The sequence below is a fragment of the Perca flavescens genome, chromosome 18, assembly GCF_004354835.1.
Source record: "Perca flavescens isolate YP-PL-M2 chromosome 18, PFLA_1.0, whole genome shotgun sequence".
In the NCBI taxonomy this organism is placed as follows: domain Eukaryota; kingdom Metazoa; phylum Chordata; class Actinopteri; order Perciformes; family Percidae; genus Perca; species Perca flavescens.
Genome location: NC_041348.1, coordinates 5927578 through 6071756, shown reverse-complemented (window position 1 = coordinate 6071756; position 144179 = coordinate 5927578). Strand labels below are relative to the sequence as shown.

Here is a 144179-nt window from a genome sequence, read left to right as displayed (position 1 = left end):
ATGTCATGTCCTTTCTAAAACTGGAAAAAATAAGATACTCTAAACATGGTAATCTCGCCAAATTTTACAATAAGTGGCAACCATTTATGCAATTTTTCCAGGCTAACTAGGCCTAACTCCAACACGCACCCTTTTTGTTTGTTTTTTCTTTCCCTTTCAGTTTTTTTTTTTATTTCAATTTTATTCAATTTTATTTTATTTTTTTAATGAAAAAAAAAGGAAGAAAATTAATTACCATCCACACACAATGCAAGCCACTCAGAATTCAGGTCTGTGAACTGACATGTGGTTTCTGTAAAATGATGAAAAGCAAAATAAATATACTTTAGTTGTCATAATAATTATTACATAATTAACTCCTCTATTCATTTACATGAAACAGCTATTTAACAACACTGAACAGAAATAGCTTACATATGAATTTGACTTATGTATTATGTGTACAGCAGTAACATATTAAACATATATATAGCTTAATACATACATTTAACAAAATAAATAACTGTAGGCCTTCTCTGATTGGTCAACACCTCAATTGGTACTTAACTCTACATAGCGGTGCAGAAACAAAACTTACAGAAAACAGGCCCTGTTTACACGAAGGGAAGACGCAGATATTTTCCTGCAGTTTAGCCTCTCATTTACACGAAAACCCCGTTTTTATCACAGAAAACGATTATTTCTAAAAACTCCGACCAAAGTGGAGATTTTTGAAATCTTCGTTTGCACGTTGCATGTAAACTGAGACAAACGGAGGTTTAGGCAGCCGAGAGAGAGAAAGAGGACATGATTGGTTGCTGTTGTTGCTATTTTCGGGATGCAGATTAGCTAACGTGGGCTTGAGCTTCTCGTTACACTGCCACCTACAGGTCTGGCATGCTCTTGACTATATTGACTGCATATATACACGGGTACATATAAACAAACACTTTTCTGAAAACGGAGAGGTTGAAATGTCCATTTATGAAAATAGGCGGCCACGTGTAAACGTAGCAACAGTCTATTTTTACTTGTCCACAAGGGGGAGCTCAAGGACCATGCAAGAACTTAATGTTGACCTTTTGAACATTCTGGCATATGGTGTTATAATCGCAAAAAACCTTATCTTACTTTTTTGGAAAAAGAAAGAGGTGCCCTCCTTCAAGCACTGGCTGACAGAACTGACCGATACTCTACACATGGAGAGAACTAGATTCATTCTGAAGGACAAGCTTAGGGACTTTGAGAAAGTTTGGCTTCCCTTGGACTCCTATCTTGACAGAGAAGACCGTTAAGACATGAGTAAGAATACACTCTTGGGGTGGGAGGGGTGGGTAACTGAAGAAAGGGATCCTGAGAGGAGTTAAAGGGAGGGGGTGGTAAGCTATGTAGGGGTTTTTATTTTTATTTTTATATATATTTATAATTTGTATAATGTCTGTCACTGTTTCTGTTACTATTTGTATGATGTCTGTTACTGTTTTTGTTGTTATGATCATTCTTAAAGAAACATGTAAATGCCATGCAAACTTCTTTGTTGAATGAAAATGTTTCACAATAAACATATTTGAAACAGTTTTAAACTGTTGTTTTGTTTTGTGAAATGCTTTCGTGTTTTCTTAAATGCTTTCGTATTTTGACCTTCAGGGCCACCGTAAATTTTAGCTAAAGTTAAGCTGAATAACAAGCGGATGTACAAATCCCTGACGATAGCCCCAAATTGTTACATAGGGCTAAAGCTAACCTAGGTTCATTAAACAACAAAACACAGCTGCGAAAAGTTAATCTAGCCAGTAACATTAATGGTATTGTCTCCTTCGTGTTGCATTTAATGTGAGAATGAGACTAAATTTGCCAGGATGAGTGGATGTCTTTCCTACTTCTAGAGGGGTTTGTGCTGTGTTAAACAGACTCACCCAGAATCTGCATGGTTTCGAGTCTGAAGATGACTGTTTGCTCCAGTGACCACAATGTAGCTTTGGTTCTGCTCCGTGTTTTTGTCTTCAGTAGTAGTCTCTGTGTGGGAACGTCTGGTGTGCAGCCGTCTGTTTGAGGATCTTTGCAACTGCTTACAGCCTGGAAAGAATCTCCTCAATGACTTTCTCTCATCCACTGCAAATCTGAGCTTTCAGGGTCACACACACACTCACCCGCTCATGTCACGTGTCAGCACTGTCCTTATCAAAAGACTCTCGAAAAGACCTGTTGTAACAGTAGCTAGAAACTTGACAGAGAAACAGAACTAGATCTTTAGCAGGTGGTGTTTCATAAACAAGGCTCACAAACAGGGCTTACTGTGAAAAGCCTGTGTAACAGACTAAACCATAATTTTTTATAATGCAAACTTTAAATGAATAAATGGAGACCGCATCGGGAAGTGTCAGCCACCTTTAGTTTACAGAAAAATCAAAGATCTATCAAGCCCTACATGATCTGAGAAGGAACAGTAGAGCGAGGGTAGAAAGGGGGAGCAATACAACAAAGTGTCCTTAATTTAATTCGCTCAATTTACTTTCACACAATTAAGAAAGTGGACCTTCCTCCAAAAATGTTTCAATAATTCATAATTCCTAATTCCGGGCGCTGTTGCTATTAAATGGGGATAAATGACTCTTGCGCCCGACGCAAATCTAAAATGGGTTGGTCTGAAGTAGCTAGGTGTGGTTTGGGCGTAACGTGCAATAAACTAATCAGAGCGTCATCTCACATTCCCTTTAAGAGCAGGCGCGCTTGTTCCATGGCGGATTGCTATTATGACGGCGGATTTGCCTGCTGCACGCCAGCGGGAGCTGTCCGGGATGCGGCAAAGTATTAAATGCCCGTCTTGACCGGGTGGTGATGTTGCTGCGGCCTCTCGGGCGCATCTCCTCAAGTCTGGAGAGGATGAACCGCCCCCGGGAGCGCAAATTAATTATAATAATTCCTTATATTTTTATGTTTTATTTCTACTTTAATTCTCTCACATTATTGAAAGACAGTTTATCTCAGTTTCTGCTTAACCTGCTGAGACATTCAGTCTGGAACATTATGTGAGCACTGTTTGCCTGAACCAATAAAGGTACAAGGTCACCCTAAAACTCTCTAGTTTTCCCATGCCAGTTAAGATGTAACTTAACTGGCATTAAGTGAAGAAGAAACTTCCACGACAGTACTCTTTGTATTTAGTTATTGTTGCAGCAGATTAAGCTATTCCTGAGTTGTTTCCGTCTGCAGTGAGTACTGAATGTTAACCGTTTTACCCTGTGATGTGAAGCTGCTAGTTTATCTTTATTTTGCTAGCTTGCTAACTTTCCACTACATCACACATTTTATTTCAGTATTTGTTAATAAGTGATTAATAACCCACTGTTATTTCAGATAATAGTAGTTATAACAGTTGTGACATTAATGTACCTTTTTGGGTTTATTTCAGATACTTCCTTTATGTTTGAGATAATATAATGCATAAGGATGCAAAGGAATAGGAGTGTTTCATTAATATTATTATTAGTGTTTTTGTTATTATTAATAATTGCTCAGATTTACACAACAAAAGATTTGACACATGGCACTGACAATTCAACCAAATACAAAGTATTTATTCAATTTTCCGCATGGTGACTTATGATGTGGGGGGGTATGGGGGTCCTCCCCCAGAAGATTTTGAGCATTAAACTCTTCATTTCCTGCATTCTGGTGAATTTGTATGCACCTATTTATACCTTTTTCTGAATAAATTGATGCTGGAAATCTTTATGTAAAAGGTAAACATAGATTATAATTCAAATATAAAAACATAATGGAATATATGGAAGTAAGGCTCTCAGGCATTCTGTATTGCTTTCATCTATTTATTCTCCTGTAGATCAGCTTTTCTAATTCTATCAGCACACATGTAGCCTAGAGGCATCATTTACTCTTCCATTTTCTTTTGCATCTTTTGTTGAGGAAGTAACCTCCTTAAATGTGCATATGACAATTATTCACGTCAATGATAAATTAATTCATTTTAATGAATTAATAAACCCCTGGACTGTAATATTTCATATTTGTTTGAGCAAGATTTCCGCTCATGTCCAAAACTTTGTGCACATTCAAAATACATCGGTGTTATCTGAGTTTTGGAGGAGTCGTGATATTTTGAGAAAAATAAAGTTATAATAGTCAATGTATTTCAGAAAATAATCTACCTGCACCATAATCTGCTGTGCATTACGTGATTGCTCTGCTGATACGGTAGATCTCAGACCGTCTGACAGGTCTCTGAATGAGCGAATATTTAGGGAAGTGTCTGTACGCTGCTCTTTGCTTTTTTCATTGTTTGTTGCATTAAATCTTATTAGCTATTGTGTAGCCCCTTTCTTTTTTTTGATTTGCTGAAAAAGTGGCAGGCTTGATTAGCGTGTTTTACAGTAACAGCAGCTGAGCTGACGCTTTCATATGTGACGTCATGAAATCGCCGTGACTATTTATACCTGCGCTGGTGGTTGCAACACTAGCTGCAGTCTTCTCCTGAACAGCGGTGGCGCTAATGAGAAAAGGTTACCAACGTTTCTACAGACTAGAAGAAGAAGACAAAGGTAAACAACGGCAGAACTGGCAGCAGCATTACCGTCAATGCTTCGATTTGATTCAAAGACCTACTTCGTCGGATCAAGCCTTTCATTCACCATAAAAGAGCTCATCTTAATCCAGTAAGTTTACCAGAGAGACTTGCAGTCACTGTGAGAGTCCTGACATCCGGTTGTCGGCGAACTCGTTCAGGCCTCCTATTTCCGCTTTGTCGCGCGCCGCTGAAAAAAAAAGAGCCGTGCGCGACCTCGGCTCGCGCGCCATAAATCGGACGCACCGGCCGGATATTACATGGACGCGTCTAGTATATAACAGCTGTAACAACTCCAGGGGAGACGCGCTTGATAGTGAGAGCGGCGCGCCAGAGACATTTTGGGTGCTGCGGCATATTCAATTTATTATAAATAGTTTTTCCACGTGAGAAATACAATGTGTGGCGGGAGTGCGTGAAAAAAGACCGAAATGAGTGACTGTCACGCTCAATTCGTGACACTTGAGAGCCCTGCAGTCACCATTGACTTAACTCAAGTGTTACAACAGCGGATTCACAAACCTGCACCACTTGTCCGCGTTCGTCTGACGCTGCTTCTGAATCACTCTCCAGCCGGTGAGGTCTGTTACTATGGTTACTAGTGCTCCTGTTCCGTATAAAAAACTTTGTTATATCCATAACTTAAGCCGGTTAGGCAGTAAGATCGCGACACCAATGAAACATACAACATGCATGACAACAGCCCGCCAGCCCCTGATGACAAGTTAACGACGAAGAAGAAGATTTATATTCTTCGTTAGTTTTTATTGGCAGTTGGCAAACAAGCTGCGCGATGCGCGATGCATTACCGTCCGCCACCACGCACGGTAATAGAGCTTTTGTTTCATTTTTTGCCGCTCCAGTCACAAAGACTAAGAGAGGAAATGAAACAAAGTTGAAGTTATTTTAAAAAACCTAAAAGATTCGGGGCTTTTGACAAAACATTTGGGGCTTAAGCCCAATTAGCCACCCCCCCGCTCCGCCGATGCCTTAGAGGCTTGGCCACCGTCCATAAGAGCATCCAGGTGGCCACGCCTCTTCCTCTTGCCTGGAACACCTCAGCCCGTTCTGAGCGACAAGAGATGGTGACGGTCACCGTTCGGTCTCATAGATCCATAGCTATAGTCTTAACTTACGATCTATTTTGACCTCTAGTCCCTGAGGGAGGGACTGAGAAGTGGCCAAGCCCAGAGCTGCAAGATGGCCAGCTTCGGGTGCCATATTTGCCCCTCCGCCTGAGAAAGCAGGTCCGCTCTGACCGGCAGGGCCCAAGGTTCCCCGTAAACCAAGCGAAGGAGCACTGGAAACCAGTGCCTCCTTGGCCATTGAGGAGCTATCAGCAGCACCTTGTAATGGCCTATGGCGACCCTGTGGAGAACCTGGGGAAGCAGAGGGAATGGTTGGAAAAGCATACAACAATCCTTCCAGCCACTCTTGAGACAGGCATCCAGACCCAGGGGACCTCCCTGACCCAGCAGGGAGAACCACATCCTGCAGTGGGTAGTCTCCGCAAACAGATCAGTCCGTGCCATGCCGAACCAAGTCCATAGGAGGGCTACAACTTCTGGATGGAGTCTCCATTCTCCTGGGGGAGGACCAGTCCTGGACAGGAGGTCTGCCGCCCGGTTCACAACTCCCGGAATGTAACATTCATAACACATTCACCGTGAAAAGGGACTGGACGTGTGAGACATGTGTGTCCTTGTGTCCTCTGCGACTTGGCTGGGAGATGGAGCACAAACCAGCCGTCGTCCAAAAAAGGAAGGACTTTCAGTGGAGACAAAGCGACTCCTACCACCCGAGTAAACACCCATGGAGAGAGGGACAGGCCAAATGACCTTGAACTGCTTGTCCCCGGAAGGCAAACCGAAGGAAAGGCCAGTGGTCTGGGCAGATGGGTACGTGAAAGTACGCATCCTTCAGATCTATGGAGGTGAACCACTCTCCTCTTTCTACGGAGTCCAAGACCTGATTTGTGTTCAGCATTTTGAAAGACACCTTCATAAAGGTGTTTAACCGCCTTAGGTCCAAGATGGGACGCAACCCACCATCCTTCTTTGGAACGAGGAAATACATGGAATAAAAGCCAGCATATTCACAAGCTCTTTCCGAATATTCAGAGACATTTGCGCTAACTAAACCTGCAGCCGTGACATCATGGCTGACGACATAGTAGACCGAATGTCTCTCATTAGCTGAGAATTGGTAACAAGGGTGGAATCTATGAGATTCATAGTATCCCTTTCATCGGGATTGCCATTCTTCCTAAGGGCCACCAACAAAATGACAAGCGCGTTATCAGAACGAGCTGCTCGTGTGGCTGCATTATATGTCCGACACTCTTTAACCGGACAGCGTGGAGTAGCCGTCACACGTCAATCTTACCTAACCTATCAGACAAACCACGTATGGCAGCCAGGATCTGTGACTGAGAGTTCAGTTGCTGACACTGGTCACCCAGAACCCTCTTGGACCGAACCGGGCTATGAGAGGTCGGTGAACATGTTGTGTACCCGAGCCCCGCCCCTGTCTATGGTCAGGAGAGTGCTCACATCTGCACTTCTGGGAGCGTTTCCTAGAAACGTGTCCCACGTCGTCCTTTGAAGGCTGCACTGCAGAAGCCTGAACAGATTTCTCTGCACATAGGCTCTCAGGATGCGCTCCTCCACAGGCAGCTCCAGCGCAGCTGGACAGGGTTTCTCAATGTCCTCCAATAAATGAGCCATACCCAAACAAGAGGGGCATTCGAGTGTAACGCCATCACTGTGTTAGGCGTAGTTTTTGCAAACAAAAACAAACAAATATCAGAGCCCAACAGCTACGGATAGCTGGAAAAAGGGTAACAAAAACCAAGGCCACTTTGTCCAGGAGATACATTTCCCTCAAAACAGAACTGCTGTTGCAGAAATGCAAAACTGTGCATTTGTTTGCTGCCAGATTTTTTGATCATGATATCATGCAAGATGCTCTCACAAAACTTTACGGGTGTGCAGTTAAGATAAAAAATGAAGGCTGAGTTTGAAAATAGGTCTGGTTTGAGCAAGCTGCCCCTGGCAGGGGAGAAAATTGCTCATGACATTTTGAAGAGTGTTTTGTTTTCAAAGTATTTTGCTGGTTATTTGCGGGTTCTTGGCATAATCTGATTGGACTGGATCAGAATGGCAAGCTTTAGTGGACTGTTACAGGGTGAAGATATGGAGACGGGTTGGGAAAGGAGTGCAAATAGGAAAGGAGGAAAGAAAACATTCAACAAATAAACAAGCAATAGAAGAAGATGAAGAAGGGCAAGAGGCCAGAAAAGAGATTATGACGGAAGAGTTTAAGATCATTCTTAAATTTAAAGGGCCCATGGCATGAAAATTTCACTTTGAGGTTATTGTTGGGAATTCGTAGGGTACAGATTCAATCATTGGCAAATTATCAAAGATGTTTTATCAATATCAATAAAGTTATGAATATGGTTATTAATAACTTTATCAAATCAACAAACAATCAAAATGGGGCACCACCCTGGAATATCAGGGACCAATAATCAAACTGTGAAATAGTCTCATTAGGTGGTATTCCTTTAAAATACAGCTCTAAACTTGGTTAATCTATCTGGTATTATTTAAAGGAACAGAAGGAAGGGTGAATTCGAGCACTGACCTGTGTTCAATCAGCAATTATTACAATAAGTACACAAATAATCACAAACAACTGCTAATTAAAGTATAGTAGAATTTATTAACTTCAAAATCATCAATGGCCGATCAATAATTCTTCGATCAATTAAAACCAATATACTTTTTTAATCTACAACAAAACAAAGCAAACAAACCACCATTTCTCTGTGAGACACTGTGTGTGTGTGTGTGTGTGTGTGTGTGTGTGTGTGTGAGAGAGAGAGAGAGAGAGAGAGAGCGAGGAGGAGGGGGGGTTGACGAAACCCGGGGGTTGCTTGGTCACACCTAGCTCATTGAAGCTAGGCTATGTGTTAGCTGCATGAAAGCTATTTAGCCTCAAGAGCGCGGTAGTGGCTGCATTGTAACGCCACGTGTCTAAGCTAGTCAGTTAGCTCTCAAACTAACATGTTGCTAACAAAGAGGGACTCACTAAACTACTTCGCTATGTGCTAGCTGTGTAGCTATTCGACATAAGTGACTCACTGTTGGCCAGCTGTTCACTTGGGCGTGTTTATGTCCGTACCTGTGTATGTGTGTGCGTGTGTTAGTGAAAGAGGAAAGAAAGCCCCTTAGGAAAGGAAAGGCATTTTGACAAACCACATTATCTCACTCAGTACAATAACTAAAACTCTGTGAAAGGGGAGTTAGCAGGTAGCAATTACAGTTTTAACAAGCTAGCTACAATATTCAACACAACATATCAACAATGCACCGTGATCAGAGTACATTCAAGAAATAGTTTTGACTCGGCGGTCACAATCATAGATTAATAAATGAAACGCGCAGCTGTAGCGCTTATCAATCGATCACATTAATGGTAAACAGATGGCAACATTTAGCCTTTACACATTAATAACATACTATGTGCTATCTCTGCCCAGAACACTAAGCCTTACTGTATGTAGTCCGTCAGTTCGCAGGTTTCCACAAAAGAACAGAACCGGTCCATGTCGCTCGTCAGTGGCCATGGGGAAAATTTCCCTCAAAAAAGAGCAGAACGAGGGGAAGCTATGTCGACTTTGAGAAGAAAACCTTGTTTCCTTCTCCTGCAGACATGAAAACACTGGCATGTGGTTTCATAGGATCATAGTGCTCCCAGCACCGAAATTAAATCCACTTTCTCCAGAAAACAGAAGTTTAGCACAAGCGCTTGAGCGCTGACCTGTTACAACCAGAGTTGAGATTTTTGGGTGGTCAGGCTATTTATAAGACCTCATGGTACCGCTGAACCAATAGGAAGACTCAAAACTCTTGAAAGTGTGAAGACTACAATCCTGTAGTTCTTTGACTTCCAGCCAGTTGTGAGGCTCTTTCCCCTTTGGCTTGGACTTTTGCATAGAGGTGTGAACTCACCAGGCTGGGGCTTTTGCAAGTAGGCCTGTCTTTTGTCTCAGGCTCTTTGTTTCTGAGCACATGTTGGCTGAAAACCCTTTGCTTGAAAAAGATCATGTTTAACCCACTACTGGATGGTTCCAAGCATCTCCATCATGTGATCAATGTCAGCAAGCTCCAGCAAATTAATTTTGATAAAAACGAGCGCCGTGCAAATGAGTCTGAGATTCCCATACGGTCTATGGAGATTCCACATGGCACGGCGTTCGACTAGTCATGACTGGTTTCCAAGATGGCTCCCGCAAGTAAACATGAACGCGACTGTCTTTATAATCTATCTTTTTAATAAACTATCTGTACACTTACAATGTTGTCAATGCTTCGGTTCACATTTAGGGACCCTAATTATGCTAACGTTATGGTTTGGTGATATTTCGAGCCTTTTTAGTGGTATTAAATAACGATTTAATTTGAGTGTCCCCATGCCCCAAATATTAGCATTGTAAGCTTACCAGCGGTCCACGGTAGCCTCGTCAAAGCTCCAAACTCATTTGATTAGCATGAAAACATGTCCCAGAGAGCGACACAGAGTAGGTACACATCAGTTAATAACCCCTAGGTTCGTTTTGCGCCAGAATTGTCCTTTAACAAAAGCAAGACAAATTGCCTAACAACCCTGTTTTTATTCTGATCACAAATATTGATAGTTTTTGATTATTATGATTATTATTAACATCACAGAAGAATTTCAATTTACCGTCTGTGTGGGGCAAACTTCAGCACTTGCCCAATCAAGTCCTCCGCGTCTGCTGCAGTCAGCACGAGGAGGTTTTTTTGGGTGACCGCTAGAGTAGAAGTCAAAATGAAGCAACGTTACAAGTCAAATTAAAACCTCTTATTAGCCAAAGTAGATATGAATATTGGTCAGTTAATTTATGGTAAGTTTCTTGCAATCACCATTGCAAAACATGAACCTACTCTGTTACATTAGACAATCGGCAAAAAAAACTTTTTTATTTTTAATTTTGGTTTATTTATTTTCTGCATTTATCTCTCGTTCACACTCCAGTCCAGTTGGTGGCGGTAATGCACATTTAAGTTGGTTTGCCAACCGCCAATAAACTACAAAGAAGAAGAAGATACTGTCGGTGCACTTCGAGCATTTAGCAATCTGGGCAGAGAAGCTAGCGACGATAACAAGTGCAGAAATGGAAAACTGTTTCGCGTTTTTCCGTTGTGATTCGGCCAGAAACTTCAACATTGTGAGGCAAAGAGATCGTTTTGGAATATAAAGCTTGGATATTACATTTCCTTGACTCTTGGGGATTTATGAAAATCAAGTTTTGGTCAAAATACCACTTTGTTGCTGAAAGGACAACGAAAACAGGTATGCATGCACTCTCGGCTGCGCAGGGGATATCTCACATGAACTTGAGCATTGAGAACATTGTTTGTGCACAAAGACTTTACAAAAAAGACTTGCTGCTTGACTGGCAAGATGGCAACGAGGGGAAAAACAAATGAAGTGAAGTGAGTTGTTGAACCGTTTTTGGTCAACCTGATCAAAACCGGTATATAACTAAGCACTATGAGGGAAAGGGCTTACGGTTAAACCCAAACCATTGCATTACAACCATAACATCTTGAAACTGTAACGTATTTCACTTACTTTTTCGTGAGATTGTTTGGCGAAGCAAATTGAATCTTCTTTGTCCGTGTATCAAACGGAAGTCAGGAGGACAAGACTTGAATCGGTCACCTGAGAGCAGAGGCATGGTCTTCCCCTACTGGTGTAACGGTTGGATTTAAACACTGAACTGAGCCACTTGTTAGAAGTGAAATGAAAGAAGTGATTTTTCTTAGTTGTGAAAATCGATAGATTCTTGTTTTAAGTATTTTCACCTAATACAGTTAAAAAAACAAAATCAAGCACAAAATTATAGTTTTTAGCAAAATTTATATCAGCCTAAAAATAAATATATTATATTGCTATGTTGTTTATCTTACTTAGATAAACCAAAAACAACCAAAAACAACCAAACGGGAACGTTGTGTGGAGGTAACAGTGCAACCACAAGAGAACGTTTCAGTTGGTTGGTTCACCTAACGTTTAGGGTACGTTATAACCCTGAGGGACGTTCCCTAAACGTTAGTTTTTGGTTTGGTTTGAACTAACCTTTAGAGAACCAAAAACGTTCCCCAACGTTTCCTAAACGTTCTGTGTTAGTGGGGAACTCCCACATTACGCAAGGCAAAAAACCATTATGGCGCCACCTAGTGGTCCACATGTGTAATTTTTGTTAGGTGAGGTCCATGACCCATTGTACATCTAGCCTGTAAATTTAAAGTTGCTCACATTAGTGTAAGTGGTGAATCCAAATGTGGGTCCCATAGGCCACGCCCACTTTGAACAATCAGTACCTGTTGTGAGATTGTCTTTTGTCCACGTTGAGTTACCGTAGTTTGGGTATGCTAACCACTAAAGCGCCTGGTTGACGTTACTCCGTGCTGTAGTTAAATAAAACTCTCTTTATGAGGATTACGACTCGTGTCTTGCTTCATATCATGACATGGTGTCAGAATTAAGGACTTAACGCCGACATTAAGAGCAGGATGGCGAAGTTTGGACCTCCCGAGCCGTTTCATTTCTCGTAGCCAGCGGAGTGGCTTACATGGCGGCAGAGATTCTCCCGGTTTAGAGTCGCATCGAAACTTGACAGAGAGAGCAGCAAAGTGCAGGTGAACTCGCTTTTGTACTCGATGGGGAGAGATGCTGAACCTATTTACAGCTTGTTTGTGTTTCCTGTGGCAACTAAGGCCATGCCACATCCGGAGTATGACTTTAATCTAGTGATGCAGAAGTTTGATGAACGCTTTGTCCCGAAAAGAAACGTCATTCACGATCGCGCCTGTTTTAATAAGCGGAGCCAAAGGGCCGGCGAGACAGTTGAAGCTTTTGCGCGGAGCCTGTACGAGCTCGCGCAGCACTGTGAGTTCGGTGCGGGGAAAGATGATCAGATCCGAGACCGGATCGTCATCGGAATAATGGACAAAGAGGTTTTGCAAAAACTCCAGCTAGAGGTGGGCCTGACTCTGGAGAGAGCCATCCAGCTTGCACGGCAGAGTGAACAAGTGAAACAACAAGGTGCAGAGCGTGTGGAAGCTACAGTGAATGAGGTGAGACAGAAACAGTACAATAGCACAAGGAGGAGCTATGATAAACCACGGCAGGGACAGGGACAGAAATACAGTGAGAACAAACTGAACTGTCAGAGTTGCAACAGAATGCATGATAAAAAGGAAAGCTGTCCAGCCAAAAGGTGCCAAAAGGTGCAGGAAGTGCAATAAAATCGGACATTTCGAGGCCGTGTGTAAATCCAAGATGCTGAAAGAAGTCAGAGCAGAGACCGCTATGGATTCAGACGAGGATTCATTTTTTATTGGAGAACTATTCCTGAGAGCAACCGCAAAGTCAAAGCCAAACATCATTGAGGAGTCGAACCCGGATACTGACAGGGATGTTGAGCTACTAGTGAACGGCAGTCCGGTGGATTTTAAGATCGACACAGGCATTGATACCACCGTTATGACTGAAGAGACTTTCAGCAAACTACGTCAAATACCAAAACTGAACAAGTCCAGGACAACAGTGTATAGCCCAGGCGGGAAAGTCTGATGCGTGGGTAAGTTCCTTGCCACCACTACATACAAAGGTCAGAAATACCAATACTGGATTACAGTCATGAAAGGACAGTACGTTAGTAACTTGTTGGGCAAGGCAGTGGCAAAGCGCATGGGGCTGGTAGCAAGAGTCAATGCTATCACTAGTGATCTAACAAGCAATGTGTTCGGGGAAATAGGACTACTGAACTGCCTGTTAAGATCGAGCTAACAGAGGAAGCAGTCCCATACAGCATCAACACGCCACGCAGAGTTCCGTTTCCGCTCCTTCTAAAAGTGGAAAAGGAGCTAAAGCGTATGCTGAGCCTCAACATCATTGAGGAAGTTACGGAGCCAACAGACTGGTGTGCCCCCAATGGTGCCCGCTCCAAAACGCGACAAGGACGAGGTCAGAGTGTGTGTGGATTTGAAATGCTTGAACAAGTGAAGCGCGAACGTTAAATTTTGCCCACACTGGACGATATAACACCTAAGCTGGCAGGAGCCAAGGTTTTCTCCACTCTGGATGCCTCTAGTGGGTTCTGGTAAATTCCATTGGACCCCAGCTGCCAAAGACTGACAACCTTCATTACCCCAATGGGCCGGTTTTGCTTCAAACGTCTGCCATTTGGCATTACATCAGCGCCTGAGATCTTCCAGCAGCTGATGACTGACCTGCTCAAAGGCCTAGAAGGGACCGTCATTGTGATGGATGATATCCTGGTTTACGGTTGCAGGACCACGATGGAGAGTTGCGGCCCGTTGCCTTTTGCTCACGCACACTCACGGATGCGGAGAAGAGATATTTACAGATTGAAAAGGAGTGTCTGGCATCAGTCTGGGCTTGTGAACGTTTCGCACGCTACATCCAAGGTATGGGCCGGGTCCGCTTAAAAACTGACCACAAGCCTCTGGTGCCATTGATTAACTTGTACGATCTAGACAAAACGGCACTACAATGTCAGAGACCGCTTATGCGCCTCATGAGATTCAACGTCACTGCTGAACATGTTCACGCTAAGCAGCTAGTAGTCGCAGATACACTCTCCAGACATCCACTGAAAGATAGTTACGTGCCTGAAACAGAAACGCAAGTAAAGGCATATGTGAACACTATGGTAGCTAGCAAACCATTCAAGTCACCTAAGCTTCAGGAAATTCGCAGAGTCACACAAAGTAATGCTGAACTTCAAAAAGTAATCACATTCATCAGAAAAGGGTGGCCTCGCAAAATGGCAGAGGGCTCACCACTGGGTGGGTACTATGCAGCCAGAAACCACTTATCAGAGTCGGACAGTCTGGTCCTATACCACGACCGCATAGTCGTTCCAGCAGTACTCAGAACTGGGGTCCTGGACCAACTGCACGTAGGTCACCAGGGTCTCACCAAGTGTTGGGAGCAAGCCAAGTTGACAGTTTGGTGGCCAAGCATCGGAGCACAGATCACAAGCAAAGTGAAGTCGTGATTTCTGCAGAGAGCACAAACCTACACAAAGACGGGAACCACTGGTAACCACTCCCCTGCCCAGTGGCCCATGGCAAAGGATTGCTGTTGACCTGTTCGAGCTAGAGGGTAAGACTTTTCTTGTCGCTGTCGATTACTTCTCTAGGGACATTGAGATTGCTTCCCTACCCACCATTACCAGCAAGCAGGTTATCAACAAGCTCAAGCACATTTTTGTGAGATGGGGCTTCCCACTAGAACTGGTCAGCGACAACGGGACACAGTTCACATCAGCAGAGTTCCGTAATTTCAAACAGAGGTATGGTTTCACTCACATTACCTCCAGCCCGCATTACCCCCAGTCGAATGGAGCTGCAGAAAGGGCTGTTCAGACTGCCAAATACATCCTCAAACAGCCGGACCCCTGCTTGGCCCTTATGGGTTATCGCTCTACAACCAATCGCAGCAACAGGTGAAAGTCCAGCACTGCTCATGACTGGTAGACAGATCCGTACTACTGTTCCGGTCCTAGAAAAGACATTGCTGCCATGTCCGTTCAACAGGAACCAAGTCTACACGAAGGACGCAACAGCAGAGGGTTCATACAGGTTCTACCACAACCGCAGGCATTCGGCACACGTGCTCCCTGAACTTCACCCTGGTCAAACTGTTAGAGTGAAGCTCGATGGGGAGAGGGGTTGGACAACACCTGCCAGGGTCATCAGTAAGTCTAAGGAACCGAGATCCTACCTCGTGAACATGGACAATGGGAACGTGACCCGTCGGAACAGGCGTCATCTCGAGACTGTTCCAGTACAGATGTGGCTGCGCCGCCGGAATCACTAGTGAGCCAGCTACCAGCAGGCCCTTCTCCAGGGTCTCCCCTTCCACCATCCACTCCTGTGAAAAGGACTTCCAGGGGCCGTGAGATAAGGGTGCCTCTTAGGTTACTAGACTGAGATGTTCAAAAGGGCAGAATAACCCCTTTCAGGACTGAGGTCAGTCTACCCCTATGACGTCCTGAACCATTCTGAGATTATTTGCCAAGACCCAATAACAAAAGAGAAAAAAATGTTATTTGATAACAAAGTTGTTGCATTTATCTTTGTTATATTGTTTAAGATAATTTAACGTTTAATTAATCTTGCAAAATGCAGATTTTCTGGATCTTGTTATTGCTAACTTCCAAAAGGGGGAGATGTTGTGAGATTGTCTTTTGTCCACGTTGAGTTACCGTAGTTTGGGTATGCTAACCACTAGGAAGACTGCATTATTAGCTTAGAGTAAGTAAAGCTCATGGTTGACGTTACTCCGTGCTGTAGTTAAATAAAACTCTCTTTATGAGGATTACGACTCGTGTCTTGCTTCATATTATGACAGTACCCCACTGTAGGCGTGGCCTCAGGAGTAGCCCTAGATGGTACCCTCCAAATTTCATAAAAATCGGATGAGCCGTTCATGAGACATAAACTTTTTGTACTTGTAGCGCCCCCTAGTGGCCAATTTCCATAAAACGTGTGGGGGACCTACAGAAAATCTAAAAGAATCTAAAGTTTCACGTTGATAGCATTCATTTTGGTCCAGATATGGCAAAGTTGGTGTTTTGATAGTTAGCTACACAAATTTGTTTGTGCGTAATATGCGCAATTTTTATCCTACGTGCCGAGTTTCGTGCAGATCGGTCGCATCGTCTAGGAGGAGTTTGGCAAAGTAGGTTTTTGATAAATCTCAATTTTTCACGCATAAAAGTATAGGCGGAAATGGGCAGGGCCTATATCAGGCAATTCAGCTGGATCCAAGGAGCACAAGGATATATGTTTTTTTTTTAACGTGTGATGTGCGGATTGGGAGTTATAGGGCCAAACACGTTTTTTTTCTGCTATAGCGCCACCGAGTGATGGAAGCGGGTCAATTGTTGAGCCTGAGGTCCTTGCAGAGTTTTAGACCAGTCCTGAAAATGGCACCCGCCCACCATGTACGGTTTAGGCTGTAGCAGGAGTTTTAGGTGGAGAAGAAAAATGGAAAATAATGAAGGAAAATCCTTAGGAAAACAATAGGGTTCCACAGCCCTGCTGTGTGAACAGCATGGCTTTGCTACCGCCGGTTCTTCCAGACTTGGGCTTGGACCCCTAATTAGGTTCTTAAGTATAGCTCCTCTTTTGTTTACCTTTGATTTAACCGATCCGAGTCGGGGGACAGACACTGTGGTTATGGGACAATGAGTGGGCGACTGCTCCAACGGAAGCACAGAGAAGCGCGTAGCACTGCACCTCTGATTATTGATTTCAACCTTGGGTTGTCATGGTTCATGACTGATAATAGACTCGGTCAGATTTCTTGATGACTTTGGCTCCGTCCAAAGTGGGATGAATGCGTCTCTCCTAATCAAACCAGGCCCTCCAGTTATCTACGTAGCCCACATCATTAGCTGGGCACCACCCCGACAACCAGCAGTGGAAGGATGACATGCGGCTGTTCATGTCATCGTTGATCAGGTTTGGCAGGGTTCCAGAGAGAAGTACTGAGTCCGACATTGTCTTTGCACATGCACAAAGTGACTAAACATCGCCCACTCTGGCCCAAGGGACGCATACGACCGCTGAAGCCACCAACTTTACGTTCCGCAGTATAGAGCTCCCAATAACCAGAGTTGGCTTCTCAGCAAGTGTGTCATTGAGTGGGGAGAAACAGAAAGGCGAAGATGTTGGTGGTTAGCCATAGGCTCAGGTTTAGAGAGGCCGCCGCCTCCCCGGTTTAGAGCTAGTGCTACGCTTCCTTCAGACAGTCACCCACTCGCCCGGCTGCTCAGGGCCTGCCGGGGGACTGCTAACTGAAGCTACAGTATGTTGGCCCGCACCAGCTACGGAAGCATACGATTTTGATTCCATGGTGCGGAACCGTGCCTCAAACTCACTAAGCCAGAACAGCGAATAAACGACATGTATTACATGTATCTTTATCACTAAAGGAGGCAGAGGAATATCTAAACATTTGACACACCAAGCAAGGGAGAGCAGGAGAGGGAGAGGAATTAGCCATTGCTAATGGCTAAGGAAAAGTAGCTAACAGTGTTTTAACAATTGTGAGATCAGCGAGGCAGTCGCTGTAAGAGAAGAGAACTTTAAGTGCTTGAGTAGTTATACTCAAGTGTAGTGTAGTTTAAATGCAATCAAAACAATTAGCTTCTAAATTAAACAATAAGCAGAGTTGAGTAAGTTTTTGCTGGAGCAGCAAACTAGCGTCCGTGACACGGAAGCACCGGAAGTGAGACAATACGCTTATTGTAAACCTCAGGGGAGCGTGCCTATGTTCCCACAGCCCTATGTTCCCACAGACCTATGTTAGGGTTAGGGTTTAACTCTTTTAATATAGGGATAGAATTTATTTTGCTATGCTGGGAGCTGCCTTTTAACCCAAACCTAACCCTAACCCTTAAATTGAAGGGAAATGTAGGAACACAAGACCGAATTTTTAAAATGTCCTAGAAATGTGGGAACATAGGGCTGTGGGAACATAGGGCCTAATTTTCTATGAAAAAAAATTCTTAGAAATTTGGGAACATAAGGCTTGGGATGTGGGAACATAGGTCTGTGGGAACATAGGGCTGACCCCAACGTTAGCAGTCAGGACATCACCTGAAAAGCCTGTGTTAGTTGTGACAGATCTATCAGTGTTGCCTTATTTGCAGATGACAGAGTTATGTGGAAAAGATGAAGGAATATCGAATATATATGCATATAGGAAAATGCAAGAGGCAATAGGGAAAATAGGATTTTGGGGACTGGAATGGGGTTTTAGGTTTTCAGTGGCAAAGACCAGAGTAATCTGTTTTACGAAAAGGAAAGTTCAGGAACAGTTTAAACTTAAACTTTATGTAGAAAATTTTGAGAGAGTGGAGTGTTTTGACAAGAATCTTAATTGGAATATACATTCAGGGTAAATTGTTGAAAAATGTAAAAGAATACTAAATGTTGTAAGATGTGTGAGAGGTAGAGAGTGGGGAGCATATACTGTAGGGTATACAGTATATGAAAGCATACATATTGGACTAATTAGGGCAGTTATTGATTATGGATGTTCAATTTATCAGTCTGCTTCAAGAACATTACTTAAGAAGTTGGATGCAATTCAATATCTGGCCATGAGACTTTGTTGTGGTGCTTTAAAAACAACCCCAGCAGCAGCCTTACAAGTAAAGATGAATGAAATGCCATTGAATATTAGAAAGAATCAGATTGCGTTAACTTACTGGGCAAATTTAAAAGGTCATAAGGATAATCACCCTGCTAGAAGGTTTTACAACTATGCCAAGAGAAGGAAAATTTGTAGATACAGTAAACAAAATAAGGATAGGGGATAAGCCCCACTGTACCAGTTTCCATTGTCCCACCTTAGCTTTTAGGGGAGTTAAGAGGAGATATTCACTTTTAGAACATGTGCATTGCATTGTTCCTCCTCAACCTGAGGTTCGACTATCGGCCGAACCCTCCTTTCCAGCACCTTGGAGTAGACTTTACCAGGGAGGCAGAGAAGTGTGATACCCCTGTAATTGGCACACACCCTCTGGTCCCCCTTTTTAAAAAGGGGAACCACCACCCCAGTCTGCCACTCCTTTGGCACCGTCCCAGACTTCCACGCAATGTTGAAGAGGCGTGTCAACCAGGACAGCCCCTCCACACCCAGAGCCTTGAGCATTTCTGGACGGATCTCATCAATCCCCGGGGCTTTGCCACTGTGGAGTTGTTTGACTACATCAGTGACTTCCGCCTGGGAAATCGACGACAATCCCTTATCCTCCAGCTCTGCCTCTAACATAGAGGGCGTATTAGTCGGATTCAGGAGTTCCTCAATTACCTCCTCAGTTGAGGTCAACAGTGTCCCATCCTTACTGTACACAGCTTGGATGGTTCCCCGCTTCCCCCTCCTGAGGTGGCGAACAGTTTTCCAGAAGCACTTTGGTGCCGACCGAAAGTCCTTCTCCATGTCTTCTCCAAACTTCTCCCACACCCGCTGCTTTGCCTCTTTCATGGCAGAGGCTGCAGCCCTTCGGGCCCTTCGGTACCCTGCAACCGCCTCCGGAGTCCTCTGGGATAACATATCCCGGAAAGACTCCTTCTTCAGTCGGACGGCTTCCCTGACCACCGGTGTCCACCACGGTGTTCGTGGGTTACCGCCCCTTGAGGCACCTAAGACCCTAAGACCACAGCTCCTCGCCGCAGCTTCAGCAATGGAAACTTTGAACATTGTCCACTCGGGTTCAATGCCCCCAGCCTCCACAGGGATGCATGAAAAGCTCCGCCGGAGGTGTGAGTTGAAAGTCTGTCGGACAGGGGCCTCCTCCAGACGTTCCCAATATACCCGGATCCTGGAGGGAGCCTGGGAGTATGCCCAACCGGTCTACATGTGTTTTGTGGATTTGGAGAAGGCGTAAGACCGGGTCCCCCGGGAGATACTGTGGGAGGTGCTGCGGGAGTATGGGGTGAGGGGGTCTCTACTCAGGGCCATCCAATCTCTGTACGACCAAAGTGAGAGCTGTGTCCGGGTTCTCGGCAGTAAGTTGGACTCGTTTCAGGTGAGGGTTGACCTCCGCCAGCTGCGCTTTGTCACCAATCCTGTTTGTAATATTTATGGACAGGATATCGAGGCGTAGTCGGAGTGGGGAGGGGTTGCAGTCAATAATGGCTTTTCTACAAAATATTAACATGCTGTTTGTCCAGGGGGTCAAATACTTGTTTTTCCTCATCAGATGGTTATCAATTTTAATAAATTCATATGATGTGATTTTCTGGAATTTTCTTTGGGATTCTGTCTTTCACTGTTAGAATGTACATATGATTAAAATTGTAGATTTTTGCATTCTTTGTAAGTGGGCAAACCTGCAAAATCAGCAAGGGGTCAAATACTTATTTCCCCCACTGTAGTAGAAATAAAAAAGAAGAGGACATCATTTCGAGAATGAGATTTGGACATACTGGACTAAATGGTATGCTTAAAATAATTGGGGAACATTAAAATGGTATGTGTGAGCAGTGTAATAGTCTAGTAAAAGTAGAACCTGTAATTATAAATTTCCCTAGGTACCAGCAGGAAAGGAAAGATAGGCTTATGAGAGAACAAATCAGATTTAATATTAAAGAAATATTACAACTGAATTCAGGGCATGGATAGAGCAATATTTATATTTTTGTTAAAAAAACTGGGCTTATTAGAAGAATATAGAGGTTTGTTTATTTATTTTTTGTAGTAGATGTGTTTGTAAGCCATTCTGAAACACACATTTCAGAAGATGGCAGAAATGCACACCAAAAAGTTATTTGCCAACTGACATAAAACGTCAAAAGAAGGAAGAATTATACCTCACTGTGATGCCAGCCAGTTGTCACCAAATGTGTGTCCAGTGTCCAGAGGCTCTTCAGGCCCGTATTGGCTAATCGGTAGTGGTGTGCGCTACTGCAGTATTTGGTATTGATCCAATACAGGGCCAATATCGCCGATACCGATACCAATACCAATACGATACCGATACTTTTTAATAATTAAGGTGGATGCATCTTCAAATGCAAGAGTTTTTTTTTTACATTTGGATTATTAATAAGTTAAAACCCAGGACAGAATTTTCACATGCTTGTATGCATTTGTTGTGTTAACTGTATTTTACTGCCTCTTAACAAATTATACAGCTTGCCGTTGTTTCATTTTCGGCCTGAAAATATAGCCACATGGCTTCCTCGCCATTCTTCTGCTCCGTTTCTGTCCTGCTTGTGTGTGTGTGTGTTGCTTGCCGCCACCAGGCCTGGTTGCTTGCTTCCATATTTGCCTGATACTGCTGATTCACGGGGGGGAGGAGGAGCAAAGTGTGTCTGCTGAAAGCAGTGGCACTTACACAGATACAGAGCCAGGTCATCTCTTTGATGAAACTGCAGCAGTGCATACTGGAGAGAATTTTACAGATTACAAGATTACACTGGTGTTGATCAATATCAATACCAACGTTGGTATCGATATTATTGATATTTGGATCGATCTGCCCACCACTACTAATCAGGAGCACCGGGAGAATTCCTGGTGGGCTGATCTGTATTTTTGGTCACGAAGACTGGTGGTGTTCAGTCATGGTACTGGGTTGAAATCAGAGTTGAAATGTCATGGAGGCTGTCCTTAGGCTGCTTGTACTCGCACCCACTCTTTTTATTTATTTTTTCTTGCAGCCCACTATTCTCTACATTCATGCAGCCCACTCGTAGAGTCATTATGTTTTGACTCCTCTGATGGCGGCAGGTTGCTCAAAAAACAAACAAACTCAGTCAGTGGTGTTTGTTAGAGGATGCAACCGCGAGCAAAAAGAAGCTATAGAAATAGATAATAGGCGCAAAAATGGCGCTGAAAAGGCGACAATTAAGCTCTACAAGGCCAGATGTGCTAAACTAAGCAACTTTCTCATTAAAACCAGCTTGCAGTTTGAGTGTAAAACCCCAAATGAAGGCAATGACACGGGTAAGCTAAGCTACGCGCAGTGCAAGCAGGTCATTCAAAACATGATACAACGCTGCCTGCAAACCACCACTCATGTTTACGAATCAAACTTTTTCTTGTTGCTCCTCAGCAGCAGCCACTAGTCTAGTTTGCTGCTAACAGTGACAATGAAGCCGAGCAGCAGCCATGAGCCCATAACTCCAAAGTGGGCAGGTAGGATTGCTCATTGAGTGAATAAGAACTAGATTTAATATAATGAAGAGTATGGTGTATACCTGTTATGAAAATGCCCTGACATAATTAATGATGCAGATGATTCAGCACTTTCTCCAGGAACCATCACCTTATCATGATGGAGAGGTTTGTGTGTCCCTATGAACCTGAGGGCTGTGTTGTCTGCAGCTTTGTGCTCCTGGTAGGGTCTCCCATGGCAAAGTGGTCTCAGGTGAGGGGGCAGACAAAGAATGGTTCAAAAACCCTATGAGTGAACGAGGAAAAGATAGAGTGACCCTGCCCGGAGGAAGCCTGGGTCCCCCATCTGGAGCCAGGCCCAGATGGAGGGCTCGTCAGCGAGCCCAAAAAAGCTATGTGGCACCTCTCTCTCCATCCCATGGGCCCACTACCTGTGGGAGGAACCACTGGGGTCGGGTGCGCTGCCACATGGGTGACGGTGAAGGTCAGGGGCCTCCACGGACCATACCCGGGCGGCAGAGGTTGGCTCTGGGGACGTGGAATGTGGGGGAAGTAGCCGGAACTTGTGCGGGAGGTGGAGCGCTACCAGTTGGATCTGGTGGGGCATACCTCTACGCACAGTCTCGGTTCTGGAGCCATACTCGTGGATAGGGGTTGGACTCTTTTGTTCTCCGGAGTTGCCCAGGGTGTGAGGCTCGGGAAAGGGAAGTTCGGGGTCCCCTGCTGGAGCTGCTCCCCCCACAACCGGACACCGGATAAGGGGACAAAGATGGATGGATGGATGGATTCAGCACTACGTTAATGACAGAGGTGGAAAGTAACATAATACATTTACTCACATTACTGTATTGAGTAGTTTTATTGTGTATTTTTCAAGTAGTTTTTTAAATCTGTAATTTAAAATGTACTTGATTACGTTTTGAGTGAAGTATTGTATTTTGCTACATTACAAATCCCATCCGTTACTGAGTTAAAAAAGAAACTTTGACTAACAAAAACCGAAAGGAAGAATTAAAATTATGCCTGGACGCCTACAGTGACCAACATCTAGGTTGCCTACCAAGCGGCAAGTCTTTCTGTAAGAGATTGAGAACGAGATGGAGGTGGATCAGGTTAGCGACGACGGTTCAGAGACTGTTTCAGTAGAAATGCTAGCTGAAACATTGAATTCTGCTGCCCAAAACAACGAAAATCCTTGGCCACATTTGAAAGACTTGTTTTTCATTTAAATTCAAGAAGGCCAATAGTATCATCATGCAATGCCAGATGTGCCTGCCAAAGGTGACTGAACTGGCAGCATTCAGTAACTCCACATCTAATATACGGAAGCATGTTTTGGTAAGTATTTGTGCATTGCTACTTCAAACAAAGTTTTCATGACTAATAGCAAATTGCCAATTAGCAAAACATCATGTTTTGTGGCATTGCTAATTTTTGTCTAGCACTAGCAACCTGTAGGACAACGTATGTACGGGCTACTTAGGTGTGTAGAAGAAGCTAGCTGCTAGTCTGGGCTGTGAACATTAGTCTCGGTTGAACAAATAGGCTGTGCCCCACCAAAATTGTTTCAATGTAAACAAGCCTTTGAATTTACATTCAAATGTCTCAGCAGTTTGACTGGTAAGGGAGAGCTCAGTTTTTTTGGAGAGGATTATAGCATGAGGCACTTTGCCTGCTGTGACATTAATCATTGTAGGTTAGCATTCTAGGTCACTCTGCACTTCCAGTGTTATGTTGTTATTACATGTGTATACATTTGTATTGATGCTTATACATTTGTATAGATTTTTCTTTTATTAAAAACAAAATAGTTTGGGATTTATGACCCCTTGTCCTATTTTCACTATATGGGAGAGATTCCCTGCCCCGTTTTACAGTTGTTTTTTTATGTAACTAAGTTTACTTAAAGTACATTTTAAATGAACTACTTATTACTTTTACTTGAGTATTTTTTTCAGATAGGTAATTTCACTTGTTCTTGAGTAATATTTCATCAAAGTATTGGTACTTTTACTTGAGTACAATATTTTAGTACTTTTTCCACCTCTGGTTAATGAAACAGACTTGACTTGATCAGAAAGCTTTGTAAAAAGGGGATATTTGTGCTGACAATTATGACAATTTTTTAAATTTGATTTAGTGTCAGAAGCAGAGCCAGGACCCAGTATTGTGCAAGGTATTGCTGCTGTCAGTGTGGAAAGCACAGGTAAGTACCACAGTGTGTGAACAAGCAAACACGATCAGATCAGTAACAATATAACCCCTTTCTAAATCTATATTGTGAAGCAACACTTACTGTATTTGCACTGAATTGGAAATTATATTTTACAAAAATACACAGAATTACAATGCTATGGAGAACAGTGCGCTATTGCAGACTTATACTCTATGTTATTTTAATATAGTCAGTCGTGAAGTAAAGTGGGCATAAAATTCCAGGGCTGAAAATGAGTCACACTCTCCAACAGAACTTTGTAGATGTAATACTCATTTACACCTCCTAAAGAGAATATATATACATGAAAAGAAAAACAGCAATGTTAACTCATGGCAGGTTTAAGTGTTTGTGATTAAAGTAATTTAAATAAAACTCATCATGCTGTGTTTGAACCTGAAGTGTGGACTACCTTAAAAAACATTGAAAATGCTCAAAGATCAATACATGAACTTTTAGAACTTTTTCTTAATGTATATCCAGCCTGTTTTAACTAATTTATTTTAACTGACTGACTAAGCACAGCAAAATGTTAAATCATGTGGAGTATGATATTTTCGTGTAGTAGTAATTTGTTGCTAATTTTGGATTGAGAGTCAGCATCATGCTATCATCTGGCAATGAGTATGAGCAGTAACATCTACAAGAAGTAGTCTGTTGGCATCTAACAAACATTTGGCCACCAATTGTTTTATCCCCTCAATGTTACTGGTATGTCCTTTATTCCTAAAAGAAACAACAGCTCAGTCGATACAAACATGATGATACGAAACAAAGGTTGATATTAAAGTGGAGTTAAAGCCCCAACAATTGATTTTTTAAATATAGCCTATAAATATAGGCTATATTTAAAAAATCAATTGCAAAAATAACCAAAGAAACCTTTGTGTTATGTGCACATCAAACTTGTCTGATATGATTAACAGACACATTAAAATAGTTCACAGAATTCCATGAAAAAAACATGGATCAATTAAATCTTCTCTCTCCATAATAACTCCCTCAGAGCAGTCCATTCCTGCCAGTCCTCCCCCAGTGTCTCAATGATCCAAAACACTGGGTAACTGAGGCCCTGTTTTAAAAATGTAAATAGGGAACGTGATTGCCCATGATTGTCAAAACCTGTAACACGCCTATTTATAATGTATTCTTTCTGATCCCACCCTGTATCCAGGTGTGCGCCAGGCGAACTGGCTCACAAAATTACCAATATGCCCCATAACCCTGAGCAAAGCTTGACTCACCACTTGACTGTGAGTTGTGCTGCTGGGTTGACAAAAAAGAACCTTTGTGTTAGTTTCAGTCAGACTTTGGATTGAATTATCTTAAATACAAGGATGCATTGCTACTTGTTATGATCTCTCTTTTCATCCAGCTGCTCTGCTATCACACCGATACTTTTTTTGTCTGAAGTCTTACTCATGCACTGTATTTTACATGCAAAAAGCCGATTAGAAACCTGGTTATGTGTACATGGCAGAGAAATCAACTTTTTTTCCAGGACAAATCTAGCTGGACAAATCAGGTTTCTCTAATCCCCTATCTACGATTATAGACACCAGGTTTCTGTTTACATGACATGAAAGAAATTAAAAAAACCTGGTAACTCAAGTGCATGTAAATGAAGACACCCTAAAGGTTGCAACTTTGTCGAGTAGGATTGGAATAAAACAAAACAGGGACTGTGTCTTCTGTTTTACGTGTGTAACTGCTGCCCTGCTTATGTGGTGCTAAGCCTCCTGTGTAGACACAGTTTTAGTGTTAGGCAACTGTTGCTTATAGCAACATGATAAGCTAATGGTTTATTGAGATTGAGAAGTCTGTTTTGGAGTCTGTCCGCCCTCCAGTGGTCAAAAATAGTAAATGCTGATTTAAACAGATTATCTGTTAAATATTCAGGTTTTAGGATTAAATGTACAATCACACAATGCACTGGAGTAGACTGTACAATCACACAATGCACTGTACGCATTGTATTAAATAAAGAATTCCCTTTATCCTTGTCTATAATATGGCTCCCATGATCACTTGTGAGCTTCTTTGTTCTCATCTGAGGCATGAGATTATGAGAAATTATTAAACATATTTCACAAAAGCACAAGGTTAGAACGGGATTAAGCACTGGGGCTTTCTCTATGGCTATATATACACACAATGAAGAACCAACAGAGCTTTGTGATTAGACAAGTAATCTTCAGTGGAAAAAAAGGAAAAGTCTTCATTCTTCATTTTATGTTCCATAAATTGGGCTTTTCATTTGTTTAAAAGACATGAACAGAAAGCAAAATGACCCCAGCTGTGATGGCTCCATGTCAGTTTGCACGTTATGAGGTCTCTGGATTATCTTCTGCAGGTTCAAGAGGCTCTTGTGGTCTGTACATGAAGGTGAGGAGGAACAGAGCCACATCATAAGAGCACCAATAGGCCGTGTGTGAGGTCACTGCTGACCAATAGCGGCTCTCCACCAAGCCCTCCCGCAGCTCAAAGTCGATGCGCCTCTCCAGTTCCACTGGAACAGAGAAAATGACAGATTAGTATCTAGCTGTATTAAGTGTCAGAAGAAGATATTTTCCTTAGTAGTTCTCTGAGCCCTGGTGGACTTCGGTCATATTGTGTTCCCACTGTCAACATATTAAGCCTCTGTATTTTTCTTAACGGTAATGACGCTGGTAATTTACATTATACAGGGTATATCAGTCCATCCAGCTTTTGTAAAAAATTGCGATAAAAGTTGTGTTTTTTTTTTAGGTATACTTCTTTTTTCGGGGAGAATAAAACTGAGTTTTCCTAGTAACAAAACAAACAAAAAGGCTCAGGATGCTGCAAATGCTGGCATAATATGAAAATGGCAACTGGGTTTAAGACAAAAAAATTATAATTTATTGAATTAATCAAATTTGAACATATCTGTCGGTGGCTTGTTAGTTAATTTCATATCCTGGCCTGGGCTGGGACACACATTCATACGGTTTGATTAAGCACTTATTGGACTCTATAAGAGAGGAACATTCCCTGATATAATGAGGTAAACTGTTCCACAGCCTGGGAGCAACGGCCGCAAAAGAGCAATCCCCTCTCATTTTCCTGTACGTCCGTGGGACTACCAAGAGATTTAATGACTCGGAGCGAAGTGCTCTCTTTGGTTTATTCACCTGGATTAGATCGGCTCTATATGTCGGAGCAGTGCCATGTAGTGCTTTAAAAACAAATAAAAGTATCTTAAAATTTATCCTGTAGAAAACCGGCAACCAGTGTAGTTATTTTAATACAGGAGTAATACGTTTATTTTTCCGAGTGCCTGTCAGTAGCCTTGCGGCCGCATTTTGGACTAGTTGCAATGTGTTTAAAGTTTTCTGATGAACACCATAGTACAATGCATTACCATAGTCCAATCTTGAAAAAATAAATGCATGCACTATTTTTTCCAGGTCCTTTCGTGTTACAAAGGGCTTAATTTTAGCGATTAGTCTTAACTGGGAGAAACTCATTTTAACTACTTGATTTATCTGTTTATCAAATTTCAGTGCACTATCGCAGATTATCCCCAAGTTTTTTACTTGATTCATCAGATAAGGGGATAGTGTGCCCAATTCAATTTCCGATGTATTAGCAGACTCTGAAGGGCCGAATAAAATCATTTCAGTTTTTGACTCATTTAGACATAAAAAATTTACAGACATCCACCTTTTAATCTCCCCAAAACACTCTGCCAGCCTTTCAACAGCAGCAGGGACAGTTGGTTGTAAGGGAAGATACAACTGCGTGTCATCCGCATAGCAGTGAAAAGAGACATCATATTTACTCATGATCTGACCTAAAGGCAACATATACTGTATAAGGAAAAAAAGACTGGTGCTCTAGCACCAGTCTTGTGGAATACCGCATGATAAAGATGCTGAACTCGACGTACATTCTCTCCTCATAAGACTTAATCCAGTCTAAGACATTACCTCAGATACCTACATAATTTTCTAAGCGTGCAATTAAAATATTGTGGTCAATTGTGTCAAACGCTGCTGTAAGATCTAATAGCAGAAGTAAGGTCACGTCACCACTATCTGTGGCCATAAAGACGTTGTTATAAACTTTTAATAACGCAGATTCTGTACTATGTTGTTTTTTGAACCCCGACTGAAAAACTTCACCGATTCACCAAGTGTGGATAAGGAAATAGGCTCAAAATCAGACAACACAACATGAGTTACAGGTATATCCATAGGCTCATAAGAACACTGTTGTATATTCCTTCGGATGTCCGCTATACAAAGACAAAGAATTCCAAAAGATTCTAACATAAATCCATAAGTATAACTCCAGGCACCTCTAATCTGGGGTTCAGAAATATATCAATTGTTGAGAAAAGGATTCTTGGATTTTGACGATTCTTCTCAATAATGTCTGAGAAAAATCTGAACCTAACCGTTTTTACAGCCTGTTGGAATTTACCTAAGGAGTCTGTTAACATTTCATACGAAATTTGTAATTTATCTTTCTTCCATTTACGTTCCAATCTTCTACAATCTCTTCTCAATGATTTAACATGTTCATTATACCAGGGAGGAGACTTATTTTTTCTGCTCACCTGTCTCAAAGGAGCAATACAAACTAGTGTTTCTGTGCATATAATGTTAAAATTATTAATAGTTTCTTCTACACCAAGATGTGGAGATAGGAGGTCCGTATTCATGCGCTGCAATTTCTCCATAAAAGACACATTAAAATCTACGTGTGAATTCGGTGTTAGAGGACGATATAATCTTTTAACTGCACAAGGTTTTCTCAGCTGACAGGGAAGAGAAACAGTACATAAAATTGGATTGTGATCAGATAACACAAAGTCCTCACTGATAATGTCCTTGACACCTAAGCCAAGTGATAGAATCAAGTCCAAAGTGTGGCCATGATTGTGTGTAGGGCCGTTCACCATTTGTTTAAAACCAAAAGAATCAACAAGATTTAAAAAGTCTTTTGCTAAGGGGTTTGATGGACAACATACATGAATATTTAAGTCCCCCATCACTAAGATATTATCATATTTTAGAACAATGTCGGCTAAGAAGTCAGCCAGTTCTGAAATACAGTCCTTATTTGCTCTCGGTGTGCGGTAACCGCACAAAGGACAGGTGTTATTGATTGAATTTCAAAGGCTTGAAGTTCAAAGCTTGAAAACTGCTCAAACTTGAGTGGTACAAATAAAAGTGTTCTTAAAAATAGAAGCCGACTGGCTTCTATTTTCCTTTTTAATCCTCCCCTTCCTATTTGTCGAGGAGAATTAAAAACTGAGAAATTATTTGGTACAGCTTCTCCCAGAACGTAAGTCATCCTGTACGTCGTATCACTGGTTTTTCCTGCATCCACCGTGTGTGTTTGTGTGTGTGCGCACGTCAGTCGCAGTGGGAGAGCCGACAGGATTGAAACAGCAGCAACTTTTCAGCGACTTTAAAAAACTGGTGACAGTTCAAAAACATAATTAAATATAATCCAGTAAGGCTCTGTATTGCTTTCAAATATTTATTTTTTCTGTAGTTCAACTTCTCTCATTTAATGTTATCTCATTTAATAATAATAATTCATCATTTACTGTATGGGCGTCTTTCACATCACTCAAGGTCCCCTTATAGCAGTAAAACAGTAATTAAAAACAAGAACACAGAGAACTACATAAAAACAAAACCAAGAACAAAAACAACAATAGTGGAAGTAAGAAGGCTTGATCAGATATAAAATGCTAATAAAAATATATTTAGATCCTGAGTCGAGGTGGGGAGAGGGTTCATTTACAGGTGGTTTGTGGGAGAGAGCAGGCAGGAGGTGTGGTGAGGCAGCCCGGTCTCATGGAAGTTCGCGTAAATGTGACGTTATTTGAATCTATTGATACGTGTTCACGGAGACGTTTTTGTCTGTTTTTACGTGGTGGACAACACGAAAATGTAATTTATTTCAATGGGAAGCATATTTTGTGTCCACAGCACGAAATTGTAGGGAGTAATATAAGAAGCCGAAAATCCGCGTAGGGTAGATGGGTCAAACAACACAGGACTTTCACCCGGGCGAGCGGGGATCGTGTCCCGCGTGCGGCGCTTTGTCCCGCGTGTTACTGTGGCGCGTCTCCCGGTGTTTAAGGCGCCTTTTCCCCGGCGTTTAAGTCGCCCTTTCCCCGTAAGTTTTTTCTTTAACCCAACTTCCGCCATCCCGTTATTGTGGGGCGTCCCCAGCGGGCCGCCTCGCGGGCCGTCTCGCGGGCCGTCTCGCAGGCGACTCCCGGCTTATGGAGCGTCCTTTTCGGCCGCCTCATCCAGCGGGTCCCCAGCGGGCCGCCTCGCGGGCGCCTCCCGGCTTATGGAGCGACCTTTTCGGCCGCCTCCCGGCATCCTTTCCCCGAGAAAATAATGTGACATTTATACGTAAAAAATAACGTGGACATTTACACGAACTACTGTGAAACCGGGTTGGGTGAAGAGCATGGAGGAGAAGGATCAGAGGGTCCGGGAGCATTTGTAGATGTGACGGAGGTCAGAAAAATACGAAAGTTTGAGTTTGTGGAGAGCCTTAAAGAGCAATGTGCAGGTTGAATTTATAACTTAATGTTGTCTGAAGAGGTCTTTTAAAAACACATATGTAGAAATTGCTATGTTACACAAAACCTAAAACAGATTTTTTTATGAAAATGTCCCCATTTTAAACTAGGCTCTGAAATACGCCTTTCCAGCTAGCAACGTGTCATATGACGTAGACAGAGGCAAATAAGAGCTGCTCTCTCATTGTGAATGTAGATGTAGTTAAGAGTGGTTAACACTTTACAATGAGGGTACATTAATTAGCATTAGTTAAGGCATTAATGAGCATTAACTAACCGTTATTAACAGTTAAATAAATTGTTTAACATTTATTAACAATGCTCATGTTATCTAAGGTATTAATTTATGCATTGTTTACCATTAGTTGATGCCTTAACTGTTAATCACAGTTAACTAAGGTGTCTATTATACCATTAGTGTCTATAGTACTATTAGTTAATGCAGTAATAAGCCTTGACAGTAACTAAGGCGTCCTTGACAGTAACTAAGGCGTCTATTTACAATTTGTTAATGCCTTGACTAACTATTAACAGTTAAATAATGTGTCTATTTTACCATTAGTTAATGCAGTAACAAGCCGTGACTAACTGTTAATCACAGTTAACTAAGATGTCTATTTTACCATTAGTTAATGCAGTAACAAGCCTTGACTAACTGTTAATAACAGTTAACTAAGGTGTATATTTTAACATTAGGTAATGTACTAAAAAGCCTAAACTGGAAATAAACGCTAACTAAAGTGTCTAAGTAAACCCTTAGTTGATGTTAATTAAGGTATTTCCTAATATTACTAGGTGGTTGATGAAGATGTTTGATAGCATGTATCTCTTAGGGTTCACAGCCAAGCCATGTCATTATGAAAAAACTGTTTTTATTGTTTATTTACGGGTTACGGTTGTCCACATACCTTTGTCCACTACATTTGTCCATCCTCCAACATATGACTTACTTTTGGTAGATGGTGAGATCAGTGAAAAGACTTCATAGTCTCCATGCAGAGGTTTGCTTCTTCCTTTGGTCACTTAATTAATGTATAATAATACTGAAGAAGCATTAATAAACCATAATTAAACAGTTATTAATGCTCTGTGGTATCCTATTGTAAAGTTGAAAACATATGCACCTTAACTAACACTTAATAAATGCATAAGAGTGCTGAATAAGCATTACTAAACAATGATTCAAAGTTTAAATACTCTTTGACTTAAACATTCACACAGCTTTTAAACATTAGTGAAACATTGTCAATGTTAAATAAAATCTTTGTGACAACCTTCTGTTATGCACACATATTCAAATTGTAAAAAAGGTTTTCATTTGATTCTGAGTTTAAGTCAGTCAGTTCTCATTTTTCCACTGAAAACTCTAAAAGCTATAACAGTGTGAGTCCTGTATTGAGATTACACTGGACATTTTCCCGCTCTTGTCATCTTCACTGTCATGTCTTCTGGATAGTTGTCCTCTCTTGAAACCTAACAAACCAAGTGGGATATATCAATGTCTTTTAAATGCATGCAAAAGCTACAGATGCAAGGATTGATCATTCACTAGATCAACGTCAGATCTTTAAACATGTTGTACACTCAAATGACAACAAAACATGATAGGGCAGCCTTAATGGTAGCTCACCACTCACTAGGTAGACCTAGTGAGTAGTGAGCTACCTTGACGATCATGATTATCCATTATCTAGATTGTGTCCAGAATATGAATGCATTGATGCATCTGACAGCCAGCAATCACAGCATTCAAATGTTTGTTTATATAAATAACAGTATACTATGAACCATAAATGATCATTATCATAGTTTAGATGGTCTGGCTCTCTTTCACAAAGACTTAATTTTTCCTTTGCAGTTTCAAACATGCCTTGAACATCTAACCACTGAAAGAGCTAAGAAAACAAAGAAAACTAAATACTTTTACTTTAAATATCATAAAGTGACTGAAAATATAAACAATATTAGAGGAAATAATGACCAACCTTATGCCCTTATCAGCCGGATGCTAAACAAGATGAACATAAAACGTTTTGCTTGTATGAGCTGCACCATTGACATATATAAAATGGACCAACAGAGCCCGTTGCTCTGGACGGAGACCAGTGAAGGATATTAGAAGCACTTTTCCGGTGAGCGCTTAGCGTTACTGCGCAGCCTCCAACTGAGAGAGACAACATAAATGTGACGTGAGAAACCTGTCTGAAAGTCTTCTGGTAGCTGTGCCAAGAGAAATCTCAATCATTCCGAATCTTGCAGAGATGGAGAGTGTAGGTATATGTAAGGAGATAACATAGGCACAGGCTAATTATTGCTAACTAAAATGCTAGTTAACATTAGTAATTAAACCTAAACAGCTAACGTACGTTGAACTGCCTGCGAGCTTTTCCTGTACTATACGGTAATTCCTCTGCTATGCGACAGTAAGTCGCTTGGTTATGACACAATCGTTAGCCTATTTTTATAAAAACATCTGCTACGGAGCCATAACATGAGGTACAAGGTAATGGAGCCTATACTTTATACATTGTCGTGTTTCTTTAGAAATAAACAATGGACAAATAGAGTCTTTAAACGCTTCAGATGTAAAGTTATTCATTGTCAAAGTGACGTCAAAATGAATGGCAGTCAATGGAATGCTAACGGGAGGTGATCGCTTTATATCATCAAAATGGCGCCATAGGAGGTTCGAGTTCTGAAGCGAAGCTTACCCCCTTGAGCTGCACACGTTGCCCGCTTGTGGGATCAACTTTATACTTCCGGTTTCGATCTTTTCAAAATAAAAAGCTAACGCTGGAAACTGCTATAGATTAATAAATGAGTGAAACGAAATAATATGTGGGTCACTTAGAGCTAGCTTGGCTGTTGGATTAGCTCTAACATATGTTAATGGCAGAAAAATCTGCCAAAGAACAGGGTCATTTTGGTTACCTAAAGCTAGCTAACTAGCTAGCTAGCGCTTTTATTTTGAAAAGATCGAAACTGGACGTATTGTTATTACATTATTGCCGAGGGCAACATGTGCTGCTGATACTCTGCCAAAGAAAGCATGGTGTATGCTTATCTTGTTTATCATCTGGCTGATAAGGGCACAAGGTTTGTCAGTGTTTCAGTCACTTTATGATATGCTATTTAAGAGTTTTACGGACTTGGAGATGAGCAAGTAAAGCTAGCATCTCAACATATTAGCCTGCAGTTAATTACCACGCTAATGAGCCTGTTTAGCTACATGAAATGGTGTAACTTGAGAGATAGAAATGCAATTACTACGGTATATTGGATGTGACAGAAGGTTCAAAGGAGAATAATTTTATATTTAATTTCATAATTTATTATATTTATATAATTTAGGTTGATTTCTGCATAGAGAGAGTGAATAACCATGAAGACCATCTTTCAGGCTACACTATGATAATGATTATTTATGGTCCATAGTATACTGTGATCTATACAAACAAACATTTGAATGATGTGATTGTTGGCTGTCAGATGCATCAATGCATTAAAATTCTGGACACAATCTAGATCAGTGTTTCTCAAATGGGGGTACGTCTACCCCTGGGGTACTTTGGAGTACGTGAGATATTTAACAAAATGTTTAATAGTTACAAGGCTGTTGTCCAGAACATTGTTCCTCTTTATGTAGAATTCTTTTTTTCCTACCAAAAATGTGACATTTGTGTCGCCTTCTTTGGACCTAATCTTCTACTTTTTACAAGTTTCTCTCTTTTTTCTTCTTATGTAACCGTTTTTGAAGTTTTTGATACTATTTTGACCTATTCTTGCCTTCTTCTTCTTCCTTCTTTCTACCATCTTTTTCCAAGTTTTTGTCTTTTTTTTTTTTTTACAATTTTTGTCTCTTTTTCTCATTAGCATTTAAATGTTTTTTTCAGTTACAAGGCTGTTATTTAGTAAATCTATCTCTGACAGCGCTGTGCTGTTCCTGTTTATAAACACTTTTTTTTTCTACTGAAATGATTAGCGCTTTTCAGGGGGTACTGGCTTAAAGAAACAATTCAAAAGGGGTACATTATTGAAAAAAGTTGGAGAACCACTGATCTACATAATGGATAATCATGATCGTCAAGGTAGCTCACCACTCTTGGTAGAGTGTATACCATTACCATTAAGGGTGCCCTATCATGTTTTGTTGTCATTTGAGTGCACAACATGTGTAAAAATCTGACGTTGATCTAGTGAACGATCAATCCTTGCATCCGTAGCTTTTGCATGCATTTAAAAGAAATTGATATAGCCCACTTGGTTTATTAGGTTTCAAGGGAGGAAAACTATCCAGAAGACATGACAGCGAAGATGACAAGAGCGGGAAAATGTCCAGTGTAATCGCATACAGGACTCACAATGTTAAAGAGTCTTCAGTGGAAAGAAAGATGAGAAAGATTTCACATTGACTTTTCACTAATGTTTAAAAGCTGTGTGAATGTTTAAGTCAACAAGTATTAATAAACTATGAATCATTGTTTAGTAATGCTTATTCAGCACTCCTATGCATTTATCAAGTGTTAGTTAAGATGCATGTTCTCAACTTTACAATAAGGCTCACAAAGGTCATTAACACCTGTTTAGTTATGGTTTAGTAATACTTATTCAGTATTATTATACATGTATCAAGTGTTAGTTAAGGTGCATATGTTCTCAACTTTACATTAATAACTGTTTAATTATGGTTTAGTAATGCTTATTCAGTATTATTATACATTTATCAAGTGTTAGTTAAGGTGCATATGTTCTCAACTTTACAATAAGGCTACCAAATGCATTAATAACTGTTTAATTATGGTGTATTAATGCTTTTTCAGTATTGTTATACATTAATTAAGTGATAGTTAAGGTGCATATATTCTTAACTTTACAATAAGGCTACCAAACAGCATTAATTATGGTTTATTTATACATTATTATATATTAATCAAGTGACCATTTAAGGTTAAGTAATGCTTATATAGCATGCACAATATATAGATTGGGCTTTAAGTTAATGTCTACATGAAAGGAAGAAGCAAACCTCTGCATGGAGATTATGGAGTCGTTTCACTGATCTCACCCTCTACGAAAAGTAAGTCATGTTGGAGGATGGACAAATATAGTGGATAAAGGTATGTGGACAAATATAACCCGTAAATAAACAATAAAAACAGTTTTTTCATAATGACGTGAACCTTAAGACATACATGCTATCAAACATCTTTATCAACCACCTAGTAATATTAGGAAATATCTTAATTAAAATCAACTAAGGGTTTAGTTAGACACTTTAGTAAGTTTTTATTTCCAGTTTAGGCTTTTTATTACATTACCTAATGTTAAAATATACACCTTAGTTAACTGTTATAAACAATTAGTCAAGGCTTGTTACTGCATTAACTAATGGTTAAATAGACACATTATTTAACTGTTATTAAAGGTCCTGTTGTGGCAAAAATATGATAAATCTGGTTTTTAATTGAATTAGGGGGACATATACAACGTGTATTAATGTGATATATCACATTAATACACGTTGTATATGTCTATAGATAGGAGATGTCAATGTGTCTGCCTGGTGGGAGTCACAGACTTTCTCTGTCTTAATGCTTCCAGCGGCTGCCTTCCTGACTCCTACACATAGACTCTCCCCCCTCGTGCAGTTTTCAGTTGCCGCTGTGTAGCTACAGACATCCACAGATAGTCTGCCGCGATACAATCGCTAACAGACACATTGGTATATCACTGAAGCAGCCCCGCGTTAGCTGTATAGTCCACACAAAACGCCTTAAGCGTAAACATTCAAAATGCAAGATCAGCTAAATGACTTCATGCAGTGGAAAATCCCCAGAAAGAGGTGGTCTTTGGCCTAAAAAGTAGCCAATTGAAGCTTTACACGCATGTTCTGAGAGTTGGAGCATTTTTCAGGGGGAGGATCTCTCTTTTTGGAGGATATAAAGTGAAGTTAGACAAAGGAATCTTTAGCAAGCTTACCGGTACTTGCTCTGGGTTTTTCTGTGTTATCTTTTGTGCACATTAAAACTTCTTTTTCACATCTGACTCTGACTCTGCGTGGATTTTCATACTTCGAAGAGAACTTGAAGAGAAGACGACAAAGTGCAGCTGGCGATAGGGTCCGTGCCTGTAAATCTGGCCTTGAAACACGGACCTATATATTTTATTTCTACAGTCCCATGGCATGAAAATTTCACTTTATGAGGTTTTTTAACATTAATATGGCCCCAGCCTGCCTATGGTCCCCCAGTGGCTAGACATGGTGATAGGTGTAAACTGAGCCCTGGGTATCCTGCTCTGCCTTTGACAAAATGAAAGCTCAGATGGGCTGATCTGGAATCTTGTTCCTTATGAGGTCATAAGGAGCAAGGTTATCTCCCTTTTCTCTGCTTTGTCCGCCCAGAGAATTTGGCCCACCCATGAAAGAGAGACATTGTGGCTTTCAAACGAGCAAAGTGGCTCGCAAAAGTTTGTCAAGGTCACACCACACCCTCCACCAAACATTCCACAAAGGCACACCTGTGAAAGTGAAAACCACTTCAGGTGACTACCTCATAAAGCTCATTGAGAGAACACCAAGGGTTTGCAGCACTATCAAAAAAGCAAAGGGTGGCTACTTTGAGGAATCTAAAATATAAGACATGTTTTCAGTTATTTCACACTTTTTTGTTAAGTACATAATTCCATGTGTTCATTCATAGTTTTGATGCCTTCAGTGAGAATCTACAATGTAAATAGTCATGAAAATAAACAAAATGCATTGAATGAGAAGGTGTGTCCAAACTTTTGGCCTGTACTGTATGTGACTTTTTTGCAACGAAAATGAGGGGATTATGAAATCATGCAAGCCCCGCATATTTTGCGCAGAAATTGGCAATTTAGGCAGCGAAAGTGCGGCGTATTTGAAAAAATGAGGCTGATTATGCATTGAATTATGCGATCGCATAATCACGTTTTTCTGGAGGGACTGATTAGGGGACCACTAAGGCCTATATAAAAGCATCCAAAGAGCACCATGTATGGGACCTTTAACAGTTAGTCAAGGCATTAACAAATGGTAAATAGATGCCTTAGTTAACTGTTACTAACAGTTAGTCAAGGCTTATTACTGCATTAACTAATAGTACTATAGACACATTAGTTAACTGTTATTAACAGTTAGTCAAGGCTTAATATTTCATTTACTAATGGTATAATAGACACCTTAATTAACTGTTATTAATAGTTAGTCAAGGCTTATTACTGCATTAACTAATGGTATAATAGACACCTTAGTTAACTGTGATTAACAGTTAAGGCATCAACTAATGGTAAATAATGCATCATATAATACCTTAGTTAACATGAGCATTGTTAATAAATGTTAAACTATTTATTCAACTGTTAATAACGGTTAGTTAATGCTTATTAATGCATTAACTAATGCTAGTTAATGTACCTTTATTGTAAAGTGTTACCAGAGCAATGGTGAGAGACAGAGTGAGATATAGAGAAAGTTTTAGATTGAGTTTTAGAGAAGCCATAATTGTCAATTATTGTGTTTGTGCTGGTTACACAAATTCTAACCTGTCACGACATCATGTCCATAATTTTCCTTGTATGAAAAGCAAGGCTTTTCCTTTTTGGGTGCGTTTTATGCAGGTGGAGAGAGCAGACTTCACCGTCTGTCACCACACACTCAGTCGTTTGTGGCGCTCATTTCACTCCGGAGAGTTATTGACCTGGAGAGTAAGGACCGTGTGAGGCTGATTACTGATGCTTTTCCCTTGGTGCACTTGATGGAATCAAGTCCACCACCATCAAAGTTTTCACCTGAATCTGGCACGGGCAGGACAGGAGGACCAAGTGCTAGCACAAGCAGAAATTCCATGCACCAAAAACGAGCTCTTAGCAGAGTAAGTCTTACTTTTAATTCTTTTAACTCTTAATTTTGCTGATTTCGTAATGTTTTAGTCTAATAATTTCAGAATAGAGAAGTGATTCGAGCGTGTATATATATATATATATATATATATATATATATATATATATATATATATATATATATATATATATATATATATATACCATCTAACTAGTAACATACATGTTGGCTTGGCTATTGCATTAGCAAACATTTGGTAGCTGATGATTTGATGACAGGAGTAGCTAAAAATGCACCTAGTTCCTAGCATCAGGGCTTCAGTATAATAATACAGAGAGAGAGAGATGGAGAGACTGAGCTTTAGAACAGGTTTTTGTAATTGTCTGCCTTCTGACATCAATGTAGCAGTTTGCACAAAGCTATAGCTATGAGCTGTTAGCAGGCAGCTAGCCCAACACTCCCGTTTCCCCTGCATTTCAATTCAGACCATTCTCCCGCCCGATTTTGTATCCCCCGTAGGCTACTTGGGTAATTTACAAGGTCCAAATTGATTTATTAATCAACAGTGTTGGGCAAGTTACTTCCAAAATGTAATACATTATAGATTACTAGTTACTGTCATTTGAGAGTAATTAGTTATATTACAATATTACTGTCTCTGAATTGTAATGTGTCCACTACTTTTGCATTACTTTTGAGCAGAGGTGAATAAAGTACCCCCCCACACTTGATAAAAGACCCAGACTTGTAAAAGTACAAGTGCTCTATCAAAAAAGTGACTTGAGTAGAAGTAGAAGTGCTCTTTAAGCACAACACTTAAGTGGAAGTACTAAAGTATTTATCTAACAGTGGGTTATTAATCACTTATTAACAAATACTGAAATAAAATGTGTGATGTACAGTGGAAAGTTAGCAAGCTAGCAAAATACAGATAAACTAGCAGCTTCACATCACAGGGTAAAACGGTTCAAAAACATTCAGGACTCACTGCAGACTGAAGTCAGGAATAGCTTCATCTGCTGCAACAACAGCTAAATATAAAGAGTACAAACTTACATCATCTCTGACTTCTGAACAGGCAACCGTAATGAAAAGAAACATGACGCAATTTCGGGGATTTCTTATTTTATATTTCTAATTATCTTACGTAACTAACGTAGCCGTAACTACACACACTGTAACCTACACAGTCTCCGTAGAAGGAATTCACAACAGTAACGAATAGCAATGCAGCACATAAAACATTTATCGGAGTAAAAGTATTAAACTCATCGAAAATATGTACTCAAGTAAAAGTGGAAGTAGGAGAAAAAAACAATACTCCATTAGAGTACAGATACAGCCTTTTAGTACTTAAGTACAATAGTGAAATAGTTCTACTTTGTTACTATACAGTTCTGCTTTTGAGTTACTTTCACCAAAATAACAGCGGAAGTTTGACTTGGCAGCTACCTTGTGAATTTCACCACTGGATCAATAAAGTCTCCTCTTTATCCACTTTACACATACATACAGTAGGGGAAATAAGTATTTGACCCCTTGCTGATTTTGCAGGTTTGCCCACTTACAAAGAATGCAAAAATCTACAATTTTAATCATATGTACATTCTAACAGTGAAAGACAGAATCCCAAAGAAAATTCCAGAAAATCACATCATATGAATTTATTAAAATTGATAACCATCTGATGAGGACAAACAAGTATTTGACCCCCTGGACAAACAGCATGTTAATATTTTGTAGAAAAGCCATTATTGGCCAGCACAGATGTCAAATGGTTTTTATAGTTGGTGACAAGGTTTGTGCACATTTCGGCAGGGATGTTGGCCCACTCCTCCCTGCAGACAGCCTCCAAATCATTCAGGTTCCGAGGTTGTCGCCTGGCAACTCAAATTTTAAGCTCCCTCCAAAGATTTTCAATCGGATTCAGGTCTGGAGACTGGCTAGGCCACTCAAGAACCTTGATGTGCTTCTTCTTCAGCCACTCTTTTGTTGCTTTGGCGGTGTGCTTAGGGTCGTTGTCGTGCTGAAACACCCATCCTCGACCCATCTTCAGCTCTCTCACTGAGGGAAGGAGATGTCGGTCCAGAATTCCACGATACATGGCCCCGTCCATCCTCCCCTCAATACGATGGAGTTGTCCCGTCCCCTTGGCTGAAAAGCACCCCAAAGCATGATGTTGCCACCACCATGCTTGACGGTGGGGATGGTGTTCTTTGGGTTGTACTTGGTGTTCTTTGCCCTCCAAACACGACGAGTTGAGTTGAGGCCAAAAAGTTCTATTTTGGTCTCATCTGACCACATCACCTTCTTCCAGGCCTCTTCTGAGTCGTCCAGGTGGTGAATGGCGAACTTCATGCGGGCCTGTACATGTTTCTTCTTGAGCAGGGGGACCTTGCGTGCACTGCAGGATTTCAATCCATGACGGCGTAGTGTGTTACCAACCGTTTCTTTTGTAACTGTGGTCCCAGCTGCCTTCAGTTGATTCATCAGTTCCCCCCTTGTGGTTTTGGGATGATTCCTCACCGTTCGCATGATCAGGGACACCCCACGATGCAAGATCTTGTGTGGAGGCCAAGACCGAGGGAGGTTGGCGGTGGTGTGGTGCTTCTTCCATTTCCTGATAACTGCACCGACAGTTGATCTTTTCTCTCCAAGTTGCTTTCCGATTCTCTTGTAGCCCATCCCAGCCTTGTGCAGATCAACAATCTTGTCCCTGATGTCCGTAGAAAGCTCTTTGGTCTTGCCCATGGTGGTGATGTTGGATGCTGGTTGTTTGGGTGTTGACAGGTGTCTTTTATACAGGTAACGAGGTGAGGCAGGTGTATTTGATGTAGATAATTGGTTGGGATTGGGGCTGTGTCTTAAAGAAAGACTAACTGGCTTGTAGGAGCCAGAATACTTGCTGTTTGTCCAGGGGGTCAAATACTTGTTTTTCCTCATCAGATGGTTATCAATTTTAATAAATTCATATGATGTGATTTTCTGGAATTTTCTTTGGGATTCTGTCTTTCACTGTTAGAATGTACATATGATTACAATTGTAGATTTTTGCATTCTTTGTAAGTGGGCAAACCTGCAAAATCAGCAAGGGGTCAAATACTTATTTCCCCCACTGTATATGATAGCTTATTCATAATATTTTGTATAATTAATATGAATATGCAAAGTAACTAAAGCTATAAAAACAGATAAGTAAAACGTACAATAGGCACGTAGGACAAAATCAAAATACTCAATTAAAAGTACCTTACAAGCAGATTGAAGTACGGCATTGTTGTCCAGCCCATGAACCGGCCCATAAAAGTGGTAGGCCAAGATTTGCAGCCCATTGTTTTTTTAATTGACAATGGGCTGGCCCAAAACACTTTAGTCAAAAACATCACATAGGCTAGGTTTTCTGTCCCTACACATACATCCCCTACTTTCACAATGAAATGGACTAGTCCGTAACGGTGCGCAGCGCGAAAGATAAACACACAGTGACAGGGGAACTGGGAAGTACACAAATGGAGACGAAGCAAGACGAGTCTAAACGTGAAAATAACACGAAGTTACCCAAGCGGCTCAATAAAAGAAAAAAGCGAAAGACGCCGATAAGTATTTGGCAACGCTGCCAAAGATGACAAACTTTTTTACATCTTAAATATCGCAAAGGCTAGGTTTTCTGTCCCTACACATACATCCTCCACTTTCACAATGAAATGAACTAGTCCGTAATGGTGCGCGGTGCAAAAGATAAACACACAGTGACTGGAGAACTGGGAAGTACACAAACAGAGACGAAGCAAGACGAGTCTAAACGCGAAAATAAAACGAACTTACCCAAGCAGCTGAAATAAAAGAAAAAAGCCAAAGATGATAACCTTTTTACGGCTACTGTTGGGGATACAGACAGGAACAACAACGTCCAAAGCGTTGAACATGCCGCTATAGCAGCAGCTAGCTGTGAAGTGGCGCTAGGTGAGGATAATGTTAACCAAGATAATGAAGAGGACATCATATCTTTAAACTCTTTGGGATTTCTGCCTGCATGCAGTTACAGTGTGCATCTGCCAGGCTAGAATAGTGATAGAGATCATGGAGAAGAAACGCAAACAAGGTGTAGAGAAGCTGCGTGAGAAAAAGAAACAGGCCGTTGAAGCAGATGCTGCCAAATGTGTCAAATTGACAGACATGTTTCCGGCAGCAGCAGGACCTTCATCAGCTCCCGTGGCTGATGATAGTGGTGGTGTGGTGTCGGTGTTGGCGGCAGTGGCATGCATAGTGAGGAGGAGACTCAGGAGGAGAGGGACAGAGATGAGGGAGTTAGGGTAGAACCTGCGGTAAGCAGAACTCCCCTTAAAACACTTTGCCCCTTGATAAAACTGAGCCAAAAACAAGTGGAAACTGGATAACGTTGCTAGATACCCACAACAAACAGCGTTTGCACGATCAGCGGCAGGACCAAACAGAGCCTAAGGTCCCTCTATTTCACTCCCCACCGGGAAAACAGCAGACACCGGGAGATAGCTAACCAGACTGTCCCTCCCCCAGGCGGTCAGCCATTCTCTCGGCAAAGAAGTCTCCCTACAGTGGGAGCGGAGCAGCCGGCTTCTGGCTTGTTAGCTAACATTAGCTTGTGCAAAGGTAGATATTCCAATCTTTCGAACTTGTGTGTTTTTTCGAAGGAACATTCAAACGTCAGATGAGATGAAAAATGAAAGGAGCCTTGTGAGCCTTGTGTCGTTTGTTTTCTTTCCTCACTTTCGTTTGCAAGCTGAACAGCCAATCAAATGAATCGGTCAACGTCCGAGAGCTGCCGGCGCTGGCCAAAAAAAGGCTAACAAAGGCCGACAGTCGCCTTGGTGTGTTAGGGCCTTAAGTGCTGCCCCACTCCTCAGACCGAGTTTGGAGTCCTCACAAGAGTTTGATGTCACAGGTCATGTAGATTAAAGTCTGTCAGGGTCAGGAACTGAGGGCTTAGGGGGGGACATTGGAACTGGACAAGAGAGATTTTAAGAAAAATGGAATGTGAGGACATAATTAAAACTGACTACAGGAAGATGTTATGGGTAGATTGATTTTGACTCCCTGATATCCAGCTGCAGGTAGTTTCTGACCAAAAGCACATTACTTACATGAGGTGCTGTCCATGACAGCTGAGGCGGACTGGGACATTGCAGGCTCCACGACTGTCCTCTCTTTCTCTATTTCTTCATCTTTCTCTTCGTTCTCTGACACCATTGCCCCTTCATCTGATGCCACATTCTCCACCTCAGAGGCTCCACCCTCAGAATCTGATGGCTCCTCCTCCACTCCGCCCACCTGGCCACTAGAACGGGAAAAGCGGGAAAACAGGATTCCTCCGATTCCCTTTCCAAGACTGGCAGCACCTGAGGGACAGTAAGTTTCATGCTTCATACAATTCATTCATTAGTTATCATGTCAAGATGTTTTGACCTATCACTAGTCCCTGCAGTTGGTATAAGTTATACGTTTAAGTTTATTACAAGGATCCCCATTAGCTGATGCCTAAACGACCAGCTAGTCTTCCTGGCATCCACACACTACAGACAGACAATATTAAAACGGACAATACTAAAACATTTCATGACATATACAGAAAAAGATAAGATAAAGTAGAACTGCAAGCAGTTATGTCGCCCCTGACACCCCGGGGAGCTGCGCCAGTCGCCTCTGATGACCCCGGGGAGCTGCGCCAATGCAGGACCTAAAGCATTACGTGGGGGGCAAACGTTGGTGAATATCAAGAGATTTGATCCGCAAGGTCTGCGGTACGGTGTGAGCCGCAACGTCTGCGGTACATTGCCGTTGCAAATGTAGTGGTTAACAGTTCATCTCCATGCATATACAGACTACCTTTAGCAATTCTGTACATTAAAAACAAACTTCTTAATCCCCCTGACCACAGAGGACAACAGACAGAAATGAAAGAGTGACTGAGAGGGTGGAGGGGGGGGAGGCAGATGTGGTGGTTGAAGGAGCAGGGGAGGTGGTTAGGTAAATGGTGTCACAGGCACCAATTTATGTTCTCCTCCATGGCTCCTCATAGGCGCACGCCCTTTAAAAAAAACAGCAGTCAAAAATAGTTTGCATTTCAGAACCTTAGGAAATGGACAGCGGCTGACGCAAACACACAGGTCTATTAACTTGATAATTAAGCCCTAAAGTAGGCTTTCAACTCAGGACAGCGCCACTTCTCACATATAAAGATAGGATTGGAGATAAAAAGCTTAACCACGATCAGCTTCTTGGGAAATTAAGAATCAATGCCACCGACATAACCAATCACACTATGACAGACGCTACACTTAGCACCAACTGCAATGTTTAATTGCACGGTATCAGCGCCTATGAATGGTGTTAATTTTGGATTGAAAAGGTGAGAGAAAATTTGTCCACTGTGAAGGTTGTAGAAACTTTGTCAGATAGGTTAAGAAGTTTGTTTATTGTAGAAAACCAGGGGAGCACGCAAAATCAAAAACCAAAACGTAACGATAGGAGGTAAACATCAGTAAATATTGAGAAGTGTGAGCTGCAAGGTCTAAAGTACATTCCCATTGCAAATATGCCATTAACATTGATTGAGTAAAAGGGCCAAAACTTGTCTACTTTGATTATAGCACCCCCTAATGGCTGATCTTTGCCAAGTTTTGTGTTGATTGCATTTACTGTGGTGAAGATATTGCAATTGCAAATTTCCCATTTAAATGCATTGAGTTATTGACTAAATAAACATTGATTAAAGCTGAGATAATGGCTGATCTTTGCCAAATTTGGTACAGAGCATCGTAGTGGGATGGTGAACAAGGATCTCAAGTTCTTTGCTGATAACATTTAATTTGGCCGAGATATGATATCATATGTGTGTGTGGTAGCTAGCTAGGAACATTTATTTGGTCGTCAAATGCGCATACTTTAACGTAGCAAAATTCTTTGAAGAACTTTTGGTTGGGTCCATCTGGAGATGCTATATACCAGGTTTCGTGCTGATCCATTGCACGACCTAGGACGAGTTCAAAAAAGTTGTTTTTGTGCATTGCGCGATATTGCGAAAAAGATATAATGTGACTCAGCTTGATTCAAGGATTCAAGGAACACGATGTGTAATGTGGGAGTTAAATGCAAAAAAAATTATAGTGGTCCACATGTGTAATTTTTGGTAGCTGTGGTCCATGACCCATTGTCCATCTACCCTGTAAATTTAATGTTGTTCACATTAGTGTAAGTGGTGAATCTAGACTTGGGTCCCATAGGCCACGCCCACTTTGACCCCTCAGTACCCCACTCTAGGGTTGGCCTCAGGAGTGGCCCTAGATGGTACCCATCAAATTTTGTATAAATCTGATGAGCCATTCATGAGATATAAACTTTTTGTACTTTTAGCGCCCCATAGTGACCAAATCTTCGTAAAACAACCTCCAGAGGGTCATGGCAAACAAGAATCTAAAGTTTGGCGTTAAAAGCATTAATGTTGGCCGAGAAATGACAAAGTTTGTGTTTTCATAGTTAGCTACACAAATTTGTTAATTTTTATCCTATCAAAATTATTTTAATAACTTTATGTCAGGTCAATCTGGAGATGCTACATGCCAAGTTTCGTGGCCATCGGTCGCATGGTCTAGGACGAGATCGAAAAAGTAAGTTTTTGATAAATCGTGATTTTTCACGCATAAAAGTCTTGGAGGAAATGACTGTGGCCTATATCACGTGATTTATTTGGATCCAGGTAACGCGTCAATGTATGGTTTTTGAATGTCCGGTGTACGGTGTGGGAGTTATAGGGCACCCTAGTGGTGGAAGTGGGTCAATTGTTGCGCCTGAGGTCCTTGCGGAGTTTTGGACCAGTCCTGAAAATGGCAACCCCCCCACCATGTACGGTTTGGCTGTAGTCTCAGTTTCAGGCGGAGAAGAAAAATAATATGGAGAAGAAGAATAATCCTTAGAAAAACAATAGGGTTCCACAGCTCCGCTCCCCTCGGGCTTGGATCCCTAATAATCCTTAGAAAAAGGTGCGAACAGCGTAGCTTTGCTACCGCTGGGTTCTTCCAGACCTGGGCTTGGACCCCTAATAACTCTAACAAGTATAAAAAAAATATTTAAATAAATATAAATTAATAAATATATTTTTCCTCTACAAGAAATTGGACAACGTGGACACCGCTTTTCTTCTCAAGTCGACTGAACTGGTTCTTCACTGCCTTTGAAGAGAACCAGCTTTCCCGTATCATTGACGAGTGAGAGACAGGTCTGTTTTGTTTAGAGCATCTATGGGACCAAACAAACATTCCTTCTAACTTCCTCTAAAATCAAGATTCCAAGTGTCTTTCTTTCTCTAAAGTGTGCTTTTCTGTCCTCTTTACATACTAACCTAACACACATGTACACACACAGATCAGCTGACGGCCACCCAATAGTCACGTGGTATTGCAACCAAGTTTCACTACCAGCCATCTTGAGGTTAAATAGCCATTTTGGGCCTTGCGCTAAAACTACAAAGAGCCTCAAATCTCACAGTGTTTCATCCGCCATCTTGATCTTGCGTGGCTTAGCTACCCACGTGATCTCGTCATCTCCCCCTCTCTCCCTCTTTCTCACACATACACACACACACACCACATGTTTGCTTGTTTTGCCTTTATTGTAGTTGTAACAAGTAAATATGTTTATTGAAGAACTATTGATTGAAAATTAATAATTTGGAAGTAAAATACATTCTATTATACTTTAAAGAGCAGTTGTTTGTGATTATTTGTGTATATGTTGTAATAACAGTTGAACGGTTGAACAGGTCAGTGCTCGAATTTCACCCCTACCGTTCACTTTCTAAATATAAGATACATTAAACAAATTAATTAAGATCTGTATTTTAAGAGACTGTTTTCACAGTTGAGTTATTGGTCCCTGATTCCAGGATGTTGCCTGTTTTGATTGTTTGTCATTTTATTAACACACATATTCATAACTTTATTAATATTGATAAAAACATATTTTTTTAAATTGCTAATAATTTCATCTGTACGTTCCTAATCTCCAACAACAGTTTTGAGAAATGAGTGTGGATATCTGAGCTGTAATGTATTGTATCAAAAATAAATAGGGATGCACCAAATCCACCTTTTTGGAGTTCAGCCGAATACTGAATCCACTGGTTAAGATTCTGCCCAATCCGAAACTGAATACCAAATCCTACTCCCATCCTCAGTCCATTAATATATATATAACACAGTAAACACATTAATGAAGTAAACGTCCACAGCCTCTAAAGTAAAACTTGTAGGAAAGCACATCGCTATCGCCAGATGAGTGACAATTTTGTTTGGCAAATTTTCACTAACAATGAAGGCATGTTGGGTGGGTGAAATTAGAAAGCTAACGTTAACTAACGAGCAGCAGCCGGCCGTTCGGTTGCTCTGCTCCCACTGTTGTGAGACTCATTTGCCAAGAGAACAGCTGACTGGGAGAGGCACTGTCTGGTTAACACAAGGTTTTAGCTGTGACTGTCCTTCCTTTGCCGTATCTGGGGTTGCTGCGTTTTGGCTCCTGTCTGTGGATTCCTTCATGCGTGGTTCATATTCTTTCGGATGTTACATGCGCAGGTGTTTTGGCAGCGGCGATGTTGTGTGTTGTTTGGGATCCTTGCCACCGCGGGACAGGTCGGCATTGGGGGTTGGGCGTGTGGCTCGGCTAGGGTTGCCTTCTTTTGGCTGGGTGTGCTGCCGGGCGGCGCCTTTTCTGCTCGCAAGTTCCATTTTCACTTTCTCACAGCCTACTGCATTGAACGGTCCACCTACGTAAACACCTTCCCATAATCCATGGTGGCGTCATTACGTCAACCAGCGTAGTTTGGGCAGTTAAGAATGCGACAATCACACTTTGGTGCGCACCAAAAGCAGACCAAACAAAGCATACCGAGACCAGCTTGATAAGGTGGTCTCGGTATGTGTTCAATCGAACTCTGGAGCGGTTTGTTTGTGGTGAGAACGTGATCCAACCTTGAACCGCACCAACTATAGGCCCAGGTTTGACGAGTTTCTGTATTCTTGTGTGTGTATCGTGGTGTGCGTGTGTGTGTTTGTGTCTGTGTGTAAATGTTTGTAAATATTTGTGTGATATGCTCTCCCCTCCCCTTCACCCTTTTCTCCCCAACCCTCCTATCTATTTATTTCTGTTTTGTCTGAATCAGTATAGGTAAAGGTTTATTTGTTTGAATATTAGGAGTTTGACACATAAAATCGACTTGCTAAGAGCCTGGCTTTCTTACAATAAGCCTAGCATTATCACACTCTCTGAAACATGGCTGAATGATATATCTGATGCAGATGTTAAACTTGATGGTTATACTCTGTATAGAGCAGACAGGTGTACTCGTGGTGGGGGAGTAGCCACCTATATCTCTTCTCATTTATCTTCTGAACTCATTATGCCAAAGGACTACTCAACTCATTACTGATGCGACTAGGGTGACTAATAAGTCTAAGTCTCTTCTGGACTGGATCTTGATTGTTTTAGTGATCACTCAATTGTTTTTTGTTGATCTAGGCTACTAGAACACTGTTTTAACCACACCCTCGTCCTTGTGCTGGCATATGGCATCGAAACTGAATTCTTATGGCCTGACTACACGACATTAGATAAAAGTTTCTACACTAGATTTCTATCTGATAGTACTACAGCTAAATTTAAGGAAGTTTCCAACAGCATTTAATTCAATGCCATGCCTTATAACAGAGGACTCCTATGTTAACTTTAGTCCCTCCCTAATTGATCATTTTGTAGATGGTGCTGCGGCCTTGCTACAGATGACATTAGCTTCTGTTGCTCCTGAAGACGATGAAATTAGCACCTTGGTATAACTCCCGAACCCGCAAACTAAAACAAACCTTGCAAAAACTTGAAAGTAAATGGCGTGCCACCAATCTGGAAGAATCTTGTTTAGACTGGTAACACTGCCTTATAGAAGGCCTTCAGAAATGCAGCTCTATTAAGCCATGTTTTCCTATAGCTCTGAGTAGTGACGACTTCATGAGCTTCTTTAATGATAAAATTATAACAATTAGACATAAAATTCATCAACTCTTGCCCTCAATTTCTAAAGGTTTATCTTTAAGGACTGCTAGAAAAGCTTTAAGACCTGACATACAGTATACTTAAGACTGCTTTTCTCCTATTGATCTTCATTAATTAACGCTAATGATGATTTTTTCAGCTAAGCCATCTACCTGTCTCTTAGACCCCATCCGAACTAGGCTACTTAAAGAAGCTTTGTTACTAGATATGATCAATATGTCTTTATTAACTTAAGTAGCTGTGATAAAACCTCTTCTTAAAAAAAAACTCTTGATCCAAAGGTCTTAGACCTAATCTTCCCTTTCTCTCCAAGATCCTTGAGAAGGTAGTTGCTAATCAGTTATTTGACTTTCTACATAACAACAGTTTATTTGAGGATTATCAATCAGGATTGAGTGCATCATAGCATAGAGAGAGAAAATGACAAATTACCTTCTAACTGCATTAGACAAAGGACTTGTCTCTGTTCTTGTCTTATTAGATCTTAGTGCTGCATTCAACACTATTGACCATAGCATCCTGCTACAGAGACTGGAACATTTAATTGGCATTAAAGGAACCGCACTAAACTGGTTTGAGTCCTATTTATCAGATCAATCTGAGTTTGTTCATGTTAACGATGAATCCTCCAGGCACGCTAAAGTTAGTCATGGTGTTCCACAAGTCTCAGTGCTTGGACCAATTCTATTCATTCTATGCTTCCTCTTGGCAATATTATTAGGAAACACTCTATCAATGTTCACTGTTATGCGGATGATACCCAATTATACCTATTAATCAAGCCAGATGAAACCAGTCAGTTAGTTAAACTTTAAGCATGCATTAAGGACTTACAATCCTGGTTGACCTACAATTTTCTGATGTTAAACTTAAGACAAAACTGAGGTTGTTGTGTTAGGCCCTAAACACCTCCAAAGCTCATTATCTAAAAATATAGCTACTCTGGATGACATTGCACTGGCCTCCAGCACTACTGTCTTGGAGTTATTTTTGATCAGGATATATCCCTTAACGCCCACATAAAACAAATCTCAAGAACCGCCTTTTTCAGGTGTGTAACATTGCCAAAATTGGGCACATCCTGTCTGAAAATGATGCAGAAAAACTAGTCCATGTATTTGTTATTTCAAGACTGGACTATTGTAATTCCTTATTATCAGGTTGCTCAAACAAGTCCCTTAATACTCTCCAGCTGATCCAGGATGCTGCAGTGCGTGTACTGACAAGAACTAATCAAAGATGTCATATTTATCCTGTATTAGCTTCTCTGCATTGGCTTCCTGTAAAATCCAGAATTTAATTTAAAATCCTTCTCCTGACCAACAAGGTTCTGAATGGTCAGGCACCATCATGTCTTAAAGAGTTCATAGTACCTTATTGCCCCACTAGAGCATTGCGCTCCCAGAATGCAGAGTTACTTGTGGTTCCTAGAGTCTCTAAAAGGAGAATGGGAGCCAGAGCCTTTACCTATTAGGCTCTTCTCCTGTGGAACCACCTTCCAGTCTGGGTTCAGGAAACAGACACCATCACCACATTTAAGAGTAAACTTCAAACTCTCCTCTTCGATAAAGCTAATAGTTAGGGAGTGAGGAGTTGCAGCCTAGACCGGCTTGAGGATTGATTACTTTATTATTATTATTTATTTTATTAGGGGTCCAAGCCCGAGGGGGCATGGCAACTCCAGCGGAGCTGTGGACCCCTATTGTTTTTGCTAAGATTTTTATTATTATACCGCCCAGTTAAAAGTCATACTTGCAGCCTACACCGTACAAGTTACATAAGTGAAACTTTAAGGGGTGGTACAGACTGGGGCACACTACTAAAAATTATACATATCCACCTGCAGTTGGCGCTATAGCAGAAAAAACTTCCAAACCACACATCGCACATTAAAAATACACATATCGGCGCGTTCGCTGAATTCAGCTGAATCTCCTGATATAGGCCACGGCCATACTTGTATGCTTGAAAAATCGCGATTTATCAAAAATCTACTTTGCCGAAGTCCTCCTAGACCATGGGACCGATCTGCACTAAACTTCGTATGTAGCATCTCCACACCGACCTGACAAAAAGTTATGAAAATAATTTTTATAGCATAAAAATTGCGCAAATTACACACAAACAAATTTGTGTAGCTAACTATGAAAACACCAACTTTGCCATATCTGGACCAAAATGTATGCTATTAATGTGAAACTTTAGATTCTTGTTTGCCATGACCCTCTGGAAGTCCCCCATACATTTACGAAAATTGGCCACTAGGGGGCAAGTACACAAGTACAAAAAGTTTATATCTCATGAACAGCTCATCTGATTTTTACGAAATTTGGAGGGTACCATCTAGGGCCACTCCTGAGGCCACTCATACAGTGGGGTACTGATTGGTCAAAGTGGGCATGGCCTATGGGACCCACATTTGGCAATGTTCAAAGCCAAGTATTTCAAACTCGTCCTAGGCCATGCGACCAATCTGCACGAAACCTGGTAGGTAGCACCTCCAGATGGACCTGACCAAAAGTTATGGAAACAATTTTGCTACGTTAAAGTATGCGCATTTGACGACCAAACAAATCTTCCTAGCTAGCTACCAAACACAAACGTTATCATATCTCGGCCAAATTAAATGATATCAGCAAAATACTTGAGAGCATTGCTCAACCTCCCACTACAATGCTCTGTACCAAATTTGGCTATTTCGCTATAATCAACGTTTATGTTTTTTGGCCAATTACTCAATGCATTTAAATGGGAAATTTGCAATTGCAATATCTCTGCCACAGTAAATGCTATCAACATGAAATTTGTGATGCTTGCTTGCCGCTCTGAGGCTTTGTACCAAATTTGGCAAATATTGGCCATTATAGTCAACGTGGACCAGTTTTGGCCCTTTTAATCCTTCCAAGGTTGAGCATACTGTTACCGTATACAACGCCAAATGGCACTTCTGATTCATAACTTATTAACTTTATAATTATAACTAGCAGAAACATACGGTCTTTTGGAGCTAAAAGCTAACAGTCACACTGTTCTGCCGATGTCTTTTGTTGTCTTCCTAGCCCTTACAGAAGGTTTTGTATCCAGCATAGAAGTCCAGTATTTTCGGGGTCTTTGTGCAATTAATCCATACAGTTACATCCAAGATTGATACACTGTATGTAAGAAATGTAGCCTAAATAGTTTGTCCTTTATATGAGTTATAATGTTCATTATGTTTATTTTTGCACTGGATGACTCCAAAAATACTATAATATGTTGTCTAAACTGTTTTAGACAACACAAATGCCTGTGTGGCATTGCTGTGTGTGTGATATCAATAAATATGACATTATTATTAATGAATGTCATGAGGACAAAAACTTTTTTTGAAAAAAATGTAGATATTTTGTCCACTGTATAAGTTACAATGTTTATTTTTTCACTGTTTGACTCCTAATACATATGCAAACTGATTAGGACATGACATTGGCTTAGCTTAAATAATGAAATAAATATATATCTGTGAAATTCATGTTCCGTTTTATTTATTTATTTGTCTTTATGGTCTTACAACCTTTTTAACATTCAAGTGACCTCTCTGCTGCACAAATATTCTAATAACCCAGTTTTTCCTGAAAAAAATGATCAGTTCACAGATTGACTGTGGACAACAGGGTTGATGTTTTACAAGCCTTTATAGAAAATAAAACCAGACGGACCAGAGGTCAATATTTTTAATTTGATCTTGCTTCGTTTTCTCTTTGGACTTTCAATTTGAATTATGAATAAATATATCCTCCATATTGAGGTCTTCTGGGGATGCTGCTGAAGCGAGCAAGAGGAGATGCACTGTAAGCGGAGGAGAAAGAAATCAGACAGAGGAGAGTTTAGCTATGAAGATATAGAGCTCAACAGTCCCGCCCCTCCTCCAAGAGACCTTGGGTTCTGGAAGTAAATTTCCCATTCATTTCTCCCATTGAGGACTGATAAAATCCTTACATAAAGAGTTTTAGACCATGCCTTAGGCTAACCAGCTACAACGTGACTCATAACATACAACATGTCATTTTGAGTGAAAAAACGAACAGAAAATCCAAAAAAAGTCAAAGGTACAAGGCTGTGTACATATTTTCATTATCGAGCGAAGGAACTACTCATCCCATAAACCACTGCGCACCACTAAATAAAGGAAGCTGTCAGCTAGCAGTTAGCCAAATTAGCTGTTAGCTATACTCTATTACGGAGCCCCGGAAGGGTCACAGCGTGATTTTTTTAGGGGACTACTTTTGCGTTATTTCGCAATATTTTTTGCGTTCTCTCGCAATATATTGCGTTTCCTCGCAATAAGTTTTGTGTTACCTCGCAATATTTTGCATTCCCTCGCAATACTTTTTTTCTTCCATTCCTTCTGAGCCATGTGTCTATTTCCACTCAGCTTTCCAGTGCAATGAATCAGCTCGTTGAATTTTACTTTGAGCTGAAATACTGCTCAAAGTAAAGCTCAAAATATTTATATCTCATATAGGCTATAATCAATAGCTTATTTCTTAAATGTATAAAAAAGATAATGTGCGATGTCAGAGGTTCGCATGATGTGGCGATGAACCAACACTGAATTATCAGAGAATCTGCAGCTCCCTTTGCTTTATAGAGATTTATATAGGCTCCGCTCATTTCTTGGTCACACTTTCTCTTTGACTGGCTTTGGCTTCAGACGTCAATAATTAGACAATAACTTTGAATGCATATTCACAGTGAGAGATACGTTCACGTTGGATACTGGACTGAGCGCTGATGTGGGGGCCTGGTTGGATACATAGTCTACAGTCCATCAACAAATACTGTCGTAGTAGTGCTACAAAGAGAGAATGTTAGTTCAGGGATGGAAACGTGAAAATATAGCCTGCACTTATGGTAACAATCAGCCGCCTATGTTCTTTTTCTACCTGTAATAGTCTATATTCCTGTACTGTGTGGGACAAATCCGTTTAATCACATCAGATTTAAATCAAGAATTACATCCCGGTCTGGTGTCTGCATATGGGCTGTAAGGGACGTGTGAAGTAGCAACCTGTTATTTGACTTAGTTTACAGCAGTTTTCTTCTAATGAGTACACAAATGATACAGTATATAAGAAAGTGAAACTTAGATAAAGGCCAAATAAATGTTTTGTCTTCTGAGCTCTCAGGGTTTTGTCTGACTAAGGCTATGCCCGATATGGTATTACATTCTTATAATAACAGCCTGCTGTCTAATTAAGCTATATGCCCAGGTTGGTAAAAGTTGTGTCTACAATTTGGTAGCATGTAACACATTTGAGATCTGATAGCATTGTATTTGATTTCAAATTAGACCTTATAAAATGGTGTCTAATAATATAGTATCAGGATCTCCTATTTGGTTTCAAATTTGATAAAATAGTGTCTAACAGCCTAAATTCTGGGTCTACCTGGGCCTATTATGCAGTTTCTAATTTAGGTGTATGTGTCTAAATAGGTTATATCCTAGCCTACATGTTTGTTTGTTGTCTGATAAAGAACATATTAGTTTTTTTTCTAATTTGATACAACCATAGAAATAAAATGGATATAAGCTACGACTTCTTAGCAAAACATGAGCGGAGCTGCAGATTCTCTGATGTTGTCTCTGACATCGCACTTTATCTTTTCATACATTTAGGAAATATTGATTATAGAAAAGATTATGCATGTGCCCATTGAGCAGTATACCAGCATTCCCAGCTCAAAGTAAAACTCAATGAGCTGATTCATAGTGCAATGCCACACACTGGGCAGCTGAGTGGAAATAGACCCATGTCTCGGCAGGGGCACATCTGCAGGGGGGCAAGCGGGGGTGGATGAGTCCCCACTGTTGAGCCTTGTCCCCCATAGCTGCCCCCTAACTTTGGTGTTCCAAAAACTGTACTTGTAAAAACAAACTGCCACTATCTCTTTAACATTGAAACCAACAATACATTTATAATCTTTTTTTTTTTTTAAGATCAATTTTTTATTGTTTTTATATTTATAAACATTCAGAACAGACAAACACAATTGAACAAGAACAACAACCCTCTCCCACCCCCCACCCTCTGTGGTCTCGAAGAAAGAAAAACAAACAAATAAACAAAACACGAAAACAGAAATCACACAATCACATCACACAATCTAGTCGCTCTCCTCTAATTCTTGAGATGCTGAGGTCATTAGTACTGATACTTGTGCTGCTGCATTTTTCTATAGGTCTATAGTTGAAGATTTGGCTTTCTTAATCCTTGCTGTAGAGAGCTCAAGCATAATTAAAGCTGCAAGCAGCGATGGACGGGCCCTCGCGCCTCGGGGCGCATCGGGGTTACCGTGCATTTGTGCAGCACTCAGACGCCACAAATTGTCACCAATGAAAAGGCATCTCCCCGCTGAGTTCAATGAAACCTCACACAAGACTCTGCATCATACATTTCATTAGCTGTGAAAGGGGGCATGGCTAAAGCATAGGGGGCGGGTCAAACCATCACCAATTAAAAAGGAAGTCTCGGCTGAGTTCATTGATACCTCACATAAGATTACCTGAAACGGTTCAAATGTTATGAAAGGCGGCGTGGCTTAAGCATAGGGGGTGGGCCAAACCAGGACCAATGAATAACGAAGTCTCTGCTGAGTTCGTTGATACGTCACATAAGACTCTAACTTAAACGGGTCAAAAGTTATGAAAGGGGGCGTGGCTTAAGCATAGGGGGCGGGCCAAACCATGACCAATGAATAAGGAAGTCTCTGCTGAGCTACATAAGGCATCACCCAGAGCGAGAGGTGTCATTGTGAGCAACGCTAGTCCAGACTTTATCAATGCGCTTTGTGAAATAGCTTTGAACGTCTTAAGAGGCCACATACCACTGTCTAATATTCAGTACAAGCTGTTAAAGAAGAAGAAGAAAGTTATTAGACTAATAGCTGATAAAAAAGACAATCAATCAAACAGGCGGGTTTCTACTGCCTCTACTGGGGGCCGCTATCCCATTCCTAGCAAGTCTTATCAACAGGAATTGAGATGGAACACACGCAGAAAATGTTTTTGGTTCCACAAAATCAATTAGCGGCATTACAGCATCCTCAAACATCGGACTCCTCAAATGTATCTCTGCGACAGTCTGTACAAAGTGAATTAGACCGAGCCATGAGTGATATATTGAAACAGCCTGACATTGATGTATATGAAAAAGCTAAAAGATATTCAAGTATTCTACAGAGGTACCTAGTCATGATAAAACAGGGTGAACGCGAGAAAAGTGTGATTACATCATCAATGCTTGAAGTTGATTCAAAGGATGATTCAAAAGATGAAGAAAAAAATATGTTAAAGACAGAAGTGTTGAAACATATGCCTATAAGAAACAAAAGAAATGCGGAATACATATTGGCTTCATTATCCCACCACAATGACCAGTTAGGGGAAATAGTTGTTGAAAATAAGAATGTGCCAGGCAGTCATCTGTATGATCTGCTGAAAAGTGTCACAACCCATAATAATGTTCCAGACCACTCTAGACCAAAAAGGTGGAACATATTTTTAAAAACGTTAGCTAGCTTAAATGTGCCACTATCCGTAATCCCAAACACGATGGTACACCGTTCTATTGAGGCTTTTAAAACGGTTGCATCATCTGAAACTAATACACAAACGCCTATGACTACTTCACGATCCCCTCGCACTCCTAGAGCAATAAGAATGGCCCCTGTATTTACACATGGTACGCCATCTGATTTACGAGCAACTAGTACTCCTAGAACCTTTAGTTAATACTAAACCACCCGTTGCTAAGACTCGTTGGGCTAGTTTTTAATCTTTTATATTATTTTCTATTATTACACTACTTTATATTTTACTTTTTTAAACATTTGTATTATTATTTTCTATTACACTATCCATCCATCATCCATCCATCCATCCATCTTCGTCCGCTTATCCGGTGTCGGGTCGCGGGGGGAGCAGCTCCAGCAGGGGACCCCAAACTTCCCTTTCCCGAGCAACATTAACCAGCTCCGACTGGGGGATCCCGAGGCGTTCCCAGGCCAGGTTGGAGATATAATCCCTCCACCTAGTCCTGGGTCTTCCCCGAGGCCTCCTCCCAGCTGGACGTGCCTGGAACACCTCCCTAGGGAGGCGCCCAGGGGGCATCCTTACCAGATGCCCGAACCACCTCAACTGGCTCCTTTCGACGCAAAGGAGCAGCGGCTCTACTCCGAGCTCCTCACGGATGACTGAGCTTCTCACCCTATCTCTAAGGGAGACGCCAGCCACCCTCCTGAGGAAACCCATTTCGGCCGCTTGTACCCTGGATCTCGTTCTTTCGGTCATGACCCAGCCTTCATGACCATAGGTGAGGGTAGGAACAAAAACTGACCGGTAGATCGAGAGCTTTGCCTTCTGGCTCAGCTCTCTTTTTCGTCCACAACGGTGCGATAGATTGAATGCAATACCGCACCCGCTGCGCCGATTCTCCGACCAATCTCCCGCTCCATTGTCCCCTCACTCGCGAACACAACCCCAAGGTACTTGAACTCCTTCACTTGGGGTAAGGACTCATTCCCTACCTGGAGAAGGCATTCCATCGGTTTCCTGCTGAGAACCATGGCCTCAGATTTAGAGGTGCTGATCCTCATCCCAACCGCTTCACACTCGGTTGCGAACCGATCCAGTGAGTGCTGAAGGTCGCAGGCCGATGATGCCATCAGGACCACATCATCTGCAAAGAGCAGCGATGAGATCCCCAGCCCACCAAACTGCAACCCCTCCCCACCCCGACTACGCTTGGTGACAAAAGCGCAGCCCTGGCGGAGGCCAACCCTCACCTGAAACGAGTCCGACTTACTACCGAGAACCCGGACACAGCTCTCACTTTGGTCATACAGAGATTGGATGGCTCTGAGTAGAGACCCCCTCACCCCATACTCCCGCAGCACCTCCCACAGTATCTCCCGGGGGACCCGGTCATACGCCTTCTCCAAATCTACAAAACACATGTAGCATACTCCCAGGCTCCCTCCAGGATCCTTGCGAGAGTGAAGAGCTGGTCCGTTGTTCCACGACCAGGACGGAATCCGCATTGTTCCTCCTCAACCCGAGGTTCGACTATCGGCCGAACCCTCCTTTCCAGCACCTTGGAGTAGACTTTACCAGGGAGGCTGAGAAGTGTGATACCCCTATAATTGGCACACCCCTCTGGTCCCCCTTTTTTTAAAGGGGAACCACCACCCCAGTCTGCCACTCCTTTGGCACCGTCCCAGACTTCCACGCAATGTTGAAAAGGCGTGTCAACCAGGACAGCCCCTCCACACCCAGAGCCTTGAGCATTTCTGGACGGATCTCATCAATCCCGGGGCTTTGCCACTGTGTAGTTGTTTGACTACATCAGTGACTTCCGCCTGGGAAATCGACGACAATCCCCCATTATCCTCCAGCTCTGCCTCTAAGATAGAGGGCGTATTAGTCGGATTCAGGAGTTCCTCAAAGTGCTCCTTCCACCGCCCCCTATTACCTCCTCAGTTGAGGTCAACAGTGTCCAATCCTTACTGTACACAGCTTGGATGGTTCCCCTTCCCCCCTGAGGTGGCGAACAGTTTTCCAGAAGCACTTTGGTGCTGACCGAAAGTCCTTCTCCATGTCTTCTCCAAACTTCTCCCACACCCGCTGCTTTGCCTCTTTCACGGCAGAGGCTGCAGCCCTTCGGGCCCTTCGGTACCCTGCAACTGCCTCCGAGTCCTCCGGGATAACATATCCCGGAAAGACTCCTTCTTCAGTCGGACGGCGTCCCTGACCACCGTGTCCACCACGGTGTTTGTGGGTTACCGCCCCTTGAGGCACCTAAGACCCTAAGACCACAGCTCCTCGCCGCAGCTTCAGCAATGGAAACTTTGAACATTGTCCACTCGGGTTCAATGCCCCCAGCCTCCACAGGGATGCACGAAGAGCTCCGCCCGGAGGTGTGAGTTGAAAGTCTGTTGGACAGGGCCTCCTCCAGACGTTCCCAATTTACCCCGCACTACACGTTTGGGCTTACCAGGTCTGTCCAGAGTCTTGCCCCCACCCTCTGACCCAACTCACCACCAGATGGTGATCAGTTGACAGCTCTGCCCCTCTCTTCACCCGAGTGTCCAAAACATACGGCCTCAGATCAGATGAAACGATTATAAAATCGATCATTGACCTTCGGCCTAGGGTGCTCTGGTACCAGGTACACTTATGAGCATCCCTATGTTCGAACATGGTGTTTGTTATAGACAATCCATGACTAGCACAGAAGTCCAACAACAAACAACCACTCTGGTTTAGATCAGGGAGGCCGTTCCTCCCAATCACGCCTCTCAGGTGTCTCCATCATTGCCCACGTGTGCGTTGAAGTCCCCCAGCAGAACAATGGAGTCCCCCACTGGAGCCCCATGCAGGACTCCAGTCAAGGTCTCCAAGAAGGCCGAATACTCCGAACTCCTGTTTGGTGCATATGCACAAACAACAGTCAGAGTTTTCCCCCACAACCCGCAGGCGTGGGGAGGCGACCCTCTCGTCCACCGGGTAACCTCCAACACAGCGGCGCTCAGCCGGGGCTTGTGAGTATCCCCACACCCGCCCGGCGCCTCATACCCTGGGCAACTCCGGAGAAGAAAAGAGTCCAACCCCTATCCAGGAGTATGGTTCCAGAACCAAGACTGTGCGTGAGGTAAGCCCCACCAGATCTAACCAGTAGCGCCCCACCTCCCGCACCAGTTCCGGCTCCTTCCCCACAGAGAGGTGACGTTCCACGTCCCCAGAGCCAGCATCTGCCGCCCGGGTCTGGTCCGTCGAGGCCCCTGACCTTCACTGCCACCCATGTGGCATTGCACCCGACCCCAACGGTTCCTCCCACAGGTGGTGGGCCCATGGGATGGAGAGGGAGTTGCCACGTAGCTTGTTCGGGCTGTGCCCGCCGGGCTCCGTGGCAAACCCGGCCACCAGGCGCTTCGCCGACGAGCCCGCCGCCTGGGCCTGGCTCCAGACGGGGCCCCGGGCTTCCTCCGGGCAGGGTCACTCCATCTCTGCTTAGCTTTTTCATTGGGGTTTTTGAACCATTCTTTGTCTGGCCCCTCACCTGAGACCACTTTGCCTTGGGAGACCCTACCAGGAGCACAAAGCTCCAGACAACACAGCCCTCAGGTTCACAGAGACACACAAACCTCTCCACCACGATAAGGTGATGGTTCATTACACTAATTTTTTATATTTTACTTTTTTTTTTAAACCTATTTTTATTATTTTTTCTATTGAGGTGTGTTTTCTATTTGAGGTGTGTTTTCTTTATTCAACTATGTGAAAAGTCAGTGTTGTGACATTAAATGAATGTGTTTTACATAAATTTTCAATTTTTTATTATTATATTTCTATTCAGGTGTTTTCTTTATTCAACTATGTGAAAATGCTGTGTTGTATGTAAACATTCATTTTATATTTTCTTTTTTATTAATATTTTTTCTATTGAGGGGGGTACTTTCTTCAAGCATATGAAAATGCGGTGTTCTATGTATGAATGTTTTACATTAATTTTATCTGTTGAATGCATTTTTTCTGTATAATTTGTTTTAAAAAACTAAAAAAGGAATAAAAACAATTAAGACATTGTAAGACCAGTATATTCCACATGCTTTATTTTTGAAAAAACATCATTACACAATTTTTTTTTTACCGTGACACACATCTGGATGTATTCTGCTAACAAAATGGCTGACCATTGTATCGTTGCATACAAGATTAGTACCATACATGTTCAATACTTTTGTATAAGGAATCTTTTTCTGAATATGACATAAAAAGAAAACGCAGTGCTGTCCACATGTTGTAGAATAATTATTTTGCACTTGGTTTGCTGAATGGTACATCTCCACACAGTTTTTTAAGAGGAAATTGCTAATTTCCTGATGAAAAAAGGTAGGTGGATGTCCAAAGCTATCAAAGAATAACCCATGCATGTTCTCTGTAATGTAAATACCTAGCCCGTGTTCACCAGGCATATTACTGGGTTGTGTATTTACAACTACCATAGCAGGTAATTTACAAACGACGGTTTTTGGGAGATGATCACATGACATTACTCCTAAGAAATTTGTGTCTCTATTCATTCTTTTTCTGAGGATGCTAGTGAGTTCTATTGTATTCATCTTTAGTAGTGATCCAATAGGACTTGCCTTCGGTTAGATATTTCGATTACAGAATCAAAAACGGAATAGCAGATAAGGGACACAGTCTTAGGAAGGGGATTTCTGAACCGAACTTCCAAGCGAACGTTACCGTTCTTAATCAGTGAAACGTTTCCTGACCCCCCACCGGTTCCAAATTAAAACAAAATAGAGTATAACAAGCCCCAAAATCATCTCGTGTTATGGCTAGTGACATGTCTTTTAAATGGCGTCCTGTTGATTCAATCAGTTGATAATATTCCCGTACATATTGCCCTCTTTGAAAAAGGGGCTGAAAAGGACGGGCTGGGTGAGGCTGTCCATCTGTATAAAGGCTAATAAATTCTGTATTATAGTTTCCAAAATTAAAGGGGTTACGGGCATACGATCCTGTGTATGCTTCATTATCTACGAAAGCTATGACTACAAATTTAGGAATCTGTCCTATGAACAAGTTTTCTTGGTTGCAAACACGTGTGCCTGTAGGTATTGAGAAGGTTTTTAGAGCTACTCTGTCAATAGCATATTTTGCATTAGTATGCTGCAGAGCACGACTATGAGCAAGTCTAACAGTTGGTTATTTTCTTGACAAATAGACTAGAAGACATTATTTTCACAGCGAATTGGACATTTCCAGGGGTCATTAGTACAAAGTCATCTTTGGAACGGATGAATTTCAGAGACATGTCCACACCATTTAGCAACAATTTTTCTTGAAAAAACAAATCTGCGTGTACTGGTGCTATTAATTCCACAATATGGCTTTCGGATGTGTATTCACCCCTTTGTGTCAACCCCAAATTAATGTGATAGAGGTCTCATCCATTTTGCCCGCTGTGTCCTTACAAAATTGCCCTGTGCTAAATTGCGTAGCCAATGTGTCCTTTCCATAATTCAGAAGACATTCTATAAGGGCTCAATAAGGATACGTATTTGAAGGCTGTGTGATAAGTCTATCACCCAACATTATATCTACTTGTGAAAAAAGACTGCATCCAGGATCGTTTATAAAACCTACATCAGCTGCGTTAGCCAACAATGTGCCATCAGGGTTTGTAATCCTTACACGTGTATACAAGTATGAATCGCTAAGGTCTAGATAATCCTCTCCGCTAGCCAAAATGAAAAATTCAATAGGGCCGCCATCCGTTAGAGCTGACATTGGGGGGATTTCTACAAATGTTGATTTTTCGATAGATGTTTGTGTGTACGGTACTGTAAACAGGTCCAATTCTGTCTTCACACACTCTTCGGACTGATTATGAATAAACGCCATGATTGATTCTGTAAAATTAAAATGTCTTTTGTCAGGGCCAGAGAGCGTCGGTTCGGAGCTCTGGGCCTACTGACAGATGCCTTCTTTTTGACGATCCTTCGTTTTTTGGTGGTATTTTTATGGTTTTTGTTCACAATCCGGCTACGCCCACATCCTGGCGGGCTTCTTTTTAATGCTTTGCGTCTGTACACCATGAGCCCATTGCCCTGTTGTCTGGATGCCACGGCATTCCTGACATTAGTCACAACATCGCCAATAAAACCACTTGCTGCTGTTTTCAGATGGGGTTTGGCTATATTAAACCCCTTTTTTAAAAGTGGAACAGCCATTCGAAATAAATTTCTGAATATCCCCCCTAATCCATGCCCATATTGTGTGCTGGAGCCTATGAATCCCGGCAACTCTCCACCAGCTTGATTCATGTAATAGTGCATATATCTTCCATCATCGCTTCCATGTACGCTTTCCTCATCATTTTAATGCTGTTTCACAGGTCTAAAATGTAGTTTGACAATTACTTTTCCGTATGAGAAAGGGATGTGTTGGTTCTGATCGTCTCGTAGTTCTATCTGAATATCAGTAATAGTCGAGCGTGACAACAATGTGTAGTGAGGACTGTCGTAACTTAGAGAGGTCATACGTTTGCTCTCATCAGAGATATTTATACAACGGAGTAGGGGTACATGACTATCACCGACTAGCTGGTAGTCCACAATGTCACTATAAATAAATATATTATAATGACCCCCATGAATGTCGGCAGGGTGTGGAGCTGCACATTTTAAATGAGGGCCAATGTGAATTTCGAACCATTTTCGGCCAGACGCCCCCTAAACACAATATTCCAGCCGTCTCCTCCCGTGAAAAGAATCTTATTAGTGATAGGGTTGTGGCTCATAGTTATGTGGGCTAGGGCTGTGTTAGCAGCACATTTCATATTATATTCTTTAACAATGCTGTCGATCGTATTATAAGAACCAACTGTTAGCCTTAGCTTGTTGAACATTTTCGTTTTCGTGTCGATGAAATCAATCTTGGCATCGTTCTCAGTGAAACTATTCCAGACCCTGGGATATTGAATTTCCATAAGACCAACTTCATACGGCGATTGTAATATGATCGGTTTAGCCAGTTTTGTTCTGAATCGCCAAATCTTATTATTTGGATAAACTAATTGTGAAGCATTACTAACATGCCTCTGTGTAACAAAAAATCCGTTCTTATTCATAGCTCCAACACCTTTCACTAACAAACCACAATGACAAATATTACAAGACTGTCCCAGCTCTTTTATCTTACATCAAACATGTCTTTTTCAGAGATCCATGAATTGAATTTCTCCGGCCATCCTAACCATTTCACAAGTACAAGCTTTTTACGTCCTGTTTTCTTTCAAGCCAGCATTTTCTCAATTTTAAACACTTTGTTTTTGTCTACAATTACAGCCTGTAACTCTGCTTCGTAAAAGGTACCTGTCACCGGCTCCCCACTATTGTCTTTCAGTATATAAACAGGAGGAGTTCTACCTATACGTTTTGATATTGTAAAAAACTCATCTGTAAAAGTCTGTTTGTAACCTTTACGAAACATGCCTCTGTGCTTTGATATCCTAACGGTGTCCCCCATCTGAAATTTAAACAGCACTGTTCCATGTGGTTTCAGTTTGTACAGAGTGTTAAAGACAGTTTTCTTGTTGTCTTTACATACGGAGGACGGAGCCATTTTTATTGACCTATGGTATGCAGAGTTGTAAGCAGCAACCATATCTTGTACTACCTCAATATATCGGCGTGAGTTAACAGCCGTTAAATATCTCCACATTCTGGTTTTGAAAGTCCTATTGAAACGTTCAACAACACTTGCTTTTGTTTCATTTGATGTGGAAAAATTGTGAATTTTATATTGTGTCATAAATTTTAAAAAAACCTTATTATAAAATTCTTTTCCAGCGTCTGTTTGAAGCTTCTGGGGTATGCGTCCTTGTTCCAATATTTCCTTAAAGGCACTTGTCACAATAGGACCGATTTGTTTTTAAGACATATTACCAAGGCATTTTTAGAAAACACATCAATACATGTCAATAAATATTGCCTCACCCCCATGTAAACCATGACGACAGCGATACCTACGTCATCGCATCCGCAAGATGCGTGCGCAGTTTCGACGACGAAATGCGCTCCCAGATTTGGCCACTAGATGGCGCTCGCGGGGTGCCGAAGTTCGATCGCTACGTCATTACGCTCGCGGTATGCGCGCGCAGCTTCGACGATTAGATGCACTACCATATTACGCCGCTAGATGGCGATCGCGAGTACCGACGTTCGGCCGCAATGTCATCACGCACGCTCATATCATCAGATTACATGGCAAGAATGCGCGTGCGTGTGATGACGTCACACATGCACGCGCAAACTCGCCAGGTTATTACTACTGCCGAGGTTAAAGTTTGTAAAATGGTAGGTCCTAGTTTGTCAAAATATTGTAGCAGAAGTTCCGATGGAATTCCGTCCAACCCCGGTGTTTTCCCTTTCTTAGATTTTTTCTCTAACGTTATAGGCTGACCCAGTTGTTCTGCCTCCTCTGGGTCAAGAAGAGGCAGGTTTAGCTCTTTCAGGAACTTTTGGCACTGTGTCCGATCCGGATTGCAGGATCGGACACTCGTGCATTATGAATTTAGCTCTCCTTTGCAAATCATTTAGCTCTGCTTGATTTGTATGTGTAGAGTATGTGTAGATTTAAAAAGAAAAAACACCTTTAAAGACTGTTCTAACGATTTACAACGTTCTTCCAACCCCGCAATCCTTGCCTCTCTCTTTTTCTTGAAATTGAAATTGATCTCTAATAAATCCTTTAGTGGCTTGCCAAATGTATGCCGGGTCTGAAACTGAGTCAGAATTGATTGATATAAACTCTGCCAGCTTGGCTCTAAACTCTGTATGAAAAGCTGTGTTTTGGAGAAGGGAATTGTTAAATTGCCATCTCCTAGATCTTTCTCCTAACATATCACAACGGAATGTGGTTATCAGTGCATTGTGATCAGACAGAATTGCAGGTTCTATTGCTATCATGTGGAACATTGCCTTAAGCTCACTGGAGCACAAAATATAATCAATGCAGGAGTGGGTGAGGTGACGTGTGGAAAAGAAGGTGTAATCCTTGCTAGTAGGATTGTGCATCCTTCATATGTCTGTAAAATGGTGGGATTCCACAACTGCTTTAAACATGTCCGATATGCGTTTTTGGGCTTTTGTGTGATTGACCCCTGATCTATCCTGATTTAAGTACCCTACTGGATTTTGCTGACTCTAAGCTGACATATCACAGCAATAAGGCTGCACAAATTAAACCAGGTTACATCTTTACTTCAAACTGGGAAAACAAATAAAACATGAATGGGATTAAGTAGGCTAGTGTAAACATAACTGTTGTGTGCATCATGTGATAAATCTTTTCTGATTTGTTATTTGTTATAGGCTAGGCCTACTTATTAGTTACAGGGCCGTACACTGTAATGTTATTACAGTTAACCAGAGCTTTTCACATCTTGATTTTTACAGGCCAGAATAGCTAGAGAGATTAGCTGGAGCCTAAAAGTGAAAAGGTAAGCTAAAAGTGGGGATATTGCCAGTTTTTTGCAAAGACAATTCAGAGAAGTGCACAGGATGAAGAGACTGGAGGGAAATGAAGGAGAAGACAGTAAACTGGAGAGACCAGGAGGGTCAGAGCAGGAGAAGGCCACAGAAGGAGATGGAGAAATTGATGAAGGAGAAGAGGAAAAAGAATAATTGACTGTGAGGGATGAAGAGGAGGCTGCCGATTCAGAGAGAGGGACAGAAGCAGGGAGTGATCAGGAGTAGGCAGATCAAGATGACAGGGAGGAAGAGGGTAGGCCTGCAATTCCCCCTGGACCACATGGTATGTTTTTATTCTTCCATATAAACTGCTGTACAGTAGCATAACATGTCATATCACTCAGTAAAATGACATGTTTTCAGTTTTTGGCTATTTCTATTCTGTTGTATATGTTATAGGGTTAGATATGTACATACAGTATATAAATAGATTATTTTATGATGTTTTACAGTTTCTTTTGTTTGACCTTCTGTTTGATCATAATTGCTGATAAAATATTCTATTCTATTCTATTTTCTATTCTATTTGTCTTACTTTATCAGTAATTATGATCAAACAAAAGGTCAAACAAATGATAGAATCACGTTACACAGTTTTACAGTTTTTCCTCTTTAGCCACACAAGCCATTTACATAATGGGTTTCCGTGTACCGTCTTCCAATGCTACCCTGCCAAGACCTTTTGCCACCCCTTTGCCACCCCATGTAAAATTTTCTAGAGCCGCCACTGTGTCTCGGTAATGGAAAAAGAAAAGTATTGCGAGGTAATGCAAAACTTATTGCGAAGGAATGCAAAAGTAGTCCCCTCAAAAATTCTCGCCATGACCCTTCCAGGGCTTTGTAAGATATCAAGTGTGGTACACTAGCTAGAATCTGAAGTTTAAGCACAAATAAATGCTGCAGCTTTCCCCAGCTTCTGCGTGAAGTGACGGGGTTAGCTCCAGGGAGACTCCAGCCCTGTCTACCCCTTTGTTGTCTGACCACGATCAGGCCACAGCAGGAAAAGCTAACACTAAGCTTCTGTAAGCTATTTTGTGGTAAACATATGTCTAGGGCTTTTACTGTAAAGTACGTAAGAACGGAAAGATTGTATCTGGTAAACGCTGCCTTTGTCAATATGATTGTTTGATGTCTTTATTTGCGGGGTGAAAGCTCAGAAAAATCAACATTGTTGAAAATAAAATTACGTTGCTTTATCGCCGTGTAATATTCATGTTCTGTGTGTAAGTTGTCAGCAGTTCGAAAAAATATATGATGTGCAAATTTATCAGCCTTTTTATTATTGTTTATTATTGTTATTGCTTTGCATTTATTGCTGTGCATCTATTCTCTCTCTCTCTCTCTCTCTCTCTCTATGTCTTGGTTGGGCAGATGGCTGCCCACCCTAGAGTCTAGGTTCTGCTCAAGGTAAATTATACATATATAAAATATAAATAAATAAAAAAATAAAATTGAATGTTCTACTGCACCTGCCATTCATGCAGCCATTACCCTCCCTGTGTGCTCACCCATGATGCTGGCCTTGCCAAGGTTGGTGATAGACTCTCCATAGTGGCGTCTGGCTTGGGGCGGGGAAGTGCCGGGGCTTGGGATGCTCTCTGAGTCTGAGACAGATGTTGTTTCCTTTGGGGGGTTGAGCAGTGTGGGCCGGATCCGAGCGTACTGTGTTGGGCTGGTGGTGTTGTACCTGCATATCACATCCACATCAACCTCAGGTCCTTTTGTCTTCAGCTGTAATTTCATTAAACTAGGCATACTGTAGCTTTAGTGAAAGTTGGGTGACATAATAACAAACAGACTGAAACATGAGTAATTAATAATGTTTTAAGCGTGTTATACCATTGTTCTTATTGTAAATTATTGAGAGCAACAAAATAATTTTACAAATAACAGATTAACAAAAAGATAGACAAAAATGGTGGATAATATGAAACAATTCATTAGATCACAGTATCCACTGCTTTAAAATATTCACAGGAGAGTCTTACCAGTGGATTTGAACAGGTGCAATGTTACTGTAGTGCTTTAAGATAAGAGGCTCCAATCTGTATGCCTGAAACAAACAAACTAATATGAATAATTGAGCAGTCTCTCAACAATACTTCTACACATTTTATTTGAACGCAATTGCCAGTTTGTCTAGTTTTCATCAAATAGCAACACCACAGATTTATAAAAGTATCCATTGAAAGGCATGTTTCTGTCTGTTAGCCATTCCACTATACTCATTACTTCCTAAACATTTGGCAACAGGCAATAATGGACAGATAATAGATAATAAAAGAGGGTGATGATTGCAATCTAAGCAGAATAGTGACACACTCAGTTGTGGGAGCTGTAGCTCACCACAGGGTCTGTGGGATGAAAGATGTTGAAGAGGCGTTTGCAGATAGATGTGGGGAGGATGTGATCCTGCACACCATTATTTCCAGGCCGGATTCCTCGCAACGCCAAAAAAACAGCAAGAGGAGAGCCCATGCAGAAAAAATTTTCTACCTGCAATATAGAGAACAGGCTAAATTCGAACATGAGAGAATAAGAGACACTAACCTTGAAAGGTCTTCAGCCCAAACCTGCTCCTACATAGCTTAAAAAGTCTAACCACAGTTGCAACAGCTTTAGCAGCATTGCTCCCTGTTAAGCTGCAAGGTGGCGTCTTTCTGTTGCGCCCCATACACGAAAGCCGCCTACAAATAATCCGCGGTAAAACCGTAAGGCAATGCGTTTAAAGCTCAAATTATTTCAACTTAACAGGTTAACAGTGTTATAAAACTGTATTTCATACTATGATGGTTATACTTGGCAATTAATCCACGCTTCACATGCGTGCAGAACCGTGGGGGTGGGTCCATTACACCACTACTGTATATTCAACATTACTGATTTATTGATCAACAGAAAATAGGTTTGTATTCATAACACAATAGTATCATTGTACAAATTAGCTGCAAGTATCACTGTACACCAACAGTAGGCTAATAGCAGTTACCTATGTGGGCTAAGTCACTGGATATAATTCTTCAGGGGTTTGTCTGGATTCAGTGAGAAATGAAAAACTTAAATATTTTTATGCTGCGCATAGAGCCTACATCACAAAGAAAACTAATAATGGACTAATAAATATGATAACAAAAAACAAACCAAATTCTCTTTCCGATCCCAAATACTTGTGTACATAGCCTGTATTGTGTATTGTCCTAGTATACTTTTTCTACTCAAACAAATGAAATCACTTTTTAATGTCTCCTCGTATCCCTTTAATTAAAGAAAAACACATTATTTGATCAACTTTCATTGCGCCCCTAAAGTTTTTTATGTGCTCTTTAATTTTTTACGGTAAAATAAAGTTAGTGTCAACTCTTATAGTAGTAACCATACACATGCTGAACAGGAAATGGCTGGCAGTGGCCGGTGACAAACAGTGACAGATAAAGCAGTCAAACATTTGTCAACTTTACCTTGAATTTCAAGGCTGGCACTGAACAAGATGAGGTCTGCAGACGCTGGAATTGATCCTCCAAGTCCCTCAACCTGGGATGATGGATAGTATATACACAATAAAATAACTCCAATTCAAGTGGTATGCTTGTTGGGCAGTCTGTCACTGAAAGGGTAAAACCTTATCCAAGGGCATATGCAAGTGTAAACTCAAATAAAACTTAATTTAATCAAATGATACCTAATTTTCCAAAAGACAAATGTATTTGGTCAGTGCTGCAACCAACTACTGCAATTTGTGTGACCATAGGTAGTGAAATTCTTACATATGTGGGTGCAAAGTAGTAAAGAGGCTGAATACATTATTTTTATGAAGAACACATAATCAGTAGATAGAGTCTGAACAAGCATAATGATCTCATGAGCTTCTCTCATCCCCTCTCAGCAGACTGATGAAATGGGGGAATAAGGCTGAGGTCTCTGGGAGAGATGAAAACAGGATCACCTCTTGAAGCACTTTGAACAACAAATACACAACCCCATGACATACCACCCCAGGTTTCTGCAAAAAACTGATTACATTCAGTGACGTGAACAACATTATTTGCCAAACCATTAATCTGAGTTCATAAACTCTTTTTAAAGTGGTGGTTTGGAGTAATTTCACCCTAGGGTCCTTTGCACCATGACCTCAAGCCAAACACCCCCCAAGAAGCTTTTTTCACCTGGGTCGAACGTTGGACGAGTTAGCGTTATCAGCTGAATAGCTTAGTGCATTACCTTATTTAATCATTAAATTAATAAATATTTTGAGTTATTTACATACACTTCTGGTGTACTTACAAACTTTACAATCCATCGTTTTATGAGTGCATAACCTATTTGTACTAGTGTAGAAGTTTGGTATCATTTCGGGCATTATTAGTGGGGTAATGTACTCTCGGATCCATTAGAGCCTGCACTAAGCTATTCAGGTGATAACGCTAACTCGTCGAATGTTGGACCCAGGTGAAAAAAGCTTCATGGGGGGTGTTTGGCTCGAGGTCATGGTGCAAAGGACCCTAGGGTGAAATTACTCCGAACCATCACTTTAATCAAATTAACAGTGGTGTTCCAGTGCCATGTCAAGTTGTAGAGAAAAGCAAAAGGGGTAAAAAAAAACAAACATACACAGGGCTCCAGACTAACTTTTTGCCTTGGTTGCACTGGTGCGCCTAACTTTTTTATTTAGAATGGGTCTTGTAACGCAACATTGAACCATATCGATATAAACAACATTGCTTCGTTCGTTGAGAGGCAGCGGATGCGAGGATGTTTTCAATATTAACATATAACGAATAATTTTAAAGGTACAGGAAACTGGATGCAAAACACCACTACAGTGTAGGAGGATGCTTTGTTGTTGCAATTTTGATAAGCTCAGAACGAAATGAGGGTTTTTTCCTAATCAATTTTGAATTAGCAACAATTCTGCAGTACTGAAGAAGCCTACAGCTCTACGGACGGTTAAAGTGAAGCGGAGTAAATGTATTTGCGGCAGAGTGAATTCACCATGAGGTTGTTGGATTCCTCAGTTGTCTTTACATTGTGCTACAGCACACAATTATACCAATTTTATTTGCATCTATTCTACCTACAGCTTTACCATTCTACGGTATATTTTTTAGTTGTTATTTGGTGTTTTCTGTAACTTTAAATTAATTACATCACATATATATATACATTTACCTATTATATAGGTATGGAGGAAACATAATTATAAAGTTTCCTGTACCTCTACATTTAGTCCTACTCCAGACCACTCCAAGTATGTTAAAAATACTCTGACCGTTATGAGTAATATTTTGTTTTGCATGGCTTTCCTAGCACATCTACTGTTTCTCCCTCATAGTATGGAATGCCATATTATTCAAAATTAAATAAATACATACATAAATACTGTAAATAAATATGCCTATGAAATACATATCCTAAAATAAATAAATGATGCAATAAATATTTAAATATAAATATAAAAATGAGTCAATATAGTTCGCAAAAAATAAACAGGTTTTATATTTAAAGAATTGTGTTTTTCAAATAACTAATCTTATTTACTTCAGGGAACTTTTATTTCATAAGTACACATTTATTTATTTCAAGGGACTTTTATTTCATACATCCACATTTATTTATTTCCCTTCCTTATATTCAAATTAAGGGGTAGTGGTTATCTCACAGTCTCAGATTAAAGAAATTAAGTCCCCTGAGTAATTTGAAAACCATCCTTAAAAATGATTTATTGAACTATATAGACTCATTTATATATTTACATTTACATAAATATGTATTGCCTTATTCAATTATTTAATAAAATGCAATTCCATATCATTGAGAACTTTTGGATCTGGCCTTACTCAGCACCACTGCTCGTGCTAAATTGAGACTAATTTGGTGCTAAATTGAGACTGGTGCGCTCAACAAACAACACAGGACTTTCACCAAGGAGATTATGGTTAATGTCCCGTTGTTGTCCTCACCCACAAGCTTTTCCTAACTTTAACTAAGTGGTTTTACCCTGCATGTTGAGAAATAACGCCAAATCGGTTCTGACCCAGAGCGTCAAAAAGTGACGAAAAGGGGGGTCCCAACCCAGGCCGTCATGGGAGTGAGTGTTGTATAATCTCTCCTTTGTTCTTGCAATATTTGTTTGTTCTCTGCTTAAGCAATACAAACATGGACAAGTAGTGGAATCTTCTGTACCTTCACCTTTAGGTAAATTTTACACCAAAACAGAAGTGGAATTGACTTCCTCACCTGCTTCAGAAAAATAACCTGTGCAGTACCTGAGGCGTGTGAGTCTTAGCTGCTCCTGAAGGTAGTGCTCCTCGTCACTTGACCAGCAGACCATTGTTTCCTCAGGGTCTGGCGATTCTTGATGGTGAAAGCGCAAAGGGTCCCAGCCCGTCATGATGTCATAAGTGATGACGCAGCCCAGTGAGTGTGATACTATGGACACCTTCCCATTTTTCTCAAAGTCTGGATTTCGTGAGCAGAAGAGTGAGTACAGACGATTCAGCTCCAGAGTCAAACCCCTGGTTATCTACATACACACAAAGACACATATGGAGAAATAAATGAATAAATGTATGAATAAATATGTACATTACTTTTGTAAATAAAATTAAAAAAAAAGTTTATAATTAAATGGGACATAAATAAATGAATGCGTTAAATCTATATTTACATTTTTGTTCACCTACATTTATTTATGTATTTCTGTTTCAATATGTTAATGATTAGTTAAAGGAGTGATAGAATGCAAAACCGATTTTACTCTGTCATAGTTGAAAAACGACGTTTGGTGGGTAAATAGGATAGCCTCGTGAGACCGTCCTGATCTCGCGAGCTCCAGTTTTCCACTCGCAGATCAGTCTGGCATCTTGAGATAGGGAAAATTTGGAGCCGTTAGCTAAACGACCGGGCCAATCAGCGTTGGTTTTGAGGCGGGTTAGGTGGTGATAGACCACTTTTTTTTTTTTATCCAATCAGCTAACCAGTATTTACAGACAGCGGTCCGGGAATCTGGAATGGTGCCTTTTATTCCTTAATTCTCGTTACACAAACGGCAAATATCCTTTACCGACATTTTGGTTGCTTGCAGGAGCTAACGAGCTATGCTTTGCCTGCAGCAGCAGCTTGTGGTTGTATTTTCATACGCTTCGTGGATCTGATTGGTTGATTTGGCCCGTCTATCACCAACATAGGTGATAGACAGATGGTTTAGCCAATCAGCTAACCAGGATTTTCACCCCTTCCCAAAAGTTCTCCAACGGAAAGTTCCCAGATGGATATGCCGAGCAAATGCGAAGCAATCCATCTGGCGGAGTCAGGTTATAAATAGGACATACATAGAACCTCAAAATCCCATTGACACCTCTTTCCTCTGCAAATCTCACAATTTGGAACTGCTGCTGAAAACGGGCGAATCTCAACAAAGCTAAAAGTTGACGTCAACTTCTCAACTCCTTCTCATTTGGCTCAAGTCTATAGTCTTTGTCACGCCCCAACATTTACATAGGCTACACAACTGACCTGAGGTCAGCTAGTCTTCTGAATCTAGGTCATGCAGATCTCTAAAACTGTATACATTGTTCATCTGCTATTTTACCACTAAATTCACTTCTTAGACTTTTTTTTATGCGAGAAATCATCTATTAAAAGCTCAAATATGGTAACCTGATTCCGCCAGATGGATTGCTTCGCATTTGCTCGGCATATCTATCTGGGAACTTTCCGTTGGAGAACTTTTGGGAAGGGGCGGAAATACTGGTTAGCAGTAACATATCACCTATGTTGGTGATAGACGGGCCAAATCAACCAATCAGATCCACGAAGCGTATGAAAATACAACCACAAGCCCGCCCCTGCTGCTGCAGGCAAAGCATAGCTCGTTAGCTCAGCATGCAAACATGTCGGTAAAGGATATTTGCCGTTTGTGTAACGAGAATTTAGGAATAAAAGGCACCATTTCAGGTTCACGGACCATATTCCAAAAGAAGGATCCAAGAGAAAAAAAGCAATTAGCGGCGGCTACCGCTGTCTGAAAATACTGGTTAGCTGATTGGATAAACCATCTGTCTATCACCACCTAACCCACCTCAAAACCAACGCTGATTGGCCCGGTCGTTTGGCTAACAGCTCCAAATTTTCTCTGCCTCAAGATGCCAGGATCTGCGAGTGGAAAACTGGAGCTCGCGAGATCAGGACGGGGCTACAAATATGGGCCATTTCACGAAAATTGATGGCTAAATGCAAATTTGGTAGGACGAGCTCCACAATCTGCCGGGACAGGCGGTGGCTGCTGGCCGGGTTTGCTGCCTTCTCTGTCGGCCTCTCCCCCTTCACAGACCCACTGAGCTGGAGCTCTGTCAGGATCTCACACACGAGCTGCGCTATGTTGGACTTTTGAAAGAACAAAGTTTGGAGGTTTTTCAAGGATATTGAAAATTAACCACGGTCGTAAATGCAGTGCTCCAGACTGTACAACGGAATAGCCTACTGGCCCAGAGAAAAGTGTTTAGAACGAGTATATCGGACAATGGAGCGGGAGTTGTGGATCTAACGCGCGCTGCAGAGGCACTGGCAGAGGACATTGCAGGGGTTCACTCTCCGAAAATCACTTGGGCCATTTTCAGCCCAACCAATGTTACATACCCTATTAGGAGACCTTAAGGAACAGTGTGAAATACCCTATATAATCATTCTATCACCCTTTTAACGCAACACCAAAGCACTTTTCCTCTTCGGTCCCCCTACAGGTTGAAAGCGGAATTGTCCATTACAGTTTCTTATGTCTCATTCAAAGTACAGATCCGCTTTCCGATCTGGCAAACTTGCATAGTGTGGTTCTAGCCGATAGAGGCCCGCAAAGCGAATGCAGAAGTGCCGTTCACCCTGTTACAAGTTGATGAACCAGTGAAACGATTTTGGAAACACTATTTTAAGGTACAAAATCATTTTTGGTGTTGCTTTAAAGGAGTGTGCTTGATTTCGATCTACTATTTTTGCCTTACAGACAAAGAGTAACAGCAGGTGATATACTCTATCCATAGATAGATCCAACCTATAAGCAATATTACACGAGAAGGTGTGATTTAACGTTGGCATGACAGTAGTACGGATCAACGACAGTTCCAAGATAATCGCTGGATGTCCCTCACTTTCCGCTCTCTTTGTGTTGTTGTTCTTAATATCTGTTTCCTACGGGAAACAACAACCAGAACCTCAGAGCTAGCAAGCTACACACTGACATTTTTTTTAATCTATTCTTTTCTTTTTTATTTCTGTATTTATTTATTTGTTGCTATATTTATTTATAAATTCATTTATTTCCATATTTATTTATTTATGTATTTATTTATACATTTATTTATTGAGACTTGAGTCATATTTTGTCCTCCATTGACACACAACAACAACAACACACGTAAAAGAATTGTGAGGTACGTGCCTCTTTTGCTATTTTTAATTGTGTCAATAATTCAAATACATTTGGTTTTGTTTGATGCTTTATTGATGATTAATCATCTATTTTTTCAAAGTCGGGGAGTACACCATAATGTACTGCTATGCAACCATTTTGGATTAAAACAAAACAGTTTAGCCAGGATTTAGTTGTGCCTGAGGGAAGTTGATTCGGACTCATGGGATAACACTCCCAAACCACCAGCATGTTAACAAAGTGCAGCAACACAGGTGTGAGGATACAGAATGAGGCTATACTTAAGGCTTGATGTGTTACTTAAAGGGAACTGGAAAGCTGTAGTCTAGTATAAGTCTCAGTCTAACCTCATCTCTGTACAGAGGGCTGGTGTAGTACATGATGTCCATGGCGCTGCTGTTCAGCATGTCTCTGAGACCTCGCACCTTGTCTGGGGTGATGGAGTCCACCGTGTCTGCAAGTAGAAAAAGATACAAATACACGTCAGTTTATTTGTATCAGTTTTTTTTAATACTGTTTCATATTCTAGTGAAAAAACAGTGATTCTGATCTGCCATACATTCATATATATAAACACATATTTTCATGTTTTACAACCAGAAGTTAATGTTAATTGTATCTGTCCAATATATCTATATATGATAACTACTGTAAAATGAAATTTAGAATTGACAGTTCATAGTCACAGAAGATGAGTCCCAATGATTTTAGTGACCCTGAGATATCATATCAAGCATCTCTGTTCACAAAGAAACTAATTTAAATAAATAAACCAATTGACCACATCCTTCACACCAACCTATCTCACCTTGAAAACAAAATGAAGCTATGTGAGATTGCTGTTCATTGACTAATATTTAACACCATAGTTCCCTCCAGGCTCGTCACAAAGCTCAAGAACCTGGGATTAAACACCTCACTGTGTATGTGGATCCTTGACTTCCTGATACGCAGATCCCAGGTGGAGAAGATAGCCAGACACTCCTTTTTCACCCTCATCTTTAACATTGGAGCACCCCAGGGCTGTGTTCTGAGTCCTGCTGTACTCCCTGTAAACACATGATTGCGTAGCCACTTCTGAAGGTGAAAAAGGATCCCCCACACCATTACACCACCACCACCAGTGTTGACCAGTGGTAACAAGGCATGACAGATCCATGTTCTCATTCTGTTCACGCCAAATTCTGACTCTACCATCTGAATGTCTCAATAGAAATTGAGACTCATAAGACCAGGCAACATTCTTCCAGTCTTCAACTGTCCATTTTTGGTGAGCTTGTGCTCATTTTCCTATTTTTAGTGGAGATGAGTGGTACCCGGTGGGGTCTTCTGCTGGTTTAGCCCATCTGCCTCAAGGTTGTGCGTGTTGTGGCTTCACAAATGCTTTGCTGCATATCTCAGTTGTAACAAGTGGTTATTTGAGTCAAAGTTGATCTTCTATCAGCTTTCGGCCAATTCTCCTCTGACCTCTAGCATCAACAAGGCATTTTTGCCCCCCCAGGACTGCAGCATACTGGATGTTTTTCCTTTTTCAGACCATTCTTTGTAAACCCTAGAAATGGTTGTGCGTAAAAATCCCAGTAACTGAGCAAATTGTGAAATACTCAGACCAGCCCGTCTGGCACCAACAACCATGCCACACTCAAAGTTGCTTGGATCACCTTTCGTTCCCATTCTGACATTCAGTTTGGAGTTCAGGAGATTGTCTAGACCTGGCATTGAAGCAGCTGCCATGTGATTGGTTGATTAGATTTGAAATTTAACAGGTGTTCCTAATAATCCTTTAGGTGAGTGTAACTAGCAGGAGACAAGTTATAACTGACATAAGTTTGGAGACGTTACCTTATTTAATCATTAAATTAATAAATAGTTTTGTTGTATCTAGGGCTGGGTACCGAACGTCGATACTTTGATGGTATGGAAAAAAATACTCCAATCCTATGAGTATCGAAAAATTCTTTATCTTTCGGTGCCAAAATTCGGTTCCAAAAGCGTCTGAGTGCATAAGCGCAAGCTTATCTGTCTTTTCTGCATATTGACACAGAGCGGAGCTCCGACCGACACACACACACACACACACACACACACACACACACACACACACGGAGAGGTACGGACGGAGTAAACTGTCTGCAGTTTTGTTGAAGTCACAGAGAGTCACGGTTGGTTTCAAGTGTGGTTACAGTTTTTTAAAACTTCACGCAGACAGCGTTTGCTGCGATGTGATATTAATGGCGAGCCGAAATCAGTCGCGGTGCTGCTGACGTTACACTTCCTCTTACAAGCAGCCACAACGGTGGTTTCTCTGCCCTGATGACTGACTGACAGGCTGAGCTTGCAAGGCAAGGCACTTTTATTAATGTTACTCTGAGTGAGAATTTTTTAATTTTGATAACTGTTTTGATTCAAAATTAAGGTGGAAAATAAAAGCTTTGTGTTTAATGTATTTTTGTTGATGTTGAAATGGATTTTAAAACATATGGTATCGAAAAATGTATCGTTAGGAATCGGTATCGAAACTGAGGTATCGAAATTGGCACCGGATCGAAAGATTCTGAACGATACCCAGCCCTAGTTGTATCTCTTTTTGGTGTTGTAATTTGTAGACGTCCCTAAGCACTTGTCTTACTGCCGGTAGCAGTAGCAGCAGCAACAGCAGAGAGCAGAAGCCAACAGGCAAGTGTTATTTACATAAACGTCTGGTGTACTTACAAACTTTCCAATCCATCGTTTTATGAGTGCATAACCTATTTGTACTAGTGTAGAAGTTTTGTATCATTTCGGGCATTATTAGTGGGGTAACTTATGAGATACAAACGTGGATCCATTAGCCCCTGCGCTAAGCTATTCAGCTGATAACGCTAACTCTCCCAGTGTTCGACCCAGGTGAAAAAAGCTTCTGGGGGGCTGTTTGGCTCGAGGTCATGGTGCAAAGGACCCTAGGGTGAAATTACTACGAACCACCACTTTAAGTTTGCTAACAACACAGCTGTGGTGGGCCTGATCACAGACAATGAACAGGCCTACTTAAAAGAAGTAGAGGCCCTGATCCGCTGGTGTCAGAACAACAACCTACTCCTGAATGTCAGAAAGACTAAAGAGATGATAGTGACTTTGAAAAGAATAAGGGAAATAACTATCTCCCCCCTTTTTTTCTTAAAATCTCTTTTTCAAGAGTGTCCTGGCCAAGATAGGCAGCAGTACAACCACACATACAGTACATACAAACACAAAATACACAAAAACACTAGAAATATAAAACAACTGAAACAGCAAGTCCTTCAAAGTCAACCACAATCCTAAACACATCAGGCAAAACATCGACAGCCAGATGTGGCCGCCTCCAAGTCAATCAACATCCTCTTAAAAGCGACCAATGAGACCAGCTCAATAAGTTTCATGGATTTCTGTAACTTGTTCCATGTAGAGGGAGCAGCAAACTTAAAGGCCTTTTTCCCCAGCTCAGTTCTAACCTTTGGAACAGACAGAGGGAAAAGATCCTGGTAACGAAGATTGTAAGTCCCGGTACAATTTACACTGATATAGGTCAGAAGGTAGGATGGAAGGAGACCTAAAATAGCCTTGTATATAAAGATATTCCAGTGTTGAAGTCTCCGTGTTGATAGAGAAGTCCATCCTACACGTTCATACAGTTCACAATGGTGAGTGAGGGCTTTCATACCAGTGATGAAACTCAGAGATCCATGGTATACAGTGTCCAGTGCATGTAAACTTTGAGATGAAGCATAGTCAAGTACAGACATAAAAGTGGCAGCGACCAGCCTCTTTCTAGATTCGAACGAAAGGCAGGATTTGATTCTGAAATAAAACCCTAGTTTAAGTTTTAATCTTTTTGCTAGCTGTGAATATGATAGGTAAAAGAAAGAGATTCATCAATTAAAATACCAAGATATCTGTACTTAGAAACACATTCAATTTTCGTACCTTGGGAAGTGAGGATTGAAGGCAGAGTTGATTTAGATTTTGAATTTAAAAAAAGCATGACTTTTTTTTTTTTTTTTTTTTTATCACAAAGATTGTGTTGAAGCGTGTTAAAAGCAAGTTGTAACTGGGAGAGGGCCTGGTCTGCGGTGGGTGCAGAGCAATACAGTACAGTGTCATCAGCATAAAAATGAAATTTTCAAAGTTATGATCAATGTTATTGATATAGAGGATGAATAGCAGTGGCCCCAAAACTGACCCCTGCGGCACGCCTTTTGTTATTTTGAGATAGCGAGAAGTGCTGCCCTCCGCCTGCACACACTGAGTTCTGTCTGTAAGGTAATTTTACAAACCAGCCGACAGTTTGTTCACAAAGCCCAGCCCTATACAGTCTCTGTTTAAGCACTATGTGGTCCACTGTATCAAATGCCTTTGAAAGGTCAATAAAAAGGGCTGCACAAAGCTGCTTATTGTTCATAGATTCAAAAAGTCATTTAAAACCTTAAGAGCTGCCAACGTTGTACTATGGCCTTTTCTAAAACCAGATTGGAAGTCAGATAACCCATTATAACTGTTAAAAAAGTTCTTTAACTGATCACTGATAAGAGATTCAAGAACCTTGACCAGGACAGACAGTTTATGGCTGTAGTTATTTAAGATTGTAGGGCAGGTGTCATCAACTAAATTTTTTCAAGGGCCAGAATTTTTCTAAGCAGACACTCTGGGGGCGGGAAGCTCAAATAAAGAAAATAAAATGAATTTATACCTATATTCTTGTTCTATTCTTGTTTGAAATTTTCACTTTCTTACTGAATTATTGCTATATATTTTTTACATGTATTAGTGTGAGCAAACTCCTAAAAAACATGGAAACTCCATAATGATAACTGGCTCTTTAACTAGAAAAAGATCTCAGACTAGGAGGCAGTTCAACTAGGAGTGATGGTTAAAGTCTGTGATTATGGAAACGTTGTAGTATGCAGCGTCCTGATTGGTGGAAAATGCTTGCAGAAAGAAACGGCTGTTGTCAGGTAAACATGTCACTGTCAAAGAGGCTGAAGCAAAAAGTTGACTGGAAAAGCCCAGCTTTAATGATGAACGGACTGATAAGCAGGCTATACACTCGTCATGCGTCATTTTCAATGAAAGATGCTGTTGCAAAATAATACAACCAGCATCAAGAATGAAGAACTCGAACATAACGATCGCGTCATTCACGTGCATTTTAAGTAGCCAGATGCATCTGTTTTGGTCTTATAATACCTCCATAGATTTACCGCTCTAGCGGAGAGTTAGGTTTGTTCAGCCAGCAATGAGGTTTACAAGAATTTGTCAAAATTTCCAGATTCCCGGCAAACTAAGATAAACACACTACAAACCGACAGCTTTTGTTTTAGCTGTTTGTAAAAATTTGCTATTTGCAGAGTAGAGCTGTGTTTGGGTAAAACAGCGCGGTGGACAAGAGTGGACTGAGCAGATTGAAATATTGCTTTCTACATGTTTATGCCGGTCTACACAGGTGAGTGCATTGATAAGTATTGCCTTTTTACGAAGGTTTAATTGTAGCCTATTTACAGAAAAGAGACTAGCGCGTGAGTTCATCTGCTTCAGCGGCCGTTGGTAATCCTCTTGTATCGTTCCCAGTCAGGTGCTGCGTGTTTTAACGCACACACATCTCGGCTCAGCTCTGTGTGGAGCTCGGGCATCGCTGTACAATCCCGGCATGTGAATAGAGATGCAAATACAGGGGGCTGGGTTTTTGCTCGAAATGATAAATAACAGAACGCATTTTTTCCTCTTTACATTTTGTGATTTCATGATTATTCTGTTGCCGTGCAGAGAGTGGTTCAATCAGTGTTCAAGGAAAAAGCCTAGGAGATTCATGAAAGATTAAGACTTTTATGAATCCCCCCACACACACACACACACACACATTTTATGATGAATAGTTGAAGGAGCTGATGGACATGTCACTGGAATTGTACCTTGTATGATTTAATGTGACAAATAAAATTGATTGATCATTGATTTTTACCTGCCTGTCATTTTTACACATTTAAGGTAGAACAGACCCTTCACAATGCCACTACAGTAGTAATGCTTTGGGTAGAATGGTTGTTAGCTGAGGTGCAGCATACCTCCATCCAGAGCCAGTTTTGCCCTCCACTCAACAGGAAGAAACTCTACATGCTCTGTGGTGCGATCGGAGAAGTGCTTCTCCTCCATCTTTCTGGCAGCATCTCTCATCCTGCACACCAGCCAAGACAAAAAACAATTAATACAAGAGTTATTCTGATTCCTTTTTCAATTTTCTGTGCTCTCATTGGGAACCTCTTGATATCTCACATGCTGGTGTTCCTGATAATGCGGCCTTGGTCCATCTTCTGGCCGATGCCATGCACCACAAAGACGATGTGTGTGGTTTCAGGTGGGGTGTCCTCAGGTGCTGCCTCTTCCACGTATCCCCGATGGAGACGTGTCCCGCTGCTGGAGGCTGAGTACATGAGAGGGAACATTACTACCTGGGGTGATGTGTTCCACAGCCTGTGCTTAGTCATTATCTGACACTGCCAACCAATAACAAGTAAACTAAAGTGGTCAAACCATGTTTTCTGGCAAAAAGGCAAACGTTAACCTTTTTTTTTAAACCCCCTCTACATCACCATATATTATGACCCTGATCTTGAGATGGGCCATGCAGATCGCAATGCACAGAACAGACACAAGTGTTTTTTGTCCAGGTTTGGAGATTGACTCTGAGATTTCTGCCAACGCAACATAATGGAGATGAATGGAATTAGTTTGTGCTGCTCACAGCATTAAAAAAATGTAAGATTAAATCGTTATCTTGTTGAAACAGTGTCCCTATAACTAGCCATGCTTACTGAAAAAAGCACTGTGTAAACAAACTTAAAGGCTGCACTGATGTGGGTGTTTTGTTTCACGGGTGAGACAATAAAATACTATCCATCAGGACTGGTTGTAGTAGTAAGATATATGAGAACAAAGGCTATCAGAAAAACAGATAAAGCATACTTTACCTACTTAAACAGAAGAATCCCTATTGACATTACAAAGTCATCTACTAGGAATGTACACTTGTACTATATTTATACTTGCATGTATTTGATTGACATATTGTGTGTTCAAATTTGTTTATTAGGATAAACCCCTTGAGATGTATCCCAACAAGTATCACAATCATTACATAACAACAGAGTGACAGGAAAAAAAAATAAACAAAATAAAAATAGAACTAAAAACAGGAATACAATTATCAATAACACAGCGTACATACAACGGTGAAAAACAAACAAAATAAACAAACAAAAAACAAAAAAAAAAAACACATGCATAAATTCATCAAAACATTACAACCACTAATAATAAATAAACAGTAAAGTGTGAGTCGATCACCGACTAAAATTGGGTATGAACATTATATATAAACAGTAGGTATAGGGAATGATGGCATTGTTGATAACAATGAGAGTCCATTTTAACGTGAGAAGACATGACATTCTTAAACATACCAAATATTGGGGCAGCCTCTAGCTCAGCCTCTAGTAAGAGCATTCGCCGCATGTTGGCCGAGTCCTGCAGGAGCGCAGGGTTAGAGTCCAACCTCCTGCCCTTTGCTGCGTGTCATTCCCCATCTCTCTCCCCCTTTCCTATCTATCCACTGTCCAATAAAGGGAGAAGCCCCAAAAAATTATCTATAAAAAAAACATGCCAAATATTAAAATTGATCTTATTTCAACAGGGAAATTATTCAGTGTGTCGATGTGCTGCAATAGCAGCAATCGGCACAATGACTATTGTTTCTCATACTTATTAATATTATTCCGCCTGTTTTTTGTCCCACTAAGGCTCACGATGCATTGCCAACACGCGCACACAAATGACATCATCGCGTTTGTAACGCTCGGGAATGGTGTGTTATGACTTTTCTAAGAGATTTGCCGCACGGTTTTCACGAAATCGGCAAAAAACGGCGCAAAATTGTCCCATAGACTTGAATGGGAAATGTTCGGCAAATTGCTTAACATCGCTCAAAACAACCCCCGTTTGGGACTATGCTGTATCGCCATACTTAAATGTAGAAAGAAAGTTAAAAGTTTAAACCGAAGACAAGATTTTGGCGTTTATTGGGCTGAATGGGCATTCGGATATCAAGCACGGTTTCTACGAAATCACAGTTTACGTATCGTCGTCTTTTCAGACTGTTTCAGATTTTCCAATGTGTGTGTATGTGGCCGGAATGTTGAGAGTTAGAGTGGGAGTCTGAGTGGGAAGCTGCAGTACGATTCTCGGAAATTTTTCCAAACAAATTGCTTTCCCTCCTACAGTTTTCCCTCTATCGTAGGAAATCTTGTGGCGGTCGCAGACATAACTATGGAATCCACCGGACGTAAACTTTTTGCTCTAGACACTCCAACTGCCAATAGAAACAGTGGAGTTGCAATACGATTCTCTGAAATGTTTTCCAAACAAATTGCTCTCTACCGTACAATTTTCACTCTACGTACATCATACTTGGTCAAAATGTAGGAAATCTTGTCCCAGTCGCAGACATGTGACTATGGAATACATAGGACCTAAACTTTTTGTTATTTTGAAACCAACTGCCGATAGAAACTGTAAAAAAAAAATGAAGCTGCAGTACTTCTTCAGACCGGTTGAGATTTCCAATGTGTGTGTATGGGGAGAGAATGTTGAGAGCTAGAGGGTGAAGCTGCATTATGATTCCAAACAACTTGCTCTCTCCCGTACAGTTTTCACTCTTCATACATCATTGTTGGTCAAAATGTAGGACATTTTAATTATCATTACATGGATATGTTTGACCCATGGAAGACACTGTCTCCCCCTCCCTACCCCCGCACTGTGGAAATCATCATAGCAACAACTTCTGACACACACATATCCTATCATGGAGACTTCTGGAAGGAAGGAAGGAAGGAAGGAAGGGAGGGAGGAAGGAAGGGAGAGAGGGAGGGAGAGAGGGAGGGAGGAAGGAAGAGAGGGAGAGAAGAAGGGAGGAAGGGAAGGAGGGAGAGAGAGGGAGGGATAGAGAGGGAGGGAAAGAGGGAGACAGAGAGAGGGAAGAAGGGAGGGAGAGAGAGGGAGGGAGAGGGAGGGATAGAGGGAGCGAGAGGGAAGGAGAGAGAGGGAGAGAGAAGGAGGGAGGGAGAGGTTGAGGGAGAGAGAGGGAGGGAAAGAGGGAGGGACACACACACACACACACACACACACACACACACACACATACACATACACATACAAACACACCCCCCCCACACACACACACACACCCATACACACACACACTCACACACATTCTCTCTCACACACACACACACACACACACACACACACACACACACACACGCATACACAGACACACACACACTCACACATACATATACACACAAACACACACACACAAACACAAGTGGGTTTACGATGCTAAAATGACTGTTTATTTACATCGAGTGTGGTGGGTTTAGTGACAATAGCCTTTTTTAACAGTGAAGTGTTATTTGTCAGCTAACATGATGTAATGATGGACTAACTGACCAACTGACTTACTCCTAACTGACTTCAAGCCTCAAAACCAACAGCTGTTTTCCACCAGACTCCATGTAAATAAACATTTACGCATCGTAAAACACACTACATTAAAAGTCAACAGAAACCAAAAAAAGCTATGAAAAGCCGTTTTTGGTCTTCTCTACACTTTTCCAACCATCACAACTCTAGTGTTGGTTGAAATAAACACATATGGTTTACCGATTTACATGTGAAAATATGTTTCTATACTCGCTAAAAGTACTGTTTTTTGAATGGAGTCTGGTGGGTTTAGCACTAGATACTTCATAGCTGTTTCTGGTAAACAGAAAGGTCTTAAATAGGTTTTAAAAAGGTATATCTCTAAAAAGTTAAGACAACTAACACTTCACCATTGAAACAACATTGGATGTATTTAAAATGTAAGCAAATTATATATATATATATTGTATTGCTGAGGCTTATTTTGCTAAACCCACCAGACTCCATGTAAATAATCAGTACTTTAAGCATCGTAAACTACACTACATTAAAAGTCGACAGAAACAAAATAAGACTATGAAAAGCCGTTTTTGGTCTTCTCTACACTTTTCCCACCATCACAACTCTAGTGTTGGTTGAAATAAACACATAGTTTACCGATTTACATGTGAAAATATATGTTGTCTCTATACTCGCTAAAAGTACTGTTTTTTAAATGGAGTCTGGTGGGTTTAGCGCTAGCTACTTCATAGCTGTTTCTGGTAAACAGAAAGGTCTTTAGTATATCTCTAAAAGGTTAAGAAAATTAACACTTCACCATTAAAACTACACTGTATGTATTTCAAATTTAAGCAAATTATATATATATATATTGAATTGCTGAGGCTTGTGTCACTAAACCCACCAGACTACATGTAAATAATCAGAACTTTAAGCATCCTGAACCCACCAGACTCTCTCTCTCTCTCTCTCTCTCTCTCTCTCTCTCTCTTTCAGTGACAGTGTGATCTATGTATCTACTTAGCTAGTGTTATTCGGATGTGTACCAAGTAGTAGTGATGTGCGATACCACTTAATTCCTATTCGATCCGATACCAAGTAATACCCAGGCTGGTATTGCAGATACCGATACCAATACCAATACTTTTTACGTATTTTATTTGTAGTGTGATATGACAACTAGTTTAAAGTAAAGTAAAAAAGTAGGCTGTAGGCTTACCATTTCCAAAGTAGGCTATAACTGCATAATGACAAGACAATAAACTACTCTCATATTATTTAATTATAAAGAAAATCTCAGAGACGTCACTGCTGTCTTTACAGCAAAAATACAGCCAGACATGACTCCTTTTGCGGTCAGCCATAGTCACTCTGCAGTCTGCAGTCTTCGTAGTGGGAAATTAAAGAAGGGCTGTTGCAGCGGCCGGCTCCGTCACAGAGCCGCAGTGCACACACAACTGACCGGCGGAAGGAGAAGTAGTTCCTTCCCCTAACAGGATATAATTAGACTTTTCAGGTGACAACAAGTTACTTATGATAACATAAACACTCACTCCAAATTACTGAGTTTAAATATCGATCTTTTTATATTAGAATCGATACTAGAGCAGGAGACGTTGGGATCGTAAATATCGATACTTTAGTATCGATCCGCACATCACTACCAAGTAGTAGGCACACTGTCAAAATTTCTTCCGGAATTTTCTAGTTCCAATCTGCTGCTTTCTTTTGCCAATTGTTTTCTTAACACAAGGGACAGAGAAGTAGAGTTGAGCATAGTGCCAAACTTATCTATTATATGCTGTGTTAAGTAGAACAAGGTCTGATTTAAATTCATTTAAATCACAATAGTCCAGAATCGTAAGTATAAGTTGAGAGGCAAGATTCATATGAACACTGCGCGTAAAGCATTTCGAGATCGATGTAAAACATTGATTCCAAAGTTCACTTTACGTAACACTTGCTCAATGTGTAATTTGAATGAGAGTTCAGAATCAAGCCATAAACCAAGATATTTAAAGGTCCAATATGTAATATTTATACTGTAATAAATCCAAAAATGACACCAATGCCTCATCAGATATTAAGGAAACATGTTAAACTGAAATACTATCTTTTCTGACAACAATGCTAATTTCAGTATTTTTTCTTTTTGAAATTTAAATTCCGTGACGGAATTTATGTTTATGTTTTGGTCTGTGTGTTGTTATCAACGGCCCAGTTTGACAGGCAGGCCGGGTTGCCAGATATACCTGTAAAAACGTAAACCCAGCACGCTACAGCTGTAACGGTAGAACAGCCATGAAAGCAGCAAACAAACGTACAGGATCAACGGAGATAGATTCTACCTGACATAAAAAAAAGAAAACAGCATGTTTCTAACAGTTGCGTGACCAGAGACGTAACAACCCCCTGGTAAATATTGGAGATGTATTTGAAAGATGGAGACAGCTTAGAGCCCAAAAGGACGCAGAGTTGGCTTATTTTCTCCTGAACAGGTAAGCATTAGCTTCATGCTAATTTATCACAGCTACTAAGGACGGGCATTTTTTGTCATTTCAACATTTGTGTACTCACATTGATTTATATAGCTAGAGTACCCGAGTTGGTTACTCGCAAAAACAATTGAGACGTAGCCAGTAAAGTGATCCCGACTGGTCCTCGCTAACGCCGCCATGCTAACCATGCTAACTGTTGTCATGGCTGTTTACAGCGTGTAGCCTCTTCAGCGGCCGGAGCCAACAACGGTGAGTTATTTTAAGCCACGAGAGGGGGGCTGTAAATCGGAAAGAGAGGACTGTGAGTTTGCAGTGTGTTTAGCGATTGTTGCCGTAATTCTAAGCCATTGAAGTGTGTCGGCAAGGTAGTGGTATTTTTAGCGTTTCGTATTGTAATTCTAAGCTGAGGAAGTGTGCCTGACAGGCGTGTGGAGAGGACAGTGAGGTTGTTGTGTTTTTAGCGGTTCATACTGTAATTTTAAGCCGAAAAAGTGTGTCTGTCAGTTGGTTACAGAGCTCCGTCCGCGTGAGCATGGGCTTTTATGACTGTCAATATAGCCAGCATCTAACGTTAGCTTGTGCTGTGGAGTAATGTCTGGCTATGTGAGACTAGCATCTAACTTTAGCTGCTGTGCTGTGGAGTAATGTCTGGCTATGTGAGACTAGCATCTACCGTTAGCTACTCCGCTGTGCTGTGGAGTAATGTCTGGCTATGTGAGACAAGCGTCTAGCAACATTGTTGTGAATGCTGCGGTCTCAGCCTGGCAACCCCCGTGAACTTTGAGTCTGGGCAGGAGGGGGTGGGGGAAACGACTCTCCAGTATTTTGAACTGGTAGTGCAGTAACTATTTTAACCGCTAGCTGCCAGTATTACACACAATATTACATATTGCACCTTTAATCTTATCAACTTTATGCAGAGGAGTGCCATCATCACAGGTTATAACACAGGAACCAGGTTTGGATTTGAGTTTCTGTCTGGTACCAAAGATAATACAGACTTTGTTTTGTTTAAAAATAATTTATGTAAAAGCCAATCTTGTAAGATATTGAAGTTAGACTGAAGAGAAGCTTGAATTTGTGTTGTGTTCAACTTTATGCTGATGACACTGTCATATGCAAACCTGATCTAACAGTTATTGAAAATTGATGGTAAATTATTTACATAGAGAAAAGTAGTGTTCCCAATGTTGAGCCTGTGGCACACCTCTTTGTTGAACCAAAAGATCGGCTTTACTTCCATGTAGAACAACAGATTGTTTTCTATTATGCAAATATGAATTGAACCACAATACTGCATTTTCAGAGAGGCCAATATCATGGAGCTTATCTAAAAGCAGATAGCGATCAACAAAATCAAAGGCTTTAGTTAAATCAATAAAGATGGCACCTGTGAGTTCACCATTATCTACAGCACAGTTAACATCATTGGTAAATTTAAGTAGGGCAGTAGTTGTGGAGTGATTAGACCTGAAGCCAGATTGAAATGGTGATAGGATATTCTTGGTACTAAGATAATGTAAAAGTTGATTGTTAATAAATTTTTCAAAGACTTAGCAATACAACATATAACGGAGGTCTTTAATTGTTTGGATCAAGTACATCTCCAGATTTATCGAGTGGAGTGATGTGTGTACATTTCCAGATAGCTGGTAGCTCACATGTGACAAAGAAAGATTGAATAAATCAGCGTGGATACATAAGAATATGGGAAGCTGGTTTAATAAACCTGTTTTCTATTCCATCAAGTCCAGCACCACTATAAACATTTAGTTCATTAATAGCATTCTGAACTTCAGCTGATAAAATTTTCCTAAACGAAAAGGAACTACAGCAAGGTGAAATATTACTAAAGAAACTAGTAGACAAGTGAGAGTTAGGTAATAAGGTACCAACGGAGGAGAAATGATAATTGAATGCATGGGAATGTTTGCAGTCAATGTTTATCTGATATTTTAATAATGGTTTTGATTTTTTTCCAGAATTGTTTAGGATTCTTAAAATCACTAGTGAGACAGGCCCTCATTTATGAAACGTGCGTATGACCTAAAACAGGCGTAGGACGGGCGTATGCCGATTCCTACGCAAAGCTCGGCATTTATCAATTTGAACGTGAGCATAGGCTGTCATCAGTTGATCACTTATCAGCAATGGCAGATCTGGCTCTTTTAGAAGACCTCTATGCGCCGGTACAACAGTGCACACGTACATGCACGTGCTACGGTGGAGATCTCCATTGGATTGTTTAAGGGCAGATGGCTTGCATCAGCGGGGGGGACCCTATACACGGCAGAAAAAGTCTGCAACATTGTTTTAGCCTGTGGGGTTCAGCACAACATCTCGCAGGAAAACTGGGTGCCATAAATGTACTGATGGAGCCAGATGACCAGATGCCCAGAGAGCAGTGTCCAGCACAGCCCCAACTGGGGGCTTTACGAAGGAGACAGGATATTATTCCTCGCTTTTTAGCCTATAGTATTATGTTTGGCAATGATATTCAATACAGGAAACATGACAATGCACAACCTTTTTATTTATTCTTCAGGTTTTAATTTCTCTGTCGTGAACGATTTATTTGCCATTGACCGAGTTATTTCGGCTTGTTTTTCCAGCCTCTCTGCTGTCAGGAGACAGGGTCGGGGTAGTGGTCCAGCGCGGGGGTGGAGGACACGCACTCTCCCTCAGCTGTTGCCTCGTTCTGGCCTAAGAGATTGCAATAGAAGCCCGAATATTACTATTAGGACTATAGAAAATGTGTCAAGGATATAAATTAAATAGGCTAATCTTCAGCTGGAGTCCAATTTACTACGGCAACACTGTTGACCGCATCAGTGATCTTTTTTCATTCCCCGTTCTTTCTACAGCCTTTAATACCAGTTTTCAGGCTGCCAAAAAGTACACACGTTAGTGCAAATGAACCTGAGATATCAGGGTTTCAATCTCCACCTCTGAAAAGTGCCGCTTCTCAGCTGGATTACGTCTTGCCATGTTGTAAATTGCAGGGGCGAGGCCTCAAAACCGAGAATATATTGGGGCGTGATATTTAAATTACCATCGTTTCCAGCCGCTGCATTTATCAATGTATGACCATTCTTACGCTCTGATTGGTGTGAAACGAACGTTTCATGAATCACACGTGAAGCCTGTTGTAAGATGATTTCTGCGCTCATATCTGCGCTGGTTTCTACATTAGGTTGATAAATGAGGGCCTCCGTCTCTATAATAGTTTGATTTTGCAATCCAGGTTTTTGTCTTGCTCATATTTCTCAATTGCCTGTATATTCTAATTTTGATTTTCAAAATATATAAATACATTTTATAATAATTTTAATATATAAACTTTTGATATTGATTGGGAAAATATACAGGCAGTTTATTTTCCCAATCAATATCAAAAGTTTATATATTAAAATTATTATAAAATGTATTTATATATTTTGAAAATCAAAATCAGAATATACAGGCAAAACTGCCTGTATATTTTCCCAATCAAAAAGGACAATGTTTACCCTTGATCTTAGTAGTTTTCCAAGGAGCAACATCATTAAACTCAGAATACAGATAATAATAGCATATCAAATCATTAATAAATAAATCTAAATTTCAATTTCCTATAGTGTCTGATTTTGATTAGTCTTGGAGGCAATTTAATTAGTTTCCATACACAGTAAACAACTGAGGGATCAATAAAGCAGTCAGACATAATGCCAGACCTTATGATTCTATTCGCGTGTGAAATTGTCATTGCAAGAGGATGCATAATTTGATCCAGAGCTGAACATAGCCTTGCTTTGTTTTTAACAATCCACAGGACATGTTGTCAACAGTTTTACGAAGATTAACGAGCACACTACAAATAGCATATTTTTTAGTATTTTGATGATACAAATTTTTGATGATTTGATGATATTTTTTTTTTTTTTTTTTTTTTACTTTATCAGGGAGGTCATACATAGTTCAAGATTTAAAAGACAATTAGGTACATACAATTCTTCCAATGTAGATACACTATGAGTACGTACTGATACAATATCACTCAGACAATTGCATCAAGCGAGTCAAAAAAGCTTTCCTTGCATCTACTGTTCTCCTTTTTTTTTTACCTTAATTAACTATAAACATCTGAACAAAAATTGCACACACAATTTATTCACGAAAATCTACACAACACGGTCTCCTCAGTAGGTCAGTTAAATGGCAATTTAGCAAGGTCATTAAAGCAGGTCTGGTCACTGTGGGCTAATGTACCTGACCCATTTTTACCATGATACATTATGATGATCTGATTGCATTTTTATAGAAAATGTTAGTCTCTCCATAATGTAAATTGAATGAATATTTTTTTAACCAATCGTCTAATGTTGGAGCATCTGGATGCAACCAATTCCTAGTCAGGGCTTTCTTCCCTCCGATAAGTAATTTTCTCACTAAATACTTGTCCACTGGAGATTGAATATGCAATGCTATAGTGCCGAAATATATTGTCAGAACATCAAATAGAATGGTGATTTAAAATAGATTTCCGGACCTTATGGATTTCACGCCAGAAAGATGTAATTTTTGAGAAATCAGCGGCAGCCTCATCGGACGAAGACTCGGAGGACAAAGACAAAGGAGTCTACGCAGGAGTCTTCGCGGGAGGCTAAGTGGGAAGTTAAGTAGGCTGATACCTCATATCCCACTTACATTGCTTGGTGTCTTTATCCGGAAATGTGCTGGTTCTCTATTCCTGTCCTCGTGTCATCTCGGAGATACTACAAACCAAGCATTAGCTCGCAAGACTTCCGCAACCCCACCACTCTTACCTATCCCACCCGTTCCACACACACACAACACCTTGTTGCAGGTGGCCTGTGGAACTGCCAGTCTGCCACTCGCAAGACTGAGTTCATCTCTGGCTTTGCAACCCTGCAATCCCTTGACTTCCTTGCTCTCACAGAGACCTGGATTACACCAACCAACACATCCACCCCTGCTGCTCTCTCTTCTGCCTACTCTTTCACCCACACCCAGACCCACTGGGAGAGGTGGAGGTACAGGCCTACTCATTAACCCCAAGTGGAGATTTTCTCTCTACCAACTGCCAGAGTTCCCTCCTCTCTCTTTTGAACTTCATGCTGTCACCATTACTCATCCGGTACAACTAGTCATCATTGTTATCTACCGCCCACCAGGTCCTCTGGGGGAGTTTTTGGAGGAGCTGGATGTCCTTCTTTCAAACATCCTTGAAACTGGTCCTCCGCTGGTACTTCTGGGAGACTTCAACATCCAGACAGAGAAGTCAGCTGCCTTTCTTCACCTTCTCTCTTCTTTTGCCCTCTCACTCTCTCCTTCACCACCCACTCACAAAGCTGGTAACCACCTAGATCTCATATTCACTAGAAACTGCTCGACATCCAACCTCACTGTTACTCCACTCCATATCTCAGACCATTTCTTCATCTCATACTCTCTCCCACTCTCCCAAGCTCACAACCATATCTCAAGAGACACCGTACCTGTCCGCTGTAATATTCGTTCACTCTCTCCTTCTTCTCTGGCGGCATGTGCTCTATCTACCCTCCCTCCATCTGACTCTTTCTTACTCATGCCTCCCAACGCTGCCGCAGACACTCTACTCTCTACTCTATCCTCCTCTTTCGACTCTCTCTGCCCTCTTACTTCACGACCGGCTCATAAGTCCTCCCCAGCTCCGTGGTTATCTGACTCGGTACGTGCTGAAAGATCAACTATACGGGCAGCATAAAGGAAATGGCGTAAATCTAAACACCCAGATGATCTGCTTACTTATCAGTCTCTTCTTTCCTCCTTCGCTGCCTCTATTTCTGCAGCAAAAAGCTCCTTTTATCAAACCAAAATTGAATCCTCTTACTCAAACCCCAAAAAACTTTTCTCCATCTTCTCTAACCTGCTAGATTCCCCCAGTCCACCTCCTTCCTCCTCCCTTCTACCAATCCACTTTGTCAACTACTTTGTAAAAAAGATAGATGACATACGCTCTTCAGTCTCCACCACACCTTCTGAAATCACCTTACCATCCATCACATCTAGTACTCTTTCCTCTATCACCCCTCTATCTCCAAATCAAATTCTTACTTTGATTACCTCTGCCCGCCCAACCACCTGCCCCCTGGATCCTATCCTTTCTCACCTTCTCCAATCCATTGCTCCTGACCTTCTTCCTTTCCTCACCCATCTCATTAACATCTCCTTGTCAACTGGCTGTTTCCCCACTGCCCTCAAAGAGGCAAGAGTGACCCCACTACTCAAAAAACCAACACTCGACTCGTCTGATGTAAATAACTATAGACCCGTCTCTCTTCTTCCCTTTCTATCTAAAACTCTTGAGCGTGCCATTTATAATCAACTCTCTACTTATCTCAACCAGAACAACCTTCTCAATCCCCACCAGTCTGGCTTCAAGGCTGGTCACTCAACAGAAACCGCCCTCCTTGCTGTCACTGAGCAGCTTCACATCGCTAAAACAACCTCTCTCTCTTCCATCATCATCCTTCTGGACCTTTCTGCTGCCTTCGACACAGTGAACCACCAGATCCTCATTTCGACACTCCAGAATCTGGGTGTCTCAGGCTCTGCGCTCTCATTGCTCACATCTTACCTGTCAGACCGAACCTACCGGCTCAGAGCCTTGTCCACTCAAAACTGGGGTTCCTCAGGGATCAGTCCTGGGTCCCCTGATGACACCCAACTAATTCTTTCCTTTCCTGAGTCTGACACTCAAGTAGCAGCACGTATCTCGGCCTGTCTAACTGACATCTCTTCTTGGATGTCCACTAACCATCTGCAATTCAACCTTGACAAGACTGAGCTCCTTTTCCTTCCAGGGAAGGGCTCTCCTACCCAAGACCTGACTATAACAATCGACAACTCTGTGGTAGTCCCCACCCAGACTGCTAGAAACCTGGGTGTGACACTTGACGACCAACTCTCCTTCACTGCCAACATTGCTGCAACCACCCGATCGTGCAGATACATGCTGCATAACATCAGAAGGATACGTCCCCTTCTAACGCAGAAGGCGGCTCAGGTTCTGGTTCAGGCTCTAGTCATCTCACGTCTAGACTACTGCAACTCCCTCCTGATTGGCATGCCTGCATGTGCCATCCGACCCCTGCAGCTCATTCAGAACGCAGCAGCCCGACTTGTCTTCAACCTCCCCAAATTCTCTCACACTACACCGCTCCTCAGCTCTCTTCACTGGTTACCAGTGGCTGCCCACATCCGCTTCAAGACACTAGTATTTACATACAGGGCCACGAACGGATCAGCCCCAGCTTACATCCAGGACATGGTCAAACCATATACCCCAACCCGCTCACTTCGCTCTGCATCAGCCAAACTGCTTGCTGCCCCCTCACAGCGAGGGAGAACTAATCACTCAACCAAATCCCGACTGTTCACTGTCCTGGCTCCTAAATGGTGGAACGAGCTCCCCATCGACATCAGGATGGCTGAAAGCCTCCCCATCTTCCGCCAAAGGCTAAAAACACATCTCTTCCGACTACACCTTGGATAATATATAAAAAAAAAACTCTTGAACCTGCACTTTTATACGTTTCTTTGTAGCTTTGCTTATTTAAAGCTAATGTACTTGCACTTACTACTTGTTGTCTAGAGTTTGGACCTTCTCAGTTGAATGCACTTAATTGTAAGTCGCTTTGGATAAAAGCGTCAGCTAAATGATATGTAATGTAATGTAAAAATCCTAAAATATATGATAATTGTTAGCTACATTTGAACCACATAACCTCCAACAGTTCATACCATACCATAATGCCTTCTCTGGGCAGGGGTAATGAAGAATTTCATGATACTTTTCCACCCAAATTCTGTCCAGCTGTGTTGGGCTGTGGTTTCCCACAGCAATTTACAAATATTTCCCCATTCATCTTTAGATACAAATAACAATTCCTCCATTTCCTTCCCATTTATGTTTAAGATGATGGCTGTTTGAGTTCAAAAGGTCTTTAAGATGTTTATATATTGTAGATATTAGGCTTTTTCCACTCACATGTGGTGGAATTTCCAGAAACACCAGGTTGTGCCAAAAGGGAAAGCATAGACAGCATCACGCCATTCATAAGTCACAGGTCAGAGACCGAGAGTATTCGGCCAGTCTGTAAAAACCAAACCTCTTCATGCATAAATTTGTTTGTGTCTCTACGGATTCAGGGAATCAGGCACCTGCATGATATGTGAATGTTTCGTTTTTCGTTTCATTCCTTTTGGAGGTCGGTGGAAACCGGGTAAAGGGGCCTGACACACTGTAGCATACTTCCCAGAAAGAGAGATAGGCTCAACTATTAAATTGTGTTAAGCATCTATGTTTAGGGTGCCCGCAATATCTTTGTTTACATTGAAGTTTCAGCTAAACTTAAAGCCTCAAGCATGAGTTTAAATACAACCTGCAGGAAGACAGGAACTTCAGAAGTTGGGATGGCACCCACACTGTACTGTGTGATCGTAATTTCTCCTCCATTAAGTGTTCATTAAAGGCTCCTTTGTAATTCCTCAAGGTCTCCTGAACCTGTATGTGAAATGAGTTGTTCTGCTCCTGAGAACGAAGGTCCAAGCACCCAGTGTGCCCGTTCCGGTGGGCACAGGGATAATTTATGTTTCAGCAGCTCTTCAACAAAATGCATCAAGGATGGAGACTCATTTTCAGACCCCTCCGCAACAGAGTAGATCCTAATGTTATTTGTTTTTTTAACATACAGTACCTTTAAGGTTATTCTGGAGATTATTCTAGACAGTATTTGTTATTGTTTTGGATTGTTGAAATGATAGTAAACATATTATATATGCATTTCTCTAGTTTTTTATTGAAATTTTAGCCGTTCAAGTCCAATGAATAGCTTGAAATGGTACAAAGGTTAAGTGGTGAACTGCCTGAGGTTAAAAAAAAGTAAGGTTACCCAAAACTGAAAAATAATGCACATTTCAGAATTTTACAAAAAGGCCTTTTTCAGGGAACAAGAAATGGGTTAACAACGTAAAGCTGTTCTGCAGCAATGGAGGTTGATCAAGCTTTGAAAGTTGGTGCTACCAATTCCCACAGGTGTTCCAACTTGTCTGGGTTACTTACAACCCCCTCTGTTTGTATAAAAGTATTGTTGGAACACACTGTGGTACCATACCCTCGTGAGCATTATATGAACAGTATTGTACTGCAGAAAGTAGTGTGTTGCCAGAAAAATGGCGGGAAAAAGGCAATTAACAATGGAAGAGAGACAGACCATCATAACACTTAAGAATGTTGGTCTTTCCTACAGAGAAATTGCGAAGAAAGTCAAGGTGTCAGTGAGTACAGTATTCTTCACCATCAAAAGGCACTTTGAAACTGGAGGGAACTCTTACAGGAAGAGGTCTGGCAGACCCAAAGCCACAACAGAATCAGAAGACAAGTTTCTGAGAGTCAACAGCTTGCGTGATAGGCGGCTCACAGGACAACAGCTTAAAGCACAGCTTAATAGTGGTCGTAATAAGCAAGTTTCAGTTTCAACTGTAAAGAGAAGACTTGGAGCTGCAGGTTTGATAGGTCGAGTTGCAGCATGAAAGCCATTGCTAAGACGTCTGGGCCAAGAAACATCGTCAATGGACTACACTGCCCTACAAAGGCAAAAGACCTTAACTCGCCAGAGTGTGAAACTGAGAAAAATTACTTTAAAGTTATCTTAATGTCCTGACAATTGGGTTATAGGTATAATATTGTAATTTTCACATTTTGTAGTGTATAACTGTATTAATCTATCTACAAAAAAAATTTGAACTCAAATTTGACCTTTGACCCTTTTTCAGAAGTTACTGTATTCTGCCTTAGCATTGCCCACAAAATGACAGTCGGTCATACCAAGGCAAAACACCTTAACTTCTATTTTATAGCACAATGGTATGATAACAAATGATATTTTTTACTTCATATGTAAGCAATATTAATCCTATTGGACTCACTATGGTAAAAATGGCTTCACATTTATCAACATCATATGAAAATGATATATCAATATGTTTTTTCTGTATTTCATACTCATACTACCACAAAGGCAGTCGCATGATTGATTCACACACTCTGACAGATGTCAGAATTAAGCATGAAGTGTTTTGATGTTTTAATGCATATAAAGCATGTTCTTCTGTTTGGATATGAGGCACTAATTTAGACCCACTGAAAGAATGAAGACTTGAACATAAAGATGCTGTCATTCACGTACATATTAAGTAGCCACGTTGGTTTGTTTTGATCTTATAATACATTCATAGATGCTCTGCAGAGAGCATGGTTAGTTTAGCCAGCAGTTAATTTCACAAGACTTTGTCCACATTTCAAGATTTGTGGCAAACTAAGATAAACAGTTAGACTACAAACAGTCAGCTTTTGTTTTAGCTTTTTGTCAAAATTCGCTATTTAGAGTAGAGTAGATGTAGCTGTGTTTGTGTAAACAGAGCGGTGGACAAGAGTGGACTGCGCCCAGCCAGAGATTGAAATATATCGCTTCCTACATGTGTATGCCTGTAGACAGGTGAGTGGGTATTGATAAGCATTTACTTTTAGGTTTTATTGTAGCCTACTTACAGTAACGAGCGTAGCGGTATTTTTCCCAGTCAGGTACATGTGCTGCGCGTCAGCGTCGTCCTCTGCTGCCTGTGTGTGTGTGTGTGTGTGTGTGTGTGTGTGTGTGTGTGTGTGTGTGTGTGTGTGTGTGTGTGTGTGTGTGTCGCGGGCAGCGCATTTACGGAGTACCGTAACTCAATTTGAGCATTCTGAAGCGCCATGAAACTAAGACAAAGAACCGTAACTGATGTTACGGTATTCTGCCTTGGCTTCTGTATGGCTTTTGAAGTTACGGCAAAGAAAACACACAATTTTCTCCCCAAAACAATAAAATTGACTCAAGATATTTGTCCACATGATAAAGCAGATCTTTAATATTCCAAAAATGACAATAACAAATTTTCGACCAAAATTGAGTTACGGTCTTTTGGCTTTGCACGGCAGTACTGAAGACTGGAAGAAGGTGCTGATGAATCAAAATATGAACTCTTCGGTTCATCATGCAGGATTTTTGTACGCCATCGAGTAGGCGAAAGGATGGTTCCTCAGTGTGTGACATCAACTGTCAAATATGGAGGAGGAAGCATGATGGTCTGGGGCTGTTTTGCTGGATCCAAGGTCGGTGATTTGTACAGAGTGAAAGGCACCCTGAACCAAAACGGCTACTACAGCATTTTGCAGCGCCATGCAGTACCCTCTGGTATGCGCCTAGTTGGTCAGGGGTTCATCCTACAGCAAGATAATGACCCAAAACATAAGTCCAAGCTATACCAGAACTACCTTAGAAAAAAAGAACAAGATGGTAAGCTTAAAAACATGGAGTGGCCAGCACAGTCACCAGACTTAAACCCCATTGAGCTGGTTTGGGATGACCTGGACTGAAAAGTGAAAGCAAAGCAACCTACAAGTGCCACACATTTCTGGGAACTTCTGCAACAGAGTTGGGAAGAACTTTCTGAAGAATATTTGATTTCCATTGTAGAAAGAATGCCACGAGTGCGTTCAGCAGCTATAAATTGATTTCATGATTTCTTTTTTAACTTTAATTGTTCATTTATTCTATTCTTTCATTTCAGAGTACAATAAGACATTGAACTGCATGAATTTCAATAAAAACCTGGAAAAATTGGGGTGTTCTAAAACGTTTGACCAGTAGTGTGTATATTTATATATATATATATATATATATATATATATATATATATTAACTGAAAGTTAACTATGGACAATCATGCGATTAATCGCAATTAAATATTTTAATCAAGTGACAGCCATAATTTTACATATACCTTTAGAGAAGCCCAGTTTCTGAGTGACAGTACGTGCGATCTTGGAGGTGGTGGCGTCACTGTACAGGTACACCTCGTCCACACTGTGCCAATCCACATGACTCCTGCTCAGCTTCAGACTGTGGATGGCTGGGAGACATTTGTGTGATTAGCAGCAAGTGACACACTTCATCAAGCATAATTAATTTACCATTCATGAGGGTGTGTAGAATGTGTGTGTATGTGTGTAAAACTCCATTGCATGAAGTCTACATTCACAAAAGTCATCATGTACACACACTCAGTGCCTCCTCTTTTCTCAGGTGAGCTTCCTATTGGTTCAGCTGGAGTCAGCTAAAATAACCTCACCTGATTTGTTTTGGCCTTGTTCTAATGGCAGAGTTACCCCAACCAACAGCACACACGCACACGCACACGCACACACACACACACACACACACACACACACACACACACACACACACTAAACTAAACTAAACTTCCTGTTTAAACATTCAAAATAAAATTGATATCTGCAGGCAAGAATAAGCGGCGTTTAAAATTCTAATAATACAATGCAAAGTAGTTTCCAAACATAGCTAGCTCTCAAGCTTATTTTTACATGCAAGTTTCTGTGGCTAAATTCTGTGGCCTAAATGAGTCACATTTAGGTTATTACCGTTAGTTCAAACCATAGACATTGACTATCGACTTGATTTACGGTAAAAAAATAAAAAATAAATAAAAACGTAAAATAATAGGAATGAGTCGTTGATGTATATTAGATATATTATGTGTTTGTTGAATACTTTATATACCTTCTAGGCCACCGTAGTTCTATCTAAGTAGTTCCTGTTATGGCCATTATGGAAAGTGTTTACCAGTGGATTTTTCAATAACGTGTCTTAGAAATCATATGAAATGGCAGCAGTTTTCCTGGTGACCTTGTATGAGTACTCCCCATTGTTTTACACACACACACACACACACACACACACACACACACACTTCACAACACCTGAAGCCATACACTTGCACTCAACACATTCATCTCCATACACATCTATCTTCTTTGTCTATCATGGACATATCTTTCAACGTCTACTTTATTCCACACTCTGTCTAACACTCCTTACCATCCTTGCTGTCCACTGTGGTGGTCACCACCTCCATCTCGTAGGTGTCCCTCATCCGTTGCCCCCTGAAGCGGGCAAGGTTCTCCATCTCGATGAGGTCACTCTCGTCCTCCTCTAGGGGAAGCCACGTTCCATCAATGAACCACTGACCCCTCATCACAGGAATACGGTCTTGCTCTGAGGAACACCACATGATGTTTACCACACTATTTGAAAGGTTGTTAGGACCTAAACAGTTTGTCGATCAACTATAATATATATATATATATATATATATATATATATATATATATATATATATATATATATATATAAAACTATGGTATAATGACAACAAATATTATTAAGTTAATACAAGTTACAAAGTTACATTTTCAAATTGAGACCAACATCAAAATATATGGTGCTTTTATTCTTTCTAATAAGTGACAAATAATTAAGTAACTGATGAATTAACAATAATTTTAGCACTAAAGAGTAGAGGTTGCAGTCATGGCAAAAATAGTGGTTGAAACAGTGGTACTTGCAGTATTACTAATAATGATCATTCTATGTTAATAGTAGCCTTGCTTGATGAGTGCCAACTGCAATTGATCTATCCAGTACAGTAGTAGTATGGCTGGTTCTAATAGGTGGTAATAATAATACTTGTGGTACAAAGTGGTGTTGGTGGTGGTGTTGGAAGAAGCAGAGGTAGTAATAATGGAACGTCTTACTTCTTATTCGCCAAAGGCGAAATAAGTTACGTACTACTGTAGCTGTAACTTTTAAGTAACTTTAGGCTGGTAGAGCTGCTACTAAGTAGTAATTAAAAAGTAGCAGTGTTTTTTAACAGCTTTATCATTATGGACATAAATCACATAAATCCTTATGTGCTCACGGTTCCAGTAAACGGGGTAGCATTCCTTCTCCCTGATATCGACTTCATAGAGTCCCCCTCTGACACACACTGCCTCCACGCTGATGTCGTCCGGATCCCTCATCTCTTCTGACAAGTGCCGCTGACCTTCGCTACGCTGCACCGCCGACTCCGCACTGTCCTCGGCTCCGCTCTCCGGCTGGACCTCCTTTTCCTCGGCCTCGACAGGATTGACGGGTCGTTTGACCGTGTCAGGGTTCTGTTTACTGAATCTCTGATAGACAATCTCGATTTTTAAAGAGTCATGTCCAACGAATGGTTTCCACGTCCGCTTGTCCTCTTTGTAAAACCACCGCACCTCCTCTGGTCCCAGCTCAGTGACGATCTCACCGCGGTGCCTGGAGCTATTTGACCGTAAGCGCTTCTTGGTTGTGCAATTTCCGTCACTTTCGGTGTAGTTTGGATCGATGTCCAGATACGAGCTGGAATATTCTTCCCCAGCCAGGCCCAGCATCATGACATCATGGGATAACAGCGGCAGGTGTATGTCAGAGCCGGGCTGCTCTGGGTCCCTGTCCCCCGCAGCGACACTACCGTTATCTCCCATCGGATTGTCGTCGTAGCCGGACAAAAACACATCATTTGCCATATCCCATTCATTACTGCTGACAGAGTTATTCTCCGAGCTCTGTTGGCGGATAACGTTAGTCGTTTTATCCCTCATATTGCTCATGGTTTGGCCGCAGATTATTAGACCCAATAATGTTAAATGGAAAATAAAACAAATGCACAATGTCCCTACCGTCAGACTATTAACATTACGTTATACCAGATTAACGGTTTCGTCTCCCCATCTTGTAACATCTGTGTGCCGAACTGTTCTGATCCCGACAATATTTCTTAACATTATAACTAACGTTACAGATTTAAAAATATTTAGCTAGTGTTTAAACGAAACATAACCTCTTGATTTCCTGCCTGCAACGCTACACACTCCCCGTTCACATTCCCGTTTTTTTGGGATAACTGCTGGAATAATCAATGAACGGTAGCCTACTAGCTAGGGTGGTAATCTCAGTTGCTCCATCATGTCAAGTCAGTGAATACAAACTAAACTTCCTGTTCGAACATTCAAAATAAAGTCGATATCCGCAGGCTTTTAAAATTCTAATAATACAATGCAAAGTACCTTTCGGCGAATACAACCGTATACAAGTAACGTTACAATAGTACAAACTGTTTTACTATTTTATACTATAACGCTAACGTAGTTTCCAAGCATAGCTAGCTAGCTCTCAAGCTTATTTTTACATGCAAGTTTCTGTGGCTAAATTCTGTGGCCTAAATGAGTCACATTTAGGTCATTACCGTTAGTTCAAACCATAGACATTGACTATCGACTTGATTTACGGTAAAACAAAAAAAGTAAAATAAATAAAAACGTAAAATAATAGGAATAAGTCGTTGATATATATTAGATATATTATGTGCTTGTTGAATACTTCCTATACCTTCTGGGCCACCGTAGTTCTATCTAAGGAGTTCCTGTTATGACTGTCATAGAAAGTGTTTACCAGTGGATTTTTCAATAACGTGTCTTAGAATGGCAGCGGTTTTCCTTGTGACTTTGTATGAGTACTCTCCATTGTTTTACATAAGTGTGGTTTCTTTGTGTTTCGTTGTTACCGCCGCCATGGTGATGGGCTGGTAAGTGACTAGCTTAGCCACTGATCTGGCAACAACACATATTTTCACATATTAACGTTAACGTTACCCCCCAAACGATTCCTCGAATTCGGTCGATTGATAGCAGTCGGTTTTCTTTATCGTTTATCTCAACGACATGGCACGTGGACTAAAGTTACATTATCACATCGGAAGTAAAATAATTGACATACACAATGCAATACCATAGCATCTGAATCACCTAGCTAACTCACAGTTGTCAGTGATAACCATATTGTTCTATATCTATGGCTATAATGTTAGTGTCTGTAACGTTAGATTCTTCCAATCGCTGATGTTCACAAATATATGTTGGCCAAATTTATTCACCGTTATGAAAGTAAGGTATGAGATACACGGACACGGTTTCAAACTGTTGTGTAATTACTCTGGAATTACGGTGTACCAGTACATTAAGCTAGTTACTTATATGTAGATACTGCAGAACAAGATATGAAGTTATGGAATAAGGGGGTAACATTTGGGATCTTACAAAGAACAATACTGTAGTTATTTTTTACCTAGTGGGTGCCTATACTGTAGTTATTTTTTACCTGCTACTTACCAATATTATGTTTTACCTTCTGGATACCTATACTGTATAGTTCTTTTTTACCTACTGGGTACCTATACTGTAGTTCATTTACTGGACACCTGGCCCACCTTCTACTGTTAGTTAACCATCCCCACCCACAGAGGACCTGCTGGTCTTTTTTTCCCCTCACAACTTTATTTTGTAACTTCTCACAAAGAGCACACTCACTAGTCATTATACGTCTCAGTACCGACATGGCAGTCCGTGGTTTTATTTTATAATCAATCCTAAGACTAGTCGACTTAAACGCTTGGTTACTACTGTTGTAGGCTATATCCTTCACATTCCACTTCCGGGATTGCTCCGGTGCTGCAGGAGATTCCGCCCGATGCTTGTGTTTTCTGTTTTCTTCCGCTTTCTTTGTGTTGGAATTTTAAATTTTGTGGATTTATGAGGACTATTGTTGACTGCTTGACTATCTGTCCAATCTGAGTTTTTTCTCGCAAGAGTATTTTGCAGCAGCTTTGTGTGGAGTTTAGCACCACCCATGACGATTGTGATTGGTTTAAAGTAGGGCTCACACGATTCCTCGAATAACTCAAATAATTCGATTACAAAAAATCCTCGAAGCAAAATTCTTTGCCTCGAAGCTTCGTTAAATCAATTTAATTAACGTTGTACGGCTCACTGTGTTTCCGCACAGAGGATTATTACTAGCGCACAGTTTGACGCTTCTATGGACACAAGACTGACGGCCCAGATTACAACAAATGAAGGAAGACGAAAATAGCGAGGGTCTAAGAAGAGACAGGCGAGAGAAAACAACAGAAAGTTTGGGCTCATTTTAAGCTGCAAACATGCTGCTACATCATCTCTGTAGAAAACATCCAGTGTACTCATCCATTCCACGGAGTGAACCCGACACAAGGTAGCTAACGTCTGCTGCTCTCGTCCACCGCGCTGTTTTACACAGCTAGCCTACAGCATGCTACTCTGCTAATAGCGATGTTTTACACAACTAGCCTACAGCATGCTACTCTGCAAATAGCGATGTTTTACCAACAAGCTAAAGCGAAAGCTGTCAGTTTGTAGTCTAACCGTTTGCTACTAATCTTTGGAAACTTAGCTGCTGCCGGAGACAAAACGGCTCCTCCCCCCAGCATGGCTACTTAAAATGCACGTCATTATGCCGGTGATGTCTGCATTCTTTATTCTTTCTCATCACTATGTATTAGGCTTCTGAAAATGTGTTCCCCAAACAGTGTAGTTGAATATCCCTGCTGTAAGCTTTGTACAGTCACATTTCTCCTCTGGTCAGTGAACAGCTCTTTTGCATATCCAGTGCAAAGAGCCAGAGGCAAGAAGGGGAAGGGGTAAAAAATATTAACATTTGGGCATTTTGGGCCACCAAAAATGTACTTTTGAATTCAGCAATAAAAATTTTTGCTTTTTCTAAAAAAGGAAACCAGTCTTTTGTATATAAACAAACAACAAGTACACAGCAATAATAAATATTTACTATTGCTGTTTACTAAGTATTTCTTACTAAGTATTTCTTATCCGATTACTCGATTAATCAATAGATAATCGGTAGAATACTTGATTACTAAAATAATCAATAGCTGCAGCCCTAGTTTAAAAAAAAAAGCCAGAGCATGTTTTCCTCCCATCCCCCAATATAATGTGGAGTAGCCATCCTTCAGCGCGCTTTTGGAGGAGGGTCTGGCAAAGTGAGACTATTGTTGTTACTACTACTACAGTTTATGGTCATTATACAGCAGGATTCACTTCAAAACTGAAGCTCAGTATGGATCGGTACGACTTAACTTCAAACTTGGAACCTGTAAGTTAAGTTTTCCTATTTTTATGTTGCTTTACTGTTTATTTTGCAGGTCACGTTAGCTGTTGGGCAGCTAATGTGGCTAACATTCGCTTCGATCATGACCCACAGGCTGGAGTGGTTAATACTGGTCAGAGCCATAGAGAGAGAAGAATTGAGACACTCTTTGATCTCGCTAGCGGGGTGGTCACATGGTTCATGTAAGCCTGTATAGTTCCAAACACACGCCACGCTGTCATGTTCTTCTACAGGACTGACAGCAGCGATTGCGATATTGAATGGTAAATAAATGAAAACACATACCCAAGTACTTGTTTGACTGTTATTGCATTATTGCATATTTGTAAATGACAGTTTTACATTTGGAATGGTAGGGTGACAACTGAAAGCTATGTATCAGTATTACTTAGATACATTTTTAAACTTTATGAGGTTTTTTAACATTAATATGCCTTCCCACAGCCTGCCTATGGTCCCCCAGTGGCTAGAAATGGCGATAGTTGTAAACCGAGCCCTGGGTATCCTGCTCTGCCTTTGAGAAAGTAGGCTCGTTCGAGATGAGCCAGATCTGCGCAGAATCGATCACCGGCGATCGCCGCCCAATGCATGCCGGTTAGATTTGTGTCCGACTTGATCCCGACTTGCTCTGACGTCATGCACACGTGGGCAACGATAATCTCACGAGACCAAGGCGGCCGCAGTTCTGAGACGCAGGTAGCGCAGTTGCTTTTCACCAACTGCAAGAGCCAGGCGGACGCAGGTGGACCCACTGCATGCTGGGAAACGCCGGCCTCTCATCTGATCGAACAGCTGATTGGTTCAGAATCGACTTAACATGATGACGTTTTATATAAACTTTTTTATTGATTTTGAATCGGAGGGATTTTAACTGCTATTTGTCTGATTTAAAAGCTTATTCTGTACAGAACACATGTAGTGATGTTTATAGTTATGTTTAGAAGTCAGAGAGACTAAATCTGTTCAGATTACAGATCATCTACAGTCTGTTGTTAATTAAAAACAGCAACAGATCACATGTAGAGAATTCTGACAGCTACTCTGTCATAATAAAATCAACTGGAGACTGTGTAGGAGCTGATATATGGGTCTGATAACATTTTATTAAATCGGAATCGAACCACAGTGTTTGTGTCACTTCCTGTTCAGCCTGAATGCTGCTGGAATCAGCTGGAAAACTGTCCGACTTGAGAGCGGACTTTTGTCACCGCCCCCGGCTGCTGCCGCCTGCTCTCGTCTACTTTACAGGCGAGGCGCAGTTCATCTCAAACGAGCCTAATGAAAGCTCAGATGGGCCGATCTGGAAGGTTACCTCCCCTTTCTCTGCTTTGCCCGCCCAAAGAATTTGGCCCACCCATGAGAGAGAGAGACATTATGGCATTCAAACAAGCAAAGTGGCAGTTGGTCAAGGCCACACCCCCACCCTCCACCTTGCCCCCCCTCTCTCCTCCTCAATAGCTACAGACACAGAAATGGCACATACTAAGGAAAGCTCATTGTGGGACCGGCTCTAGTGGCTGTAATTCTGCACCAAGGCTGAATTTCGGGAAAGAGACTTCAGATACAGTATAGAGCTCAACAGAAGTAAAAATACAATGCAATTTCTCCATTGACAAATTGGAGTATAAGCCATAAAATGGTAACCGTTGATGGTAGACTTAAAACCAACATGTCGACGTGACTAAGTGATTGTATATGCTCATATAGATGCCAAAGATCATGGGGCACCAACCTTGTTTTGAGATAAACTTCTTTTATTCGCGATGTCTTGGATAAGTACTTCATTACCCACAATCCTGAACAATCCCACAGTGATGCCTCTGATTGGTGGAACTCCTGCTGGTGAGGAGGGGGAGCTGCCTGCACGATACGTTACAAGGATTTACGACACTGCACGAATCCCGATCTGTTCCATGCTTCTGCCGTTAGCCTCCGCCGGGAAGCTAACGTTAGTTAACATTAGCTAACAGCTAATTTGGCTAACCGCTAGCTGACAGCTTGATTCAGTCTAAAATAACGTTAACTCAAACTAAACACTGGGGAAAGCAGGCTACAACTGGTGTAACAGCTGTTATATATTTTAACGGTTATTTTCAGGTTTTATTTTGAGGGTCTTTTAAAGTTATTACATGCTGTCTCAGCTAGCAGTTAGCCGAATTAGCTGTTAGCTAAACTAACGTAGCTTCCTTTATTTAGTGGTGCGCGGTGGTTTATGGGATGAGTAGTTCCTTCGCTCTGAAATGACGATATGTACACAGTCTTGTACCTTTGACTTTTTTTGGATTTTCTGTTCGTTTTTTCACTCTAAATGGTACGTTGTATTCATATGAGTCACGTACCATCTGGTTAGCCTAAGGCATGGTCTAAAACTCTTTATGTACAGATTTTTCCAGATGTCAATGGGAGAAATGAATGGAGAATTTACTTCCGGAACCCAAGGTCTCTCAGAGGAGGGGCGGGACTGTTGAGCTCTATTAGGGGACGACTAAGGTCTAAATAAAAGCATCCAAAGAGCACTATGTCATATGACCTTTAAGTTTGAGGGGAACTTCACGTTCGTGTTAGCACAACCACCCCACAGCCTGTTCTGCTCTGTGCAGCCATGTATCCCCTGATCCAACATAAACAAGCAGAACACAAGGTTACAATCGTGGCAGATGATCGATCAAGGTGATTGATCATCAGTCTTTCCGCAGCCCAAGACATTTTCCTGTCAGGGTATAATTAAACAAACGCAACCTTATTTTTACTAGCTAGCTAACCTAGGGCTTAATTTGAGCCGGAACACGCCGGAACATGTTATTAGATCCGGCACCTCCTGTGTCACCAGGAAAAATTAACCGCCTAAATGAAAAAAATAAACTAATGTTTGTGTAGTGTTCAATGTTGTTATCTGTTTTGTTAGTCGTTATTCCCCATTGAAGTTCCACAAAAATCTTGTGTTTGCATTTCCGATGCATTTTGAGGTGAATTTTCAGGGTAAGACGGAGGGGGGAGAGGGACGGAGGGAGGGGAGGCACTTCAACAGCGCGGCCCTGCACTTGTGCTGGTTGAGATTACTGTTATAGCCTCATTTCACTCAGGGGAAAAATGTCAAAAAGACAACAAAGTTTGCTTAACTTGTTCAAATACGCTGGCCAGTTGGATCCCAAACAAGCAAAAAACGTTTCTGCCAATCAAGAATGTGGAGACCACGGTGGGTTTTGTGAAAACTTTTTTACATTTTGCACCGATGCAGTGCATGTTCTGAAATAAAAATAAACATTGCCCTGATGTACACACATCGTTGTTTAGGTTTTTTTAGTCAGAGAAGCTACTAAGCAGTGTAATTTTAATTTTTTTGTTCCGTTACCTCCAACCCCCGTTTTGAGTCACCGGATCCACCCCCCCCTGCACTCCGGGACCTCCCACTTTACAAATTAAGCACTGAACTAACCCTACTAGCATCATACACACAGTACTCAGCTGACTAGCTAACATTGTCAGGTTCAGCATCCTAGTAATTCAATGTCAATAATTAACTAAATAAAAGTTGTCAGAGATTCACTACTGAACTTCGTAATTGTTGGTGTAGCGATACCTTCACAGATGACGAAGTCGAGCTAACAAACTAGCAGGCAATCGGTTGTCTTCTACCATGTTAAAAATATATATAATTACGCTGTGCACATACAAATAAAGATCATAATAGGGCATCATAAAGGGCCTCTGATAAAATATAGACAGGTGACAATTCAAAGAGGGGTAACTTACCTCAGAAGTTACCTGACGGCCAGCAATGGAAATGAATGATGTCCAACACCGTAGAATGGATTGTTTGGAACTATGTGAGGCTGCATACCCCGGAAGTAGGCGGCAAAAAGCGTACAACAGAGTCCAATGGGAGTGTCGCCACTCTGTCTTTCTCTATCACTCTGATACTGGTTAATACTGAGAGAGACTGTGTGAACTTTTAAAAACTTTATTTAAACCCAGTTAAATAACGACTGAAGTATGTTGTACTTGGATAACTGTTCTTTTCATGTTTTTTTTTTCTTCATGAAACTGTACTGCAACATTAGCTCAACTGGCTTTGTACAAATGAAGGCCCAGTCTGCTTAGCTCTCCTCCGGTCTCTTTGCCGTGTAATGCTATGTAATAACATAAGTATTTAATTCATATAGTACCATGTAAGGAATTTTAGAAACTCCATTAATTAGCTTGGCAACGTTGAATAGCTTTGATTAATGTCAGCACCCAGTTTCTAATATGCTCAGGACTGAAAGCTGTAACATTACCAGCTCTATTGCAGTGTAATACAATGGAATATTATCGGCAGCAAACAACACTGAGTCTTATTAGGTCGCTATTTGCAGCTTATAGTGATCTTACAACCTTTTGTGTCACAACACAAGTTACGCAAAGTCAACAGTTTTCTATACATTTTTTCCTTACTAAGTAATTTGTTATTATGTTTTACAATTTTTGTTCAGTGATGTTGATAGGTTTTCAATGTAGTGAGTCCCTGGGACCCAGAGGTTGTCATTTTAACACTACAAAACAAAGCAAGGGTAATGGATGAAATAAAAACTGCTTTCAAGGAGCAGAAAACATTTAACTGTGGTAGGACCTGATAAAAAAATGTAATGGTCCTCTCTGTCTAAAAAGTACAATGTCCCTCTCCTCGTCATTTAAAAAACAACCAAATATCTGTTTCACATTATAATGATGTAGCTTTAACACTCAGCTAACTTGATAATACACAGTTTATGTTGTATTTTTCCCACTGAGTGATAAGTTGAAGAAGCTACCTCACCCTCTAGAGGCTGGTGGAACTGCAAGGGGAGAGCAATAATTCATATTTCCCTGCAACCTTGATTAATGGAATAATAAATAATGGATGCATGGATAGTCAGACATATAGGCTACCTAGCAACATCACTGTTTGTAGCTGTTGCCATAACTACACATTTAAGATGATGTAGTGAACTAGATTATAACTTTGTCTATCTGTAATCACCTTGATGTTATATGACAGTTTAATCTAACACTGAATTTGCAATGTTTTACAGGTAGTCTGAGTGACCTGATGCTCAGTCCTGAAGCTGTTCCTGAACTTAACAGACTCTCCTCACAGTACGAAAAACCATCAGAGGAGAAACAGCGTCAAGAAACTCAGTATCCTCAGAAAGATGCATCAGGATGACCATTGACCTGAGAGCTTACAACAGTATACAAGAAACCCTTTACTCTGGAGGACATGATGTGGACAGTTTAATACAAGTTTTAAAAAAATTCTATTTCACTGACTATAAATAAAGGGATTTATTTTTTAAGAGGGTTTTTGTCATTTTTCAATTGTTTTTGTGAATGAGGAATGTAATCATAAAATTAGAAGAAGAAAAAAATAGAGAAACTAACATTGCTTTTGATAACAGCCCACCTACCCCGTAGTTATCTTGTAGTTATTCTCTAATTAATCATAACAAGGGGGGAACTAACACTGCTTTAGATTACAGTCAGCATACCCTGTAGTTATCATGTAAGTAAGCGTAACAAGGGGGGGACTAACACGGCTAACAAGTCTCTTTTTGGATTGTACCACAGACAGACGGATTTTATTATTATTCTAGGTATTTGAAAGTGCAAGTTTAGCAATACTTGGCATGAAAAACTGAATTTAGGGGAAAAAGTCAGTTCCTAACAACGTATTTGAAGCCTACGGCTTCTTATGCGAACAAGCAATCAATTAAACTCGGAATGTTGAGTATACCTGCGCTGGAGTCTCATGCAAAAAGTGAGAAACCTCTAACTGCTGTGAAGCGTCTCCAGCAAAGGACAGCTAGTGGGCAGTTAGTTCTGACTAGTATCTGGCAGCGGTTCCAGCCCCAGCACTACCTCCACACAGCCTAGTCCAGACCCACGCAACAGCTCTGCAACTCCCATAAGCGACCTCAGTGTCGTTTTTGGATCAGAGGAGGTGCTCTTGGTTGGGTACCGAAACCCAGTGCCGAATAGCAATGCGGATTTCGGTGCCTCATTTTGGTCCAACTGAAATACAGTACCTGTGCTGCTCTCTGGTGCTCTGAAACGGACATCAGAGGCAACAGAAGCATTGCTGCATGTGACACTAGTTAACATTACACTTCGCTGCTGCGATAGAGTAAATTATATTGTGATCACTACAACATGAAAGAGGTGGGAAATGACCAAAAGACTTTGCCCTATGTTAGCCAGTAAATACGGATAAAATGCCAAAAGCTCAACGGTGTAAAGTGTGGCAGTATTTTACTGGAAACGATTCCAACACTGGGACGTCCAACAGTCTGCAGTTAAAGACAGAGTAGACCGAGAAACAGTCTCCAGTTAAAGACTCAGAGTTGTCGGAGAAACAACATAGAACGTAATGTATGTTCAATTAGAACCACAGATGACAAATCTAGTGGTTGTTGTTTTTGTCGTGTAACTGCAATTGACTGGTAAAACAGGTTTGTTATAAGGAATTGTTATTAGATTTTAAATAAATAATTTTTATTTGACCAGATGGCCTTATGGTCAAGTGGCGTATTTTAAAGTAGCGATTCAGGCACTGTTTGGGCACTGACACAATTTAAAAAGTATTATTTTTGGAATGCTATCAGAAAAAGAAAAAAAAACGATACCCAACCCTACTCTGGGTCCTTCAGTCCTATAATGCGAATGAGGAAATCAGAGAATTGTTTCAGATGATGTTTCCCGACTCTGATATCTGTCATTTTTTGTTTTGTTTTTAATTGTTGGGATATAAGTCTTAAAATTCATTCATAATGGTCTTAGAGTCCTAAATTTGACTAGTTGAAACCTGCTGAAACCCTGAGCCTGCTTTCTCTGTAGTTATCATCCACTCATTAACTACTAACCGACAAGCAGGCAACAAAGTCCCAGTTCACTTGTCCGGGAGGCTGACATACTTTCCGCACTACGTGTCCGTGGACAACTGCAGACTTGTACCGGTCGCAAGCAGCCCTGATGTTACGTCCATTGTTGTGGCCACTTTTCTGGAACAGCTTGCGCAACCAACACAAGTCCATAGCGTTCGGCGGCGTGTATGTCTGAGCCTGTCTACATCGCATCCACCTGCAGTGTTGTCAGCTGTGTGTCTGCCTGGTATACTTTGTGTGTAGGACGCCATTCCTCATTGATATAGTGACATTTAGCTCTTTGTTGTGAGCACCGTCCAGCAGATCTTCAAACGCTTTGCTAGTGCAAAGTTAGCACTAGCAAGCACTAGCAACTTGCTAGTACAAGTACTAGCAGTTAAATAGTTAATTATTAACATCCCCAGTGTCATGTCATCCTTGATGAGCTCAAGCAGCTTATCCTGTCTTTCTTTCTCTTATGAGGCTTTGACCGGCTTTCCTCCTTTCCCACCTCCTGGTTACGCTCTGCTGTACTTGGCCCTGGTGTGTCCTCAGTAGGGTTGGTTATCGTTTGGGTTTTCTCCGATACAGGTGCTAAAACAATACTTTTAAAACGGTGCCAGTGCCTAAACGGTTCCTGAACCGATACTTAATAATTTTACAATAACTGAATGCACCACGAGGCTTACTAGTTTCAAGTGTCTGTATTGTTTTTCCGACAACAGCAACTGCAAACCGTTGAATGTCCCGGTGTTGTCTACAGTGAAATACAGTCACACATTACACCGTTTAGCTGTCAGCATTTTAACCGTGTTTAATCCAGCTGCTAGCTAACTGTAGGCTAACATTACCTGCTGTCAAGTGTAGTGTTAACTTGCATCACGTGCAGCAATGCTCCTGTTGCCTCTAATGTCTGTTTCAGAGCATCAGAGAGCAGCGCAGAAGGCATTTAAGTGGCACCAAAATGAGACACCAAAATCTGCGTTGTAATTCGGTCCGGTTGAGATACCGGTCGTTTCGGTACCCAACCCTAGTCCTCAAGGATGAAAGCAATTAGGATGGGGGGTCTGGTGAAATGCCTCTGTCCTACCTCATCCATGCGAACAAACAACAGCCAAGTTGTAGCAGTTGGGTTTCCTCTCACACTCACACAATTCTAAATCCGCCTACACATGATCCACAGTAAAATAGCTCTGCGGTGGCCGTTCCATTGTTTTCCAATGGGGAAAGTGGTAACTACTGTACCGCTGTGCTTCTAGTTCAAATTGTTTCAACTCTGACCTTGTTACCGCTGACCTTTCAAGGCACAACCAATTCCAGAAGCAATGATGGCGTATACCTGTACTGTGCTTTGCCTCTCTGCTCTGCGCCCTACCTTGTGATTTTACCGCGGATCTTGTACACATACTTTACTTTTTATTTTTTTATTGTCCCATATGTTTTTTGGCTCGCAGGAGGAGTTAGTTTGTACTACAGGAAAAGGGGAGAAAGAGAAAAGGGACACACTTATAAATTATGTTAATACAAGGATGGAAACTGGCAGGCACAGATTTGAAACGCCTACTGCATACTACTGACAAACATAGTACTTAGTACTGCGTTGGTTACCTGCTGCTGTGATGCATTAGGTCTACAAATGTGGCTTTCGAAGGATGTAACCCCTAAATTAAAACACAGCTATAGTGCCTGAATACGCATTTTAGGACTCTATCATGATTGCCAGGTAGTCATGCCCTAAAGCATCCCCTGCTTTATTGCCTATTTTAAAATAAATTGCTTGATGTACAACGTCAGTTGCTCAACAGTCCGGGGTCTCCGTTGTCAAATTTTGCGCTTCATAATGCGCCACACATTTTCAATGGGAGACAGGTCTGGACTGCAGCCAGGCCAGTCTAGTACCTGCGCTCTTTCACTATGAAGCCACTCTGTGGTGACACATGCAGAATGTGGCTTGGCATTGTCTTGCTGAAATAAGCAGGGACGTCCATCTTATTTGGAACGTGTTGCAGGCATCAAATTCAAAATGAGTGAATATTTGCAATTTAAAACAATAACGTTTATCAGTTTGAACATAAATATCTTGTCTTTGTAGTGTATTCAGTTAAATATTGGTTGAAAAGGATTTGCAAATCATAGTATTCTGTTTTTATTTATTTTTTACACGTCCCAACTTCATTGGAATTGGGGTTTGTACAACAAAATAAAATACGTATAATATTAAATATGAAGTAAATAAAATATGCATAATATTAAATATGAAGGAATTTGGGAATCCTTGAATATCCACACCAATATCCACAATAATGTAACCAATAGTTGAAGAAATATCTTGCTCTGAAATTAATTATTGGACAGGGAGTCTCATCAGCCAACAAAAAAGATCAGTAAAGTCAGTTGATCCAATATACACAATGAAAAGATTTCAACAGATTTTTCTCATGTGTACACCTCTCAGCTTTTTATTTTTTTTGTTATAGATAATACTATAAAACATACACACATTACACTTTGTTCACTCTGCCTTCTTTCCTGCAGGTTTGGCTTTGATGTCCCAGTGATCCTTCGCAGCTCTGATGAAACAGAGTCCCGTCTACCAACCCCTGAGAAGCAAATGGTTCAGATGACCAATCCTTTCACCCTTGAGTTGGGATCTGGGCCAGCATCTGTCACTGGTGAGAACAGTCATCATTAGTAATATAACACAGTAACTGTGTAGGTTTCCACAGAATAAAGCTATAGCTTGACGCTTCACCTTTATCTTAATCCACACCATACGTATTTTAAAATATCAGCACACACATATTAAGTGCGAAGAATCGAACAACTTATTGCATCACTGTAAATATGAGCTGTAATTAGCCTACATACCGTAAATACTGTAAATATTCTTTCTAAATCCCTCTAAATTGATCAACCATATAAATTGTCTGAACTTAAATTATTGCATGCTAATTAGTTAATTAGTTCGTTTTTTTTTTTTAAATTAGTCTAATTAGTTTTATCGCAAACCGCTGATTAGATTATAACGCTAGTCATCGCGGCAAGGGTAAAGTAACAAGAAATCGCTATTTCTATACCCCTAACAGGGCTCAAAATAGCACCACACTTCCATGGTAGCATAATGAGGGTCCCTACATGTAAACCAAGTGTACAGACCGTTTATTAAAAGGATAGTTTATAAAGACAGTACTGTTCAAGTATACAGCCATCCATGGGCGTAAATCTGATCTAACAGTAGGGGGGGACAATAAATATAACATTTCTGAAGAGCAATTTTGAAGGGGACACAATTAATACAGCCTTATACTTGTAGAGGACATGTATACACAGATATTAACATTATCATTAGTGTAGCATGGAGACTGTACCATTATCCTTCTTTTCAGTGTTTCTCGTGATTCAATGAAAAAGCTGACTAAATTGACCAAAATATTCTTCTTTAAAACCATGTATTTATTTTTAAGTTGTTTACAATCAAGCCACAAAAATACCTTAAAACATAATGACTTATTTTGAAAAAGTGTCCCCATATAAAAGCAATACAATGCTTTTGTACACTTGTTAAATTAGCTGATCATAATGTAAATTAGTGAGCCACTGGTAAAGCTCATCTGCTGACCCTGACAGCACACACCTCCAAAAATATGAACTAAGCTCAACACACTTACCTGAGACTCTCCATCTGACTGTCCCTGGTCTCCCTGTCCTTCTGTCCCTGTTCTTTCTGTCTCCTTTGCCTGTAACATAGTGACGTTAGTATTTCCATACTCCAAGCACCCATTCTTATAAAGATGTTACCAAATTGTCTTGATATGAGGATTTACTTACTTGGCGTTTTGGTGTAGTCCTACTGAAAAAGGATCTTATGTCTGTTTTTCTTTTCTCTGTCATTTTATCTGGACAACAACAACACAAATCTTTAGCTAACGTCAGTTGTCTAAATATGGGTTAGGTTCATAGATTCACTACACAGTCATATTATAATAATAAAATTATCTTGCATCCTCCACATAAATATTAGGTTTCGTCTGGGACAGAGGATATATACTTAACTGATCAGCCACTTAACTACATATGGAGCAAAACACAACTGTAGATCTTCAATATTAACCAGAATATCAGTTCACAAACATAACGTTAGGCTAATAGCCGTGGTAACGTTAGTTGTAGTGGGTGCATTTCTATCCAACAAGCTATTAAACAAGCTAGGCAACGTTACATTATTTTACACTAACATATCGAACTTTTTGTCATAACTAATTCATTAATTACTCAGCATCATTTCTATTTGAGAAAAGAAAAACTTCATCCGATGTTTCATGTTAATAAAATAGCCTTGAACTGCCTACTTACTACGTTCCTGTCACTACCGATCTGACTGTGAGTCGAGTGCAGAGCCTAAAGGCCTTTTTATAGTTGTGCGTTGAATCGACGGCGCAGGGTCCGGCGTAGATGCAGACCCCTCTGCGTCTACGCCGGACCCTACGCTGTAGCTTGACGTGCACCTCTCGAAAAATTTAACTACACGTCGCAGCGATGCACGTCGCTCATCCGTGGCTTGGTAGCGTTGCATTTCCCCCTAGTCATTTTCTGGTTCTCCTTCTCCATAAACAACATGAAATCAAGGAGAGGGCCAACTTTTCCTGCTACAGATTCCCCACCGTGGTCAGAAAACACAGGGGAGACACTTTATTTCTGTCACTATGACTCTAGAGTCGCTACTTGCTCTGATCGCCGGCACTCTCTCACTTCTCCTCCCCACACACACACACATGCTCGACGCACACACCAGCGCACAAGTATAAACATCAGGCCACTTACATAGGCTACGCCGAGAGCTCTGCGTGGAGCCTCCGCACAACTGTAAAACGGCCTTAACTTACAGCAGGCAGTGGACCAAACCACTGTGAGGCAAGGGAGGGGGGACTCAAATGTTTCTAAACTTAAAAAGCATTTTTTGGGGTTTGTATTGTTTTACTACTTACACAGATATTTTAAGTTTACATTATTATGTTATTTACAATACACAGCATTGTTTTAATGATATTTCTAGGGGGGGTACAACCTTTAGATGGGGGGGGGTCCTGACCCCCCCAACCCCCCTGGGATTTACGCCCTTGCAGCCATCTTGGGAAAACAGTCACGACCAGTCGAACTACAAACAACGTGCAACCAGTAACCAGTAACATATTTTAGCTCAAGCACAGCGTGACTGTTTACCCAAGATGGCGCCCGCCTGTATACGTGAACAAACCTGTATACAAATCTTTTTAATAAACTGTCTGTACACTTACAAAGTTCTCAATGCTTTGGTTTACATGTAGGGACCCTCATTATGCTACCGTGGAAGTGTGATGCTATTTTGAGCCTTGTTAAATAGCGATTTCTTTTTACTTTACCCTTGCCCCAACGACTAGCGTTGTAAGCTAATTAGCGGTTTGCAATGAAACTGGTCACATTCGATTAGCATGAAAAATATCCCACAGAACGGTGGACACGTGTTATTAACCCCTAGGTTCATTTTGCGCCGGATTTGTCCTTTAACTGCATTTAGGCTCATACAAACTGGGAAGGGGGAAGATTGCCTAAGTTGGATTGAAAGTGTCTGGGGATTTCAAAGGCAACCTCCATCCAAGAAATACAATAAAAGGTTTACAAGAGAATAACAATTATTTACTACAGGTAAAAGCCTGTTGTTATACTGTACAGCTCACATGTGTGGATGTACAGACATCAGTACAGACCTGAATCAGTAAATGTAAAGCTACAGTAAGTACTGCGTAGTAAATAGATTCTTGGTACAGAAACCCAATATCATTCCTGTTCCATGTATGTTGTGGAGACGGAAGTATACATGTGATTATATCTTTTGTGGCCCAGGCCATCAAAACATTAGCCAACACTGTGCTCTTGGAACACTCCCTTGCAGATGGTGTGTCAGTGAGACCTTGCTGTCTGGAGCCCTGTGTCCTGAGCTGTTTCTGGGGCTGTAAGGTCAGTGCCCTGCAGGGAGCACTGCAGGCCCACCAGCATGGTCTGAAGCTCAGCAACCCCCAACATTTTCTGGAAGCCCTGCACCTCCACTATCACAACTGCCAGATCTTCCAGTATCCTTTACAGTACTAACAAAGACTCAGATGTAACAAGGTTATTTGATTGTAATAATGTGCTAAGCTAATTAGTATTTAGTAAGCTAACCACACTATGACTTCCAAAAACAGTGTTTATAGAACACTGACCAAACAACCGTGATGCCAGTAGCTCGTCAGTAGGGAGTTGGGTTGGGAAATGAAAAGTTGCTGGTTCAAGTCCCCATACAGACCAAAGTATGGTGGTGGACTGGTAGCTGGAGAGGTGCCAGTTCACCTCCTGGGCACTGCCAAGGTGCTCTTGAGCAAGGCACCTAACCCCCAAGGAAAGACGCTTGGGGCGTCTTTCCATGGGCAGCTCCATCACTCTTACATTAGTAAGCTACAGGACAGTAATTTAATAAAAATGTGGTTTAATGTACCTAAACAATGATCAATGATTACTAAATTTCTCTCTCATATTGCTCCTCATAACCACTGAAAACTGTCGAAAAATCAAACCAAAAGTCCAATTATTATGGACGTTATCTGACATTAAGCATTTCTGCTTCACATTTTCAGCAGGGCAGCGGAGCGGCTGTGTGTTGACTCTCCACGGTTCTCATGGGCTTTATTTTTTTTAACTAAATTGAGCTCAAGGTTTTCAAAAAAGTGGTGGGTACAAAATGACTCGTGACGAAATCCGATAGGTACGTGTACCCACCATCCCCACCAAAATCAACGCCTATGAAAGCATGGCACGAGGAGAGTGCTTGATGCCTAGGGCCGGGACACATCAGGCCGATTATCGGCCGTGGGACAGTCTGGCGAGGTCAGTGACTCAAATCGGTTCGGTGTGTCCCGTGTCGTTGTCCGTCTGGGGGGCTGTCGGCGTTCATTTTGGCCGACCTGACATGTTCGGTCGGCGACAGGGCCGTCGGAACTCACCCGGAAATGACGAGCGGAATGAGGTGACTACAGTCTCTCAAAATCTGATGAAAATCTTTTAAACTGACCTTTGTTGAGCTGAAATGAAGACAGATTCAGCAACTTCATGGCCTATTTCTCGCTTAAAATGTTTTCAGAAACATGTTTCAGTGAACTATTTTAGTACAATATGAGATCGTATTCTGAACGGCCGCCATGACAGTCCAGGTCTAAATATCCGGAGAAAACGAACCCATGTGACCTGTTCGTCCAATCAGCTGCCGGTTTTCATTTCTTGGGCAACATTACAGATTAGCGCCGCCTGCTGTTATGGAGGCGTATTACATCTTGTCTCCTCTCGTCTTTTTGATGTGTCCCGAGGCAGTTTTTTGGACCTCGGGGACGCGACTAATCATATCGATGGGGTTTTCTGTCAATGGTGGGCCGTCGGCTATATGTGTCTACACCATAGGCTTATAGCACATAAGAAACATACCGGTAAATTGAATTTAACCTATATCTAAACATAACCTTTTCTAACCTTATACCTTAAAAGTTAATTTCATATTTTCTCATGTACTCCTCATGGTAACTGACCTTGCAGATGATCCATATGGCTGATTTTGATTATGCTCTCTTTCTTTACTGTAGCTGGAAATATTCTGAGGTGATATGATGTTTATTTTACATAGTGTGTTTATTACACCAAACAGTAAAAGAACATCAAAGTTACATTTCTGTTAGTTGGAATGTATGTTGGAATTGTTTTGAGGTGAATGTTTATTTTATAATTTTAACAGCAATCAATCAAAGCAGTCAATGCCATCATTTCTTATCATGGTGATAATACTCATATCTAAGATATTTATTTGGCTTTACCCTGCGTGTTTGCCTGATATACATTTCCTACTGTAGCTCCTGATGTTAGCCTCTTTGACCCCACCCTTCCAGTATCGGCAATGAAGATAGAGTGGAACGCCACACACAGATTCCTGCTGACCATGAGATCAAAGATTTTGGGCTGTTGCCAAGGAAACACTACCCTCTTGTGGCTGTGTTGACGCTGGCAGAGCCAGAAGCCAGAGATGCATACAACATTGTGAGTCCATCTCACATAAAAACATTTTAGCTATGATTGTTTACTTTGTTGTTTTTGAGTGAGATGACCAGGCTTATCACAACGTATGAAAGTAAAGGGAAACTGCAGGCCAAAGCAAGTCAAGAGTTTTTGTGTAGTCCCATGTACACTGTGAGTGAGTGGGCTTTTACAGGTCCATGACATCAACTACACTGAACAAACCAAGCTCTCTAGAAAGGAAAGAAAATTTCCCTAAAAAACCCTTAGCATAGAAAGGAGAGACTATTTGACAAGCGATTTGATAATACAAATTTAAAGAAACTCATTATACTGTCTTTCTTTTTTTAGGTGGCTAGTGTGACAGTTATTCATGTTCCTGATGACAAATACAGCCTTTCTGCACGGGTTCTCTTTCAGTACCTTCTCACCTCACAAGGGAACATGTACGAGTTAAAGGTATGTCACATTTTGTTTCAGGCAGGTTTTCCTGCTTATCTCACAAACTCACACAGTCAGGCTCTCCATATTTTGACTAAAATCAGTAAGTATTTAACAGAGTAAACACTGACCAAACAACCAGACGGAGACTATTTTTAGACCAGATTTTATGATAGTAGATATGTGATTCCAGCATTCATTCAAATATATATTTATATATATTTTATTATATATATTTAATTAAATTCCGCTGTTCAGGAAGCAATCTTATGGTAAACTTTCTAAATGTTAGTACATCATTAACCCTTATTGGGGTATTGGGGTACCAGGGTGTACTTTTTGTCACATTTATTACATCCTTCATATTTTTTATAACTGTGGGTGCATCCCAGATTCTTAAATTGCCTCCCCAGTTCCTCCACTTGCTTCCCTTCCTCACGTCTTAGTCGTTCCCACCGAGGTAGCATGGGAGAGACTGGAGGAAATCATGCCAGGAGATAGGAAACAAGGAAATGTGTTTTAAGAGGGATTACACGTCCTTTCCTCACATCACATTAATTGTCAGCTGTATAGAGGGAGTTAGCAACATTCAACTGCACAGCTTCCGGGAAGGATGCTCTTAGGGCTGCACGATAATGGCCAAAATGATAATCACGATTATTTTGATCAATATTGAGATCACGATTAATCACGATTATTTGTTGATTTTAACCAAAACAAATTTTATTATCACATAGGCTAATTATAACTGCTTTTACATCCATATTGTGTTACATTCCTGCTAATACATCCATATTGTGCTACATTCCTCCTTTATTGAAGGATACTGTGAAGGAGTATGCCATTTCAGCTGTTGTGCGACCGCTTTCCATACATGCACATTTGCCGTAAGTTATCTACCTGACAAAATAGCAACGCAAATTTCGGTGGCTCATTACACTGCTACTTACATGTCGGCGTTGCGCTCTGATGCTCCGAAACCCACGTAAGAGGCAACGTAAACATTGCTGCATGTCACGCTAGTAAACACTAATAACACGTTACACAGCATGCAACGTTAGCCTACCGTTAGCTACAGCTAAAAGACACAAACTAGGACAAAATGTTGCGTTTACTGGTAAACATTGTGACCGGCTTATGATGACCGACTGCTACCTGTTGTGGAATTTTCCTCACGTTACTCTGTCCTCTGTGACTGTCTACATCTAAAAACTAAGCTGCGCGGTGCAGGGAACAACTCTGATTGGCTCATGGAGGCACGTGATTAGACAGTGGTTTATGGAGTGCTACATTGGCTTTGCAAAAACTTTGATAAGGAGCGTTCTATGAACGGAATGACGCATTTTAAATATCGCTCGATCATGCAAATTTGATTGTGGGAAGGCAAAATCGTGATCGTAATTAAAATTCGATTAATTGTGTAGCCCTAGCTGCTCTCGTGTATCCTCACTTATAGATCCTCGGAGATCCCTCCTCAATGCTCAGGAGCTATCAAGTAAGGGAAGTGAGATTCAGCCAAAGTCAAATCAATTTGGGTTGTTTTATTTCACAGTTTGTGGGTTGGTAGTCATTCCAGACCCAAACATTCATACACAAGCACTAAAAAAGTTTTTCATGATATGTCTCCTTTAAAATCCATCATTAATGCAGCCTGACATAGAACAGAAAAAAGACATTTTTAACTAAAAATGCTTGAAATGGGCTCAATAATACTAACATTGCTTATGATTAATTTCTTTGTGAGCTCTCTTTGAAACCAGAGATGATAAATATACAAATTAGCATTAAAGGAATACTTCACCATCAAAATAATAATTTGTATTACACACCCCATGTTACCTTGAATTCCTGATGAATTTTTGTCTTTCTTGCATGCTTCACAGTGAACGAAGCAGCTGAATGTTTGCCAAACAACAAAGCACAGTCGATCAGTCTCACTCGTCTGTTTTGTATCTCTGTGAAATGAAGCTGCCTTCATGTGACTTAAAGTGCTCATATTATGCTTTTTGGCTCTTTCTCTTTCCTTTATTGTGTTATATATCTTTTTGTTCACGTTATAGGTTTACAAAGTGAAAAAGCCCAAAGTCCACCCTAAAGGGACTTACCATCTTCCAGAGAAAACACTGTCCACAAACTGTTCAAAACAAGCACTATTGTAGTCCAGCCTTCACTTCTGTGACAAACATGCCTCACTTGTAACAACACGTTATAATGCTCGCCTAGCTGCGCATGTGTGATTCCCAACAAAGATGGAACAGAAGTGAGATGTCTCACTCTGTAGCTAAAACAGAGAGCTCAACACACAGGGTGAAAAGAGTAGCTGCAGCAATGTGCAGTACAACAAAATATGTTTTTTGAAAAATAAACCACATAAACCTATTCTGGTACAACCTCTACATACAATAATGAAACTGAAAATGATCATAATGAGCACTTTAACTAACTTTTAAAGTGACAGTAACTCTAAAATATAAAGTCTACTTGGGCTACATTAGGGGTTTAAAGATCACACAAGACGTCACAAAAATGGGCTGTTTAGTGACACTCCCACACCGCTGCACAACCCTGCGACAAATCTCTGGATTGCTTTTTTTGGTCTGAGATGGACAATCTTGTTAGTCATCCCCGGTGTTTGCTGTGGTCCCGGCGTGGAGTGAAGCAGAGGGACGTCAGTTGTAGTCTTTGCAGTGTGTTCAAGTGCAACTTTTTGGCCATGATGCAACTTCAGAGTTGGGCTTTGTTGCCATTAGTTCTTTGCCATCTGCTTGGTGTGTCAGCATCTTTAAAGACCCTGAAAACGTATTTGCTCTGTAAGCTACTCACTACATAGTTGGGCCCCTACATGAACACACTAGGTTTGGCCTAAGTTGCGATATCACAAGATTTCTGTGTATACATACACAAGTGGTTGGGGCTAATAAAAACAATCACGGTGCAGTGTCAGTGCTAGGAGCTGAAGTGGGGGCGGACAATGTTTGCAGCAGCAGCCTGACAGATGTCTTTATGCAACTGGACAAAATATTTTCATCAGACTCTATCTGTCTGATAAGCAGCCACATATATACAATAGAAATATAGATATGCAAATGCAGCCTCTTTTTTCTTTCTTAATGTTAAACAGTTATATGTACATATTTGTTTCTGTATTTATGTTTATTTCATATTAATGTTTAATATGCTTATGTATACACCAACAACCAAGGCAAATTCCTTGTAAGTGTTACTTACTCGGCAATAAATCACTTTCTGATTCTGACATATTTCATGCTCCACACCTCCAATTTGTAATGCAGGGCTTTTTGGTATAGATTTGTTGTCTCCAAGCCTGACCTGAGATAACCTAGAAGACGTCACTATGACATTACCGTGATTTTGTTTGAGTAGTGGTCACTGTGAACAGCTGTGAAAATGATGTTGATGTACTGTGAGAAAACTATGCCTCCTGTCTCCCGCAGCCTCTCTTCATGTCAGCTGCCAGTAGGGGGGCATCTGAGCCCTTCGACTCAGAGCAGAATACCCAACCCAGTGAACCCAATGACGAGGCCAGCAGAGTCGAGCAGAGTCCAGTGGTGGAGGAGGAGGAGAACGACTGGTCAGATGGAAAGGGCAGAGACTGTGTGGTCTGTCAGAATGCAGCGGTGAACAAGGTGTTGCTGCCCTGCAGACACGCCTGTGTGTGTGACAGCTGTGTGTCACACTTCCAGCACTGCCCCATCTGCAGGGCCTTCGTCCAGGAGTCCTTCACCCTGACACAGGGACCAGCTGCAGAACAATGACTCCATACCGAACCAGTGAATGTTATTTAAGAAATAATTTGCAGCAAGACAGGCAGCATTGCAAATAAACCCTGACGCCAAATCTTGATCTTGCAATTATTTTACATCAAACTATAATGGATAAAAAAGTCTGGCAGCACTGTAGAAAGTAATAGTATCTTGAACATCAGTGGGTAACACTGCAGCAAAAACAGTTTGTTAACCCTGAGATGAGGGAAACTCTGGGTTTTTCTGTTTCAGAGAGGGAGGTTAATCAAACCAGAGTCACATCACATTTACTCTAGAGTAAATGTGAAAAAGAGAGAATTTGCTGCTCGCAAATGTCCCACGCAAATTCTCTTTTTTGCAGCAGCCGCTGTGTTGCTTTTTTAACAAAATACAAACTCAAACTCGCTGTATGTGCGCATGAGTATTTCCGCCAACCAGTTTGTTTGTGGTTGTTACCATGAATCGTAGTATGATGGCTCCATTCATGCTGCCCGCTTAAGTCTGAGTGAACCTACTCTGAGTTGATTGAACCAACTCAAATCAGCTGTTCTGGAACGGAAACTCAGAGTTTCCCATGTCAGGGTAAATCAACCCCTTCCTGAAACGGGCCCCAGTACCATACTCCTTAAGTACATTATGGAAAGACTTTATAGAATTGCCAACCTGTAATAAGAAAAGGTATCTCTCTACACATTCATAACTTATTCATATAACAACTAAAGGACATTAAAGTGGGCCCGTCAACAAGATCACAAAAATTAGAAATTCCTTTAGTTGCCCATATCCTAAAATGGCAGTTCGGACATCGAGCATTCAATATCCAACCATAAAGATGCAGGATCTTTATGTTTCCAGTCAGATATATGGCACAGATAAGCAGCAAGCTGATACTTTAGAATGTCAGACAGGTCGAGACCAACCTCTGAAGATGAGAGACTTAATGTTGCCATTTTTTATTTATTTTTTATAAGTTTTGTATTATTATTATTATTATTTTTTTTTTTTTTAACATACAGAACAAACAAATACAATCAAACAGGAACCAAAATCCTCACCCACCCTCTGCGTTCTCGAGGAAAACAAAACAAACCATAATACAAGAAAAAAAAATCACACAATGCTGATGCTGATGCTGAGGTCATTAGTGTGCTGCTGCGTTTTTCCATAGGTCGATGACTTGGCTTTGTTAATCCTTTAACAACAGCAATCCTGGACCGTAGTGATGCTGGCAGCGCAGACCAATTGGCCAGATCCCTTTGAACACAATACAAAATTATAATAACAGTATCTCAAAAATAATATTTCACTCTCATACAAAAAACATTAACTCATTATTTCATATTTATTTATTGAACATTTTAGTCAAAGGTGTGTTCACCTTGGCCCATGCAGTGAAGGGCCGAAGGAGGAGAGGAAGACGGGCCGGAGCGCTTGTTTGTCTCGGAAGGCGGGAACTTTGCACTCCGCTATCTGGGATATTCCTTTCCAACAAAATGACCCAAATTCATTGTGCAACAAACTGGACTAACCTCAGCTACTGTTGAAGAAAAACAGACTTTTCTAGATCTGCCATTTTGTGCTTCACAGAGACGTGGCTCTGTGTTCTGATAACGAACTTGGGGCTAGAGGTGGCTAGTTTCCAGCAGTTCAGAGCACGACTGCAACACAGATCTCTCCGGAAAATCGAAAGGTGGAGGAATCTGCTTTTACAGTAACAGTGGCTGGTGTAATGTTATAACAGTGATTGGACAACACTGTTCTCCTGATCTGGTAACTTCCGTCATTAACCCTTCTATTGCCCCGGTGAGTTTGCTTTATTTATTCTGGCTGGTGTTTATATCCAACCGCAGGCCAACGTGCAGGACGTTAATCTAAGGCATTAACTCCCCAAATACAGACAGTTTATTAAATGTCCAATCAGAGAGGAGAATATTTTGGATAACTGTTGCAATGCATAACATGCTGTCCCACGCGCTGCACTGAGACACTCTGACCATGCCATGGGCCACCTGATTTCCTCTTACAGGCAAACATTAAAACTTTTTTAATCTGTTGTGAGGGAAAATGGACCAGTGAAGCTGTGGCAAATCTTCAGGCATGTTTTAACTGTACAGTATTCCTGTATTGTATTGAATGTGAAACTGTATGTTGTCCTGCACGCTTATGCTTTTCTTGGCCAGGTCGCCATTGCAAATGAGAACCCGTTCTCAATGGCCTACATGGTTAAATAAAGGTTTAAAAAAAAAAAAAAAAAAGGACTACCAACAGTCTGGAAGATGTTGTGAATCTGGTAAAAAAAAAAAAACATGGTACTATATCATAATATAAACTGTGTGGTTTTGCAATCTAATCTGTTCAACTTTATATAACAAGCTGTATAAAGCATGATTTGCAAAGGATCCATACAGAGCTTTCGCCGTAGCCTACGTAAGTGGCCTGATGTTTATACCTGTGCGTTGGTGTGGGCGTTGAGACAAGACGCTGCGTCAGCCGATTTTGCCGGGGCTTCAGCCCTGAATGTTTTGAGTGTAGCCCTGAATGTATTTTGAAAAGTTGACTGACAAATATGAAACGAGACAACAGCCTATGTAAACCACCGAAATCATAAGTTGCCTTAGTTCATTGTGCTTTGGCTTTGCACATTTGCATACAACCTGTAAAAATAGACATCGGTCTTAAAATAATCTAGCCTATAGAATGAGTTTCTTTGCTGTCGGTAGCCTATGGGCTACTCCGTTTCTTCCTCTCTGTTGAATATGCAGCAGGTAGGGGATGAGCTAGCACAGTCGTTGACATCAACTAACGTTACTTAGTGGCAAGTTAGCAGGAAAGACTGCAAAAATGAAGCAAATTATAATAATAAAAAATTATTAGGCAACGTTAGCACTTGTACCAGCATGCTTATCATCGCATTTGAAGATAAACAGCGGCTATACATTTTGAGATACGTGTGCCCATTTCTAGAAAATGTTCATGCTGTAGGTAGCCAGGAACACTAGTTTTATCCCACTGCACTGAATACTTTCCTTGTTTATCAGGTGTTGTTTTCTCTAAGGATAACCAATAAGCATTAACATTGTGAGTGCAGCAAGCTGACTCACTAGCTTAGGACCTCAAAGTTCTTTTGTACTCAACACAAAACGTCAGTAAATAAGTCTTGAATCCAAAGTTCTTCGTTTATTTATGAATTTAAAAACATAAAGTATAAAAACTTAGGATTTTTACTTTTCTTACAGATTAACTATTCAGTTCCATGTAGGTCAAAAGACTGTGTTGCTCCAAAGTCCAGTGGCTTCTGGCTGTTTAGCAGGGTTCTATTTCTTTTATACTAAATCTAACAGCCAATCAAATTACATTATTCTAGATCACTGGTCAACTGTTTACATTCCAATTTCTACGTTCCATTTGCAACAGGTTTTCTGAGGTCTTACAAAATAAACTCAAAATATTATTACTTCCATAGAAATGGCTTCAACAAACATTAAATGTATGTGTGACTTGTTTTGTGATATTAGTTTGTAGTAAATATACACTTTGATTTGATTAAATGGTTTTGTAGAGGGTAGCAAAGATGAGCTACAGACTGAGGAGCCAGCAGCAGCAGCTGTGCCAGAATCAGGCATGGAAACTGGTACCAATTAATCAGTCACTTTACTTTAGAGAAAGTTAAAAGTGAAAATGTGTGTGTGCATAATTTTAAACTAATGTTAACATTAAACACCTTTTGTCTCTCTGGTAGCTTTCTGGTGGAAGGAGAGAGAAAGAGACAGCAACACTTGATGGGATGGGAGAGCGACAGGAGCAGGTGAAAAGAGATTGACTGAACTCTCTAGGACAGTTGTTTTGTTGACTTAAAATGTAACATACCAATACACTACACAATATTATATATATATATATATATATATATATATATATATATATACTACACACTACGCAAAAGTATTCCCGTATTCAAGTAGAAGTACAGATATTTGTGTTAAAAAATACTCTGGTAAAAGTAGAAGTACTGATTTAACTTCTTTACTCAAGTAAAAGTAACAAAGTATAGGCTTAGAAATGTACTTAAAGTATAAAAGAAAAAGTAGCCTTGCGAATGACAACCATTTTTTATGAAAAGCTGCCTGGACCACACAAGTCTAACTAGAGTGGTAGCTGAGAAACTTCAGTGGACTCTTTTTATGCCATTGCCTACATTTTAAATGGATGTCTGCCAATAGGCCTAAAACATGACATATATGATTATTGTGACAGAGACTGGGACTCCAGGTTAATAAGATTCTGACTGAGTAGTAAGATAGAATTCACAGATCCAGTTTCTCTTCCCCTTAATATTTGAAGGAATCTACGTGTGTGTGTGTGTGTGTGTGTGTGTGTGTGTGTGTGTGTGTGTGTGTGTGTGTGTGTATGATATGGCTTCTGGAATGAAAATAAAGGATTCAATATGAATTCCTAAACAGACAACAAACAAACATCCATACTACTAGTGCCACCATCAAGCCACAATGATTTGCCACAAATGAATGCCGCCAAATCTGTCGAGTCGGTGCATTAAGTGCAACATACAGTATATTCACATCCAATTAGATTAAGCTGACCAGATTTCTAAGACAAAATCCGGGAACATTTTCAGCTCAGAAGCGTAAATACCTCCAAAAAAGATAATGTTTTTATCTTTGTAAAACTTAAAACGGGGACACTGCCCCGGGGGGATCCCTAGACCTAGAGCTGCACTGGGGCACAAGCCCCCCTAGAAAATGTTGTCTATTTTAACATTAAATGCATCAATCTGTTGCACTTTGAAAAGAAATTCAGAGGTTAGACTTGATTATTCTTATGGAAATATTTGTGCTGTAGCCTGAACTGAACTATTTTGCACTTCAGTATTATAACCATGCACACACAGGTGGAATAGTGTTTTCTTCATATTTTTGCATTCATGTCACTAGGAAGCATAGGCCTACCATTAGAAATATATATTCATATTTGTAAGTGGGATATATATATATATATAAAAGCGGGATTGTCTGGAATCTGTACCATTATGGTGGGATACTCTGGCTAAGCTATGCTGACATAAATAGTTCACATGAGAATACATTATAATTGTGGCCCTTTGGCTGAGTCTATATCTGTCAGAGGAAGAGCAGGAGTGCGGTTGTGAAGAAGTTGGTAATTTCATGGTGCAGATTAACACTTTTGCATGCACTGTATCCGTGTCACATTCTCATTAGGGGCTGATCCCCCCTAAAGGTCTCATCCTAGAATCGCCCCTGCTGCTACTTCATAAGTAGCCTACTCCACTACACCTCAGAGGGAAATATTGTAATGTTTAGGCTACTACACTACATTTATCTGAAAGCTTCTGCTTTATTTCTTCACGCTGGGCTTGTTTGTGCAACAGCTCATTGAGTATCGGATACAATTAAAACTATTGAGGAAATATTAAACGAGATCGCTGCAGTCGGCAACGGTGAAATAAGCTAGCTGTTTAGGACGTCAATTGTCCAGGTTGTATACGTTCATAAAAGTGCTCGTTTTGCCACTGACAGACTCAGATTAATATTCTGACAACATTATGGAAAGGATTTCTAAGGAGGTCGATATTTCTGTTAAAGAGTAAGATCCTTTTTTAAAACATAAAAAGTCCGCGAAATTGCGCTAAACCCACCAGACTCCATGTAAATAGTCGGTAATTTTAGCATCGTAAAATAGGCATTCTAGAACATCTCTGAGCTGCACTCACAATCACTCTTGATAGACGACATTTTGTACAAAACTAAAGTAACGAGACAACTTTCTAAAATGTAATTTAAGCAGTAAGGTAAAAAGTCGCCACAAAAATAAATAGTAAAGTAAAAATATCAAAAAAATCTACTTGAGTACTTCCCATCTCTGCAACTCATTTGGCAATGGCTTAAATGTAATGGACGTTCATTAAAGCTTTAGTGCGTAACTTTATGATATTAATAAACGTCCGTTACATTTAAGCCATTGCCAAATAAGTTGCTATAGTTTTGTCGTCATTACTTAGAATTCCTCATGAGGGTTACAGAAACTACAACGCTATAGCTTTAATATAAAATAGTTGTGCACTGGCTTTAAGTTAGTTTGTTGTCACATGTTCCCAAATGAACTATATGCACACCCACAGTTTCCTCTAGCACAGCCAGGCAGGGCAGTTGTAGCTGTGCTCACAGACGGTGGCTGTATACTCTTGAAAGTAGTAATATGCAATAAATGCATCATGTAAATTGTCACATGCTCTCCTTTCTGTGGTGAACTGGACCAAAACAAGCTGTTTGTGTTCATATGGGTCAGTGGGAATGCAAAAACACACCCTACCACAACAGCTGCAGCAGTAATTATTACCTAAATCCTTAAAAATTAAAGACCTAAATCCAGTCCAAATGGGGCTTTAGTTGTGTATATATTCAAGCTAATCATATACAGTATGTATTGCAAAAAACATCATCTATGGTTTGACCAAATGTGATTGACAGTAGCCTGGCAACATAAACAAACATCTCCACTAAAGTACCAGACATCACTTTTTTCCCACTGAGCTCCACCCACTCAATATGAGTGTAAAGAGCTCAGAGAAAAACAAATACAGAAATATTGCAAGCTGTTACAACTAAGGCTGAACCTAGTGTGTTAATTAGGGAGCTCAACATTAGAATGTTTTCAGGGCCTTTAAGATGCTCTTTCGGGATATTTGATTGAGTCTTAGAAAATTTCTCCATGGATCATCAAACCTTTATGTCCTGTATGATGCAATGACTGGTGAAGAATATCACTAGATTTTTTTTTTAGATTCAACTTTGTCAATGTGCAATGTACAAGTACAAAGACAGCGAAATGCAGTTTGCGTCCAACCAGAAGTGCATAAAAAAGCAGAAAAGTGCAATGTGATATACAAAGTAAAGACAGGTGGAGCTTAGGCAGGACAATAAATATATTGCAGTGTAATAAGAGAAGAATAAATATGGCTATGTAATATGAACAATGTATGAACAACATGTACAGATATGTGCAATGGGATAGCAGTGACATACTAGTAGTAAGAATAATATATGCATTGTATTAACAGAAAAACAAATATGGATATACTGAATGAACCATATAGACATATGTACAGCTATGTGCAGTGTGGTAACATTCTAGGAATAGTAAGAATAAGTATGTGCGGGGTAATAAGTATGAAGAGCAGTAGAATATGGCTATGTATAGGTGTAATAGCAGTATGTACATCCGTAAATAAATAAATAAAACAGTATGGGTAGGATAGTGCAAATTGTCTGGTGGGGTGGGTGGCTTAGTAGGTTGATTATCACCGGGATGCAGAGTTAGAGTTCAGTAGGGTGACAGCTGCAGGAAAGAAGCTTCCTCTGAACCTGCTGGTGCGGAGAGACCTGAGACGCCTCCCGGACGGGAGTGGGTTGAATAGTCTGAGGTTGGGGTGAGAACAATCTTACACAAGCATCGCTTGCCCTGGATAGTCTCGATGGAGGGGAGTGAGGAACCAATGATGCGTTGGGCAGTTTTCCCCACCCTCTGTAGTGCTTTCGGGTCATGGGCAGAGCAGTTGCCATACCAGACTGTGACACAGTTGGTGAGGATGCTCTCGATGGTGCAGCGGTAGAAGTTCACCAGGATATGAGGAGACAGGTGGACCTTCTTGAGTCTCCCCAGAAAGAAGAGACACTGGTGAGCCTTCTTGATCAGGGTAAAAATAAAGGTCCTCAGAGATGTGAACACCCAGAAACTTGAAGCTGGTGACACACTCCACCTCAGTCCCGTTGATGAAGATGAGGATGTGTGTGCCAGCTTCAGACTTTCTGAAGTCCACAATGAGCTCTTTGGTCTTCTTGGTCTTGAGAGCCAGGTTGTTGTCAGTGCACCACAAGGATAGGTGCTGGACCTCCTCTCTGTAGGCCGTCTCTATCACCCTTTTTTTTCATGTGTTCCGACTGGACAAGTTTGGGGATTATTAACTTCCTCTGGCCGCAGTTCCTGTAACTTTCAGCTCCTGCTTCAGGGCAGGGTCTTTCCCTTTTCCACATAGGAACCTATCCTGACTCCGCCAGATGGATTGCTTTGCATTTGCTCGGCATATCCATCTGGGAACTTTCTGTTGAAGAACTTTTGGGAAGGGGCGAAAATACTGGTTAGATAATTGGATAAATTATCTGTCTATCACCACCTATGTTGTTTTTTTGCTCTTCTTTCAATGAAGGAATACTTTCTAATTCGGATAAAACTTGCACGACAGCTACGCTCATCTCATCCGTGGAAGCTGCCATGTTGTTTAGACATGTTGAGAAGTGACTGTTCAGTCACACCTAAACCTGCCTCAAAACCAACACTGATTGGTCGGTTGTTTGGCGAACGGCTCCATATTTTCTCTATTTCAAGATGCCAGACTGATCTGCGAGTAGAAAACTGGAGCTTGCGAGATCAGGACGGTCTCACGAGGCTAACAGGAACCCTTAGTGACCTAGCAATGTCTGAAACACAAACAGTACATATTCTTCACCGTCTGTTGCAATTTGCCTATGTATGCTAACTCATAACACAAACATCACGCATTCAACCAGCTAATAGTTAATGCTAGTTAAACTTACCCGTCGTTTTGTTTGGCTGTTGCGCTCTGTTCTTTTATCTTCTTCCATCATATTAATTAGGATCATATTACGCTGGAGCCTTTGTCTTCTGTGTTTCTCTATTAAGTACTCCAGCATAGTCTTTAAATGCCGCCGTTCTAACTCCGTTTATTCTTTATTCTGGCGCTAAAGTCAAGTGACGACGCTATAATGACCATTGCCGTGCTTGCATCACTCCCTTACCCCTCCTACCAGTTCCTATGGCCACTTGGCCAGTGCGAATGCAAATGGAAAAACCGGTTTTGGGGAAGAGTAGTTAGTAGAACTGTTTAGAAGTGGACTGTTTCTATAACTAAGTTCCTGTAACTACTTGGTCAGAAATGCAGGCTCCATCGCATAGACAGTAAAATAAATGGACCAACAGTTCCCGTTGCTCTGGATGAAGACCAGTGAAGGCTATTAGAAATCTCAATCATTCCGAATCTTGCAGAGACAGAGAGCGTAGGTATATGTAAGGAGATAACATAAGCACAGGCTAATTATTGCTAACTAAAATGCTAGTTAACATTAGTAATAAAACTAAACAGCTAACTGTGAGCCGAAACTGCCAGCAAGTTTCTCCTGTACTGTACGGTGTCATGGGCTATTTTCCATTCAGCTTAAACACTCCCAAGAAACTCCAGGACACGGCTGATTCATTTCCATGAAGTTTACTGGGAATTTTGTGAAACTGCAATACAGTACAATGAGATGTCTATATTATTAATTAAACCCAAATACACATCAACAGTGTAAATAGTACCGCCTAGCTAACATAGCAGTGTAGCCTATATAATAAACACAATCAAGCTAGTAAAAACAACCAGCAGTAATAAACATAAAGCCAACTTAGCCTAGCACAAACGAATTAGCTTCTTAGCCGTCTCAATAATCTTACTAAGTTAAAATAAGCAGTAACCTAATGTTACACAATGAGAAATACTTACAGACGTTGCCTTAGCAAAAAGGGAGAAGGAAAAGCGACTCAGAAACTGGCAGCTGATAGAGCTCACACATTCCTGTAGCTGATTACCGCATGGCAATTTTACTTACTGTTTCCCAACATGCACTGGTACTACGTTACTATGGTTACAAGCTAAACAAACCATACTGAACTGCTGAAACGAAGTAGAACACATTTTCAAGTGGCATGACATACGGTAATTCCTCTACTATGCGACAGTAAGTTGTTAACTAAGATATCTGCAGAATTATTATTTTTTTCCCCCATTGCAGATTTAGCTCCTGTACGTTCACAAAATTCACATGCATAGCTATTTTTAACACAGCACCCTGTCAGCGGCACAGCTGATGCTGATGATCCAAACATTTCCAGTAACAGTTAACTTAAGAGCGTGAGTCGTTTAAAACAAATCACTTTATATCAGGGCTGGACTGGGACAAAAAAATCGGCCCTGGTATTTTTGGCCCAGGTGGCCCACAGCCTCCGTTATTGGTCAGACACATTCCCTACAGACAGTCCTCTTTAAATATGCATGCATTCTATATGAGAGCCTAGTGTTCTGCGTTGTGATAGTTTTGGATCATTCTAGAGGGGTCTCAAGACTTATCTGTTGAACTTACACTTAATAATTAATTAATTCTTTATTTGTGTATTTATGCTATTTGTTTATTTTTTTAATTATTGATATTTGATATTGTATTGCCATTATGGTTATTATTATTTTTTGCTTAATATTGGCTTAGCAACTTTTAAAAACTGTTTACTGTTCATCATAACTATTGTAAGATTCATATTTTGTTGCTCTGGACAAAAGTGAACGCTAAATACAATAACCATAACTCATAAGCTAATTAAGCAATTCAAGGAACACTGATGCATGTATTAACACAGAATTTATAGATCACACAGACTTTTCAGCTACCGAACAGGCCAACCGCTAGCATTTTGGCTTAAGAAAGTGGCCGTGTATGTTTATACAAAGTCCAGAGATGGGAAGTAACTAAGTATTTGTACGTCGTTACTTCCCAGTGCACAACTATTTTATATTAAAGCTATTGCGTTGTAGTTTCTGTAACTCTCATAGCAGGCGCGGATTAATGCACAGGCTACGTAGGCTTTTTTTTTGTTTTTCGCCCCATAAAAGTGTTAGGCCTAGATCGGCGGCCCATTGTTTTTTTTCAATTGACTCTGGGTTGGCCAAAAAACACTTTAGTCAAAAATATCACATAGACTATTTTTTTCCATACACCCCCTACTTTCACATTGAAATGGACTAGTCCATAATGGTGCGCGGCGCAAAAGATAAACACACAGTGACAGGAGAACTCAAACAGAGACGAAGCAAGACGAGTCTAAACGCGAAAATTAAACAAAGTTACCCGACGGCACAAATAAAAGAAAAAAAATGCCGATAAGTATTTGGCAACGCTGGCAAGAATGACAAACTTTCTTTACGACTACTGTTGGGGATACAGACATGATGAACAACAGTCCAAAGCAATGAACATGCCGCTACAGCAGCAGCTGTGAAGTGGCACTAGGTGAGGATAACGTTAACCAAGACAATGAAGAGGACAGCATATCTTTAAACAGCACCCTCTTTGGGATTTCTGCCTGCATGCAGTTTCGTGTGTGCATCTGCCAGGCTAGAACAGTGATAGAGATCATGGAGAAGAAATGCAAAGGAGGTGCAGAGAAGCTGCGTGAGAAAAAGAAACGCTGCCAAATGTGTCAAATGGACAGACATGTTTTCGCCAACATCAGGACCTCCATCAGCTCCCGTGGCGGACGATAGCGGTGCTGGTGTCGGCTACAGTGACATGCACAGTGAGGAGGAGACTCAGGAGGAGAGGGACAGAGATGAGGGAGTGAGGCTACAACCTGCGGTAAACACAACTCCCCTTAAAACACTTAACCCCTTGATAAAACTGAGCCAAAAAAAGTGGTGGACAAAAACTGTTGATGATAACACTACAACAATAAACGAAGGGTGAGGCTATTTGCACCCCTGGTACAATTAGCAGTGACTGCTATTTGTACCCTGGTACAATTAGAAGTGCTATTCGTACCCTGGTGCAATTAGAAATGAATGCTATTTGTACCCTGGTGCAATTAGAAATGAATGCTATTTGTACCCCGCCAGTGCACACAGCAATGTGTTCTATTAATACCCCCTCTGGTACAAATATCAACGTATGCTATTTGCACCCCTGTGCATTTAGGCCTACAGTACCTTGGCATATATTTACACACAGTTATCCATACTACTCATGTGTTACACCTTTTTGGAATATTATCGCTCTGACATTTTTACCCTAACCATAACCAATCCCACTCCTCTTGCCTAAACCTAACCAACCCAACCAGAGCAGGCATATTCATGAGTCTTCCCCTACCACCCTGCAAAAAAAAATGACTTGCGCAATTGCATGCAAATTATACAATCCAAAATTACAAAATCAAAATCGCCTCATAGAGGAATCGAACTCCTAACTCCCATACCAAAGATAAGCATTTTAACCACTCACCTAGCAGGGCCAGTCGCATATAGGTGTAGAAGACTTTCTCGTAAAAAAGGGAAAGAAAAAGAGAAGACTCTCCAAAAGAACAGGGTTCGAATCTCACCTTACCCAAAAAAATTGTCCTGTATTTAGTTCAGAATATTATGCTACAGCATGTCTGTATTACACAAAACAATTGTATATAAAGTTTTTAACCGTTTAATGTTAAATTTAATTCAATATGTTTCTGAAAAATGATGTGGCAACAATATGATAAGACCTTGTGATTTTAAGGTCATGACAATAATACTTTTACATGCTGCTAGTGGTAAAAGTTGAATTGAATAGTATACTACCATATAATGATACAAAATTCCAAAGCAATGTATATATTTATACATATAATTTTATTTCATTTTCTATCACTTTTACTTCCTCAATCAAATATCAAATATCAATAAGTCATAGTAATGCTCCCAAGATATTTCATAAAGAACAACATCATTCTTAAACACAAAATAAAAACTGACACACATTGCTTATTTATATAATTCATATGTTATATATAAAACAAATTAACAACTAAATATGGGTATACATTTACGGAATAATTTATTATTAAAATATTACACATTTACACACAGAGGGAACACTAGAGTGCATGTAAAGGTGCTGAGAGACTATGTGAGGATAATGATGATGATGATGATGATGAATCAGACCAGACGTCCAGTGAAGGTGAATACAGTTAAATTAAACTAAAGATCACAATTGCTTGGCTATGAAAACAGAAGAAACAGTCCTGACAATGCACAGTGGTGTGTCTTGTGTGCGTGAGTGCGTGCGTGTGTGTACATGCGAGAGGATATATTTGTCGTCTGGTGGGTTAGCAGTCCATTTGTCTGTCTTCTCTTTGAATCTTTGTGTCTCTCAGCCTCATAGAAGTCCGACAGTTTGAACTCCCCCCAGGTCATCTCCTTCCCCATGCCCTGTGCCTTGTAGGGGGAGAACACTCTGGAGGGGCAGTAGATGTATTTCCCTGGTACCCCGGGGAAGCTGTCATGTACAGTATGTGAGGGCTGCCAGGGCCCTGCTTTAGGTGTTGATGACAGAACCTGCACAGGCGACCTGTTGGAAGCTGCACTGCTGACTTCCTGTTCGCCCTCTCCTCTGACTCCATCTACGACTTCAGCTGACTGTAGACTAAACAGTTCCTGGTCATCTTTTTCTGCTGCTGCTGCTGATGCGGCTGCTGCTGCTGCTTGATGATGATGATGATGATGTTGTTGTTGATGTTGTTGTTGTTGTTTAACCAGGATGTCTGACCCAATCCGCTCCACTGTAGACCGGCTCAGAGACTCCTCCTAGTGCGGAGCAACAGGTGGAGGGGTTGAGAATGGCAGGAGCATATATTTATTATATAGTTTCTTACCAAACTCGGACAAAACATGCATCAAAAATTGTTTGTGGATTGTGTGAAAAGTTGTTTGAAATAAATTCAGTTAAAAAAACAGTTCAATTTGTTACATTTATTATATATTATATTCCCCCATAGTCTTGACATTTTGCATAGGGTAACTGATTACTAATTCAACCTTATTAAGCCTATTAAGCCTGACCATTACCTGGTCTGTAGGAGGATGGTAGGTAGGTAGGTCATTTGAATGACCTGTATCCATGAAAGACTGCCTCTGGTAGCAGCTGTGTGCTGGGACCGCTGGGACCGGAGCCCTGCTGAAAGACCACTCCAGCTGTGTGATCAGCACCACTCCAACTGGATCTTCACTGGTCTCCTGCAATACAGTATCACATATAGTGATTTAGTCAGTCTAAGACTACAGATCAAAATAGTTTGCATTCATTTGCTATTGGGTCATATTACTCTCAAATGCAATTATACACATGTTCACTGTGTAAATCCCTACATGCTAAATAGAGCAACCAACAATCACAATAACCTGTCACACATAAGATACATAATAGATATGTGACATTTTTTTTAAAGTTGTAAGCTAAATGAGGAACAATTCAATTTCCTCACAATTTTAAACACATTTACACTGCAAGTGTCAGACTGAGCAGAATATGGAGCATGCAGGAGACAGACTGGGGCAACAGCCTCCCCGTGTAAGAAGAAACGGCATTAGAGTGTGGGGTGCTGAGGGGGTGAGGAAAGGGCATTAGAGTGTGGGGTGCTGAGGGGGTGAGGAAAGGGCATTAGAGTGTGGGAAAAGGCGACGGCCCAGTGAAATATCAAATGAGATAAGGGCAACAATTACACTTCAATCAACCATGGCCTGAGCATGACAGGCTGGGTGGAGAGTGCAGCCTCTTTTCTTTTTACCTGCACTGTACAGCAGTTCCTAATAGTTTTGCTTTTGTATATCTTTTTTTCTGTACAAGCTTTCTTTATGTATATTTCCTATGGCTGGTATGTACACACAATGACAAGATACATGTTCTGTTGAAAATGTTTTTGTTGACATCAATAGTATTCAGCTGCCTCAATATAAAATGTTAGACTTCGGACAATATTCCATAGTGGGCAACTATCACACTTTCAGATTACACTGTCATTAGACAGGATGTCTTTGCATTTTGACTGTGTTGGTCCAAGCAATAATTAATAATGATTTTTTTGATGACACTTAGTTATTCATTGATGGAATTATTTACATTTGAAACAGGATTTCATTATTTTGATTGAGTAATCACCTTTTATAGGTCACATAGATTATTGGAATGCTGAATGTGCCATGTGGTGTGAGAGTTGTACTTAGAGTTTTGACAATTGTAAATTTGGTTCAGTAAATGTGCCAAAGAGATTGAGAAAAACTGTAATCTGGATTACCTGAGAGTCTGTGGCCACCAAAGCAGCAGGGCAGTGATCCTCGGTCTCCATAGCTACAGCAGCTGGGATGTTGGGCTGTACCCTGTGCCTGTCACAATTTAACACAACATGACGACAGCCTGGCTCCACATGCTGAAGTCCACATATCATCTGAGCTGAGGAGGTAGAAGGGGCTGGCAGCGGGGCCTTCAGCCTGGCTGTAAGAAGATTTTGGTCACAAAAACATTCAGGTCATTCATGATGGTTTAAAGTAAGACAAAACAAATAATAACCTTTCACAGAAGCAACAATCCCAGAGGAGTCATCAGGCTCGGCAGGTCTGGAAACCATCGCTGTTGGCTCCGTCCTGTGTGCTGTAAAAACAATTCAGTGTCATTTTCCTCCCACAGTCAAGTCTGTTTATGCTTCAGAATGTGTCTTTACCTGTTGTCTCTCTAACAAACTGTGAGTACAGACTGAAAACTAAAAAAAACTTAAATTCTGAATTGCTATTTATTTGCAATGACAAAACACAATGCTTTTAAGAAAACAGGTAAAGCACAGAAACAATATGAATATATAGTAAGCACACTGCCTGTCATTCAAAGATGTGGCATGGCAAAATGAAAATGCCAAATCCTTGAATGACAGCCTGAGAAAAAGCATGCAAAAAAAAAGAAAACACTTACCATCATTGCTGACCTGTTAATTCCTTAGGTTAGTGGGAAAGTAAGAGAACACAAGCATCAGAACAGGCCTGAACACGGCCAAAATAACAAACTAGTTGAAGGAGAACAGTAATAGCCGGAGGATTCTGCTGAGAACAGAATCCTCCCTCTACAATGATGGAGAAAAACCTGTTGGTGGAGACACAGCCGGGGCTCTGGAGACTGCTGCTGGTCCTGAAAGCACAGGTGACTTCTAGATTAGACTACAGTACTATCGTAAACAGTAAGAGTTTAAAAAACACTCTGTTAATTAAACTATCTCCACCTACTTAGTTCAGTGGCAAATTTACAGGGAGACAGATTCAGCATCCCCCTCTCCAACTCCTCGTCTTCCTCCATCTCTAGAAGATTAAACAATAACAATTATTGTGTGTCAGGTCATAAAATACTAAACATCTGTATTTGCATATTTTTGTGTACTGACCTAGAATGCTAGATGTAGGCGGTGTAGGGGCAGCTGATGTAGTGGAGACTCCTGCAGGTGGTGGACAGGACTCCCCAGACTCAGCCCCCTTTGCTGCTTGAGGATGTACTGCTGCAGGTTGTACATTTTGCTGTTTTTGATGCACTTTACTCCTACGATGAAGGCCGCATATCCATCTGTCCCTAATTTCCTGGAAGCTCCTGGCATAGTCCAGAAATGACAGCAGGCTGTCCTTGTTGTGTCCCTGAGGGTTGAAGGTCCCATCTCTCTCCTCCTCCTCTACCTTTTTCATCAGGTAGATGGTGTAGCCAACATCGTTTTCCAGGAGCCACCTAAACAATTTACCCTTGTACTTGCCAAACTGCAGCACATACTCCCCCATTACCTCCAGTCGGTCAGACACATCCCCTCCCCGCTCAAAGACCACAGTGAGAGCATTGGTCTTCACAAGGTCATGTCTCTGAGGGGGAGACTTGTCCTGAAGAGAAGGGTTCTTTTTGATCCGCATGGCCTCGTCAGAGGGATCCTGATGAACTGATGGACCCTTCCTGAAAGACACCATAGTCTTTCCGGGAAAGAAGTTGGTTGTCTTCTTCATTATCTCCTGTGCACAGCAAAACACAATGTATATTATATAGTAATAATCAAAATATAGTCATACTGTTACATAAACAGTTATTTATTTTAACATCAATCAGCATTTGTAATGACTAAGTAACAACACAGATAGATAGATAGATAGATAGATAGATAGATAGATAGATAGATAGATAGATAGATAGATCGATCGATCAAAATGTATTATTCACATATTAATCTATTAACAATAATTCTATATGCTGTTTGCCATAGCAAATAAACCCCATCTTAGACATAAACTGTATTATTTTATTGAAAATATACACAAGAATTGCCTGAAACACGACTGTAGCTAAATAGTATCCATATTATATAGTAATAATTAAAAAGACAGTCATACTATAAACAGTTATTCATGTTAACATAAATCTGCCTTTTTAATGACTAGGTAACAGCTAGACAGACAGAGAGATAACTAGATAGACAGATAGATAGATAGATAGAACAAAGTGTCTGTGTTTAACCTATTATCAATTTAACCCCATTTTAGACATACTGTAGTATTTAGCCATTGAAAATATTCTGAAACACGTATGTAGCAGCAACATATTAACAGTACCTCTGTGTTTAATGGTTTGTAAATAAATAAACACTATGAAAGAGTCAAAGAAAGCACAATAGCAATGTCTGTAAGAGAGATGTGCAACGTAACATCATTACAAGTAAACGTTACTGTAAACGCTGACATGTACATAACGTTACATGAAAAACATGAATGTACTGACGTTATTGTTAGCTAACGTTAACGTTACCTTAGCTAAGTAAACAACAGTTTGAACCTGTCAATCAATCCTAAAATAACTAACAGTGTATAACAACAGTTTGCCCATATATACAACGGAGACACGTTAATTTAATACTTACGTTTGATAAGTTGACAGCTTGTAAGACGACAGAACAGTTGAAAAAACACCGTATATCGACAAAAACTCCGTGCACTTTATCTCTGTCTATGATGCGACGTCTGTCACTGTAAGGAAACAAGGAAAAAGAAGAAGAAAAAAAAGAGTCTCTCCTTAACTCTAGCCACAGGGGGAAACAGCGCCCCCGAAATCCAGCTTGTGGCCACAAATATATGACAGCCGTAGTTTAAGACTTACCATAGAGAATGAATGGTAAAAGTTAAGAGAATTAAGCCCTACTATTCAGCGGCAGTTTACACGCGAGCAACGTGTTTTTGTCGTTACGTCACAGGGTGTGAATAGCTCAGCTGTGTGGCCGAGGCTATTCCGGGTGCAAATAGACACTCCGATAAAAGAAATAGGCATGCTATACTGTATAATTGCATTAGTTTGGCTAAGTGCGCGGGTATCTGAGTGTTGACTGATCATTTTCTCACCGTTTTATTATTAATAGGCTATATTAGCCTGCCTTTCATTCAACAAAGTAGCCTACATCTTAATAATAAGCAAAACACCACCTTAAGGTTCATCAAACTTTAAGCTTGTGCATGGGCATTTGTGTCCTTAAAGTAGCCTAGATAAACGTTGCAGATCATGCAAACTTTCTTTCTGCATTGGCAGACAAAAACTCATGATAGACCTCTTCAAATTAAAGCACAGGGTCTCTTCTGTCATGAAATTATATATATATATATAGCTTGTTTTATGATTCATGAGGAGTATACCATTTTATTGTATTAATAAATGGCACTTTTTTGAAGTATTTAATATCTCAACCCTCACTGATTCTTGCTTACTCATTACATGGCGTTAGTATTTTTAAGGAGTAGGAGTTGCTATACATATTCAGGGGAGAGCAAGGACGGATGGTATTTGTGATC

General features: G+C 40.9%; 3 protein-coding genes and 2 long non-coding RNA genes across 6 annotated transcripts; 2 read left to right on the top strand and 3 right to left on the bottom strand.

Moving 5' to 3' along the window:
* Window positions 1-25482: 25482 nt before the first annotated feature.
* On the bottom strand, window positions 25483-103688 carry ddhd1b (DDHD domain containing 1b). Its single transcript, XM_028604885.1, has 13 exons — window positions 102416-103688; window positions 101536-101712; window positions 100421-100549; window positions 82854-83001; window positions 82646-82755; window positions 76913-77019; window positions 73408-73664; window positions 70603-70675; window positions 69491-69640; window positions 69133-69197; window positions 68653-68831; window positions 44104-44358; window positions 25483-27051 (listed from the first exon to the last, which is right to left on the bottom strand). The coding sequence occupies exons 1-13, from the start codon at window positions 103125-103127 to the stop codon at window positions 26867-26869; spliced, it is 2547 nt and encodes an 848-aa protein (XP_028460686.1). The 5' UTR covers window positions 103128-103688; the 3' UTR covers window positions 25483-26866.
* Window positions 103689-103923: 235 nt separating this feature from the next.
* On the top strand, window positions 103924-125759 carry cgrrf1 (cell growth regulator with ring finger domain 1). 2 transcript variants are annotated; one of them, XM_028604887.1, is made up of 7 exons: window positions 104030-104101; window positions 105358-105582; window positions 115926-116062; window positions 119320-119497; window positions 121337-121484; window positions 121812-121919; window positions 125357-125759. In XM_028604887.1, exons 2-7 carry the CDS (start codon window positions 105512-105514, stop codon window positions 125675-125677), a joined length of 963 nt encoding a protein of 320 aa, XP_028460688.1. In that variant the 5' UTR covers window positions 104030-104101; window positions 105358-105511; the 3' UTR covers window positions 125678-125759. The 2 variants fall into 2 exon arrangements, with proteins under 2 accessions (XP_028460687.1, XP_028460688.1); XM_028604886.1 differs by lacking the exon at window positions 105358-105582 and having other exon boundaries at window positions 103924-104101.
* LOC114573017 (uncharacterized) lies at window positions 106296-111827 on the top strand. The gene is made up of 2 exons (XR_003694854.1): window positions 106296-106497; window positions 111564-111827. It is a non-coding gene; the product is annotated as an uncharacterized LOC114573017 (long non-coding RNA).
* On the bottom strand, window positions 117088-117824 carry LOC114573016 (uncharacterized). Its single transcript, XR_003694853.1, has 3 exons — window positions 117744-117824; window positions 117219-117286; window positions 117088-117127 (listed from the first exon to the last, which is right to left on the bottom strand). It is a non-coding gene; the product is annotated as an uncharacterized LOC114573016 (long non-coding RNA).
* Window positions 125760-138163: 12404 nt separating the features above from the next.
* On the bottom strand, window positions 138164-143551 carry LOC114573318 (uncharacterized). The gene is made up of 9 exons (XM_028605450.1): window positions 143497-143551; window positions 143261-143366; window positions 141758-142361; window positions 141603-141674; window positions 141463-141507; window positions 140899-140979; window positions 140627-140823; window positions 139401-139568; window positions 138164-139139 (listed from the first exon to the last, which is right to left on the bottom strand). The coding sequence occupies exons 3-9, from the start codon at window positions 142353-142355 to the stop codon at window positions 138555-138557; spliced, it is 1746 nt and encodes a 581-aa protein (XP_028461251.1). The 5' UTR covers window positions 142356-142361; window positions 143261-143366; window positions 143497-143551; the 3' UTR covers window positions 138164-138554.
* Window positions 143552-144179: the final 628 nt, after the last annotated feature.

Bases quoted from the DNA above. Each gene is read 5' to 3' on its own strand.
- ddhd1b (XM_028604885.1), bottom strand. From the start codon at position 103,127: ATGAGCAATATGAGGGATAAAACGACTAACGTTATCCGCCAACAGAGC. The intron at 83,002-100,420 runs GTATATGTAAAA...TCATGTACTCAG, and splicing joins GAAACTGGGCTTCTCTAAAG to CCTCCAGCAGCGGGACACGT. The intron at 69,641-70,602 runs GTAAAGTTGACA...TCTATATTGCAG, and splicing joins TGCCAGCCTTGAAATTCAAG to GTAGAAAATTTTTTCTGCAT.
- cgrrf1 (XM_028604886.1), top strand. From the start codon at position 103,998: ATGGCAGCGGTTTTCCTTGTGACTTTGTATGAGTACTCTCCATTGTTT. The intron at 116,063-119,319 runs GTGAGAACAGTC...ACTCCCTTGCAG, and splicing joins TGGGCCAGCATCTGTCACTG to ATGGTGTGTCAGTGAGACCT. The intron at 121,485-121,811 runs GTGAGTCCATCT...TTCTTTTTTTAG, and splicing joins CCAGAGATGCATACAACATT to GTGGCTAGTGTGACAGTTAT.
- LOC114573318 (XM_028605450.1), bottom strand. From the start codon at position 142,355: ATGAAGAAGACAACCAACTTCTTTCCCGGAAAGACTATGGTGTCTTTC. The intron at 141,508-141,602 runs GTAGGTGGAGAT...CTGTGCTTTCAG, and splicing joins TAAATTTGCCACTGAACTAA to GACCAGCAGCAGTCTCCAGA. The intron at 140,824-140,898 runs GTTATTATTTGT...ATCTTCTTACAG, and splicing joins GATTGTTGCTTCTGTGAAAG to CCAGGCTGAAGGCCCCGCTG.